At 36.1% G+C, this 144,179-nt stretch overlaps 6 protein-coding genes and 3 pseudogenes across 6 annotated transcripts; 1 reads left to right on the top strand and 8 right to left on the bottom strand.

The window, feature by feature from the left end:
* Window positions 1-3,880: 3,880 nt before the first annotated feature.
* Window positions 3,881-4,813, bottom strand: LOC127221983 (olfactory receptor 4C16-like). Its single transcript, XM_051183911.1, has one exon. The coding sequence runs from the start codon at window positions 4,811-4,813 to the stop codon at window positions 3,881-3,883; it is 933 nt and encodes a 310-aa protein (XP_051039868.1).
* A 5,676-nt stretch (window positions 4,814-10,489) lies between these two features.
* LOC127221982 (probable ribosome biogenesis protein RLP24) lies at window positions 10,490-10,976 on the bottom strand (annotated as a pseudogene).
* A 30,408-nt stretch (window positions 10,977-41,384) lies between these two features.
* On the bottom strand, window positions 41,385-42,317 carry LOC127221980 (olfactory receptor 4C16). The gene has a single exon (XM_051183910.1). The coding sequence runs from the start codon at window positions 42,315-42,317 to the stop codon at window positions 41,385-41,387; it is 933 nt and encodes a 310-aa protein (XP_051039867.1).
* A 19,130-nt stretch (window positions 42,318-61,447) lies between these two features.
* LOC127221979 (olfactory receptor 4C15) lies at window positions 61,448-62,392 on the bottom strand. Its single transcript, XM_051183909.1, has one exon. It carries the CDS (start codon window positions 62,381-62,383, stop codon window positions 61,448-61,450), a length of 936 nt encoding a protein of 311 aa, XP_051039866.1. The 5' UTR covers window positions 62,384-62,392.
* Window positions 62,393-74,333: 11,941 nt separating this feature from the next.
* Window positions 74,334-75,260, top strand: LOC127221827 (olfactory receptor 4C15-like; annotated as a pseudogene).
* Window positions 75,261-82,162: 6,902 nt separating this feature from the next.
* LOC127221978 (olfactory receptor 4C15) lies at window positions 82,163-83,113 on the bottom strand. The gene has a single exon (XM_051183908.1). The coding sequence runs from the start codon at window positions 83,096-83,098 to the stop codon at window positions 82,163-82,165; it is 936 nt and encodes a 311-aa protein (XP_051039865.1). The 5' UTR covers window positions 83,099-83,113.
* An 11,586-nt stretch (window positions 83,114-94,699) lies between these two features.
* Window positions 94,700-96,350, bottom strand: LOC127221826 (DDB1- and CUL4-associated factor 12-like; annotated as a pseudogene).
* Window positions 96,351-98,364: 2,014 nt separating this feature from the next.
* Window positions 98,365-99,300, bottom strand: LOC127221977 (olfactory receptor 4C15). The gene has a single exon (XM_051183907.1). The coding sequence runs from the start codon at window positions 99,298-99,300 to the stop codon at window positions 98,365-98,367; it is 936 nt and encodes a 311-aa protein (XP_051039864.1).
* A 19,247-nt stretch (window positions 99,301-118,547) lies between these two features.
* Window positions 118,548-119,477, bottom strand: LOC127221976 (olfactory receptor 4C15-like). The gene has a single exon (XM_051183906.1). The coding sequence runs from the start codon at window positions 119,475-119,477 to the stop codon at window positions 118,548-118,550; it is 930 nt and encodes a 309-aa protein (XP_051039863.1).
* Window positions 119,478-144,179: the final 24,702 nt, after the last annotated feature.

Raw genomic sequence — 144,179 nt, 5'->3', positions numbered from 1 at the left:
GAAACTTGGGGACAAAGCCAGGCAGATGACAGCCAGTAGACATGAGATGCAGTAAAAGAAAAATATATAGAATAAAAGAAAAGTAAATCTTCCTGAGGCAAAAGATAAAGATAAAGAGAAACAGGTCAATTTAAATTAATGGGGCTAGCCAGAAATGAGTCTAACCAAGGCTGAGCATTCAAAACTAATAGTCGATCTTCTTGTAGTGATTTTGGAGCTACTGGATGGCTAAAAAGAAAAAGCCTGTTACAACAACCATTTACAACTCCAGTTCCAAGTCATCAATTTTCTCTTCTAATGTCTGTGAACACCAGGCCATATATCATGAACAGACATACTTGAAACCTAAACATTCATATACATAAGTTAAAATAAAGAAAAGGATGTATTTACACATAGTATGCCTTATTTTCCTTGTCTTTTTAATTCTTCTCTCATATATTACATCCCAACTGCAGTTTCCCCTCCCTCCTCTCTTCCCAGTCCCTCCTGTCACCTTTACTCTTTCTCAGTTCTACTCTTCCTCTATTTCCCTCAGAAAGAGGCAATCTTTCCAAGGATATCAGCTAGACAAAGCATATTGAGTTGCTATAAGAGCATGCAAATTCCTTTAAGACAAAATAGAGGCAACCGATTAGGATGAAAAAGGTCTCAAAAGCAGGCAAGAGTCAGAGGTAGCCAATGCTTGCACTGGTAGGAGTACCATAGAACAATAAGCTACACAACAATATAATATATGTAAAAGAAATATGTCAGACCCATGCATGATCCCTGATTATTGGTACAGTCTCTATCAATATCTACCAATCCAGTTTAGTTTATTCTGTGGTTTTCCTTATGGTGTCCTTTACCCTTCTGGCTCCTACAATCCTTCCTCACCCTCTCTCACAGGATTCTCCAAGCCCCTTGTAATATTTGGCTGCAAGCCTCTGCATCTGCTCACATCACTTGCTGAATTAAGCCTCTGTAATATTTATTATAGGAGGCTTCTGTCTACCAGTATAGTAGAGTATCATTAGGAATCATTTCATTGACAAATTTTCCAGTTGTGTTTGGTTATATCCTAGGTCTCTTGGCCTAGGGACTCCAGTTCTGGCCCTCCAGGCAGCATAAGACATGAACTCCCTCTCACATCATGGGTCTCCATCTGAACCAGACATTGGTTTGCTACTCCTAGAAGTTCAGTGCCACCTTTACCTGAACACTTCTTGTGGGTAGGACAAGTTAAATGAAGGAAAGAAACAATTTCAATATACCTATAACCACCAAGAAAATAGAAGTAGTCATTAAAATTCTCTTAACCAAAAAAATGTCAAACAAAAAAACAAACAAAACCAAAACCAACCAACCAAACAAAAGACCAACCAACCAAGCAACAAACCAAGAAAAGCCCTGGGACAGACAGTTTTACAACAGAATTTTATCTTATCTTCAAAGAACTAACATCAATACTCAAATTATTCCACAAAATAGAAATAGAAGGAACACTGCCAGATTTATTTTATGAGGCTGCAATTACCCAACCACACAAAGACTCATCAAAGAAGGAGAATTATAGATCTGTTTCCTTTAGGAAAAAAATATCATCCATCATGATCAAGTAGGCTTCATTTTAGAGATGCTGGAATGTTTCAAAAAGTGAAAATTTGTCAATATGATCCACCATATAAATAAACTGCAAGAAAAAGTAATGTGCTCATTTCACTAGATGCTGAAAAAGCTTTTGACAAAATCCAACACCACTTCATGATAAAACTCTTGAAGAGATCATGGATACAAAGAATACACCTAAATATATATATATATATATATTAAAAAAAACAATTTACAGCAAGCTAATAGCTAACAACAAATTCAATGTAGAGAAACTCAAAGTAATTACACTAAAATCATGAATAAAAGAATCCACCTTTCCCAATTCATTAAATTATTTATTTACTATTAATTATTTATTATTTTTGAACCTGAAATAATTTTCTTAAGTTAACAATTTAAGCTTTAATGTACCTCAACCTTATTCACTTTATACTTCTTTTGTGACTTGCCACTTTGAATTTGGTAACAAAGAAAACTGTAACTATAATTATCTCATATTCAACTCCATCAGAGACAATTTTCTTAAGAAACAGAACGAACTTATCCACCATCATGGAGCCCTCATATAGTACCTGTTGGAAACAGAAGCACACACCCCCATCCCCCAAAAAAGAAAGACACAGAAGGTATTATTCTGTCAGCTGGAATTTCAAACTAAACATACATGCTGCAATAACAGAGTCAAACTATAAGTATGATATAATGACAACATTCTCAAGAATGATAAGAGACTGAAACTCACAGAATACTCAACAAGCAATGTACACTACAATTACCAATATAGTTTATTGTAGACTCTCCTGATTTCTCCTTACACACACAAAATATGATTATACTTTGAGGTAAAGAAATTATAGGATGAGGCTATAGCTTTGTTTTAGAGCCCATGACCCAGGCAATCAAAAAAAAAATCAAAGGATTAAAAAAAAGAAATTTATGGTTTCTGATATAACAAAATTGATATGAAATTGTCTATACAATTTACTGGTTTATGAAAGTAATAGAAGTCTTAACAAAAATACATATTTAATTTCTTCTATGAATAAAAAAGCACAGGAAAACATTGGCAATAGAAATATTATTGCATTAATATTTTAGTACTAGATTATTAATAATGATAAATTTAATAATCTTGAATAACATAAAAATACCTTATTATCTTTTGCAAATATTATTTTCTTCTGGATTGAATTAAAAATTCACAAAATAATTTATATTTGCAATATAAAATTGCTGTTTCAAACTTTGAAATACTACCTTGGGTCTCCTGTGTTTGTTTAATCTGATAATATATCCGAATACTGTACAATGAAGTGATTGTTCTATTGAGGCTAACCTGAATATATATCTCTATTTTAAACTACCCTACATATGCTGCACTAGATCTAACGATTTGATGTAATGAAGATACTACAATTAGTATGTCCAAGAGAAAACTTAATAACTAAAGTAGAAGATCAAGTCAGAAGAAGGGGATAAGACTTATAAAAGAATCATTGATACTGCAACCCCAACATTGAGAACAGAGCATCAGAGATTATCAAGAGGGAATTTTTCTCTCTGAATCCTGTCCGTATTATAGAACAATGTAAATAAATACATGGTAAGAGTTCTGAGACAAATAGAATAGACTTTCCTTCAAGAATACACATATTCATCTATACTCACCCTTGCTACAATTATTTGAATGTGGAACTATTTGTGAGTCCAGAAAACAACTTAAGTTGATGATAAGATAAAGTGTCATTATAAAAATTAACTAATTATAACATATATGCATATACACATATGTTTGCAAAAACAAGTAGTGGGAAAATAAGAGGTTAGAATTTTGAAGGAGAGCAGGAAGGTATAAATGGGTGATATTCAAGGGATGAAATGGAAGGGAGAACTGTTTATTATATTAAAAACTCAAAAATAAAATACTAAAAATAAGATATAAGAAATTGGGAGAGGTAAACCTTTCTAGCTGTGAAAAGAAATAAATATTAGGATAAAAGTACAGAAGTCAACAGGAAGAAGAGCATTTAATTACAAGCACAGCCTCAAGTATTGTTGGGACAGAAAGCCTGGAAAGGCACAGATAGCTTCACAAAAGAACAAATAAAAATGGTATTATTATTATTATTTGTATAATATGTTTTATTCCTCCATGTAAACTTGACTCGACAACATATTTATCATCCATGTCCTAAGAAACTAACACAAATTAACGATTAATAGAAATATGATTTTTTAACTTGTAACTTAATGCTATCTATGAAAAAAGATTGAAGACCTCCTTTTATTTTCTATCATTGGAGACCAGTTTCTTCCTCCACAACTTTCTCATGGCATTTTTCACCTCTGAATTCCTCAGTGTGTAGATCAGAGGATTGAGCAAAGGCGTCCCAATTGAATAAAATACAGTTATCATCTTGTCCATAGGAAATGTGGTTGCAGGGCGTGTATATATAAATATGCAAGGTCCAAAGAATAGGATGACCACAATGATGTGGGAAACACAGGTGGATAGGGCTTTTCTCCTTCCTTCAGCACTGTGGTTTCTTAGGGAATGCAAGATGATTATATATGAAACCATCAACATGAGGAAACTCACTGTACAAATGGCCCCACTGTTGGACACCAGAAGTAGGTTGATCATATATGTGTCTGAACATGCAAGTTTCAAGAGTGGCTGCAAGTCACAGAAATAGTGATCAATCTCATTGGGACCACAGAAGGGCAAACTTAAGGCCAGAAATATCTGAACTAGAGAATGCACACAGGATCCCACCCAGGCTATGGCCACCAGCATCCCACAGACCCGACGGTTCATGATGGTCATGTAGTGCAGGGGCTTACAAATGGCCACATAGCGATCAGCAGCCATGAGGATGAGGATGAAGATCTCCAAGCAGCCGAAGAAATGGAATGTAAATACTTGTATTATGCACTCACTGAAAGAGATAGTGGCCTCCTTTAGCAGGGAATCCACAATTGTTCTAGGGGATATGGTTGTAGAGAAGCAGGTGTCAGACAAGGATAAATAGAACAGGAAGAAGTACATGGGACTCCCAAGTGCCTGGCTTGTCTTGATAGTAGCAATGATCAGCAAGTTACCCAGTAATGTCCCCATATAAAAAAGCAAAAACATAGCAAATAGGAATTTCTTTCTAAATGGATCCTGTGTCAAACCAAGTAGAATGAACTCAGTCACGTTGTTATTGAGCCACATTGTTTCATTAGTGATAAGAAGTGGAAAATATGAAATGATTTATCTGAAAAACAAGAGACATTTATTTTGATAGTGATTATCTTATTCTGCAGAGAATCTTATGCAAAATAAGCATTCCTCATCAGTGATATTCTGTTATTTCTTTAGTGATTCAAGTACTTCTTTCTTTTAGTGGCCATCTATTTGAATTATTATGAATGTGAACATTTCCCATAGAACTCTACAAATACAAATTCCTATTATCCCAAGTATGTTTAATTTTATAAATCATTGTTCATAAAGTTTATTTATGATATATGTAATATTTTATCATTAACTTTATTTTTACTATTTGATTATCATTATAGTCTATAATTTATTCAATACTTAGCATACAGTTAATTGCTTTGGTGTTTCAAGAAGGAATAGAAAGTACTGTATCTTTACCACAACTTAATATCATTTTTGATACACCATTATACATATTTTTGCAGATATGAATAAAGATGTACTATTTCAGCATGCTATAATATTTCTTTCAGTTATTCCAGTTTAAACATGACAAAATAAATACTTATAATTTCCAGATAATCTTAAAATGTAATGTGATAGTTATTACTTGACCCATTCAGTGTATCAGAATAAATGGTTTTGGTGACTAACAATATCATAACTATTACCACTCTTAATTCTTGCTTATTTTATTAGAGGCACAATTTCAAACATACAGAGCCCTTTGGTAATATTTTTTTAAAAAAAATCAGTGTTCAATTATTATTGTTTGTATGATAAATTTTTATTTCATATGTGTTAGAATAAACAGTGGACTAGAAGACAGATGTAGTTCATATTAGTTTCATTATTAATATATCTGTAAATACCATGTTCTTGGAAAAAGGCAGTAATACAGAAAAGATTTTTTTACAGAAGAGGAAATGTAAATGGTCCCTAATTGACTCTTCTTTCAGTTTGTTTCTGCCTGGAAAAGTCAATAATTATGCTTTTTAAATACCATTTCTTTCAATAAATAATTAACATGAAATATATATTATTATGGTTTTCACTTTTAAGAACAGAGAAATTTTACTAATTATTTCTGGTAAAAATGAATTTGGATGACATAATTAGTAAACAATATTGAACTGGAATCTCTTCAGAAGGTAGATGAAAAACCTGTATATCCCGCTGTGGTCCACTAATCCCACCAACATATTTACTGCATAATCTTGATACTTGTTCATCAAAACAAGGAATATGAAATTGTTGTTATATGGATTTACTTACTCTCTAAGCAACTTTGCTTCTCTTTCATTGACTTGATCTGCCTTTCCTTTCTATGATAAAATAAATAGTCATGATAAAATGTCGAAGTTTCTCACTGTAGCTTCTATGGTCGTTGGCGAGTGTCAGGTTGTAAGAGAAATGATTTGCTTTACTAATCATTAAATGAGCCTATTTCCTTAATTTTTTTCACTCAAATCTTCAATGGCAGGTTAGTACATGAAAATAGCATATGCTTTGTGGACATTGTGATGGAAAATGCATTTACCTTAAATCATTTCAGTCACTTCTTAGAAAATGCAATGTTTTGTGTGGTAGGTACAAATCCTGATAGTTTTTTCCATTTCTAGAACAAGCACACTAATCTCAAACACAGGCATCAATTTCATTTCATAAGGACTCAAAAAACTAGATTTAATGCACTTGGCAAAATTTGCCATTCTCGACCAAACATTTAATCATTACTTTCATCAATAGTAAAAAAACATTATGGAATGTATTCAGTTTACGCTATTATGATCACCTTGATATTTTAGGATACAGTTTTAAATAAAACTCAAAGAAGCTTTTAATGATTGTTTTATAACAAAGAAACTAATCTCTGATTTGTGAGAGCCCTTTCCTCATAGGTTTTGTTGTACTAATATAGGTATTTGATTCATTGCAGTTATCTGAATGACTCTTTAGTTTCTTTCCCTGAATAAATATGGTGGAAATCTATGCACCCAAGATATCACACTTTAAATATGGATACCAAACATTTTACATTGAGCATTGTCTCTTACTTCTTAAAATGTAATACCTTGTTGAATGTGAGAAAGTTAGTGGGCAAAGTGATTACTGAGTATGATGTTATGAGTTCAAATCTCTAACAAGTAAAATGCTAGGCATATTGGAATGTACTTATGACCCAAGAACACAGTGTTCATCTCAGTAATTCTTACCCAACTGAACTTCATAATATTGGAAGCAAATGAAGAAAATATCCTGATGTCCACTCCAGGCTTCCACAGTTGGAGAAACACATCCTCATGCTCATATGTGTGTACATCCACACACCCATACTTTAAATTTAGTATTTATCTCATTATTTTAATGCTTTACTGCCTTTCAAGCATATTTACCTCATGGCTTTATTGGAGTTTCCATCTATTATGTATGGAAGGAAAAAGATATTATCCAAATTTATTTTTTAAATGCTTCAATATCTAAGTATCTGATAAAATAACAGCATGAACTATAACACAATATGTGTTTTAGTTGTGAGCCTAGCCTTTAACAGCTGAGCCATCTCTCTAGCCCAAGATGGTATGTTTTAAAGCATGCTACTATTGCTGGTATTCTAGCACCAACGAAATGAACATTTTCATATCTTGTTGGTGGTGTTTTATATGGATAATCTTGACATTTCATGTTCTCCTGATAAAAATCAACTCTTTTTTTGAATATCTGTATATATAATCCTATGTCCATTTTCCTACCAAAATTGTTGCATTTTTTTCTTCAGCAGATTCTGAAAAGAGTCGGGTATGAAAACTCTGCTACACTAGTATGAAAGCAGAGCAGTTCTAGAGAGACAGCTGGACAGATTCTAGGATGGCTATAAGACAACAACAGAGCAATAGGCAGACAGTAAGTTAATGTTGGTTGTGGAAAAGTGCTGAATGAAAAGCAACCCAGATAAAGTGAAGAACAGATGTGGGCTATAAAGTGTGATGACTCCTCCCATGGCTCGATGTACCGCAGAGCCCCTATGAGGGGCATCACTGTTTCTCCCTGTCCCTATCTTTGCTAATTCAGCTGTGCTGCTTATCTCTCTTCTAGAGAATCCCATACCTTATTTTTAAAAGAAGGTTATCATTCTCACTAATGAGAAAAATAATTTCTTTTGTTTATGGAAAAATACATTTTTTCTGGGAGTTTTAATCCCTCCCAATGCTCCAAATAAGCAGTGCTAATCTTTCCTCCTGGTCAAATGATACATGAAAAGCCAGATAACTGAGGACTCATTATACAATAAAAAGCTCTAACCTAGTTGTTGCACACCAGGTTCCTCATATAAATGAATTTAATATGTAGTTACTCTTCTTTTCAAATATTACTAAGCAGAGGACAGGATCAATATATTTGGGCAAGAGTAAATCATAATAGCATATTTTTGGTTTAAAAAGTGTTAACTAAGGACACTGAAGAAAATGTAAGATTTTTTTTTACTCCATAATATTTTCAGGATTTTCCATGTTGCCTTTACTGTATTTTTCTTTCACCTCTAGTATATTTCATATTTATATGTCATTAATTAATGTTATTATTAAATGGATTATATATTTCATATATTATGTTTAGATTTCTTTTATATATTAGCTCTGAAAATTGTCAAAAATGCAGTCATTTACTTTCCAAACTAAATCTCACCTGTGAATGTATTACTAATTACAGTCTTAAAATATTCTTGAAGAAACATGGAAAAGTATAGTATTTTGTTAAGATTTGTTTGGCATACCCCCCCCCAAGACATGACAATGTCACTAGTCTCTAGTTGAAGATAAGGCAATTTAACCTTAAGTGTCTGGGATCTATAGCATCTTAGTGATATCATGTCTTATGTCATCACCTTAAAAGTAGAGTATTTGGAAATTATTCTGAACTCACCCATATCAAAACATTATGGTCAAGCTTAACCTGTGGAACACATCCTTGTCTTCCCACTATAATGGGTTTTCACAAACATGGTGTTTATATAAACCTTTGGTCAATATCAGAGAATATTTTCATTCAATATTTATATTTCATTTGCTTTATTTTCTTTATAATATTTAGTGTTTAAAAGTGTTGGGCTATTTTTCCCTATACCTTGATCATAATATGACAGAATGGTATAGATTTAAGACTGGACATGTATTAAAATATACTTAATAACTCTGTGATAATGATAGTCTGACCTGAGAAAGCAAAATCTGTCACTTACCAGCTGGTGGGCTCAAGAAGTTAACATCGTTGCTGTTCTTTGCCTTTTGAAGAGAGATTTCCCATAGAGTACTGGGTCAAACAAATTTATTATTGTATCCCAGGGGAAAATTTTACACATAATGATATAGGAATCAATATTTTTAAATAAATTAGTCCCTAAAGTTAACATTATTTTATAGATGATATCTGAATGATATTGTAGGTTCAACTTTGAGTTTTACTTACCCCACAAGAACATCAATGTAACTCTCATCTCACCTGAGAACCAGAGGGAAACCAAGGTGTGGGTTACAAGTTTAACAGATACACAAACACAAAAGCAAGAAATACAAGTGGATGATGTAAATATGAGATAATAGGAAAAATAATTTTATTAGTGAAAGAAGAAATGGACAATGAAAGAATATCAATGCTCAAGCCAGTGCCTTAAGCTACTACTCAGAGTATTAGTAGGTAAGTCTTAGTGATCTTATAATGCAATGTGTTGTAGTTTCTCCTATTATCTATTTATTTTTCTTTAATTTTTTACAATATATATTTGGCCATGAGTTCCCCTCCATAAATTCCTTCCAGATGCTTATCAATTCCCTATCCATCCAACTTCATGTTCTCTCAGCACTCAGGAGGCAGAAGCAAGTGGATCTCTATGAGTTCAAGGCAGCCTGGACTACAGAGTGAATTCCAGGACAGCCAGAGCTACAAAATAGAGAGGCATTGTCTTAAACAACCAAAAAGGAAAACCACATAAAAAAAAATTTAAAGGCACTAAGATTCTTCTGCTTCTAGACCACTGCTTGCCTGGAAGGTTTGGGGTAGGAGTGTTGTTGGGCACAAATTGGAATTGAACATTTTCCAAAGCAGTAATAAGGGAACATTCTGGCAAAGTTTATTCAACCTGCCCCTGCCCCCCAATATCCACAAGCTGTGTATTAAAATGGTGGGGCAGGACACACAGCCCAGCATAATTCAGCTGCACTGTAGCATCGTATGCAGCCAGTGTGAGACTCCAAGGATCTACTAAACAGACTAAACCAAAACAAAAGAGACTGAGGTTGTCATGACAATGGTTTGTTCCTTGATGTGACCTCCACTTCAATAATCCTAATAAACAGACATTCCTAGTACAAGGAAAATATTACACCATTACAAATTTCACTCTAATAAGACAGTGTGACAGTAATGTTGCTTGGTGCCATTAAGCAATGGCTCAACCATGTTCATGCCTAAATCTATACACAAATTTCATATTTTATGAGCATAACACAGTGAAGCAAACTCTGAGCTGAGATCTAACTCCCACGATGGATGCTTTTATAGGCTGCAATGTAAGAGAGGAACATGTGCAATACCTTTGTCTGAAGGACATTATGTAACCAATCAATAGCTTAGGAACCAAGAGTCTCCACTGGTTTCCACTGTGCACAGGGCTGGTTGCAGGCGGCACCGTTAGGAAACATCCTCCATGTCCACATCCTCCCTTAACTGCTGTACCATTTTTTCCTCCAGCTGCTTTCCCTTGCCTGCAAGAGGAGCCCAGATAAGATCGATATTCTGCTTGATTTCTTTGATGTCCTGGACCTTCTGTAGCTCTTTGTTTTTCTTCAGCCTATTCTTTATAAACTTAGCCTGCCGTTTCTGTTTGATCTCTTCAACTCTCATTGCATCAATAGGTTTACTCCATAGTGCTCGCTGATATTTCACAGGTTCATTTCTACACTTTCCAAATTCAAATGAGTTGTCCACCATGAGCTCCTTGACAGCTGCTTTCCGGAAGGGTTTAGTCCACCTGACTTTGCGTGGGTTCCTCTTTTTCTTAAAGTTTTTATGACTTGGATTTGCAGAATCAGAACACCTTGCAGTCGTTGCAGACAAACATCATCCTGTGGCCAGGGTATATCGGTCAGGAACAGAAATAACACTTCTCGATACTCATGTTGACTCTGCATGGGACCCACATTCCAGAAGCCAAGCTTAAGAGCATGAATTTGCTTTTTGGGGTTCAAAAAGATACTGTTTCTTTGGATTCTTCAACCACCTCAAACAGACATGCACACACCTACACACACACACACACCTATAAATAAATTTAAAAACATAAAACTATTTAAAGTACACCTTCCCATTCCATGCTGAATAAATTCATTTAGAGATTGCTCTTAGAGTCATATTTTAAATAATGAAACTGTGTGAAGTTTTAAAAAGAAGACAGTAATGGAATGAATGAGCCAACAATGATATCTATATCTGCATTAATACAGGTATAGACTGTGGATTGTGCACAAGTCAGCCAAAGATAATTTTTTAATTTATGTGAGGAGGTGAGATCTACATCATATATCTTGTAATTCTTCTAGGTTTATTTCTTCTTGTTTGTAGTCAGAAATCCAGAGGTCTTCCTTGATCAGACCTAATCATCTTTATCTTTGAATGAATTCACAGTCATTTATTTTCTATGGAAATAAACGCATAACCTCTTGTTTAAAGTAACATATATTTTGACTTCCATTTTGAATTCAAGATATTTTAAAAATATATAGGTTGGTTTGACCCAGCAGCATTTATAATCAAGCAACTCTTAGCAGCTATCTCTCCTTTCTCAGCACTCAAAAACAAAATTCAAATACAAGAACATACAGTATACAGACACTTCAGTGTAATTTCCATCATTGTGTTTTTGTTTGTTTTCCTTTTTCTTTACTCACCTTTTGAGGACTTTATTTTATTATTTTAAGACTATACTTTAACTCTATGACTGTATATGCTTTTTCTTTTCTCTCTTCTAAGCCTATGTATATTTTTAAATACATGATCACTATTTAGAATATTTTTTATCTGACTCTGTCTTTTCTGCATAGCTCTATCATTTCTGACCATATGAGCTTTTAACATGCTAAACCACAAGGTTTGGACCAAAGTGGTAATGGTTTGGTTTCTGGCAATACCCATCTCCTTTGTCTGTAAGAGCATAGATTCAAGGAAGAGGTATTAATGGGAGCCATGTTCATCACCTCATCACTAGGGAGTTTTTGGGACTATGCTGCCAAGTAACATGACACCCACTGCTTATAAACCCCACTTAAGTGGTGCATAGCAGGACCTCCCGAAAGAGTAATCCATATTGCCAGCATGAGCCAGAAAAGCCACATCTTCATGGAGCCATCCCTCTGTTTGTCATCAGGAAATAGGGCCGACCTCAGGAATGAGAATTACCAAAAAGCCAAGTTTGAGTTCTTTTTTTTTTTTTTTTTTTTTTTTTTTTGAGTTTTAGAACTTTTTAAAAAACTTTTTCAGGTGAGATCGGGCACATTCAGGGTGGTATGGTTCTAGACACCCACAGCTAAACAATGAGCCGAACTGAAATCCAGATGCAGAGAAGGAGGACAAGACCAGGCTACAGAAAACAACAGAGACAGCTGACCTGAACAAAGAGGAACTAATGGGCCCCCAGAATGATAGCCCGAAAGGTCATTTTGTGCACCAGGAATAAATTGTTTGAGGTCCCTTAGACTGCTCAGTCCTTCTGGCTGAGATCCATATTCAGGGGGGGGGGGGCTGAGTCAGTCCCCTGCTAGATTCCCAGCTATCAGTTTGGGGGCCCTTTAGCTCCTCCTTGTTCAGGTCAGCTGTCTCTATGAGTTTCTGCAACCTGGTCTTGTCCTCTCTCTCTGCATCTGGATTCTAGTTCGATTCAGTGTTTAGTTGTGGGTGTTTTCTTCTGTTTCCAACAGGTACTAGATGAGGGCACCATGATGGTGGATAAGTTAGTTGTTGATCTCATTATTAGGGAAGAGCATTTATGGTAGCCTTTTCTCTGTTGCTCGAATTGTTAGTTGGAGTCAGTCTTGTAGGTCTCTAGATATTTCTTTAGGTTTAGTTTACTCTTCAAGCCTTTAATGGCTCCTTCTTTTTTGTTCTTTCTATCTATCATCTATCTATCTATCTATCTATCTATCTCTTTCTGTCTTCTATTCCTCCCCTGACTCAATCTTCCTCTCCTCTCCTTCTCTTTCTCCTTCTTTGCTCTGCTCTCACTGCCCCCCCCAACCACTCCTCATGTGCTCTGGAAAACTTGTCCTTTCCCCCTTCTGTGAGGGACTTTAAACAACTCTCTTAGAATCCAACTTGTATCCTAGTTGCTCTGGCAGTGTAAAGTATATGCTGGTGAACTTTGCTCTAGGTCTAAAATTCATATATGAGCGAGTACATACCATGTTCCAATTTTTGTGACTGGGTTGCCTCATTCAGGATGATTTCTTGAAGTTCCATCCACTTGCCTGAGAATTTCAAGATTCCATTTTTTTTTCTGTAGAGTAGTATTCTATTGTGTAGATGAGCCACATCATCTTTATCCAGTCTTCAGTAGAAGGGCATCTAGGTTGCTTCCAGGTTCCTGCTATTAAAATAATGCTGCTATGGAAATAGTTGAGCACATATCTTTGTTACATAGATGTGGATCATTTGGGTATATGTCTAAGAGGGGTATTGCCAGGTCCTGTGGTAAACTAATTGCCATTTTCCTGAGGAACTGCCATACTGATCTCCAAAATGGTTGTACGAGTTTGCACTTCCACCAGCAGTGGAGGAGTGTTCCACTTTCTCCACATCCTGTCCAGCATAAGTTGTCACTGGTGTTTCTAATTTTAGCCATTCTGGCAGGAGTAAGATGGTATCTCAAAGTTGTTTTGGTTTGCATTTCCCTGATAGCTAAGTATGTGGAGCACCTTTTTAAGTGTCTCTCAGCCTTTTTGATTTCCTCTATTGAGAATTCTCTCTTCAGTTCTGTGCCCCATTTTTTTAATAGTGTTATTTGGTGTTTTGTTGACTAGTTTCTTGAGTTCTTTGTATATTTTGGATATCAGTTCTTTGTCAGATGTAGGATTGGTGAAAATCTTTTCCCAGTCTGTGGGCTGCCATTTGCTCTTGTCACCTTTGTCCTTTGCCTTACAGAAGCTTCTAAGTTTGAGGAGGTCCCATTTATTAACTGTTGATCTCTGTGTCTGTGCCCCTGGAGTTATGTTCAGGAAGCAGTCTCCTATACCAATGTGTTCAAGGGTAACTCCTACTTTCTCTTCTAAGAGGTTCAGTGTGGCTGGATTGATGTTGAGGTCTTTGATCCATTTGGAATTGAGTTTTGTGCGTGGCAATAGACATGGGTCTATCTGTATTCTTCTACACACATCATCCAATTGTGCCAGCACCATTTGTTGAAGATGCTTTCCTCTCCCCATTGTATACTTTAAGCTGTTTTGTCAAAAATCAGATGTTCTTAGGTGTGTGGGTTAATATCAGGATTTTCAATTTGATTCCATTGGTCTACCTGTCTATTTTTGTGCTAATACCAGGCTGTTTTCAGAACTATAGCTCTGTAGTAGAGCTTAAAATCAGGGATGGTAATGCCTCCTGAAGTTCTCTTATAGGGCTGTTTTGGCTATTCTGGCTCTTTTGTTTTTCATATAAAGTGGATTTTTATCCTTTTAAAGAACTGTGAAGAATTGTGCAAGGATTTTGATGGGGATTGCATTAAATCTGTAGATTGCTATTGGCCAGATTGCCATTTTTACTATGTTTTTTCCACCTTTCCAAGAGCATGGGAGATATTTCCATTTTTTGTTATCTTCTTTATTTTCTTTCTTTAAAGAAACAAAGTTCTTGCTATATAGGCCTTTATTTGTTGGGTAAATGTTACCCGAAGAGACTTTATGTAGTGTGTAGCTATTGTAAAGGGTGATGTTTCTCTGATTTACTTCTCAGCCCCTTTTTCATTTGAATAAATTAGGGCTATTGATTTTTTTGAGTTTATCTTGTATCCTGCTAGTTTGCTGAAGGTGTTTATCAGCTGTAGGAGTTCCCTGGTAGAGTTTTTTGGGTGGCTTATGTAAACTATCATAGCATCTGCAAATAGTGACAGGTTGACTTCTTCCTTTCCAATTTGGATCTCCTTGATCTCCTTTTGTTGTCTTATTGCTTTAGCTAGAACTTCATGTACAATATTGAAGAGATATGGAAATAGGGTAGCTTTGTCTTGTTCCTGATTTTAGAGAAATTGCCTTAAGCTTCTCTCCATTCAGTTTAATATTGGCTGTTGGTTTACTGTATATTGCTCATATTGCTCATATTATGTTTAGGTATGTTCCTGTTATCCCTGATCTCTCCAAGATTTTTATCATGAAGGGGTGTTGAATTTTGTCGAATATATTTTCAGCACGTAGGGAGATGATCATATGGTTTTTCTTTTTCATTTTATTTATATGGTAGATCAGGTTGATAGATTTTTGTATGTTAAACCAGCCCTATAGCCCAGGGATGAAGCCTACTTGGACATGGTGGATGATTTCTCTGATGTATTCTTGGATTTGGTTTGCCAGTATTTTATTGAGTATTTTTGCATCGATGTTCATCAGGGATATCGGTCTGTTGTTTTCTTTCTTAGTTATGACTTTGTGAGACTTGGGTACCAAGGTGATTGTGGCCTCGTAGATAGAATTTGGTAATGAACTGTCTGATTCTATTGTGTGGTACAATTTGACAAGTATTTGTATTATCTATTATTTGAATTTCTGCTAGAATTCTGCACTGAAACCATATGGCCCTGAGCTTTTTTTTTTTTTTTTTTTTTTTTTGAAAGGCTTTCAATGACTGATTCTATTTTGTTGGTGGTTATAGGTCTATTTCAGTTGTTTGTCTGTTCTTGATTTAATTTTTGTAAATGATAGTTACAGAAATTTGTTCCATTTCCTTTGAATTTTCAAATTTTGTGGAGTACAGGCTTTCAAAGCATGACCTGAAATTTGTCTATATTTCCTCTGTGTATGCTGTTATGTCCCCTTTTCATTTCCGATTTTGTTAATTTGCATGTTCTCTCTCTGCTTTTTAGTTAGTTGGATAAAAGTTTGTCAATCTTGTTTATTTTCTCTTTGTTGCATTGATTCTTTTTATTGTTTTCCTGGTTTCTATTTTATTGATTTCAGCCCTCAAATTATTTTCTGTCGTCTACTCCTCCGGGGTGAGTTTGCTTCATTTTTTTTTCTAAGGCTTTCAGTCATGCTGTTAATTCTCTAATGTGAACTATCCTCTGTTTTCTTCATCTGGCACTTAGTGCAGTGGACTTCTCTTGTAACACTGCTTTCAAGGTGGCCCATGTGTTTGGGTATGTTGTGTCCTTATTCTCATTGAATTTTAGGAAGTCCTTAATTTCTTCCTTTATTTCTTCTTTGACCCTGTGTGGTGCAATTGCACATTGCTCAGTTTCCATGAGCTTGTAGGATTTCTGCAATTTGTGTTGTTGTTGAATTCCAATTTTAAAGCATGGTGGTCTGATAAAATACAGGGGACTATTCCAATTCTCTTTTATCTGTTGAGGTTGGTTAATCCACCTAGTATGTGTTCGATTTTAGAGAAGGTTGCATGTGGAGCAGAGAAGAAGATATATTCTTTTGTGTTTGGATGGAATGTTCTATAAATGTCTGTTAAACCATATTCAAGCATAAATTCTATTAGTTCTTTTGTTTCTTTGTTAAGTTTCAGACTGGTTGTCCTGTCTAGTAGTTAGAGTTGTGTATTGAAGTCTCCCATTATAAGTGTGTGAGGTTTTATATGAACTTTTAGTTTATTGGCATTTCTTTTACAAATGTGGGTTCCTTTGTATTTGGGGTATAGATGTTCAGTATTGAGACTTTTGTTCATGGTTTTCTTATGCTATGAATACGAAATGACTGTCTTCATCTCTTTTGATTAATTTTGGTTTGAAGTTAGATATTAGGATAGCCACACCTGCCTGCTTCTTGGGTCCATTTGATTGGAAGATCTTTTCTCAGCTCTTTACCTTGAGGTAAAATCTATCTTTGATACTTAGATGTGTTTCTTGTATGCAGCAGAAGGATGGATTCTGTCTTTGTATCCATTCTGTTAGCCTTGTTGCCTTGAGGGTTTCCAGGGAGAAGCCAGATGTAATTTTCATAGGTCTGCCTTCATATGTTACCTCTTCTTTTTCCTTCGCTGCTCTTAATATTCTTTCTTTATTCTGTATTTTAGGTGTTTTGATTTCTATGTTTTGAAGACTATGTTTTGAGGGGTCGTTTTTCTTTAATCCAGTCTATTTGGTGTTCGGTATACTTCTTGTACTTTCATGGGCATGTCCTTTTTCAGATTGGGAAAGTTTTCCTCAATGATTTTGTTGAATATGTTTTCTGCACCTTTGAGCTGGGCTTTTCACCTTTCTCTATGCCTATTATTCTTAGTTTTGGCCTTTTTACGGTGTTCCACTGTAGGTCTTAAGTTGTTCTCGATTTCCCTTTTCTTAGAGCACACTTGTTATTAACTGTTTTGTATATAGTTGTGGAACCTACTGGTGTTCATCTGTCTAGGTTGTAAGTTATTTCTCCCTGAATAAACATCTGTTCGGCCTATTTGTTTATCCTGATCGATATAAGCCATGATATCCCATGTTTCCTGGATATTTTGTGTTAAGGATTTGTTGGATTTATGATTTTGTTTGGTCAATGAATCTATTTCCTCTAGTTTATCTTCAGCACCTGAGATTCTCTCTTCCATCTCTTGTATTCTGTTGGTTATGTTTGTGTCTGTAGTTCCCGATTGTTTTCTCAGTTTTTCTATTTCCAGCATTCCTTCAGTGTGTGATTTCTTTATTGTCTCTATTTCAGTTTTCAACTCTTAAACTGTTTCCTTCACCTGTTTACTTCTCTTTCCTTGGCTTTCTGTATTTCCTTTAAGAAATTTGTTAATTTCTTCCAATTTTTTGTTTGTTTTTTCTTCCATTTCTTTAAGGGATTTTCTCACATCATCTTAGAGGGCCTCTGTCATTTTTATGATGATAATTTTTAAGTCGTTCTCTTCTGCTTCATTTGCTTTGGTGTGTTCAGGTCTAGTTGGTGTAGAGTCCCTAGATTCTGGTGGTGTTATGCTTGTCTTTCTATTGTTAGCTGTTTTCTTGCATTGCTGTCTTCCCATTGCTTCTTCCAATAGGTGTAGGTGGGGTGGTCTCTCTCTCTCTATTGTACTCCCCAGTTGGGCTAAGGTGGGTCAGATGTTCAATGTCTATAGCTCTGGGTGGTCCAAGCTCTCTAGGAGGTCTCTCCTCAGACAGGGGCCCAGTGATGAGGGTCAAAGATCAGGCTCCAGCAGAAGACTAGTGATGGGGGTCAAAGATCCCGAAGGCTGGGACTCAGGATGTTCTGGGCGCCAGTAGGCATATCTACCCTGGGCCTGGCACTCTCCAGCTGAGGCCTCTTTAGCAGAGTCCTGGCAATGGTGGTCAAGGATCCAGCTGGCAGGAACTCAGAATGGTCCTGAGGGGGTAGGCAGATCTCTGGGAGGGGCCTGGAATTCTAGTAGAGAACCTTTGGTGGGGGGGTCAGAGACCAGGCAGGTGGGGAATATTGGTGGTCCCATGTGGATAGGCAGGTCTTGTGTGCTCAGAGCAGCTCCAGGAAGTTCCCAGAAGTTAGCAGGATTGTTGGCTCCACCGTCTGTCCCAGTACTCAACCAGAGAGGTGGGACAGTGGGCAGGGTAGGGCACAGGGTAAGGGTAAGGCAGGCTCTTTGTGGTGGTGGGTGGGTGTGTATCAGAGCTCCAAGAGCACTGTGGATAGGGACAAGATGCAGGGGCAGCGATATCCAGGGCCAATCCAGGGAGTTCCCAGGGAAGGGTGGTTGTGGTGGGGGTTTCCACCCGAATTGGTCCCAAACTCACCTCTAGCAGAGGCCTGGCGATGGGGGTCAAAGATGGATGGGGGTCAAAGGCTAGGCTGATACTCAGGATGTTTCTGCACTGATAGAGGGATCTAGCTGGGGCCTTGCACTCTCCAGCTGATGCCTCTTTAGCAGAGGCCGGCTGGGCGAAGGGTAAGTGCAATTTCTTATACGTCCTAAAAGAATATCTCATACCAATTTCCTAGGGTGTCTTTACATGACATGAGCTGAGTAGCTTAGCTGCAGCAGACCTTTCAGTGGGCGACAGGTCTGCGGGGAGACCAAAACTCGGATGAACAGGTTGGAGTGGCTTTGGCTTGACAGACACAAACACACTCAAGGAGGTTTGTAACTGCTGTGATTTTTACTTCAGAGCATTGGGTTTTTATGCAGAAAGTTCAAGGAACAGATTTTGGCCAGTTTAAAATTTACAGACATACTATAGAAATGTCAGCAATTATTTTGGAGCATGAGATCGTAAATACATCTCATGTTTATTTTGGCCTGCTTGTGGTCAGCTTACCAGGGATTTGATTTACTGAGTTTAGAGAATAATCATTGTCTCTGGTCAGTAAACTTTTAACAGCATTGATAAGAACTCTTGTACTGTATTATTGATTTAGGGGCCCTAAAAACTCAGTAGTAAATCCCACAACAGCTTTGCTGTGGGCTGGCTAATTAGGCAGGGTCACTTTGTGGGCAAATTCCTATTGCTTTAGCTATGTTAATTTATTAGGCCTTGGGCTGACACTTGAAGGCTCAACTGGGGCCCTGGGATTTGTAGCTGAGGGCACTGAGGGCAACATCTATCTGTTGATTGCTGGTCTGTATCTCTTTCTGTCCTTGAAACTATATCAAAGTGTTTTCTGGGCTTCTCTGAATTAACAATGGAGCTACAGGCCAAAGCACCTATGATCAAAAGCATTATAGCTATCATAGTACAACAAACACCTAGCACCTGTTCCAGACTCTCAGTTGGGCAATCACCTGCAGGGTCCTGAACCACTTTTTCCCAAGAGGCATAATGGTGGGAACCTCTGGACAGGTAGCCATTGAGATTTCTCTCAGCCATTGCTACATTGTCTCCACTGGGGCTGATGTGACACTTAGCTAATAGGATTTTTTTTTCTCATGGTTCTGAAAGCTAAAGAGATCACACCAGCAGTGGGATAGGTTCCTGTGCAGGACTCTTAAGAGAATCCATTCCATGCACCTGCTAGATCTTAGGAGTTCCTTGACACATGTGGAAGTTCTTTTGTTTCTAAAAAGCATCATTTTAATCTGCCATCATTTGCCCATGGTACACCTTTTTGTGTGCCTATCTTCACCTCTTATTTTCCCCATGTATAAGGGTTCACATTATTTACTATGAATGGTGTATGTCCTTCTGTCTGTTGTGAATGTATGTTTTTCTTATTGTTTTGGCCAGTGGACAGTCAGGATATTGCCAGGACAGAAGTATAGATGGTGCTATCAGACTAATGAATGCTGGGAAATGAAAGAGTAAAACAGGAGGAGATGCCATGTAGTGGCCAAAGAAGGAAGAGGTCCAGACATCACCAATAAGCCAGACCATGTGGAGATACATAGATTGATACAAATGGGTTAATAAAGCTAGCTAATAAGAAGCCCGAATCATTGGCCAAACAATTTATACTTAATATGAACCTCTGGCCAAACAATTTATACTTAATATGAACCTCTGTGTGTTTATTTGGCTGAAGGGTGGCAGCATCATGCTGGACAGAAACATTGAGTGGGACTCAAATGTTTGTCAAGAATTTCCACATAAAATTAAGCTGCAGTGGGCTTCCTAGTCTCACAGTCTTAAGCAGGCCATGGTGCAGAGACTATGTGGCAGTCAGGCTTGAACACAGCATGGCAGATTTCCATTTCAGTACACAGAGGCCATCTTCAAGCCACACAGCATGCTGCATGGCAGATTTATCTATTACTCATAGAGACAAAAAACATTGATGGGCAGTGTGCTACAAGCTGCTTGAAGGTGGTATAGAACAGGGTTGAGGCTATGAGCATAGCTCTCAGAACTGATGGTAAATGTACTCCTGCCAATTTGTAAAGCCTAGCTGGTGGGAGCCAGCAGCCAAAACCTCAACTTTAACCCTAGCCTTGCAGTTTAGCAGATTAAAGACTCACGTGGTCAGAAAAAGATATAGACAATAAAGATAGAATCAGAGGAATAAAACCTCTAAACATTATATAATATGCTTAAAAATATATGTAGGCTTGAGAAAGAAAAGAAAAAAGATAGACATAGTCTTTTTAAATGAAATAGAATAGTTGGCTGTGGTTGTATACAACTTTAATTCCATCAATCAAGAGGAAGAGGCAAAAAGATCTCTGTGGTTTCAAGGCTAGCCTGGTCTATGCAGTTTGTTCCTGGATAGCCAAAGATACACAGAGAAATGCTGTCTCAAAATTCCCAAAAATAAAAGTAAGAAGAAATAGAGTAATTTTAAAAAGGTCACATAAAGATGGAAAATATACAGAAATTTTGAATACTCAGTGTTATTGTGTTGTCTTTAAATTGTTTGATTGCTAAGGAAGGAGCTGCTAAAAGACATTTAATTATAAATGCTGCTGGATTAATCTAACCTATATATTTTGAAAATTCCTTGACTTTAAAACTTAAGGTCAAGGGCATCTTACTTTGTAAAATATGTTCTGCTTTTGTTTATACAGAAGATAAAAAGCTGTGAATTCCTTCCAGACTGATAATGTTTGATCAAGTAAGCAGTGGCCCAGGTGATCCAATATCCAAAACACCTGAGATTGTTCAGTCTCACAGAACGCTAGAGCCAAGATTTGGCCAGGGATCTGAGGCATCTCAGGATCCCCTTAGGATTGATAGCACCCCTAAATACCAGGAAGTAGTTGGGAGTACAACCAAATTTCCAAATACTGCTTATAAATGTTTGTTTTCATTTAAAGGAGCTTGATTATAAATGGTTAATGATCACAGTCGATCTCTAAAACAAAGGGGGGGGATATGATATAGAAATGAATACTTTTCACTGCAATAGATTATTTTTTACATTTTTGTTATATGTATAGTTCATTTTTGTTTTATGTATATTTCTACTCTTGTTTAGGTATTGTGTTTATAAAGTTTTTTAAAAAATGTAATATATAATTAGATACAGATTATAGGTAATAACCTGTTTTCAAAAAACTAGAGTATGACATTTAAAATGGTTTATTATGGTTTTTCATGACAATGAGATACATCCCCTGGGAGCACCAATACAACAGAGAGGAAGATGGGCATCAAAGAAACTCATGGATTTGCCTTCACCATGGCATGGATAGCCATTGGGACAAGAAACTCTTCTTGGCTGGGCTGCTTGACAGCACACCACTGTCCAAACTGGACAAGCATGTTAAAAGACAAAGTGACTGCTAAGCTTGCTACGGTACAGGATTGTCCTTCAATATTTCTGCTTCATCAAAAAGTCCGTCAGATATTCTGAGCCTATAGGCTGAAAAGGGATACTCCAACATTACAAAGGAAATTTGGATGACTGTTTAGGTGGGGAGATGTCTGTCTCTGCCAATTCTAGAGCTTATAGATTATCCTTCTGGGCCTTTAATGGAGTTGAAGACAGATAGTTACACATAAAACTTTAGACTAAAAAAGATAGGAGGGATGATAGAATATTTCATATAAATTTTGGAAATATTAATAAGCTAAATATTATAAACTGTAGTTCTTGCTTGATAACTTTTGTTTACATATAATTTTACTATGTTAAAGCTAAAATCTTCCTTTTTATTTAGACAGAAAAGAGGAGCTGATGGGTGAAAAGAGGAGCTGTGAATATATGTTTTTTCTTATTGGTTGATTAATAAAACTGTATTGGCCAATGGACAGGCAGGATGTAGCCAGATATGATGTAGCCAATCAGGAAGTATAGCTTGGGCTACTAGACTAGGAGAATAATGGGAAGAGAAAGAGAGTCTCGAGGAGATTCCAAGTAGCTTCCAATGAAGGAAAAAGTCCAGACATCACTGGTAAGCCAAGTTCATTTGGAGATACATATATTAATAGAAATTGGTTAATAATTAGGTGAGTGCTAGCCAGTAAGAAGCTTGCACCATTGACCAGACAGTTTATAATTAATATAAGCCTCTGTGTGATTATTTTGGACTAAATGGCTACTTGCACTAGGCAGGACAGAAACTTCCATCTACAGACTGTTTTAGCATAGTGATCTCTGTAAATGATTCTGTTTCCAAATAGAGTTGTCTAAGGTACAAACTTAGAATCTGATTCATCCTATTGTTTTTAAGGGGCAAGCAACCAAATCACAGTAATATCCATTCTTAACTCATGACTGAGTGTCTCATTTTAAATGATTTCTTACCCTCTAGTTTTAAAATCTTCAGAACTTACTCTCATGGTGAAGTTCTTACCAGGTACACTTCTGCATTTATCAGCTAATTCCAATATATCATGATGTGACTCAAATCTCTGTAAGTTAAGTGTGTACTTTTCTAGCCAGGCTTTCATAAGATGTTTCACTGCAATACCATTGGGAGAATAAATTGGTGTAGGAAGATGCTGGTGTTGAAAGCAAACACTACTGAATGACAGGTTCTTCTCATAGGCAATAGCCGTGTATATGTGAAAAACATCTTTCTCTCTTGAAGGAGAGGAAGCTTTGGTGAGAACCCAGGAAATGTAAAATAGTTCATCCAGAAATAGCCCTAATTTCCCCATATCAATATTTTCATTTTACTTTCTTAGATTTCCATCCTTTCCTCTACAAAATGTTTTCTTCAAGACAAATATTGGAGTTGCACATTCAGCCTTGTTTTCAATTTTATTGCAGAACCATCAAATGGTTTAGTGTAGGGTCACAGTTTGCAAAAGATGTGTGGCAGAAAACATTGGTGGCTCAGTGTTTACTACATGTTCAGAAATTGTTGTGAGATGCAATCTCTGTGAATAAGTTTTATTACCACTGATTAATAAAATAGCTGATTTGACCTATAGCAAGCCAGGATAGAGCCAGGCCAGCAATTAAAGCAGAGATACAGGAAAAGGGTGAAGTCTTGTCAGATACCAACAAGTTCCCAAAGCAAGAAAATGTACTAGAGACAAGGTAAAGCCACAAAGCCATGTGGCAAACATAGATAAATAGAAATTGATTAATTTAAGTTATAAGAGCTAGCGAGTACCAGTAATAAGCCTGAGAAATAGACCAGTTTAAAATTAATATTAAGCCTCTGAGTGATTATTTTTAAAGTGGCTGCAGGACTGGACAATACAGAAAAACCTCCAGTTACAAGAGTAATGATATATAGACTTTAAAGGTGAGCCTTATAGGGATGAAAAGATGACTAAGAAGTTAATAGATATTCTTAAAGAAGACCCAGGTCTAATTCCCAGAATCCACATTAAGGTTCACACTTGTTGTAGAACATTATTTTAACTGGACAAAGATGTGTTACATTTGCTGCAGAATTATACTTTTACTGTGTAAAGATGTATTATTTTGTTTATGCTTATTCGTTTAAGTATATAAATATGTATTGCATTATTTCACCTTGCCTGTTTAAAGTACCTGACTGGTCTAATTAAAAATCTGGATCGTCAATAGCTAGGCAGAGAAAGGACAGGCAGTGATGACAGGCAGAGGAGGAGAAAACAAGGGAGAGACGTAGGGACAAAAAGCCAAGCAGACACCAGCCAGCAAACATGAGTAGCAGTGAAAATAAGACACACAGAAGGAAATAAAAGTTAAACTTCCTGAGGCAAAAGGTAGAAAAAGAGAAAGAGTTCATTTAAATTAAAGGAGCTGGCCAGAAATGAGTCTAACCAAGGCTGAGCATTCAAAACTAATAGTCTCATTGTAGTGATTTGGGAGCTAGCTGGTGACCAAAAATAAAAAAAAAAAATCCTTGTTCAACAACCATTTACCACTCCAATTCCAAGTCATCTAATTTTCTCTTCTGATGTCTATGGTCACCAGGCACATACATCATGCATAGATATACTTGAAATCTAAATACTCATATCCATAAAGCAAAATAAATGAAAAGGATGCATTTCCATTTAACATGCATTATTTTCCTCCTCTTTTTTATTCTTCTCTCATATATTACATCCCAACTGCAGTTTCCCCTTCCTTCTCCCTTCGTAGTCTCTGCCCCCTCCTTTCCTCTTCCCCAGGTACACTCTTTCTCCATTGTCCTTCAGAAAAAAAAAAAAAAAAAAAAAACAGAACTTCCAGGGATATCAACCAGACAAGGCATATTGAATGGCAGTAAGAGTATGCAAATTACCTCATATCATTCGATTGAAAAAGGTCCACAAAGCAGGCAAGTGTTTGACAGCACCTGTTCTGACTGTTATGAGTCCTACAAGAACACAAATCTAGAGAATCATATCATATATGTTTAGGATAAACAGTCTAAGAACCTTCAAAGCCCTTAGTAAACAAGTGTAACTTCTGCTTAAGGACTGCAAGTCTTCATCCACATCTAATGAGTGCAAATCAATTGCTTTAATTAAGCTAAATCCTCCACTAGACTGATAGGATTTAAATCTAAGAAACTTTAACAGCTAAACACCCACTACTGGCTTAAATCTACTTCTTTCATCTATCAGAAAGGGGGCTGGAGAAGCTAGTAGAGTATGTTATTTACACCTTCGAATTTGCAATTCCATGTGATTATCACCTTAAGACTTGGTACTGCCTTCCTGGAGGAGTCCTCTAACTTTGTGAAGTCATTTGGAGTAGGGACTAGGCCCACCCTCCTGCTTCTAGGTTTCCATGGGGAACTTGTTCCCAAAGTCCTTTTGTGCATCATGGATAGATCCTGGTTCCACTGTCAGAGGTCCCTTAGACTGCCCAGGCCTTCTAACTGGGGGGGGGGGGGCATGGGAGGGTGGAAGCGAGGGAGGGACAGAGAGGGAACTGGGATCTATATGTAAAATAAAAAGAAGAAGAAGAAAACCTTCATTGGAAACCCCCAATGCCCTGCCCTGCCCCAATAAAAAATGTGTCTTTAAAAACACAAACAAAATAGGTCATGTAAAGTAGGGACTAGGGCTTCTCTTCTGTCTCTAGATTAAGGCAGTTATCCCTCCATGGGGGATGTGTTCTCCTTTTGTGCTCCAGGGATACATCCTGGCTCCACTGTCTGAGGTCCCTTAGAATGCTCAGTCCTTCTGGCTGAGACCCATATTCAGGGGGGCCTGAGTCAGTCCCATGCTGGCTTCCCAGCTATCAGTCTGGTGGCCTGTTAGCTCCTCCTTGTTCAGGTAAGCTGTCTCTATGTGTTTCTGCCACATGGTCTTGTCCTCTCGCTCTGTATCTGAGTTCTACTTCGACTCAGTGTTTATGTATGAGTGTTTGCTCCTGTTTCCAACAGGCATTAGTTGAGGGCTCCATGGATAAGTTAGTTGTTAATCTCACTCTCCGGGAAGGGCATTTATGATAGCCTTTCCACAGAAGCTCAAATTGTTAGTTGGCAGCAGTCTTGTAGTTCTCTAGAATTTTCTTTGTGTTCAATTTTATCTTCAAACCAATATTGGCTCCCTATTGGCTCCCTATTTTATGTTCTCTCTCTCTCTCTCTCTCTCTCTCTCTCTCTCTCTCTCTCTCTCTCTCTCTCTCTCTAGACCTACATGACCCCTCCTGGATGACCTTCCCCTACATTTGGAATTGGGGTGGGGGGATGGGAGGGTGGTTAGAGTGCTTGTGAGAGGGCAGAGAGGATAAAAGGGAGGGAAGGAGGGAAAGAGGAAGGGAGGGAGTGAGGGAGGTTGGGAGGGAGCAAGGGAGAGGGAACTGGGATCGACATGTAAAATAATAAATTAAAAAAAAAATTGCTTTGACTCCAAAATTTAAGTTCAAGGACAAGTTACTAGGGAATAGGATTTCTATTTTTGTTTCCACAGAAAAAGAAAAGATGTGGATTCCTTCCAGACTAATGTGGTTTGATCAAGCCAGACCACCTGAAACAGAGTACCAGGTGATCCTACATTCAAAACAGCTGGACAAAGCAGCCTTACAGACTACAGCCAGGATTTCTGCATCTTCTTAGAATTCCCCATGACAACGCCCCTTACCAGCAGGAAGTAGTTTGGAAAGAGCGACGCCCAAATTCCCAAATATTGTCTATAAATGTTTGTTTTCATTTAAATGGACTTGGTTATATAAAATAAAATTAAAAAAAAAATGAAAAAAAGAAAAAAAAACACAAACAAAACAACAACAAAAAAGCAAAACAAAACAACAACAACAGTAACAACAAAAAGACCTGATAAAAAGAGGGCTATAACCTCTGTTCTTAGATTTACAGTCTAATGCTCTACTCAGCCATTTTACCAATGTTCTTTAACTGCTGACTCCTTTCAACCAATCAAAGATATATTCCGGGCCTGAGCAGGAATAGTAGGCACAGCCCTAAGCATCCTCATTTGAGCAGAACTGGGTCATCATGGAGCCCTACTGGGTGATGATAAAATCTACAATGTAATTATAACAGCCCATGCATTTGTTATAATTATCTTTATGGTTATGGCAATAGAATAGTAATTGGCTGGTTTGCTAATTGACTAGTATGCCTCACAATTGGAGCCCCTGAATGACATTCCCTCAAAAAATCAGTATAAGCTTCTGACTACTTCCACCATCATTTTTACTCTTATTAATTATCATCATCTATGGGAGAAGCTGGAGCAGGAATAGGATGAGCAGTATACCTCCCACTAGCTGGGAACCTAGCACATACCAGAGAATCTGTAGATCTCACAATCTTTTTCATTCACTTAGCTGATGTATCCTTAATTCTAGGAGCAAATAATTTCTTTTCTTTTTATATAGTTATTTATTTTTCTTCTTTTACATATCGATCCCAGTTTCCTCTCCCTCCCTCTCCTCCTCCTTCCCTCCCATGCCCCCCCCCCAAATCTCTCCCACCCACCCCACCCCAACTCCACAGGGAGGGTGATGCCTTCTAGCAGGGACAAAATCTGTCAAGTCATTTGGTGTAGGGACTAGGCCCCCTTCCTGCCTCTAGGCTAAGGGAATATGCCTCTATAGGGAATGTGCCCCCAAAGTCCTATCATGCACCAGGGATAGATCCTGGTTTCACTATCTGAGGTCCCTTAGATTGCCCAGGCCTTCTAACTGAGACCCACATTCAGGAGGTCTGAGTCTGTAAAATGTTGTTTTCCCAGCTATCAGTCTGGAGGTCCATGAGCTCCCGCTTGTTCAGGTAAGCTGTGGGTTTCTGAGGCCTGGTCTTGCCCAGATTTTCTTATCACTCCTCACTCTATGAAATTGGATTTCAGCAGTTCAGCTCAGTGTTTAGCTGTGGGTGTCTGCTTCTGTTTCCATCAGCTACTAGATGAGTACTCTATGAAGGCATATAAATTAGTTATCAATCTCATTATCAGAGAAAGGCATTTAAAGTAGCCTTCCCACAGTTGCTCAGATTGTTAGTTGGGATGGGATCATACTTGTAGGTCTCTGGACATTTCTCTAGAATGTGTTTTCCCTTCAAACCTATATTGGCTCCCTCTTTTATGATCTCTCTCTCCTCTCTCTTTCCCTCATCTATTCCTCCCCTGACTCAATCTTCCTAATCCCACATGTTTCCTTTCCTCCCCTCTCTTTCTCCTAACATCCTCTCTACTCACTGCCCGCCCCCACTCCCAATATGCTCAGGAAATATTGTTCCTTTCCCCTTCTGTGAGTGATCTTGTAGGAATCTCTTAGAATCCTCCTTGTATCCTATTTTCTCTGGCATTGTGAATTACAGGCTAGTGATACTTTGCTCTATGTCTAAACTCCATATATGAACTAGTACATACAATATTCATCTTTTTGTGAATAGGTTAGCTCACTAAGGATGGTTCTTTCAAGTTCCATCCATTTGTGTGTGAATTTCAAGATTCCGCTGCCCCCCCCAGAGTAGTATTCCATTGTGTAAATGTACCACATCTTCTTTATCCATTCTTCAGTTGAGGGGCATCTATATTGCTTTCAGGTTCTTGCTATTACAAATAATGCTGCTATGAACATAGCTGAACAATGTCCTTGTTGCATGGATGTGGATTATTTGGGTATATGATGAAGAGGGGGATTGCCAGGTCTGGTAGAATGGTTTCCATTTTCCTGAGGAACCACCATACTGATCTCCAATGGCTGTACAAGTTTGCACTCCTACCAGCAGTAGAGGAGTGTTCCCCTTTCATCAATCCTCTCCAGCATGAGTCATCATTGGTGTTTCTAATTTTAGCCATTCTGACAGGAGTAAAATGACATCTCAAAGTTGTTTTGATTTGGAATTCACTGATAGCTAAGGATGTTGACCACTTTCTTAAATGTCTTTCGCCATTTTGGATTCCTCCATCAAGAATTATCTCTCAGTTCTGTACTCCATTTTTAAATAGAGTTATTTGGTGTTTTGTTGTCTACTTTTTTGAGTTCTTTGTATATTTTAGAGATTAGCCCTCTGTCAGATGTGGGGTTGGTGAAGATTTTTTCCCAGTTTGTGGGCTGACATTTGATTTTATCATCTGTGCCCTTTGCCTTACAGAAGCTTCTCAGTTTGAGGGGGTCCTATTTATTAATTGTCGATCTCAGTGTCTGTGCTACTGGTGTTATGTTCAGGAAGCAGACTCCTGTACCAATTTGTTCAAGGTTTTTCCCAATTTCTCTTCTAAGAGGTTCAGTGTGGCTGGAATTATGCTGTGGTTTTTGATACATTTGGACTTAAGTTTTGTGCATGGATAAAGACATGGGTCTATCTGTAGGCTTCTACACACAATGATCCAGTAGTGCCAGCATCATTTGTTGAAGATTTTTTCCTCCTTCCATTGTATACTTTTAGCATTTTCTCAAAAATCAGGTGTTCCTAGGTATATGAGTTATTATCAGGATTTTCAATTCGATACCATTGGTCTTCCTGTCTATTTTGTGCCAATACCAAGTTGTTTTGGGAGTATAGCTCTGTATTAGAGCTTAAAGTCGGGGACGGTGATGTCTCCTGAAATTCCTTTATTATACAGTGTTGTTTTGGCTATCCTGTGTCTTTTGTTTTTCCATATAAAGTTGATTATTATCCTTTCAAGGTCAGTGAAGAATTGTGCTTAATTTTGATGGTGATTGCATTGAATCTGTAGATGGTTTTTGGCTAGATTGCAATTTTACTATTTTTTGCTACCTATCCAAGAGGATGGGAGATCTTTCTATTTTCAGGTATCTTCTTTAAAGACACTAAGTTCTTGCTATATAGGTCTTTCACTTGTTTAGTAAGCATTAACCAAAGATAATTTATATTGTTTGTGGTTATACTAAAGGGTGATGTTTCTCTGATTTCTTTCTCAGCCCCGTTATCATCTGCATATAGTAGGGCTACTTAATTTTTTTTTTTTAGTTAATCTTATATCCTGCTAATTTTCTGAAGGTGTTTATTTACTGTAGGAATTCCCTGGTAGAGTTTTTTGGGTCACTTATGTAAACTATCATATCATCTGCAAATAATGACAGACTTATTCCTTTACAATTTGTATCCACTTGACCTCATAGCAATTAAATTCATTACCACAATTATTGATATGAAACCACCACCACTATTTGTTTGATAAATACTTATTATAGCCACCCTTCTACTTCTATCCCTGCCAGTACTAACTGCAGAATCACTATAGTTCCAACAGATCATAATCTTAACACAACTTTTTTATCCTGTTAGAGGGTGAGGGGGGAAGACTCAATCCTTTACCAACATTTATTGCTACCCTGAAATCTATATAATTTTTATATAACCAAGAACATTTAAATGAAAATATTTATAGACAATATTTGGGAATTTGGGCGTCATTCTTTCCAAACCACTTCCTGCTGGTAAGGGGCACTGTCATGGGGAATTCTAAGAAGATGCAGAAATCCTGGCTGTAGTCTGTAAGGCTGCTTTGTCCAGCTGTTTTGAATGTAAGATCACCTGGTACTCTGTTTCAGGCAGTCTGGCATGATCAAACCACATTAGTCTGGAAGAAATCCACATCTTTTCATTTTCTGTGGAAACAAAAATAGAAATCCTATTCCCTAGTAACTTGTCCTTGAACTTAAATTTTGGAGTCAAAGCAATATTTTTTATTTAATTTATTATTTTACATGTCGATCCCAGTTTCCTCTCCCTTCCTCCCACCTTCCCTCCCTCCATCCCTTCCTCCCTAAATTTTACCCTCTCTGCCCTCTCACATGCACCCTAAACACCCTCCCCTCCCATCCCCCCAACCCAATTCCATATATAGGGGAATGCCATCCAGTTGGGGTCATGTAGATATGACAGGTCATGTGAAGTAGGGACTAGGGCTTCTCTTCTGTCCCTAGGTTAAGGCAGTTAATCCTCCATGGTGGATGTGTTTGCAAGGTCCTTTTGTGCACTAGGGATACATCCTGGCTCCACTGTCTGAGGTTTCTTAGACTGCTCAGTCCTTCTGGCTGAGACCCAAATTCAGGGGGGCCTGAGTCAGTCTCATGCTGGCTTCCCAGCTATCAGTCTGGGGGCCGTTAGCTCCTCCTTGTTCAGGTAAACTGTCTGTATGTATTTCTGCTGCATGGTCTTTTCCTCCTATCTGCATCTGGGTTCTACTTCAACTCAGTGTTTATCTATGGGTGTTTGCTCCTGTTTCCAATAGGTATTAGATGAGGTCTCCATGGATAAGTTAGTTGTTGATCTCACTCTCCGGGAAGGGCATTTATGGTAGCCTTTCCACGAATGCTCAGATTGTTAGTTGGAGGCAGTCTTGGAGGTATCTAGACCTTTCTTTGTGTTCAATTTTATCTTCAAACCAATATTGGCTTCCTCTTTTATGTTCTCTCTCTCTCTGTCTCTCTCTCTCTCTCTTCTGTCTTCTATTCCTAAAGAGACTCAATCTTCCTAGTTGCACTTGTTTACCTTTCCTCCCCGTGGCTTCTCCTACTTCTCTCTCCATTCACTGCCCCCCCCCCACTTTCCCTGTGCTCCAGGGGACTTGTCCCATCCCGGTTCTTTGAGGGATTTTATATGAATCTCTTAGAATACACCTTGTATCCTAGTTCCTTTGGTGGTTTGAATTATAGGCTGGTGATCCTTTGATCTAGGTCTAAAATCCATATATGAATGAGTACATACTATGTTCCTCTTTTTGTGACTGGGTACTTCATTCAGGATGGTTTCTTCAAGTGCCATCCTCTTGACTGTGAATTTCAAGATACCATTATTTTTTTCTACAGAGTGGTATGCTATTGTGTAGATGTGCTGCATCTTCATTATCCATTCCTCAATTAAGGGCCATCTAGCTTGCTTCCAGGTTCCTTAGTATTACAAATAGTGCTGCTATGAACATAGTTGAATAGATGTCTTTGTTGTATGGATGTCGATCATTTGCGTATATGCCTAAGAGGGGGATTGCCGGGTCCTGTGGTAAACTAATTCCCATTTTCCTGAGGAACCGCCATACTGATCTCCAAAATGGCTGTATGAGTTTGCACTCCCACCAGCAGTGGAGGAGTGTTCCCCTTTCTCCACATCCTGTCCAGCATGAGTCATCATTGGTGTTTCTAATTTTAGCCATTCTGGCAGGAGTAAGATGGTATCTCAAAATTGTTTTGATTTGCATTTCCCTGATAGCTAAGGATGTTGAGCACTTTCTTAAGTGTCTTTCAGCCTTTTTCATTTTCTCTATTGAGAATTTTTTCTTCAGTTCTGTACCCCATTTTTTAATATGGTTATTTGGTGTTTTGTTAACTAGTTTCTTGAATTCTTTGTATATTTTGAAAATCAGCCTTTTGTCATATGTAGGATTGGTGAAAATCTTTTCCCAGTCTGTGGGCTGCCAGTAGGTCTTGTCCACTGTGTCCTTTGCCTTACAGAAGTTTCTACATTTGAAGAGGTCCCATTTATTAATTGTTGCTCTCAGTGTCTGTGCCCCTAGAGATATGTTCAGGAAGCAGTCTCCTATAACAGTTTGTGCAAGGGTACTTCCTACTTTCTCTTCTAAGAAGTTCAATGTGGCTGCATTGATGTTGAGGTCTTTGATCCATTTGGACTTGAGTTTTGTGCATGGCAACAGACATGGGTCTGTCTGCAGTCTTTTATACACCATCACATCATCCAGTTGTGCCAGCACCATTTGTTGAAGATACTCCTCACCCCATTATATATTTTAGCTGTTTTGTCAAAAATCATGTGTTCATAGGTGTGTGCGTTAATATCAGGATTTTCAATTTGATTCCATTGATCTACGTGTCTATTTTTGTGCCAACACCAGGCTGTTTTAAGAAATATAGCTCTGTAGTTGAGGTTAAAGTCAGAAGTGGTGATGCCTCCTGAAGTTCTTTATTGTATAAGGTTGTTTTGGCTACCCTGGGTCTTTTGTTTTTCCATATAAATTTGATTATTATCCTTTCAAGGTCAGTGAAGAATTGTGGTGGAATTTTAATGAGGATTGCATTGAATCTGTAGATTGCTTTTGGCAATATTGCCATTTTTACTATGTTAATCCTACATATCCAAGAGGATGGGATATCTTTCCATTTTCTGGTATCTTCTTTAATTTCTTTCTTTAGACCCACAGAGTTTTTATTATACTTGTTTGGTAAGCATTGCACCAAGATATTTTATGTTGCTTGTAGCTATTGTAAAGGGTGATGTTTCTCTGATTTCTTTCTCTGTCTCTTTGTCGTCTGAAAATAGTAGGGATCCTATTTTTTTTTTTTGAGTTTATTTTGTATCCTGCTAGTTTGCTGAAGGTGTTTATCAGCTGTAGGAGTTCCCTTGTAGAGTTCATTGGGTCGCTTATGTAAACTATCATATCATCTGCAAATAATGAAAGTTTGACTTCTTCCTTTCCAATTTAGATTCCCTTGATCTCCTTTTGTTGTCTTATAGCTTTAATTAGAACTTCCAGTATGATATTGAAGAGATAGGGAGAGAGAGGGCAGCCTTGTCTTGTTCCTGATTCAGAGGAATCGCCTTAAGCTTCTCTCCATTCAGTTTGATATTGGCAGTTGTTTTGCTGTATATTGCTCTTATTATGTTTAGGTATGTTCCTGTTATCCCTGCTCTCTCCAAGACCTTTATCATGAAAGGGTGTTGAATTTTGTTGAAGGCATTTTCAGCAGATTACTGCAGGTGGGGGTCAGAGACCAAGTAGGTGGGAATTACGGGTGGTCCCGCGTGGATAGACAGGTCTGCTTTGTTCAGAGTAGCTCCAAAAAGTCCCAGAAGTAGTGTGTACTGTTGGCCCCACCCTCTATCCCAGTGCTCAATCAGAGCAGTGGGAGAGTGGACAGGGTAGGGCACAGGGTAGGGGGTCAGAGTCACAGTGGTGATGGGTGGGGGTGTATCAGAGCTCCAAGGGTGCTCTCGATGGGGACAGGACATAGGAGCAGCAGGATCAGTGGCCAACCAGGGAGTTTGGGGGGGAGAGGCTGTCCAATTGGGCCCAGACTCACCTCTAGCCAGTGGCTGGCAGAAGAGGACAAAGGCTGAGCTCATACTTGGGAAGTTTCTGCACGATAGTCGGATCTCACTGGAAACTGGCACTCTCCAGCTGAGGCCTCTTTCTTTTAGCCTGAAATCTATATTTTAATTCTACCAGGCTTTGGAATTATTTCTCACATTGTTACTTACTATTCAGGTAAGAAAAGGATATATATTCAGATATATAGGAAGAGTATGAGCAATAATTTCCATTGGGTTTCTTGGTTTTACTGTATGAGCACACCATATATTCACAGTAGATCTAGATATAGATGCCTGAGCTTACTTCACATTAGCTACTATACTTATTACAACCCCAAGTGGGGTCAAAGTATTTACCTGAATAGCAACATTCCACGGAGGTAATATCAAATGATCCCCTGCCATATTATTAGCCTTAGGTTTTATTTTCCTGTTTACAGTAGGATTCTACCAGGAATTGTATTATCAAACTTATCTTCAGGTATTGTTTTACATGATACTTATTATGCAGTAGCCCATTTTCACTACATTTTATCAATAAGAGCTATCTTTGCAAATATAGCAGGATTTTTCCATTGATTCCCATTACTCTCAGGCACATGAGCTAAATGACACATGAGCTTAAGCCAACTTTGCCATCATATTCATGAGGGAAAACTTAACTTTTTCCCCTCAACTTCCTAGGCCTCTCAAGCATGCATGACACTACTCTGACTTGCCTGATTCCTACAATATATGAAATACTATGTCCTTAATAGGAACTTTTATTTCATTAACCACTGTACTTTTAATAATTTTCATGATTTGGGAAGTCTGTGCTTCCAAACAAGAAGTCCTAACAGTAGACTATGCATCAACAAATATAGGATGACTTGACAGATGTCCTCCACCTTATCACACATTTGAAGAACTAGCTTCCATTAAAGTAAAATAAGAAAGGAAAGATTCAAACCCCTTAAAATTGGTTTCAAGCAAATACCATAACCTCTATGTCTTTCTCAATGAGGTATTAGTAAATTAATTACATAACTTTATCAAAGTTAAATTATAGATTAACCTCTATATATCTTCTATGGCTTAGCCTTCTCAACTAGGTTTACAAGATGCTATATCACCTATTATGGGAGAGTTCATAAACTTTCATGACAACACTCTATTAATCTTCTTCCTTATTGGCTCCCTAGTCCTTTACATTATTATACTGGTACTAACTAAAAAACTTACACACACTAGTACAATAGATGCCCCGAAAATAGAAACTATCTGAACTATCTTACCTGCAGTAATTCTTGTTCTTATTGCTCTTCCGTCCCTACAATATATATATATATATATATATATATATATATATATATATATATATATTTAGATAAAGTTAGTAACCTGTTACTGATAGTAAAAACCATAGGACACCAATGATATTTAAGCTATGAATACACAGACTCTTACATGATCACAACAAATGACCTTATCAGAAATCTCTGGGTCTAACCACAGCTTTATACATATTGTCATAGAAATAGTACCCCTTAAATGCTTTGAAATCTGATCTGTATCAATAATTTAATGTATTTGTGAAGTTTAGAACATTAATATTTTAAGTTAAAGTTAGATATCTAATATATCCATAATGATATGCCAAAATTAGACACATCTACATGATTTATTACTGCCCTAGCCTCCGTAATTACACTTTTCTCCTAACTCAATTAAAAATTTCTTTGCGAAATTTTCCTACAAGCCCCTCAAATAAATACCTAAAACACACAAAATCAAATAACCCTTGAGAATTAAAATGTATGAAAATCTATTCACCTCATTTATTACCCCAAAAATAATAGGGCTCCCTATTGTAGTTGCTATCATTATATTCCCCTCCATACTATTAACATCTTCCAAAGCCTAGTAAATAATTGCTTCCACACATTCCAATGATGATTAATCAAATTAATCACTAAAAAAATAATGATGATCCACTCACCAAAAGAACGAACCTGACCTTTACTACTAGTTTCCCTAATTATATTTATCAGATCAACAAACCTTCTAATCCTGCTACCCTACACATATACCCCAGCAATCCACCATCTATGAACCTTGGGATAGCTATACCACTATGAGCAGGGACCATAATTTTAGGGTTCCATCACAAAATAAAAGACTCATTAGCCCACTTCCTATCCCAAGGAACCCTCATTTTGCTAATTCCTATATTTATTATAATCAAAACTCTTAGTCTATTTCTTCAACCAATGGCCCTATGCACCTTATTGGAGGAGCTACACTGGTTCTTACAACTATCAGCCCACCTACCTTTACAATTACATTTATTATCCTCATTCTTCATACTGTCCTAGAGTTTACTATAGCCCTGATCCAAGCCTATGTATTTACCATACTTGTCTTTATCTACAGGATACCACATAATGGCCCACCACACACATGCATACCACATAGTAAACCCTAGTCCATGTCCTCTTATAGGAGCCTTTTCTGCCCTTATTTTAACTTCAAGCATAGTAATATGATTTAATTATAACTCAATCACTCTATTATACCTAGTCCTACTGGTAAACATACTCACTATGTATCAATGATGATGAGATATTGTACAAGAAGGCACCTACCAGAGTCATCTCACAACCATTGTACAAAAAGGCCTTCCATATGGAATAATCTTATTTATTGTATCAGAGGTATTCTTCTTTGCTGGCTTCTTCCAAGCCTTTTATAACTCTAGCCTATACCAACTCATGACCTTGATGGCTGCTGACCTCCAATAGGTATCACACCACTAAATCCCCTTGAAGTCCCACTATTAAATACAACAATGCTTCTAGCATCTGGGGTTTCAATCACATGAGCCCATCATAGCCTTATATAAGGTAAATGAAAGGCCTTATTAATCACAACCATTCTTGGAGCTTATTTCACAGCCTTTCAAGCATCAGAATATTTAAAAACCACATTCTCTATTTCAGACATAATTTACAGATCAATATTCATTATAACAACAGGATTTCATGGCCTACATGTAATCATTGGTCAACATTCCTTACAGTATGTCTTATTTGACAACTAAAATTTCATTTTACATCAAAACACCATTTTGGCTTTGAAGCTGCAGCATGATACTGGCACTTTGTTGAAGTACTTTAACTATTCCTATACATATCAATCCATTGATGAGGCTCCTTCCTACTTTCTTAGAATACTTAGTCCAACTCACTTCTAATCAGTTAGATCTGGCTTAAACCTAGAAGAGAGTAAGAGAGTACTTAACTTAATATTGGCTATTTCTATCAATACCCTACTATCATTTATCCTCATCCTAATTACCTTCTGACTACCCCAACTTAATATCTATACAGAGAAAACAAATCAATAGAAATCTAGATTTGATTCTATAAACTCAACCTGCCTACCTTTCTTCATATTTTTTTTCCTAGTAGCAATTGCATTCCTTCTATTCAACTATGAATGAAAACAGAAAGGCTTGGGCCTTTATCTGGACTAGTCATTGGTTTACTACTCCCAAAAGTTCTGCACTAATTTTACCCAAGCACATATTGTGGGTGGGACAAATTGTAAGTCAATGGTTTTGTGGCTGAGTTGTTGTCACAATCACTCCACTGGAAGCCTTCCTTCATTATAGAAGATGACTAGTTAAGGCTCCATAATCTCCATACTAGGAGTCTTTGCTAATTGGACAATATGGAAAAAAATGTAAAATTAATAAGACCAGTGGTAAGATACCACTTACCAAAGTCAAATCAAATCAGATAAACAATTTAAATAGATCTATAACCAATAAGAAAGTAGAATCAGTAACTAAAAGTCTCCCAACCAATAAAAGCCCCAAGAAAGACAGTTTAAGAACATAATTTTATCATATCTTCAAAGAAGAGCTAATAAATTAATCTATAAAATAGGAACAGATGGAACATTACCAGCCAGATTCCTTATGAGGTCACAGTCATCCCGGTAACCAAAACACACAAGACTCAGCAAAGAAAGAGAATAACAGATTGCTTTCTTTCAAGAAGTTTAATGAAAAATCAGTCAATAAAATACTTGTAAACAGAATCCAAGAACACATCCACCATAATCAAGCAGGCTTCATTCCAGAGATGCTGGAATGGTTCAATATATGAAAATCTGTCATTTTGTAATCCACCACATTAAACACACTAAACTAAAAAAGGCACGTGATCATTTCATTAGATGCTGAAAAAGTCTTTGACAAAATCTAACACCCCTTCATGATAAAAGTCTTGGATAGATCAGAAAAAAAAAAAAAAAAGAATACATCTAAACTTAATAATGGCAATTTACAGCAAGGCAATAGCTAACATCAAATTAAATGGAGAGAAACTCAAAGCAATTCTACTAAAATCAGAAACAAGAACAGTCTGTCTACTCTCTCCATATCTATTCAATATTGTACTTGAAGTTTTATCTAAAGAAATAATATAATTTTCCTTTTCTTAAGAACAGAAAATACCCCTGCCCCTCTCCCATCAGTCATCTTTCTCCTACCTTCCTCCCCTCTCCCTCAGCACTCCAAATTTATTCAAATCTTGTCCCTTTTCTCTTCTTGGGGGGGGGTGGTCGACATATGTCTCTCTTAGAGTTCTTCTTTCCTAGCTTCTCTGGGGTTGGAGATTGTAGGCTGATTATCCTTTGCTCAAAATCTAATATATACTTATGTGTGAGTACATACCATGTTAGTGTTTACGTATCTACATTACTTACTTGGGATGGTTTCTTCTAGTTCTATTTATTTGCCAATGAATTTCAAGATTTCATTTATGTTTTTACTGCTGAGTAGTATTCCATTGTGTATATGTACCACATTTTATTTATCCATTCTTCAGTTGAGGGTTATCTAGGTTGCTTACAGTTTAATGTTATGAACATAAATGAACAGATATCCTTGTGGCATGAGTGTACATCCTTGGGAATATTCCTAAAAGTTCAGCTGCTGGGCCTTGAGTTAGATTGCTTTCAATTTTCCTGAGAAATCACCCTATTGATTTCCAAAGTGGCTGTTCAAGTTTACATTCCCACCAGTAATGGAGGAGGTAATGAGTAATCAAGGAAGTCGAGTTGGGGGAAGGACAGAGAAGGAGAGCAAGGAAAGTGATAGCTTGATAAAGGGAGCTATTATGGGCTTAACAAGAAACCTGACACTGGAGAAATTCCTCAAAATTTACAAGGATGACCCCAACCAAGAATTTAAAGATAGTGGAGAATGTACTTTAAATGTCCTTCCCCTATCACATAGAAGAAGCTGATTGAAGCAGAAGCAGTGGTTCACAGCTAAGTGCTGAGCTGAACTGCAATCCAGTTGCAGAGGGGGAGGAACGATGAGTAAAGGGGTCAAGATCATGTTGGGGAAACACAAAGAAAAAAGCAACCTGAACAAGTTGGGACTCACAGACTACAGACTGACAGCTGAGGAACCTGCATAAGACCAAACTAGGCCCCCTGAATGTGCATGTCAGGTCAGGGACTTGGGCAGTCAGTCCATGGGGCCTCTGGCAGTGGAACCAGTGATTTATACCTAGTGAATGAAATGGCTTTTTGGAGCCCATTCCCCATAATGGCTTCTCAGCCTAGATACAGGAGGGAGGAACTATATCTTGCCCCAAATAATGTGACAGACTTTGATGATCCCCCATGGGAGGCCTCACTCTCCTCTCTGAGGAGTGGATGGGCAGTGGGATGAAGAAATGAAAAAAGAAATTTTATGGCTTCTGATACAACAAAATTGATATATATTTTGTGATACAATTTTCCTGTTTTATTTCAGTAATAGAATTATTAAGTAAAAATAATCCATGTTTGACTTTTTCTATGAATAAAACAAACAAAAAATACTGACATCAGAAATATTATTATCATGACTATTCTTCAGTCTACAATATTAATTAATAATGATAAAATTTATACTATTCTCTAATGGAGACAAATCATCAAAATGTTTGTATTTTCTTTGCTAACATTATTTTCTTCTTGATTGTACACAAAATTCAAAAAATACTTTATATTTGCAATAACAATTTCTGTTTCAAAACCTAAAATATTCCTTTGGGTCATTTTATTTTTGTTTAATCTTATAATACATCCAAATACCCTGTATTGTAGAGATTGGTCTCTTGGTGTTAACCTGTATATAGAGTGGTTAAACCACTTTATATATGCTACACTAAATCTAACAATGTGATACAACAAAAATACTATAATTAGTATGCCCAAGAAAAATCTTAATAATTAAAAAGGAAGAGATCAAGTCAAAAGAAGGGAATAAGGCTTATAAAATATCATTGAGACTGCAACCTTAACATTGAGAATAGAAATCAGAGATTCTCAAGAGTGTATTTTTCTATGCATATCCTGTTAGTGTGTTTTAGAACAATCTAAATAAACATACTATAACAGCTCTGAGTCAATCCCCAAATAGAATAGAGATTCCTTCAAGTGAATGTGCTTTTACCTATACTCACAATTGCTAGAATTATTTGAATTTGGCATAATTTGCTGAGTCCAGAAAATAACTTAGGGTGATCATAAGACCAAAGTGTCAATATAAAACAATAAATTATAATATATATTCAATCACAACTAGTAGGAAACAGAGGCCAAAATTTTGAAGGACAACAAGAAGATATCTATGAGAGGGATTCAAAAGAGGATAGGGAAGGGAGAACTACTGTAATTATATTAAAATCTCAAAAATAAAATACTAATATAAGAAGTAACTACTTGGGAGTGTTAAACCTTCTCAGTCTTTGAATAGAAAATGTGATTACAAAGATACAAATACTAGAAGGAAACTTCAGAAGTCAAAAGGAAGGAGGGAAGAAAATTACAAACACGTCCACAAGTGTTGGTACAGAAAGGCTGGAAAGGTACAGACACAGTATCACACAAAGAAAGGGTTTTCATACTTATTTGTGTTTCATACTTTGTCTGTCTATGTAAAATTGACTCAACAACATGTTTCACATTGGCTCTTTACAATATGAGTTTATAAACACATGCCCTAAGAAACTAATACATTCAACTAGCAATGGATATATTTATTAACTTCTAATTTAATACTAACTATGAAAAAAAGATTGAAGACCTCCTTTTATTTTCTATCATCGGAGACCAGTTTCTTCCTCCATAACTTTTTCATGGCATTTTTCACCTCTGCATTCCTCAGTGTGTAAATCAGAGGGTTGAGTAAAGGTGTCCCAATCGAATAAAATATAGCTATCATCTTATCCATAGGAAATGTGGTTGCAGGGCGTGTATATATAAATATGCAAGGTCCAAAGAATAGGATGACCACAATGATGTGGGAAACACAGGTGGATAGGGCTTTTCTCCTTCCTTCAGCACTGTGGTTTCTTAGAGAACGTAGGATGATGACATATGACACCATCAGCATGAGGAAACTCACTGTACAAATGGCCCCACTGTTGGACACCAGAAGTAGGTTGATCATATATGTGTCTGAACATGCAAGTTTCAAGAGTGGCTGCAAGTCACAGAAATAGTGATCAATCTCATTGGGACCACAGAAGGGCAAACTTAAGGCCAGAAATATCTGAACTAGAGAATGCACACAGGATCCCACCCAGGCTATGGCCACCAGCATCCCACAGACCCGACGGTTCATGATGGTCATGTAGTGCAGGGGCTTACAAATGGCCACATAGCGATCAGCAGCCATGAGGATGAGGATGAAGATCTCCAAGCAGCCGAAGAAATGGAATGTAAATACTTGTATTATGCACTCACTGAAAGAGATAGTGGCCTCCTTTAGCAGGGAATCCACAATTGTTCTAGGGGATATGGTTGTAGAGAAGCAGGTGTCAGACAAGGATAAATAGAACAGGAAGAAGTACATGGGACTCCCAAGTGCCTGGCTTGTCTTGATAGTAGCAATGATCAGCAAGTTACCCAGTAATGTCCCCATATAAAAAAGCAAAAACATAGCAAATAGGAATTTCTTTCTAAATGGATCCTGTGTCAAACCAAGTAGAATGAACTCAGTCACGTTGTTATTGAGCCACATTGTTTCATTAGTGATAAGAAGTGGAAAATATGAAATGATTTATCTGAAAAACAAGAGACATTTATTTTGAATAATGTATGTGATTCTACTGAGAATTTTCTGCAAAAGTAAGCAATCCTCAGTAGGGATGTTCCGTTATTTCTTAAAATGTGATGCAACATTTCTTAAATTTTAGTGGATATCTATTTGCATTATTTTAAATGTGTTTTCCACAGCACTATCTGTCACAAACCCCTGCCATTATAATGGTTAATTTTGCAGCTCAATGATTATAAAAAGTTAGAATAAGTGATCTGTAATTTTTTGTTAACTTTGTTTTTCATATTCAATTAATATTAAAACACATAAACAACACAATATCCTATATTAGATTTCCTTGCAGTTTCATGAACTAAATAAGAAGCTGCCTATCTCTCCCATACCACAAAAATGTTCCAAGTTTTTGCCACATCATTACACACATTTTTGAAGACATGGTTAAATATGTAATATTTCAATACTCCAAAAAGCTTATTTCAGACATTCAAGCCTAAATATGAGAAAAATAAACATGTATAATTTTCAAATTATCTTAAAATCTACTTGATAATTATTTCTTAACATACGATGAATGCCTTTTGGTGGGTAGAAATATTGCTATTACCACTTTTAATTCTTGCTTACTGAATTAAAGGCACATTTTAGTGTATCCAGAGCCCTGTTGTGATATTTTAATTGAATAAAAATTGTGAACATCATTTTTGTTAATTATTTTGTGATAACAGCTGTATTTCACATGTGTTAAAAACAGCTGACAGAGAAGTAGAAGATAGATGCATTCCCAAGTATTTTTTAATATCCATGTATTCGTAAATACATGGAAAGAGTAGTAATATAGAAGAGAAAGGAAGATGTAGTTTTGCAGAAAAGGAAATGCACATAGTCAGTAATTGACTCTTCATTCCATTTGTTTCTGCCTAGAAAGTCAATAATTCCCATTTTAAATAACACTTCTTTCAATAAATAACATGGAATATTATATTACTAGTATTTTCACTTTTAAGAACAGGAATTTTTACCAGTCATTTCTTGTTGAGATGATTTTGAATGACACATATAGTCAAGTAATACCAATACTGAAGTGGAATGTATTTACAAGATATATGTAAGACCTATGTATCCTACTGTTATCCTGCCAATTCCACCAACATTTTCACTCTATGAAGATGAAAGGTGTTAGTTAAAACAAGGAGTTTAACAGACATGACAGACACAAAATTGTCATTATGTAGATTTACTTTTTTTCTCTTGGCAGAATTTCTTCTCTATAATAGACGAGATGTCTTTCCTTTCTATAAATGAAAAATACTCATGGAAAAATATCAGACAAAGTTATTCCCTGTGAGTTCTATGATCTTTGACAAATATCTTAAGTTGTAAGAGAATTGAGTTGCTCTATTAGTTGTTAAAATAATCGTATCTTTCCTTATTTTTACACTAGAATCCACCATGGCATATTTGTACATGACAATAATATAAGATTTATGGACATCATGATAGAAAAAAATGTATTCACTTCAAATCATTTTAGTCATGTCTAGGAAAATAGAAGGTTTTGGATGTTTGTAAAAATCCCATTAGCTTTTTCATTTCTAGAACAAATTTACTAAACTCAAATGCAGACATATACTTTTTATACAAATAATTCAAATTGTTTATAAAAATATAAAGAATTCAAATTCAAAATTTAATGAACTTGGTAAAATTTATAGAGTTTGACCAAATATTTAATCATTACTTTCATCAATATTAAAAAAAAATCTTTCTCCCTAGAACAGATTAAATTTATTGCTATCATGTCCATCTTGGCATTTTAAGTCTTAGTTTAAAAAAAACTCAAAGAAGCTTTTAATAATTGTTTTTAAAAAAACAAAACCAGAAAACCCTAATCTCTGATTTGTGATATCCCTTTCCTCATAGGTTTTGTTATACAAAAATATAGGTACTTGATTCATTGCAATTATCTGAATGCTTCTTTAGTTTCTTTTCTGGAATAAATATGCTAGAAATCTTTGCTCCCAAGATTACATACTCCACTACAACAAACTCAACATCTTACATATATGGATATCTAACATTTTACAATGAGTATTGTCTCTTACTTCTTAAAATGTAATACTTATCTGGTAGATGGAGAGGTGGTTCAGTGGGCATTGAGGTTGTTGAATATGACATTGAGTTCAAATTTTTACTAAGTAAAATGCTATGTATATTGGGATGTACTTGTAACCCAAGAGCACAAATACGATATACAAAACTTTTGTCTATATCAAAGAATATTTTCATCTAAATGTTTGTATTTTACTTAAGTTATTTTCTTTATAAGTGTTGGGTTCTTTTTTTTTTTCTATACCTTGCTCATAGGATGAGAGGATGGTACAGACTTAATACTGGACATGAATTAAAATATACTTATTAACTTGTGATAATGACAATCTGGCCTCAAAAAGCAAAACCTGTTACTTACCAGCTTATACCTCAAGAAGCTAACATCATTTTCTGTCCATTGCCTTTTGAAAGCAGATTTTTCATAGAATACTGGGTCAAACAAGTTTATCGTTGCATCCCAGAGGGAATTTTTAACACATGGAAATATAATGAATCAATATTTTAAAATAAATTAGTCCCTAAAGTTATCATTATTTTATAGAAGAGACCTGAATGATGTTTTAAGTTCAACTTTGAGTACTACTTAGCCCACGAGAACATCAATGTAAACGTCATCTCATCTGAGAACCAGATGGAAAACAAGGTGTGGGATTAGAAGCTTCACACACACACACACACACACACACACACACACACACCAAGAAATGCAAGTGGATGATGAAAAACAGAGTAGAAAATAGGAAACAGTTAATTTTATTAGTGAAAGAAGAAATGAGTAATGATAATGAAAGACTACCACTGCTCAGACCAGTGCCTTAAGCTACTACTCAGGGTATTAGTAGATATGTCTTAGATATCCTATAATATAATGTATTATGTTTTCCCCTTTTATTTTTCTTTAAATTTATGCAATATGTATTTCACCATGTTTTTCTATCAATAAACTGCTCCCAGATGTGTTCCAACAGCCTACCCAGTCTTCTGTCATATTCTGTCTCTCTTAAAACAACCAAACATTAAAAAATAAAAAACAATATTAAAATTGTCAAAAAAACCCAAAAGTGCCCCCCATATAGATTGTGTGTGTGTGTGTGTGTGTGTGTGTGTGTGTGTGTGTGTGTGTGTGTTGGTCATAAATTCCTGGGGATGAGGATTGTGGTTGATATATACAGTGACAATTTATTGGCATAAACTGATTATTATGGGAGTTGGCATCAATTTGATATAGTTTCCTCATCTGGGGTGGGAACAAGTATTCATTCTTTCTTCTCATTTCTGAGATCTCATCCTGCTTGATCTTGTGTCAGTCACATGTACTCTCATACATTCTCTGTGAGTTCCTATATGGTTCTGATCTGTGGTTTCAGAAAGATACTATTTCTTTGGATTCTTCAACCATCTCTGTCATCTAAAATTTTTCCACCTCCTTTTCCATATTTCTCTCTGACCTTTGAGAGGAGATGTTTGATGAAGGCATTCCTTTTATGATTAAGTGCTCAAAAATTTTTACTCTCTGAATTTTTTTCCAGTTGTGGGTATGTAATTAATTAGCATCCACTGCAAAACATAGTTTCTCTGATGAGGGTTGAGCAAGGCACTATCTGTGAGTATCATAGTGGGCAGGTCATCAGGAGTGATTTTATTATTGTGTTTCTTAAGTAGATTCACAACTGTCAAATATGATTTCCATTACATGGCATGTTCCTTAAATATCTATTTTCTTAATTAAAAAAGTGATTGGTTACTTCAGTAACATGTATGCCATTATTTCTGGCCTTCAAATCTAAATCAGTGATAGCAGAGTGATACAATAATAGTATAATCTGTTTCATAGCTTACAGACATATTCTTCTAAGAACTCCAAGATTTATGCTTAAAATTATTCTGAATATTAACATGCACAATAACAAAGCATCTAATTTCATTTGTAGTAACAATTCATATCAGTAAAAATCATTTAAAGACCTGAACAAGGAGGAGGAGCTCATGGATCCCAGACTAACAGCTCAGAAACTAGCACAGCTAACTCTATACAACTTAAATTCAACTGTGCTATCTCAAACATTTCTAAATTGTTATGTGTCTTTAAATGATGGTAAATATTTAAGGTTATAAAGGTCTGTTTCAAATTAACAAAATATTTATGGTACCTAGCCCTTCCAGTAAGCTGTTTATAAAGGTTAAGCTACTATTACAAAAGGGAATTTTTCTCTACTTCTTTTTCCTTTACAGATGTAAATCTAAGGTACTAAGTTAAAACCAGTTGCAGTCAGGCTGGAGGGCTCTGAGTAAAACATCCCTCCACAGCCTCTCAGTTTGTATCCAGTTTTCCAGACAGATTAATTAATTACAGGTATAAAGCCTTACCTAGCCACCTATGTGTTTAAGGAAAATAGATAAAGACAAATTATGTCTACTAAGATACACTAACCAGACAGCCCTCAAATGCTCAGAGATCTGGAGAATATGGCATTTAAAATGTTTCAATAAAAAGCTTTTTATAACAGAGGGACAGGCCAGCTGCTGGCACCACCCATTTCCTTCAAGAAGACTGGTGAACACTGAAGAAACTCCACCCACAAAATTGGCAACGCTAGCCACTGAGAAATCCTGCCTTTCATCTCAACTTCTGTAAAGGGCTCTAAGGACTGTGGACAAGATGGCAGTGGAATTGACTTTCTCCATGTTGCTTGGGCCAATGGTAGGTAAGTCTTCCAAAAGCTCCTCATCCACAGGTCTCATGCCATCAGCAGAAGGAAAATGTCCTTAAAGCCTCTGACCTGAACAACTGTGGAGGACCTAGGGGTAGCTGTCCATGCTGCCAGCTAGTAAGTCTGTTACCCTCTAATCATTCAGGTAAGATTTTATCCTTCTCAAGAACTCTGATGCTTTTGACAACTGGTAGCTTTGACAGTTTAAAGCAGCAGCCAAGGCTCCAACTGTTACAAAACAGATTTCAGCAATGGGTATTTTAAGGTTGCTACTGTTTATAATCTTAACATTTATCAATAAAGTTTTAATGAGCTACTAATCCAATTCTGACAGATACTAAACACTATACTATGCTACTATATAATCATAACTATAAGCTCAAAATTAAGGCGCTTTTCATTGTGCTAAAGATCTGTCAGTTGTATATGTTAATTCTTTCAGCCAAATCATTTCTAACATGAGTATGTTGCTAAAGTGACTAATATTTATGTTTTCCCAAACTCAAAAAATTCTTGTAAGTTCCAATGAGTCAAATTGGACCCATCCAAAGAGGTCAGATTCACTCCAAATAAATATTCAACCTTTCCCTGGTCCTAGGACACCCTTCCCTCATCTCAGGAACCCCTCCCTCATCTTACAATTCTCCCCTCAAGTACCAGGACATAAGAAAAAAACTTTTTTTCTGAAGTTAACCTTGTCCTCTGCTCTTGCAAACATCTTGCCAGGTCTCAACAAAACCAAACAAAACAAAACAAAAATGCCAGAATTCCATACTGCCAGGACGTGGCAGCACTCCAGCTTTCTCATTCCGGAAAGACTTTCAATACCCCCAAGTAAGTAGGAAGCAGTCTTGACAACTCTATACCCTTACTCCCTATCCTGCCACACCCAACCTCCCCACATTTTTAATAATAATAAGAGGTGGGAATGTTGGAAAACAGTAGTCAGCTGACCCTGCCCCCCAACCATGGGCAGGACTCTCAGGGCCATGTCATTGTTATGTCACACATTACCTGGCTGCTCACTCATTACCTGGCTGTACAGGGGACTCAGGTACACATGCTCAAGTTTCCCTTTTAAAGCAAGCGCACCCATTTCTCTCTCCCCTCTTCTGTTCTTTTTCTCCCTCTTCCACTCTCTTCCTCTTTCTCTCTCTCTCCTGCTTTTTGTTGGCCACCAGCTACCCCCCCTTCTCTCCCCTCTACCAAAAACTCCACGTGGGCACTGAGTCTCCTATTTGTGTTTCATAGGTGATAATTGTAACAAAAGAACAACATTAGGGCATTTGTTGCTTCCAGATACAGTATTTTAACATTTTTGTAGATGTGTCCAGACTAAATAAGGATGATGAAATATGATTTGGTAGAACTGTTTAAATTGATTCTCAATTGTTCCTGATTGTTCATACCTGACAATATTGTCATTTCATTTTGAATGAATGAAATCTTTTAGGACTGTGTTCAATACACCTTATTACATTTTTTTATTACTTCAAAACAATTCATCCTAACTTCTTCTCCATGACCTGCTTGCTCCCATTTTGCTCAGGAGATTCTGTCCCTTTTCCCTTCTGTTGGGGTTCATGCATGTCTCTCAGGGTCTCTTTGTTTCCTAGCTTCTCTGGCTGGTGATCCTTTGTTCTATGTCTAAAATCCATATATGAGTGAGTATATACAATGTTCCTCTTTTTGTGACTGGGTTACCTCACTCACGATGACTTTTTCTAGTTCCATCTTTTGCCTGCGAACTTCAAGATTCCATTTCTCTCCCCCACCCCTCTGAGTAGTACTCCATTGTGTGATGTACCACATTTATTTTATCTATTCTTCAGTTGAGGAGCATCTATGTTGCTCCCAGGTTCTGGCTGTTATAAATAATGCAGCTATGAACACAGTTGAACAGGTGTCTTTGTTGCATGAATGTGTATCTTTCGGGTATATGCCTAAGAGGGGAATGGCTGAATTTTATGGTAGACTGATTTCCATTTTCCTGAGGAACCACCATACTTATTTCCAAAGTGGCTGTACGAGTTTTCACTCCCACCAGCAGTACAGGAGTGTTCCCTTTCTCCAGATCCTCTCCAACATAAACTGTCATTGGTGTTTTTGTTTTTAGCCGTCTGACATGAGTAAGATGGTATTTCAGAGTTGTTTTGATTTGTATTTCCTTGATGGCTAAGGATGTTTTTCACCCTTCTTAGATTCCTCTATCAACAATTCTGTATTCAGTTCTGTACCCTACTTTTTAATTGGATTATTTGGTTTTTTTGATGACTATCTTCTTGAGTTCTTTGTATATTTTGGAGATCATCTCTCTGTCAGATGTGGAGTTGGTGAAGATCTTTTCCCATTCTGTGGAATGCCATTTTGTCTTGTTGACTGTGTCCTTTGCCTCTTAGTTTCAGGTGGTCACATTTATTAATTTTTTTTTTATCTCAGTATGTGTGCTTACTGGTATTATGTTAAGGAAGCAATCTCCTGTGCCACTTTGTTCAAGGGTAGATCTCATTTTCTATTCTAAGAGGTACAGTTTGGTTGGATTTATGTTGAGGTCTTTGGTCCATTTGGACTTAAGTTTTGTGCATGGTGATAGATATGAGTCTATGTGTAGTCTTGTACATGCCAGCATCCAGTTGTGCTAGCACCATTTGTTAAAGATGCTTTCTTTTTTCCAGTGTATAATTTCAGCTGCTTTGTCAAAAATCAGGTGTTCCTAGGTGTGTGGGTTAATATGGGTTTTCAATTGGATTCCCTTGGTCTACCTGTCTGTTTTTGTTCCAGTACCAAACTGTTTTCAGGACTATAGCTCTATAATTGAGCTTGAAGTCAGGGATGGTGATGCCTCCTGAAATTTCTTTATTGTACAGAGGAGAAAAGACAAGGGGAGAGAAGAACATGAAGGAACAGGAAAATTGAGTTGGGGGATGAATAGAAAAAGAACAAGAAATGTGATATCATAACAGGGGAGCCATTAGAGGTTTACAGAGAAACTTTGCACTAGGGAAATATAAAGATACCTACAAGGATAACCCAAAATAACAATCTAAGCAATTGTAGAGAGGCTACCATAAATGCCCTTCCCCAATAATGAGAGTGATGACTATGTTATATGCCATCCTAGAGCCCTCATCCAATAGCTGATGGAAGCAGAAGCAGACACCCACAGCTAAACACTGAGCCAAACTCCTAGAATTTAGTTGCAGAGAAGGAGGAGTGATGAGCAAAGGGGTCAAGACTAGACTGGAGAAACCAGCAGAGACAGTGGGACTGAACAAGGGGGAGCTCATGGACTCCAGATACCTTGGAAACCAGCATAAGATTGACTCTACCCTCTCAACATGGGTCTTGGAAGCCTGGAATGTGTATGGTACATCTGACAATGGGACCAGGATGTATCCCTATTGCAAGAATGGACTTCAGGAGCCCTTTCCCCATGGAGGGATAATCCCTTAGTTTAGAAACACAAGGGAGGGCCTAGGGCCTACAACCAATAATTTGACAGACTTTGATGATCCCTCAAGAAGACCTCACTCTGCTTGGGGAATGGATGGAGGATAGGATAGGGGGATCTCTGGGGGAAGATGGTATGGAAGGATGGAAGGGAACTGGGATTTATAAGCAAAATAAGGAAAACATATTAAATAAAAAACAAATCACCCATTTTTAATTTTAAATCTTTTTATTTATTTTATATGATTTACCCCCTCCCTTCCCTCCTCCAGCTCTCCCACTTTACCGCCCCCTCAACTCAGCCCCCCATTTATTTCTCAAAGAGGGTAAGGACTATCATTGGTATCAACAAAGCCTGGCACATTCAGTTGAAGTAGGCTGTCCACTCTCCCCATATCTGTTCAATATAGTACTTAGAATCCTAGCTAGAGAATAAGACAACGAAGAAGATCAAAGGGAAACAAATTGGAAAGAAAGAATTCAAACTTTCACTATTTGCAGATGATATGATAGTATACAAGAGTGACTACAAAAATTCTACTAGGAAACTCCTACAGCTGATAAACACCTTTCACAATGTGTTGTGATACAAGAATAACTCAAAAAAAAAATTTAGTAGCCCTGCAGGGCATTGGTGAAACATACCTTTCATCCCAGTACTTGGGAGGCAGAGACAGATACATCTCTTTGAGTTTGAGGTCAGCCTGGTGTACAGAATGAGTTCTAGGACAGGCTCCAAAGCTACAGAGAAACCCTGTCTCAACGCCCCCCCCAAAACCCTCAGGAGCCCCCTATATAGAAATAATATGTGGGCCTAGAAAGAAATCAGGGTAATACTACTCTTTACAATAGCCACAAATAATATAAACTATCCTGAGGTAACTCTAACCAAACAAATAAAAGACATGTATGCAAAGAACTTTAAGCTTTTGAAGACAAAAGTTGAAGAAGATATCAGAAAATGGATGGATTCCCCCATAGTCTTGGATAGGTAGGATCAATATAATAAAAATGATCATCTTATCAAAAGCAATCTACAGATTCAGTGCAATCTACTTCAAAATCCAAGTCAATTCTTTACAGACCTTTAGGGGACAATACTCAATTTCATATGGAAAAACAGAAAACCAAGCATAAGTGAAACAATCTTGTATAATAAAGGAACTTCTGGAGGCATCACCATCTCTGACTTTAATATCCACTATGGAGTTGTAGTAATAAAAGTAGCCTGGTATTGGCATAAAAACAGACATGTGAACTAATGGAATTAAATTGAAGAAGCTACCATGAATCCACACACCTATGGACTCCTGATTTTTTTTTTTTTACAAAGAAGTCAAAACTGTACAATGGAAGAAGAAAATATCTTCAACAATTGGTGCTGGCATAACTGAATGTAGATGGCTACAGCTAGATTGATATCTAGTCATCATGCACAAAACTCATGTCCAAGTGGATCAATTCACTCATTATGCTGTCAACAAACATTTGATTACTATGAACAATGCATTCACAAGTATTTGAAAACATATGTCTTTGGAATGCAATACATGACAATACTTAGCTGTCTATGATGCTGTCATATATTTTACACATAATCAAGGAAATTTTGTCTATGGGCCACAAAGAAAAAGAGTTGAGATATTTGTAACGCTGCTTGATAACTTGTGTATATGAGGAAATGAGTGATATGATGAATGCTCTATTGTATTTTTGTTGTTCTAAATAGGCAAATAGATGAATTGAAAATCCATAAAAATCTTGAATTTATATTTTCAGGTCTATTTTCAAATGTCAATTGGTCTAGGTCATCACATTGAAACACTTCTTAAACACTAAAATACACTAATGTCCTTGAAGAATATAGTTTATTTTGAGATGAAAACCTTACTGTTACTCATAAGAATATCAACCTTTCTGACCTAGAAAGTTAAATTTGATTATGTGAGTATTATAATATGTAATTTAAAACACTTATTTCATACTTTCCTTATATTCCTAAAACATACATTAATTACATATGACTTGCCTAGCCCACAAGAAGTATTAAAATGAATATTTTAAAGCACTGTGTGAAGTGTTATTGTTCTTTCTTTCCTAGGATGTCACCTCCAAACTTAAAATAGATGAAAGATGGACCTCCCTAATTATATCTTTAATAGATCAAATAACTTCTAAATTCAGAATCAGCATGCAATGTCTTTTAAATGTAAGAGGATGTTTAGAATGTGAAATTAGGACCTCCTTAATAAAAAGAGTTATTTTCAGTGTATAATGTAATTTAAAAATCACTACTTTGTAGATAATCAGAGATGAGTAGGCAAATACCCATTACTTCTCAGTGGTATTATTTATCAGTCCTGTAAATTGTGTGCAGGTGACAATCATAAAAATGCATCTTTTTCGAATCAATCCAATGCACAGAAATCTTACAATGTGAGCTTCTGCTTCAGGCATATGCAGCAGGAAAGGTACAGAGCATCCCCAGAGATGCCTGGCACAGTGTGGTCAGTATCTACTTCCCACATGGTCTCTTGGTCTCCAAGGCTGATGCAATGCTTTAATTGTTTGCAATGCTCTTTGCCAAAACCATTTCTACACTAACAGACCTGTTGCTTATCAAATCCCCAGCGATGGATTCTAGCAGTCAAAGGTTTTGGCAAGAAGCTTCAGAATTGGGCTACTGAAAATGACTCCTGCAAACAGGGCCCAAATCCCCAAACATAACAAAAGATTCTCTGAGCTCATTATTTTGGCAGCCTTGTGTGTTGTTTTGGTCTCAAGTGTCCGGCCTGGTCAAGATCTGTCATTAGTCCAGTTTACTGCTCTCCCTTTTCCCCTTCCATGAATCCGTGCCAATCCTGTTTTCATAATACCTGGTTCATAAGATGGCTCCTTTCCCCTCCCCTCATTCAGAGCATGGCACATCATTATCCTCATTAAAATCCTATGTTTTCCTAGGAAGTTTTTACATCTATATTCAAGACACCTAAGAACATCTTGTAATTTGTACCCATTTTTTTTCTCTTAAACTTGAGGTTTTATCAAAGCTCTCTAAATAGGGATATCCTGAAGCTTAGCCTCCATCAAATACTAATCTCACCTTCAATATTTGACAGGTAGACATTAAATGCCTACATGACTGTCATTTCTTATAACTCAACAATATAACTGTACAAGTTACTATCATTTTCAGGATTTTCAATACTATTACCACTGGTCATAGAGATTTGATTTGTTGTCAACCTATAATATGTATTCTCTAACATTTGTGAACAGCCTACATGTAACTTGATTTTATATAAAACATTAACCAGATCGATAGTCTTATAACGATAATTAATAATAATATTAATAATAATAACAATAATCAGTTTGTTTTCTAAAACTTAAGCATAATCAAGACATACATAACTGTTCCTGACATCAAATCACATCAGGGTCAAACATTAACAGGGTCACAAGCAAACTAAAATTGTGAAACCTTCCTTTGCTTCAGTTTTAAAACAATATCATGTTGAAAAGCAATGGAATACTGTTTTATACTCCTTTCACAGGTTAATTAATAAAATGTCCTAGGGAGACAAGGACAGTATAGTATTATGATGCTGGTCTGTGTTCATATTTGGATCAGGAGTGTCCTCTCAAACCCCTGTGCTAAAGGTTGGCCACATCAGTCTATGAGACTAATGGGACATGACATAACTTTCAGACAGTGTTATATTCTAGAAGAAATTTGGTTCATACATGTATATACTTAAAGTAAATATTGGGATCCTCCCTCTTTCTTCACATTTCAAGAAGTAAATAAACCATATCTATTAATGTACTAATGTAATCTACTGTTCTTCATGACCAAAGCAGCAGTTCTAAGGAAACAAGTGTCCCTGTAAAACTATGAATCAATGTAAACCTTTTTCTGTTTAAATTGTTTACCTTGGACATTTTGTGAATGTATTGCAAATTTTACTAACATATATACTTACTCATATATATATATATATGCATATGCAGATACATATAATCATTTAAGGGATATAAAATTTATGCTATATCAATACTTTTGTTCTGGTTTTGTTTAGAGTGAATGTATTGACAGGGAACATTATTCTGCCAATAATATATTGTAAAAAACTTTTCTAGAGTACACTAGAGAAAAGAAAGAGGATAAAGAAAAGTCTGGTTCATTTCTTACTTTTACCACATGAACAAACAGAAAGAAGAAAACCACATGATCATCCCACTAGATGCAGAAAACACCTTTGAAAAAATCCAACACCACTTCATAATAAAAGCTCTGGATAGGTTCCATATAGAGGGGCTATACCTAAACATAGTAAAAGCAGGCTATACCAAGCCAATAGCTAACATCAACTTAAATGGAAACTCAGAGCAATTCCTCTAAAACCAGAACAAGACAAGACTGACCACTCTGCCCATATATATTCAATATAGAACTTGATATTCTACCTGAAGCAATGCAACAACTAAAAGAGATCAAGGGTATACAAATGGGAAAGGGAAAGGTGTTTATGTAGTGTAGTGGTTATCATTTCACCTAACAAATGGGAAAGGAAGATGTCAAAGTGTCATTATTTGCAGATGATATGATAATATATATGTTACCTGAGAAAGTCCACTGAGGAACCCCTACAGCTGATAAACACATTCAACAATGTAGCTAGATACAAGGTTAACTAATAAAAATCAGTATATCACTTATAGAGATGACAAATGAACTGAGAAAGAAATCAGGAACCAATAACTTTCAAAACATACAAAATATTTGGGGTAACTCTAATCAAGCAAGTGAAAGACTTGTATATAACAAAATTTCAATTTATTGAAGAAAATTCTGAATATAGAAAGATCTCCCCTACTCATTGGTCAGTAATATCAACATAGTAAAAACTACTAAAAACAATCTAATGATTCAATGCAATCTTCAAAAAAAATTACAACATAAATCTTCAACCTTGAAAAAATGATTCTCTCTTTCAAATGAAAAACACAAAATACAGAGTGGCTCAAACATTCTCGAACAAAGACAAACAAACAACAAAAAACAAACGACAACAATAGCAAAACTGCTGGAGATATCAAGATCCCTGATTTCAAGCTGTGCTACAAAGCTACAGGATTATAAACCACATGATATTTGCATAAATACCAACCTGTTGGTCAATTGAATCAGATTGAAGATGAAGACATAAATCCACACACCTATAGATTTCTGATTTTCAGAAAAGAAATATACACTAAACAAAAGGTAGCACCTACAACAAATAGTGCTGATTAAATTTGATGTCTTCATTTAGACTTCCATACTTATCACCCAGCACAAAACTCAGTTCCAAGCAGATCAAAGACTTCAACATAAAACCAGATACATTAAAATTGAAAGATGTGGGAGGGGGATAGCCTTGAACACTTTGACATAGGAGACAAATTTGTAAACAGAACAATGAAAGTGTAGGTATTAAGATCACCAATTAATAAATGGGACCTCACACAACTGAAAAGCCTCTGTAAGACAAGGACATTGTCATTCAGACAAAGGGGCACCTAAAAAATGGAAAAAGAATTTTATCAATTCCACATCTGTTGTAGGAATACTATAAAGAACTCAAGAAAGTAGAAATAAAAAAGGTATAAAATCTAATTAAAAATGTATATAGGTTTAAACAGAGAATTCTCAATAGCAGAAACACAAATGGTTGAGAAACACTAAAAGAAATGCTGAAAATCCTTAGCCATCAGGGAAATCCAAATCAAAACTACTTTGAGATCCACCTTATACCTGTCAAAATGGCTAAGAACAGCAACATGAAGGATAGCACATGCAGGTGAGGATGTGAAATAGGGGACTCAACACTCATATTGCTACTGGTGGGAGTGCAAACTTGTACAGCTATTATGCAAATCAGTGTGATGTTTCCTCCTAAAGTTATACCACTCTTGGACAAATACTGTAATGATACTCTATCCTAAAATATGGAGCAGCAAGTATTCACTGGCTGACATACGTTCACTGTAGCTTTATTCATAATAGCCATACAATGGAAAAACAACAACAACAAACAAACAAACAAAAACAGATATCCTTAAATAGAAGAGTGGACAAATAAAATGTGGTACATTTATCTCATGAACACAAACACACACACGGATATGCACCAGTGTAGATGCTTGTGCCTATGTGAAAGCTTACATACATGCACACACACACACACCTACCTACCTCTTGGATTCCTTTCATAGATATGATTTTCTAATGTTTCTGAGATGGTTGAGTACTTGCCTGGCATAGAAGGAACTTCTGGCTAGGTTCTTTTCAGCACTTATAAACAAGGCATAATGCCAAATGTCTGAATCTTGGTACTTTGTAGATGAATGCAGGATATCAAATTAAGGGCATAGCTAACTAAAACACTCAAGAAGAACCTGAGCTTTGTGAGACATACTCTTTTTCTTGTTCTCTCTCTGTCTCTCTCTTTCCTCCTCTGTGTGTGTGTAAATGCATATATGTGTACATACACACATACATATGTAAATATTCAATATATATTGAATACATACACAATTATGTCATATTCTAGAGATTTATATATCCCCAGATGCTTTTAATTACTCTTTGACAGTGAAAATCAGTTATATAAATTTAAATACATATAGTACCTGCAATGAGCTAACTCTTTGTGAGCTCAACAGATGTATTATTCAATAACTAAAAGTAACAGAATGGGTTTCACTCTGCTTATGGAAACTCAACTTAGAGAACAAAATTAAAACCTAAATGAGCAACTGTTACAGAAATAATTGTTCCAAACCATTACTAAACTAGTAAGAATGAAAATTATTGAGTAGCCCTCCCTCAGCATTTGTTTATCCACATGAAAAGTATAAAATCCTCTCCGTGTATATCACTGACATAGTCTACACAGGGGGTAAGAGGAGAAAATCACAAGCAAGTGCTTGATTTTTAGTGTGGATTCAGCATAAATCTGTATGCCAGTCTGGCCAGGGTAAAGTTTTTTTCTTTCTATTTTTTTCCCTTTTCTTTTCTTTTGTATTTCAAATTTGGATTCAAAGAACCATAAACAATTGAACCAGAATTAGTTTTTCTCATCAGTACTCACAAATAAGTGAACCGATCAGGAGCAAAACATTTTGTGTGGAGGGAAACACATGTCAAGAATCAAACCCTCTTAAGGAAGGAAGATACTGGATGCTGGAGCACAGAAATGGAAAGGTGAAGCCCATTTGAGTCCCTGTGCTTTTATTACATATGTGGTCATATGTAAAACACAAGCAAGTTTCAGATGATTGTTTCAACCCTAATCACAAACCCTCATAAACTCTTCTTTTCAAATATTGATGAAATCTTATGCCACATTCATTTTGAGGGAAAAATTGTACTAGTTTACTTTGAACTTGCATGAAAGATTAAAGAAAAGAATAGAATGGCTTGTTAATATTATTTCCACATTACACGGTTAATTGGCATTTCACGAGTGTTGATGATGAAATTCATTTTTTTTTTTTTTTTTTTTTTTTTTTTTTGCTGAAAAGACTTCATTTCAGAAATGATGTGGCTAGCTGAGACTAATAAGACTCAACTAAGGGGTTGATATGTAATATGTGACTGAATTAAAAGGTCATTTTACTGATGATTATTCCATTATAATTATCTTCAGTTCCATAGCCAAAGACAAGAAAACTAAAGCCACCAAGAGAAATGAAATGATTTCTACTTTTGAAATCAAATATTTGGTTTTGGTTCTTTGACTACCTTGTTACTATTGGAGTCATGGGAATTAAGTCACCCTGTTTTCATACATTTCTAGTAAGGTGGATGTTGAAGTGTTCTCTTTCTTGATACTTGTATAACACATATCTTCCCCAATCAAGAGTGTCCCACCAGTCACTAGAGGAACACATCCAACTGATTAAATCAAATTACATATCTCAATAAATTCAAGATGGTACTAAGGCAATGTCGCTGATGCTGATAAGCCCACACTGAATGCTGGCACCCTATGACACAGAAACATCTATGACTGAGGTTCTGAGAGATCTTTGCTGTCTGTCTGTCTTGAGCCTTGGTTATTGCCAGGAATCATTGAAATATATAAAATGTTTTGAACTGTGATTTGCCACACCAGCCCTAGTGAAGACAGTGTAGCAATGGCTGAGAGAAATCTCAAATGTGGTTACGCACCACATGTGGTTACGCCTCCTGGGGAAAAGTGGTTCAGGACCCTGCAGGTGATTGCCCAACTGATGGTCATGAACGGGTGCTAGGTGTATGTTGTGCTATGATAGCTATAATGCTTTTGATCATAGGTGCTTTGGCCTGTAGCTCCACTGTTAATTCAGAGAAGCCCAAAAAAACACTTAGATATAGTTTCAGGGACTGATAGAGATACAAACCAACAATCAACAGATAGATGTTGCCCTCAGTGCCCTCAGCTACAAATCCCAGGGCCCCAGTTGAGACTTCAGGTGTCAGCCCAAGGCCTAATAAATTAACATAGCTAAAGCTATAGGAATTTGCCCACAAAATGACCCTACCTAATTAGCTAGCCTGCAGCAAAGCTGTTGGGGGATTTACTACCAAGTTTTTAGGGCTCCTAAATCAATAATACAGTACAAGAGTTCTTACCAATGCTGTTAAAAGTTTACTGACCAGAGACAATGATTATTCTCTAAACTCAGTAAATCAAATCCTTGGTATGCTGACTACAAGCAGGCCAAAATAAACAGAGGTTCCCAGCTACACACTTGCTTAGATGTATTTACGATCTCATGCTCCAAAGTAATTGCTGACATTTCTATAGTATGTCTGTTAATGTGGCCAAAGATCTGTTCTTTGAACTTTCTGCATAAAATCCTGATGCTCTGAAGTAAAAATCGCAGCAGTTGCAAACTTCCTCGAATGTGTTTGTGTCTGTCTGTCAAGCCAAAGCCACTCCTAACCTGTTCATCCGAATCTTGGTCTCCCCGCAGACCCTTCGTCCACTGAAAGGTCTGCAGCAGTGATTAGTACGAAGTGAATGGCAAATAATTACGGAAATACATTCTCTTTCCAGTTTTCTAAAAACACTGCAATATAAGGAAGCACAAATCTCAAACCTCTTCAATACACACTTGAAAATAATGAGTTGTCAGCTAATATGTGATACTCAAAATAAAACGAGAACATCATTTCTGACATTTTGTTGTTGTTGTTGTTGCTTAGTGTATTTATTATCAAGAAGAATCAGCAGTCGGTCATGACAGTAAAGCCAGTTACAGTGGCTGTAAGGTTATGTGAGAAGAAAGCTCTAGCCTGGAGCTCCTGCTTGCTCACAAGAGGGAGCAGACCTGGTGAAGGTGGATGACCTACAGGTAGCAAGTGGAGGACTTCCTTAAGTAGACTAGTTGAATTGCTTCCACCTCCAAAAGGAGCAGGGCATCAGAGTGTGAAGTCACCTTTGGTCTTCTAAGATGTTTTGTTAGTGACAGATATGACTTATTCTATAAAAAGAAAAATCTAGCATACTTTTTTTCAAAATCTTTTTGGCTTCTTGAAGGTACTGCTTAAACAAAGTTGTAGCGTCTAGACAACTTGAACTGACCCTTCACTGCCCTTAGTAGAATTGGCTACACAACTTTTGCCTGTGTTTTTGACATCTTTCATATTTTAATTCCTTGCTGTTAAGGACCCCTCACCAAAGACTAGAGCTGAGATAGTTTAACAATTCTTATGAAAGCTGATGTCTTCTGTAGAACTTATTGCTTAACAAGTATTAGTAAGCATGAGATACAGGATCTGAAAAAAATTATTAGAGAAGAAAAACTTAGAGAAATTTTAGAAGCTTACAACCTATAACTGAATCACTAGGTTTTCATGTTCTGCCTCAGAAACACAGAGCTAGCATGGGCAGGAAAAGCTTTTGATCATAAAAGTAAGCACAAGCCTTTGTATTCTTCTGAAGGCAAAATAAGCAGTTTTAGGAATCTTGATATTCTTATGTCTTTTTTAGGATTTTAATTAAGATAGGGACCACATTTTTTGACAAAGACACCAAAGGAAATATTCTGGTTCAGTGACCTGCATGGCTTTCTGAGTAGACTTGTCAGATCAAGATTTTTCTGATATTGTAAGAAGTATAAAGAGCAGAGCACAGTACTTCAAAAGTCAAAGTAAATAATTGTGGTCTTATGACAGACAGAAAAGAAAAATGAAGAGAAAAAATTAAACATGGAACTGAGGAATTAGGCTTCCATAGAAAGATCATACATGCCTTATAGTAGATTAATAATAATATAATACAGTATAAGATTTATTCAAGAGGTAGTAGGAAATAAGTTCTGATATATTGACTTAGTCACACTAAAAAAGAAACATTCTGTCTAGTGTTTCTGTAACCATGAGGCTTAATGACACTGATTTTTAAGGGAAAAGACATTGAGTTGAAAGAACTGATTTTATCATAATGTTAGATTTTAGTTCTCATGAAAATTGTTGTTTGGTTATTTTGCTTCTTTTGCTTTGATATGCTTGTGAAATTAAGGAAGACGTCCGAAAGTGTATTCACCATGGAAAGATTTTATAATCAATGATTAAAATCTATTTTGTGTATAAATAAAACCATGAAAGAAGCAGGTTGTCACAGGAGGTCAAGTCATACTGAGATGTGTTTCCTATCTATCTCTTGTAAAATAAATCTAAAAGGTATCCTGTTTCTGATTTCTCCACTGTTGGTCTTACATCAACCTGCTTCATGTCCTGCCTTCATCTGGAGCAGAACCCTGGAACTGATAAGATCCTATCTCTCACTTTCTATCAGATACCATCATCAATCTTTTCCACACTTTCTTCATGGCAGTTTTCATGTCCTTATTTCTAAAAGTGTAAATCACAGGATTGAGCAAGGGGGTTAGGATAGTGTAAAATATTGCCACCATTTTGTCAAAATAGAATGCAGATGGAGGCCGTGCATATATAAATATGCATGGAACAAAGAACAAGACCACAACTGCAATGTGGGATCCACAGGTGGAGAGAGCTTTCCATCGTCCTTCAGAACTATGGGCTCTCAGAGAGAACAAGATTAGACCATAGGAAACAAGCAAAATTGAGAAAATTATTATGCAGATAGACCCACTGTTAGCAACCACTAAAAGGCCAAAGATATGTGTATCAGTGCAGGCAAGTTCCAGTAATGGGAACAAGTCACACATGAAATGATCAATGACATTGGGTCCACAGAAAGGTAACTGCAAAGTGAAGATAATTTGTATGATAGAATGCAAGAATCCTCCTGTCCATGCTATCCCCATCAGTGTGCCACAGAGCTTCCAGTTCATGATGGAAGAGTAGTGCAAGGGCTTGCATATAGCTACATAACGGTCATAGGCCATCGCTGTCAAGACAATCACTTCTACTGCTGCAAGAAAGTGTTCAGCAAAGAGCTGCATCATGCATCCTTCAAAGGAAATTGTTTTCTTCTCATAGAGGGAGTCCACAACCATCTTTGGTGTAATGACAGAAGAAAAGCATGCATCCAATAGGGACAAGAATGCCAAGAAGAAGTACATGGGGCAGTCTATCAGTGCTGGGCTACATACAATGGTCACCACAATTACCATGTTACCCCCCACAGTTGCAATGTAGATAAACAAAAATACAAGAAAGACTATTTTCTGGACTTTAGGGTTCTGCGAAAGCCCAAGGAATATGAACTCTGTTACAAAACTCTGGTTTTGCATAATGTCGAGGAAAATGTAGAAGAGAATCTGCAAATATTAGGAAAAATGCTTTAACAAGCATTGTCATCAACAAGGAGTAGTAGTAGTAAATAAATTTTCCTTGATTGAGAATAGAATATCCAAGTACATTGCCCAGCATATGCACATATAAACAATATTAAATGAATTGAAAAAAATGCATATACATTTGTACACATACAGACAGATAAATGACATACATATATACATATATATTTATGCATATATTAATAATTAATAAGTAAAGAAAAGACCATGACTTTGAGGGGAAGTTTACATTAGAGTTTGAAAATTAAAGAGGGAAGTAAGAGTGGATATAATGTAGATAAAGTGTACATGTATGAATTTGATTTTAACAAATGAAAAATGTCATTTCCAGAAGCCAGTATTAAGAGATCATGTAGAATTAAAGTACTGGCTATTTTATTCTGTAAAACATCCATTAGATGTTGATATTTATGATCCTCTAGTAGATTCCTGAAGTAGAATATTTAAAGAAACATTGTGAAATATTTATATTACATACATAAAGAAGAGACTATAAAGAATCATGTCTGCAATCTGCTTAGAATGAGGCAGAGATGAATATTTTGTCAGGGCCGATCAGATCGTTCATCTGCCAAGAAAAGAATGGACAAAATATAGTGTAGAATGCATGTCCTCATCACATTTTAAATTATCTTGAACATCCTGGGTAAAATTGGAACATCAAATGAGTTAAATTATTGTTAAAAAGCAGAAAGATCTACTGGAAACATTTGTCCCTATTTATAATGTATATGTTCAAAGTATAGAGGTTTTCTATTTTAACTCATCATTTTAAACTGTGCCCAGAATGTGATATAATAATACCTTTTGTCATGATAACTGAGATAATACAAGTTAAGCTACTGCTTAGAACTCAGGTAAAAAGAAGTGATAGGTTTACTGTTGATGTTATCATGGTGAAAATTTTAGTAAAAGGTGTTACATTCAAACCTACAAAAGATGCTTAGTTTGGTATTTGAATACTAACTTTCTGGTTCTAAAGTGAAAGGACTTTGAGAGCACATACCCCTTGGAGGGATACTCCCTTAACCCAGAGACAGGAGGGAGGGCCTAGTTCCTACTCCAAAGGACTTGATAGATTTTGTTGATCCCTCCTGGATGGCATCGCCCTTCCTGTGGAATGGGGGGAGGGGAATGGGAGGGGGCTTGGGATCAATATGTAAAATAAGAAAAAAATAATAATAAAAAAGAGAAAAAAAAACACACAAAAAAATGAAACAAAATAAAAAACCCAAAAAAACCAACCAAACAAACAAACAAAACAAAACAAAACAAAAAAGGAAGAAGAAAATGAAAAACAAAGATCTCTCTTTGGCATAACTAGAGAAGAAAGGGGCTTAATAAATTCAGACAGGAACTGTATTGTAGTGATGATCTTTATACACTCTACTTCCTGGGGTAAATATTAACATATCTTATTACTTTGTTAATGTGTGATTAAAATGTCTCGATCAAGCTAACAGAGGAAATAATGAAGAACTGGAAGTCTGTCTTTCAATCACCCACATATAGAAATTGCCCACACCCACAATCACATAAGTAAGGAAGAGAAATTGTAGGTTGAACAGTCTTGAAAATTTGAATTTGCCAATTATTTATTGAAAGTTGCCCTTGTTCATGCAAGCGAAGTTTTCCAGGTTAAATGGTTTGACATGTATGAGATTTTCCTTTAGTAGGGTGTTTATAAATACCTTACCTGCTCAACATGGAAGGTTTATGAAAACATCAAATATGAATATATTAAAACAGGACTCACATTAAATGTCCTTACCAATTCTAGTTATAATTCATCTCTAAAGTCAGCTGACTTACTTTCAGATAGTTTCCCCATGAGACCACCAGATAAGCATTTCAGCTCTTGAATCCATTTTCAAGGCAGATACTGATTTAATTCTGTCTGAGTCCTCCTTTGTGTAGACAACTGAAATACACTAGCAAAACACATTTTTATGCCCACATATTTTCATATACAAACATACACCTATATGTTTACATATGCACTTATTATATATGTTATATATGTCTGAATAAAAGAGTATATATGCATATATGATATATACATGAAGAGACAAAGAAGCTGATTTCAAGGAATGGCACAGTCAGATGACACATTATTGAATGTTTATAGAACTACAGGGCTAGATATACATTTTTTTCCTTAAAGCAACAATTTCCATGTGCTCTCAGCTCCAATCTTCTCTGTGTGTGTAACACATGCTCCATCTTCACTTTTGAGTTAAACCTGATGGAAGAATAATATAAAGCAAACAATATGGGGCCATTATATCAAATAATACCCATTTATAATAGTGTATAAACTTCATTATATAATTTAGCAGTGGCTAGTTTTGTCTCAGGCCAATGAAGAGACAAACAAACAAACAAACAAACAAAAAACCAACCAAACAAAAACACAACACCCATAATAAATGATTAATGTTCATGGAGTTTTTGTTGTTTGTTTTTTTGTTTTTCAAGTACACGGTTTCTCTGTACTTTTTTGGACCCTGTCCTGGAACACACTCTGTCCTTGAACTCACAGATATACACCTGTTTCTACATCCCGCGTGCTGGGATTAAAGGCATGTTAATTCATGTTAATGCCACAATAAAACTCATTATTGTCTATAATGAACAAATACAAAAATACACAAATAAACAAACAAAGCACTTAGATTCTGGCAAACATGCTTAAATCCTAACGCCTCTGTACTTTATGTGTCACATTATTTCAAGTCCTTGTAAGCTTCAGATTTCAGATCTGAAAATGGATTTAATCGTCATAGCCAATAATAATTTTCATGTGAGAACCCCATGTAGATACCAGTGGAATCAGGAGTCCCAGGAGAAGTGCATCGTGAATACCTAGTCCTAGCTGTTGCATATAGACACATAGAAAATATATATTTAGTTCTAATTAATGTTATTGATTGGCCAAACCTGATAAATGCTTTCCTTTATATTTATTAACAAATTTAAAATATTTTTGTTTCATAATTACAATGAGAGATGACATTTTAAAATACAGACATATTTTATGTCCTTAGTAACTATCAAGTTCAGTACTATAGCGCACAGACCCACCATAATTATTCCTGTTTAATATAGCCTTGTTATGCAAAAAAAAAAAAAAAAAAAAGACAAACTGGATAGGAAACTAAAAGGAAATGAAATATACAAATATTAATTCAAATAATGTAAACATTAACTTTCAATAATTCTTATCTTTTTTTCTCCTAGGAGCAACAAATTATATATATATATATATATATATATATATATATATATATATATTATTCATTAGATATGGCCTATGGGCATAGATTCTCAGTAAAGTGCTTGCTGCTGAGAAGGACTTCACAAACATGAAATCTTCAGAATTCACATACACAGCCTAGGCATAGTGGCCCATACCTGTATTCCCCATACTTGTTGGAGGTGACAGACTAATCCGAGACTAATCCGTGGAGCTTAGTTAAACCAGGCTTGTGAGCTCCCGGTTAAGTGATGGATTCTGTTTAAAACACATATTAAGGTACAGATCAATTAGGAAAGACCCTGACATCAAACCAAGGCCTCCAAATATAGGTGCATATATGTATAAGCACAATTTATACATATGAGTATATTCACACAAGAACACATAGCTCTCACACACAGACACATGAACAAGACACATGAGGACTGAGAGATAAAAAGAGAGAGAGTTATATAGGGAGAGCTATATAGAGAGAAGATAGTTGGGGAACACTTGAGAAAACAAGGGGGATCAGCAGAAGTTAGAGGGAAGTAGGAGAGTGTGATGTGAATATTATTATAATACATTACATATAAGCACATATATATATATATACATTACATATATATAAATTACTGTCATAAATTGATGAAAACAAGGTTAAATTAAATAATTAAATAGGAAATATAAATAAAACACATAATGGTTGACACTCAGTTAAATACAAAATTTTATATTTAGTTAGGATAAATATATTTTTATTTCATAACTACAACAAATGCATCATAGGAATATATGATGACACTATCAAATACAGCTAAGAGGGAATTTGTTGGAGTGTTATCATATTCATATTTCTCAAAATTAGTAAAGATAAAACATTGAAGAGAAATAAAAATGTCCTCATTTCCTATTAATAAAAGGATAGCAATAATTAATGAGAAAAGAGCCCATCAATTTGAAAGGAATCAGAGAGGGAGGCTTAGGAATGATTAAAGAGAGGGGTGAAAAGATTTAATTTTGTTATATACCCACAAATAAAAGTAACATATTTTTTAAAGACAGCAAAATGTTATATGGCCTAATGTCCAGCTACCACTGAACAAACTAATGTATCTAAAACTCATTGGTTCTCAAAAGATTATGAACAAAATTCTTCAGAATAGCATTGTGAAAAGTGTAAACCCAATACCTGCACGTGCAAATCAACAAGAAACGTTAATCAATCGTAAAATGCCCTCATAAAACTCAGACTTTAAATACTATACTAACTATAAAATATGTGTTCCACTAAATAATCCTTTTAGAAAATGTATCTGTAAAAAAATTCAAATCATGAACACCTTTGTATCTTTTATGTTAGGAACTCAAGTTCTAAAATTTTATTCTACAGTTAAAAGGAGATGGAGAAATTTCTGACATAATATAATATCGTATCACAAATTTAATGAAAATATCTTTATAATTCATTAGTTATAGCTAATCAAACAAGAACTGTATTAAACTATAAATAATTAAAAGAAGTAAAATATTTATAGTATGAAGATGGTATTAATAAACATTTTGGTAATATATGTGAGAAGGTAGAAGAAACCTAATATAGCTATTTTACATGTAATTTATATCCTAGAAGTGAGTATGTAATAATTGTAGAAATTTTTATTTTCAGCATTTTTCATCTTAATAATGTCATAATATTTTGAGAAGAAATCTAGTCTTAAAATCCACAAAATCAACTTTCCTTCTTCTAAAAACTTTGGTGGGCTGGAAAGTGGCGAGGCTCTGGGATGAATTGAGAGAAGGGAAACAATATGGTCAAATTATATTTCAATGGAAATTGAAAATTCACAATCTATTTTTTCTTTTTTTTTTTTTAAGATCAGAAAAAGGATGTGAGGTGTGCAGCTCATTGATTTAGCAGAAAATTGAAGTCAGGCTAGCACTACACAACTTTTCCTATTAACATTGCAAAACTGTTGTAAAGCTTTACATGACCCTATGTAACCAAGCTCCAACCATGATATGTTCCTTGATAAACATTTCAAATCCACTCTCTTGTTCTATCCATGTCTCCGGAAATATTCCATGATTTCTATTTCCTTAAGAACCACAACCTTGAATGTTCTACAGCAGTACTTGACGATGCTCAGGGAAACTTCATGAAAGGAAATGTGGCCACTGAGCAACTCCTGGAGCAGTGACCTCTGAAATTATGCTTTTCTGTGCCTCACTATTCATATTAGGCACTATTTCATTCCCATTAATTTTAGCAATAAAATCTGTTTGTAGCAACATTTGTTATTCTTCAAATAACAAGATTTCTTTATTAATGAAGAATTATATGTAACTTTTAAGTTTAACAGAAGGATGAAAAGCAGTACAGCAGTGTAAATACTATTTCTAACATATGTAGTTAAAACAAATAATTTTACTAAGAAAAAAATAACTGAAAATCTTGTTTGAGATGGTTTTTACGTTAAATTACTAAAACTTATCCTATTTTTATTTTAGATTATCATTACAAATAAATATATCCTATGAATTCAGGTCAGCAAACACTTGTCTGAGACTAGATGTATTCCCATTGATTACTGCCACTCTTTCTTCTCACTGTTTCTCTTTAGATTTCCCTCCACAGTTTTAGTGCTTTACTATTTATGAAATGTATGAGAAACTATCATTGTCCATTTCCGTTTATCTTCTTCTAATGGTTGCTTGAACTTTACGTTTTTCTTCTTTTAATGATTCATCCTTCTTTTAGAAGGAAACCATATGACTCCGAAAGCACTAACCTAGTTCAGAATAACAACCAATTCACATTCTCCAGAACAGTCCTGAGATGAGGGTCTGGTGATGGTTATAGAACCAATACACTGAGGGAAAATTAATTGGCAATAGGTAATTCAATAGTTTGAGTCACTCTGATATTTAGTGTTATTCCATGTTCTGTATTTTAATATGTGATTGTAGAAAGAATACACTTTATACTCTCAAAATAACTATATAGGGTGGAGCATCACTTCAATCTCTGATGCAGCCTCAAACTATACTACATTTGTTAAAAACCAATAGAAGGATGAGAAAGTTAGCACACTAGACCAATTAGTGCTAAAACCAAAGTCCTATTTAGAGAACAAATATATAATGTTCCTTTGGTGAATTTTTAGTTTACTTGGTTTCAAGATGAAAGTTTAATTTTGTAACAGTTGAAGAACATTTGAGACATGTATTCAGAAGGAAGAAAAGGAAGAAAGGAATATAAAAGAGAGGATAGTAGGAATGGAGGAGTGAGGGATTGGAGGAAGGGAGAAAAGAAATGGAGTATGGAGAGGGAGGGCTGAAAGAAGAAAGGAAAGGGAAAGAATTACAAAAGAAGGTTTCACTCTAACAACTATTATATATTTGACACTTACAAAATGCTGTTCTCTGGGCTTCACATGTTCACTTTCTTCTTGTGTCTATCCACTGTGCTTTTCACACAATCCATACTAAAGATGAAGAGTCTAAACACCAAGTTTATATAACTCACTCAGGAACACTTAGTTTGTATTTTCTTTCAGTCAAAGGCTCATGACTACATTAAACACATCAGCCTGCCCACACATCCATACTTTAAATCATTTTTTCATAGTTTAAAAACATATCCAAACCTGCAAAAATAAAAATGTGTTCTACATTCCAACGCTGTGAAAATTTGAAGATAGCATCCTCCTCTTCTCTGTGGAGAAGTCCTTTGGCAGTGACCAAAACACTAAATTTGGATCCCCCTCTTCCTTTTTCCCTACAGGAGAGAGAACAGCCGTGGAATGCAGACAGGGATGCTATCAACTTTCTCCAGTGCTGTCTCCACCATGGTCTTAGATAAAAGAAAATGAGGGTGTGAAACTTTCCTTCTTGATTCCAACTGGAGTTAAAGAATGTTTCCTTGAGACGTCATGAACCTGTGAGATTCATTCTTAGTTCCCCAGGGTTGGAAAAGAGCTGGCAATTCTGGTTTCCACAGTTTGGGCTGCCTTTTAGGTGTTCACATGTTTACTATATTGTATGACACAACCAAATTAGAGTTTAGTTTGTATTTTCTTTCAGATATTTTCTTGAGGTTTTATTTGATAATACTTTAAAATCTCATACAGTTCAAGAATATGCTTTCCATGGGGATGGAATATAGTGTCTGAAAAATTTTACATGAAGTCCTGCATTATCTTTCAAGCCTATGAACTGAAATCTATATTACACAGTCTGTCCATGATAAATTTTATGTGAAATAATGAATGATTTGGGGAATGTGGAGGATAGAACGGCTGTTAAAGAAAAATATTATAAAATGCATGAAGAATTATAAATTAATTGTGGAGTTATTTACTTTTGTTTTTACTGTACATATTGATCCCAGTTCCCTCTCCCTCCCTTCCTCACTCCTTCTCTCCATCCCTCTTTCTCTCTCTCCTCCCTTCACATGTACCCCAACCACCCTTCCCTCCCATCACCCCTCCACACTCCACATGTAGGGTGATGCCATCTAGGTGGTGTCATCTAAATCTGTCAAGTCATTTGAAGTAGGGACTAGGACTTGTCTCCTGTCTCTAGGTTAAGGGAGTGTCCCTCCATTGTTGTGGAGTTATTTTTATCTACAAAATTGAACTTGAGGATTTATAACTTTAAAAGGGTGAAATACAATGGCTTAAAAATTGCAGGTTTTTTTTTCCTTTTCTTTTTATTTAACAAATGATGTGGAAGGCCTATTTATTATAAGAAAAATACATAGCACGTGAGAGCCTGTGCTATTGAATGTGCTAGTTACACTAGCTCTTGGGAGGCAATGAAGGAAGCAACAATGCAAGTTCAAGGCCTGCCTGAGTGAAATCACAAGTTTCAGGCCAGCAGGGAAAATTCTTTTCTCAAAACAAAGCTATTGGATCAAGAAGATGCTTACTTTATGATGATGTTTGCTACTAAACCTAACATCCTGAGTTCAAACTCTGCATTCTCCATACTATCTGGTTCCATTTTAACTTTTATGACAAATACTACACACACACACACACACACCCCTATATAGATCTATTTTTTAAAATGTAAAATCTGCTGTTAAGAGGTGTGTTTTTATTTTTAATGAATCAGTTAAATTCTGTATCTTATAGTGTATAAATTCATATAAAATGAATATGATATGATACTTTAAAACTATATAATATGAATCTAGGGGGATGAGTCAGAGGCTAAGTACATATAATGATTTTTTTTTCCTGATTGGTAACTCTCAGAGTTTCTTTTATTTTTATTTTTATTTTTACTGTTATTTTACATATTGATCCCAGTTCCCTCTCCCTCCTTCCCTCCTTCCCTCTCTGTCTCTCAGTCCCTCTCTCCCTCCCTCCCTCTGTAATGATCTTATAGATAACTCAGGCTTGGTTTTCTGCACCTCTGTCAGTTAGCTCATACCTGCCTATGACACAAGCTACAGGTGGTTCTGATATTTCTGGCCTCTAAAATACTTGCAATCATGTGCACGTACCCCATACACATTCACATACTCATACACATAGTTAAAAATAAAATAATTCTTTAAATATAATTTAAAATTGAGTAATTTAACATAACATATGGTTTTGTGTGGTAGTTCTTTTTTTTTTTTGAAAATGTTTGCGAAGTGATGTCCAGGTTTTTTCTCAAGCTCCTTTTCAGTGTTGGGTCCACTTACATCTTCCACATAGTTGTTAATTTTCCTCAACTATGCAGATCTTGTTCTCAGGACCTGGGATCTGATGGTCTGAAACAATGGGGCAGACTACAATCTAATGCTGTTGTCAGACAAGCTTACTTTATTTCAGTATACTTTATGGGGGAATGAAACAAATAAAGTGAAGATCCATGGAGAATTGAGTTCAGAAAAATATGTAAATTAATGTCAGTAAGCATATTAACAGAGCAACATTTTTCCAAAGCCTTCTCAGGACAGAGCAAATTAAACATAATTGCCTGGTAGGTACTATAAATTATGTCTCGGAACACATGAAAGCAAGGCAGAAGTGTTAGTATTCAGGCATCTCTACTGGCCTGCCATTGGGGTTCTGACAGGATACATCCTCACTCAGCTGCAGCCTCTAGGAGCATCACATGTGCATATTCACTATATTCCCTTTTAAAAGGTCCCTGCCTACCTCCCATTGTTCTTTCTCTCTTTTTCTTTCTTTCCTTCCCTTTCTCTGTAACCCTCTCTCACTCTCTCCCATCTTTCCTTTCTCCTCACTCCTGAGTTTCCTTTCTCCAGAGGCTGGTCTCCCCACTTTCCTTTCCCCCTTTTATGATCCCATTCCCTAATTGAAAAGAACAAAAAACAAAACAAAGAAACAACAACAAAAGACCTCTGCTTAGACCCTGTTGCATGGTGTCTTTCTCTGGTGTGCTGCTTTTCTTAAATTCTAAGAAATGGCTGTGTCCAGACTTAGGGTACACATACCAGATTGGATTCTACAGCTATGATCTGACATCCAACAACAACAAACATGTCTTATTAATTGAATGTAAATGTTTGTTACAGGACAAAATCACATCCAAAAACAATCCAGGGAACAAAATGTACCTGAGGTAAAAAGTCCTCTGCCATTTTTCTTGTATGTCTCACAGTTATCCAAGGCATTGTTCACCACGGGTCATTCCTTTTACTGTGTTCCAACATGAGGAAAATCCTCAACTTTTACAAACTGTGCTTTTTACTGTTAAAGTTATGATTCAATAATTAATTAATGCTACTAATTAATACACATCTCTAGCTCTTTGGAAGTGCTAAGGTGAATTCCAGGTCTGACTGAGCTATAGACTGTATCCTTTAATTCAGAAAATTACACACACATGCACACACAGAGTCACACACAGAGAAAATATACCAAATACTCTATTAAAACACAGAATCAAGATTATTAAAGTAAACGAACAGCATTATAATTGAAATACAGCTCTCAATACTTTCACATCTAATCATTTATATTATTTTCTCATAATGAAACATATATTTCTAATAGGTCAATAGATGGATTCCTCTGCCCTCCTGTTTTCTAAGTATGTGATACTTTTGCTTGAATTAATTAATGAAACAATTAAAAACAAGCAGTAACTTGGTTAGCTTTTCAAATTGTTATAATCACTCTAGTAATTTAAAAAGCATCCAAAATCACCTCTTGAAAACCCATGTGACAAGACAGTTCCTAAATCTTCAGAGACTCAGAATCAATCTCACAGGCTCTTTAGCTATGAGGGAGACCTCTTTAAATTCCACTTTCAGTCAAGCAGGAAACTTTGGCTCCTATATTTTACTTTTAACCTTGGACCACATTGAGGCAAGACTTGAATAGCAGTGGCAACATTATCCACCTCCACTACCAGAGATGTTCATCCTCTCTTAGATGTAGAAGGAGGAGCTGGTTATAAACATTGGACTTTGATCATACTTTTTGCCATAGCTCACGGGGGCTCTCCATGCAGACTTTTCACAGACTGACACATGGTGAGACTTGTAAGCCACTATTTTTACAGGCCATAATTCTGTAATAATTTACTATATTTCTTCCCAAAGTATTACTTATATGAATGAATTTTACTGTAGTTGGTATAGCTTTCAAAGTGTGATATTAACGACATAGTAATTCTTATTATTTAAATTTTTATCTTAGTTACTGCATGTAGGTACTGTTGTATAACTCTGACATTAATCTTCATAGATTTCCTTTTATCTTAGTTTACATAATACTGTCAGTAGGAAATGTGATTTTGTCTGAGTGTGATGGCTCAAGTTTGTAATCTCAGAAGTTGAGAAGTAGGAACAGCAAGCTCAAAAAAGAATTCATGGTCAACCTTAAAGCATGAAGAGTTCAAACTCATGGTCAGCTTGAGTTACCTGGAACATATCTTAGTCCCTTCCACAAATGAATATGAAATATCAGTGTTTCTACTCTGGTCCAAAAATCATTGATGTGAGGCCATTTGTTCAATGGCAAATGCGTATCACATAAAAATTTTTCTGCCTTATTGATAGAAGACTTAACAATTTTGTTCTTTCTACTTAACATTTTATTTATCCAATTTAAGATAACAAAAAAAGAAAGAAATTTCAGTATGTGTATGTTACACATTTGTTTCATAGACATTGTCACACTACATTTATATAAGAATAATGCATTTATGTTTATTTTAATGATGACAATCTCAGTAATTTGTTTATATCACAATTCTATTTGAACATCAACTGCTTCCTTCAATAAAATTCAAATTTTTGTTCTAAACATCAAAGAAATTAAGCAATATACATTTGCATATAAATACATGTGTGTTAATTATTATGAATTTGTTTGAATTTCTCATAGTTGCAGATTAAATGGCAACAATGTTAACCAGAGTGAAAGTTCAGTGATAAAGATACTTGCTGTCAAGACTGACTACTGAGTTCAAACCCCAGAATCTGCACAGTAGTAGAGAAAGAAGTTATTCCTGTTAACTGTTCTCTGACATCTACACAAAGACTAAAGCACCTGCACTTCTGTACACACACACACACACACACATTACAAAGTACATAAGCACACACATACATAAATTACTGAATACATATAGAAATAAAATAAATTTTGAGTTAAACTTCTCTTGATAATCATGCCAAATCAGACAATTGTAACTGAGTTCATCCTCCTGGGACTTTCACAGAACCCAAAAGTTCAGAAAATAGTATTTGTTGTATTTTTGTTTGTCTACATTGCAACCATTGGAGGCAACATAATAATTGCAGTAACCATCCTCTGCAGTCCTGCACTGCTTGGATCACCCATGTACTTCTTCTTGGCATTTCTGTCCTTCTTGGATGCATGCATTACTTCAGTCATCACACCAAAGATGATTGCTGACTCTCTTGATCCCAGCAAAACCATCTCCTTTGAAGGCTGCATGACACAGATCTTTGCCGAACACTTCTTTGCTGCAGTGGAAGTGATTGTCCTCATATCCATGGCATATGATCGCTATGTAGCCATTTGTAAGCCCTTACACTACTCTTCCATAATGAACTGGAGGCTCTGTGGCACTCTGGTGGGGGTGGCATGGGCCGGGGGATTCTTGCATTCTATTATACAAATTGTCTTCACTTTGCAGTTACCCTTTTGCGGACCCAATGTCATTGATCATTTCATGTGTGACTTGTTCCCTTTGCTGGAGTTGGCCTGCACTGACACTTACATTTATGCCCTGCTAGTGTTTGCCAACAGTGGGTCTATCTGCATCATAATTTTTTCTATGCTACTTATCTCCTATGGTGTAATTTTATTTTCTCTAAGAAATCACAGTTCTGAAGGGTGATGGAAAGCTCTTTCCACTTGTGGATCCCACATTACTGTTGTCATTTCATTCTTTGTTCCATGCATATTTATATATGCACGGTGTACATCTGCATCTTCTTTTGAGAAAAAGGTGGCCGTGTTTGATGCCATCATGACTCCATTGCTCAATCCTATGATTTATACTTTCAGAAATAAAGAAATGAAAAATGCCATTAGGAAAATGTGGAAGAGATGTAAGGAGGTCCGATAACATTTACAACATTATACTTATAAACTTTAATATAGAGAATAAAGAATTCAATATTTGCTTCAGGTACTTTATGATTTGTTCATTATACAGAAAGGCTGAAAAGCTGTTTTTAACTTGAAATTATGCTTGCACTATGAATTGATAACTTTATTATGGTAGTTTGAATTAGATTTGGCTATAAGTGCAGGGCATTTGAATACATGGTCTTCGGTGGTGACTAATTTCAGAGAATTAGAAGATGTGGACTTGCTGAAGGAAGTATGTCACTGTGATAGTCTTTGAGGATTCAAAAGACTCTTACAATTTCAAGTTAGTCCTCTCTGCTTGATGTTTGTGGTTTATAAACGATACCTCAGTTGCAGCAGCCACTGCCACTTGTTACTTCTATGCCTCTATCATAGACTCTAACCATAGTACCATGTGTCACAAATAATGTCTTCTTCTAAAGGTTGCATTGGTCATGATGGTTTGTCACAGCTTCAGAAAGTATCTAATACATCAGTATTGATATATGATAATATATATTAGTTAATTTTGTACTCCTGTAACTCAAATGAAATAATGGATGCAAGTTACATACTAAAATGTTTGCATGTAGCATTATGCTTTTTTAAAACTGTTGTTAAAACTAAAATATATTGAAATAAGAAAAGAAATATACTGAAAATTTGCTAAGTTGTAATGTGAATTTATGTGACATTGTTACGGTAAAAGGCCAGAACCCAGAAATGCAAAGAGAAAAGTAGAAGAGTGTGATAAAGACTTAATGAGTAGATATTCTTGTACCACTTGACTTAATTTATAAGAAGGGTCCATTAATATCTGGTATTTCTTGGATATTTTGACAGATAAAATATGATTAGCCCTACTTCCTTATAAATGAGTTTCTCTTGGTTCATATAAATATCACTTTCAAATCAGAAATGAGTGCAGATTCATTATACATACAACCATGAGCATCTCTCATTCTAGAATAACCAAAAGCAGCTTCAAATGTAACTTTACTGGCAACACCAAGCTGAAGATGCATGTGTATTTAGAATAATTGTCCACCTCCACAGAAAGGAATTTACCACCTCAAAAAAAAAATTAGAGAAATAATTTAATACAGCCATCATTTTATAAATTTAAATTCCATATAAATGAACTTTTAGTTAATCTTATGCTTCCTTAAAGAAGTCAGACACCTATTGAAACATTTGGGTTTTTTTTTCCTATAGTTAAAATATCTGTAAAACACACAAGAAGATTCTATGTTGTTCCTGCAACATAATAAATATTAAAAAAAAAACTCTCAGGGGACAGTGAATGTGGTTTTAGATGTAATAAATTGTTTGATTTATTTGTTTTATTATTTTCATTGGAGAGAGTTCTCTATGTATAACCCAGGCTGGCCTCAAAATCATCTTCTTTTGCCTTCATGTGCTGTGAATATAGGCAAGTGACTTTAGTCACACTTTATTAATCTCTTACAGAAAGGTCAGAAGGACATATTACTTACTGGATATGTAAAATATCTGTACTCAAGTGTAAGATGTCCATTTTTCATATTTTATAAATAGAAAATAATTTTTGTACAAGATTTATTACTCAATTTCTAAGTAAAATCTTTTACACATTTCTTTTGCAAAATAAAATATCTTATTTTGCATTCTCATTGCAAAAATTTTTGGGGGTCATGAAGACAACACCTACGGCTAACATGTCATAAATGCCAGTAATAAAATGGGTAGCACTAGAATCTTTTTTAAATTTTATTTTTGAATTTTACATACCAATCCTGGTTCTCCCTCCCTCCCCTGATCCCATTTCCCTCACCTTTCCCTCACCCCACCTCCCATTCACTCATCAGAAAGGTTATCACATCCAATGGTGAGTCAACAAGTCTGTCAAATCTCCAACATAAGGCCTGGCCAAGGCCTTCTCCCCTATATTTAGGCTGAGCAAGATCTCTCTCCATAATAAATTGGCTCCAATGAGCAAGTTCTCATACTAAGGATAGAACCTGGACCAACTGATAGTGACCTTATAAATTGTTCAATCCATCCATTGTCAGCTGCATTCAGGGGCACGAGTTTGGTCTTACTCAATTTTCACAACTCTCTGTCTGAAGTCACTGAGCTCCCACTAGCTTGAGTCAGCTGTTTCTGTGGGTATGCCCATCATGGTCTTGACCCCTTTGCTCATATTGTAACTCCTGCCTGTCTTTGACTGTTCTCCATGAGACTGACTTTGAAATTGGCCCTCTCACAGACCTTTATTAAATACCATATTGTTTCTCTACACAAAGAGAATGGCCCCAAAGTTGTTTCCTGTTATTCTAACATTTTAAATCCATTACTATTTTCACTTTATGTCATTTGAAAAGAAAATTTGACCATGTGAAATTGTGATGATTTAAAACATAAGAAAGTGATGACTATGACCCCTGAGTACAGTATTTGACAAGTTAAACAAAACTTTCTAAGTCCCTAACATATGCCATGCCTGGCTTCCATAGTTCTTCTCGTGGTTCTGCATACCTATTTTCAGCCATGCCTACCAAGTACATCAGTTTCACTACTTGATCATTCCATATTTCACAGTGACCACTCATGTATTCTAAACTCCATGAGGGACATGTATTGTGGTAACACAAAGCAATCTAAATGTCATCTTCCCAGAATACCTTCCCACATTATCATACTCAACTCACATTCTAGCTACTGTCTTTTAACTATTAAAATTTTTGTGTTTTTAAAATTAGGTAATCTCTAAATATATCTTCATTTTTGTTTCAACATTTTTTGTTAATTTAATATTATATTGTCACCAATTTTTAATTTTTAAAGATTATATTCATTTATTTAGCACACTCAAGCTATAGCTAACAGAGTGGTTGTCAAAAGGCAGCTTAAGGAAGTTAGATATCTCCTTCTATTATGTGAGTCCTGGGGAATCAAACATAGGTCATTATTCCTCTAAAATCAGGAACAAGACAAGGCTGTCCAATCCCTTCATATCTCTTTAATATTGTACTTGAGGATCTAGGAAGTACAATAACAAATCAAAAGATCAAAGGATAAAACTTGGAGAGGAAGAAGTCAAGTTTCACTATTTGCAGATGATATGACAGTTTACATAAGTGACCAGAAAAAATCTACACCTTCAGCAAAGTGGCAGGATACAAGATTAACTAAAAAAAAATCAGTAGCCCTACTATATGCTGATGATGAATGGGCTGAGAAAGAAATCAGAGAAATATCACCCTTTACAGTAGCCACAAAAAACATAAAATATTGTGTGGCAATGCTAACCAAACAAGTGAAAGACTTCTATACTAAGAACTTTGAGTCTTTAAAGAAAGAAATTAAACAAGATACCAGAAAATGGAAAGATGTCCTATACTCTTGGATAGATAGGATCAGTATAGTAAAAATGACAATCTGGCCAAAAGCAATCTAAGGATTCAGCACAATCCCCATAGAAATCCCAGTACTTCAAAAGAATAATATGCATCTTTATATGGAAAAACCAAAGACTCAGGATAGCCAAAACAACCATGTACAATAAAGGAACTTCCAGAGGCATGACCATCCCTGACTTCAAACTCTACTTTAGAGCTATAGTCCTTAAAACAGTTTAGTACTGGCACAAAAATAGACAGGTAGACCAATTGAATTGAATCAATAACCCTGTTATTAACCAACACACCTACAAACACCTGATTTTAGACAAAGCAGCTAAAATTATACAATGGAAAAAAGAAAGCAGATAGACCCATATCTAATGCTATGCACAAAACAAGACCTCAACATAAATACAGGTACACTGAGTATCTTTGAAGAGAAAAAATTAGAGGTCCCTTGATCATAATGGTACAGGAGACTGCTTCCTGACCATAACACCAGTATTGCAGACACAGAAATCAACAATCAATAAATGGGACCTCCTCAAACGGAGAAGCTTCTGTGAAGCAAAGAACAATGTCAACAAGACAAAATGGCAGACCACAGAATGGGAAAAGTTCTTCACCAACCTTATATCTGACAGGGAGGGCTGACTTCTAAACCATACAAAGAAATCAAGAAGCTAGTCACCAAACCACCAAATAATCCAATTAAAAAGTGGGGTACAGAACTAAACAGAGAATTCTCAATAGAGGAGTCTAAAATGGCTGAAAGACACTTAAGAAAGTGCTCAACATCCTTTGCCATCAGTGAAATGCAAATCAAATAGCTCTGAGATCGTATCTTACTCTTGTTAGAAGGACAAAAATCAAAAACACCAAGGACAGTTTATGCTGGAATTGATGTGGAGAAAGGGCAACACTCCTCCACTGCTGGTGGGAGTGCAAACTAATAGCCACTTCAGAAATAAGTATGGTGGTTCCTCAGGAAAATGGGAATCAGTGTACCACAAGATCCAGCAATTCCACTCTTAGGCATTCACCCAAAAGATGCACATTCATCGTCTGTTAATCTATGTTCATAGCAGCATTATTTGTAATAGCAAGACCCTGGAAGCAACCTAGATGTCCCTCAACTGAAGAATAGATAAAGAACATGTAGTACATTTACACTATGGAGTACTACTCACAGGCAAATGGGTGGAAATGGAAGAAACCATCCTGAGTGAGGTAACACTGTCACAAAAAGACAAAGATGGTATGTGCTCACTCATCTATGGATTTTAGTCATAGAGCAAAGGATACCAGCCACAGTCTACATCACCAAAGAAACTTGTAATAAGAAGGAGTCTAGAGAGACACATATGTTCACCCAGAGAAGGGGAAACATACAAGTTTTCCTAAGCAAATTGGATGCATGTGAGGAGGAGAGAAGGACATAGGAGAAAGAGAAAGGTAGAAGAGGAGGGGAGAAGAGGAGGGGAAAAGAGGACATGAGGGAGCAGGAAGATTGAATCAGGGGAAGAATAGAGGAGAGCAAGAAAAGAGATACCATAATAGAGGGAGCCATTATAGATTTAAAGAGAAGTCTGTTACTAGGGAAATATCCAGAGATCTACAAGGATGACCCCAACTAACAATCTAAGCAACAGAGGAGAGGCTACCTTAAATTCCCTTCCCTGATAATGAGATTTATTACTATCTTGTATGCCATCCTAGAGCACTCATCCAGTAGCTGCTGGAACTAGAAGCAGTCACCAACAGCTAACCACTGAGTCGAACACTATTCCCAGTCACCCCTTACTCTCTTCTAGAAGAAAAAAAGAATCACCTTGTGTGTTGTAGCTCATTTGTTTCAAGAGAGAACAAACAGATCATATTCAGTGTCTTGAATAAATTTCACTATTTTGATATTATAAAAAAAAATCAATTTCTCCTTCCCAGAGAGTTCTGGACATGGAAATGAGGAATGGATTAGGGGTTTTGGAACAGGACAGGAGTGTGAAGATACTGGGAGGAGAGGAATAAGGACAATCTGTGGCTGATATGTAAAATAAATAAATAAATATATTTATGGCAAGGAACATTAAAATTGACAAAAATTAAAATATTGAAGATTCTTTCAAAACCTGTTTTCATTGGGAAATATTACTTCCATATAAAATGAGAGAAGTGTGCTCACCATATCAGCCTTCTAAGTCTGGTGTTGCTACCAAAGTGATTCCTAAGATCTGCTTTAGACTGTACTAGAATAAGAGATGTGCATGGATATTTTACTATATAATCTGCTCTCTCATGTGATTTAATGAGGTAGTCACATGACCCAACAGAAATTCAACCATAGGCCAGCTAAGCTAGTCACAATTCATCTGCAATGTCAATAAATAACTTGGATTCTTTAATAAACAATGATGGATTTAATTTAAATAAAATCAAAGTATAACAAGAATTGTCTGGTGGTTATTTCATATTGGTTGTGTATATGTTCTGATGTCTCACAATTCTTTACAGAGACGTCACCATACAAGGAATAGTTTCACATTGTACACAGTTAAATCTCTGTGATTGCTTTATATTTATGAGAGTATTGAAGTTGAACTGACTTTATTTTTCATAAAACAATACTGAGTAGTCAATTCCAAGTGAAAATATGATCATTTTTCACCCTCATTGTTACTCCCCTTAGAATGGTGCTATCCCTTTCAAAAGAACAAAGCATTAAAGTACTTAATATAGTAAATATTGCCTCCTTTTTTATTTATTTAACTTTCTCATATGTGACTGTGTAATCCTGCCCTGTGTGTGTGTGTGTGTGTGTGTATGTGTGTGTACTCACATGCATGCCCAGTAGTAAAGAAGAAAATGCATATCCCTAAACATATGCAGATCTGAAAGGATATAATTAAGTATCCCTATATAACCCCTACTATCTTATTTCCTTGAAATAATGCCTCTACCTTGTAACGTACGGTTTTTCCGCCTGCCGCCGCTGGTCTTGTCCTGCTGCCGCACCAGCCCCAAATAATGCACAGAGACTCTGTATTTGATACAATGCTGTTGGCCCTGTTACTTGTTTCTTATCGGCTAGCTCTGCCTTAATTATTAACCCATTTCTGATGACCTATGTATTTCTCTTACCGGGGAGCCGGCAGCATACTGCTTTCTCCAGACTCTCCATCTTGACTCCTCCTTCCTACTTCCTATTTCCTCCTTGTCTCCTAGTCCCTCCTATCTTCCTTTCCTATTGGCCAACAGTGCTTTATTATTAACCAGTATGAGAAACATATACAGAATGACATCTCCCATCACTACCTAAACTTTTAAATTATTTTATAAAATATCTGTCTAATTATCCCCGAAACCTCTCTGTCTCCTCTTTACCAGCATTGGGATTATTTGTGATAAACTGACTGGCTTTTGCCATGTTCCTGGGAATCTGAATTCAGTTCTCAGTGCTTACACAGAAAGTACTCTTACCAGCTGTGTCATCTATCACATGTAATAATTTAATATTTTAAGATATACCATTGACCACTATCAATCTCTTCCACATTTTCCTAATGGCATTTTTCATTTCCTTATTCCTGAAAGTATAAATAATAGGATTTAACAATGGTGTCAGGATAGTAGCAAATAAAAACATATTTTTTTCAGAGACGAAGGCAGATGTAGGCCTTGCATATATTATTATGCATGGAACAAAGAATAAAACCACAACAGTAATGTGGGACCCACAGGTGGAGAGAGCTTTGCGTCTCCCATCAGAGCTATGGGTTCTCAGAGAGAACAGGATGACACCATATGACACAAGCAGCAAGAGGAAGATAATAATGCAGAAAGACCCACTGTTTGCAAACACCAAAATTACAAAAATATGAGTGTCTGTGCAGGCAATCTTCATTAATGGGAACAGGTCACACAAGAAGTGGTCAATGACATTGGGACCACAAAAGGGCAGTTGCAAAATGAAGATAATTTGTATGATAGAGTGCAGGAATCCTCCAGCCCAGGATACCACCACAAGAATTCCACAAATCCTCCTATTCATGATGAAAGAGTAGTGCAAGGGCTTGCAAATAGCCACATAGCGATCATAGGCCATGGATGTCAAGACAATCACCTCTACTCCAGTAAAAAAGTGGACTGCAAAGACTTGTGTGATGCAGCCTTCAAAGGAAATAGTTCTCCTCTCATAAAGCAAGTCCACAGTTATTTTTGGTGTGATGACAGAGGAAGTGCATGCATCCAGGAAAGACAGGAATGCCAGGAAGAAGTACATGGGGGAGCCCAGCAGTGCAGGGCTGCAGAAGATGGTTAAGACAATCATCATGTTGCCCCCAACTGTTGCTAAGTAGACAAACAAAAATATAACAAATACTAGTTTCTGAACCTTTGGATTCTGTGAAAGCCCCAGGAGTAAAAACTCGGTGACAAAGCTCTGATTTTGCATTATTCTCAAAAAGACAGTGAAAGGAGTATCTGTTCATATAAATCTGTAATTGGGAAAAATAAAGGTGTTTCTTACAAGATTATACTATTACCACAAATCAGTTGATGCATCCTTATTTAAATTGTCTTGATTTACTTTATTACCATTTAGACATGAGAAATATGCTCATGAGCATACTTGATTATTACATAGAATTGAGATAGAAACAAATTTTGGAATACTTTAAAGGGCCACATTGAGTCAAGAATATATCTAATTGGATTATAGAATATAAATAATTTGTTTTCAAATTGTCAAACTCTAATAGGTTTTTAAAGTGAAATATTGAAAGATATTTTAAGTCCTTATCCAATTAATAAACCAAAAACTGAAATTTATTACTCATGCCTTCCTTAATGAACTGAAGCTCAGATGCACAATATACAGTGATTGGTTACAGAACTGACTTTTCTAACAAGGAAAGAACAGCTAAAATGTATTTTAGGGTGTACTTAAAATCTTGGCTACATTGCAAATTCTCTTTCAAAGTATGAAGTGAACTAGAACTTTAGAAGAATGACAAAATTCTTCATAAAACAGACAGGACTCTGGAAATTATCTCACACTATGCATGATATATCTATTGAAAAATTGAAATTTCACTTTCAGTTCATCATTTTAAAATATAATCAGAACTTCATGAAAAGTATGCTGTTATGACAACTAAGTGAAACAATACACAAAAAGCTACTACTCAGAACTCAACCTTCTTGTCACTGGTGTCAGAGATTAATGTCATTTCTACAAAACCTTAACTATAGATTGTATGTTTAAAGAAATAAGCGAAGTATAAGTTAGAATTTTAAGAGATATTGAACCTCTCTTGAGGACCAACAGAGTGAAATGCAACATTTATAATTTTCTCAATAACAGAATGAATATAGGGTTATCCGTGCAACAGGCTTTCTCTCTATTTAAAGGTACTTTACTTTGTCCATGTGTGAATAATGCATCTTGCTTTAAAGCAATTGAGTAAATAATAGAGAATCAGAAGAGAATGAACTCACCACTTATACCACCACCTATGTAGAAAACCACATAACTGGAGAATAGAAATAATTCATTGTTTATGAGAGTTTGAGACTTACTTATTCGGCATTTATACAATGTCACCTCATTTGAGTAAATATAATTCTATAAAATTTATGGTTTTAAATTATACTAATCTACTACAAAACATATTGGAAAACAACCTACCTTCTAATCTTCAAGGATTTATAGAGGAACAAAATTGAAAATGTCAAAATGTTACCCATGGTAGCATTTCATTACAATATCAAATGTAGTTAATTCATTTGGAAATGCAGCTGCCTTACAAACTGAATGAGCTTCCCTGAATCCTCTAGGTAAATTTTCTAGCTCTAGGATTCATTTTCAGAGACAATCACAGCATCAAAAAAATTTTTTTTATGTTTTCTGTGTACACAACTAAAATGTATCAGCAAAATATATTTTTTGGTTTTTTTTTTTGGTTTTTTTTTTGAGACAGGGTTTCTCTATGTAACAGCCCTGGCTATCCTGCAATTCACTCTGTAGACCAGGCTGACCTTGAACTCACACAAATTAGCCTGCCTCTATCTCCCAAGTGCTGACATTAAAGGTATGAGCCACCACCTCACAGCTAAGTAAAATATAATTTTATATGTGAATATATGCACATGAATATATGAATATATTGGCACATATATGAATATTTATATTCATAAAGTATATGTGTAAAAGACTCAAGAGTATGTACAAAAAACTAAGCAGTAGGCAGTTTTATTGATTGTCACATATATAATCAGACATAATTGTACATCTTAAAATCTATCATAAAAAGGTACATAAATTTACTACAAAATTGCATTTATCTTGATATTCTTAGCTCACTTCTTCACTAGCAACTGAACTCTTTATCAGTTCCCAAACTAAAGCCAAGAAAATAGTGGTATTAAATGAACCATACAGAGTCACTATATAATCATCACTTATAACAGACTAAAGGGATCACTATATAATCCCCCAGTTGTCCTTCAGAACTAAAGCAGGATATCTAAAGAACTACTATGAGTAAGGATATCACAGGACATTTGTTCATGCATGAAATGCCAAAAAGAAACTCACATTTCTTACAACACTATAGTTGGATAGTGTTCTTTAAATTATGGAGTATGTGTGGCAGAGGTGAGGGGGTGTGGGTGGGTGACAGGGAGGAGTAGAGGGACAGGAACTGCTGTCAGGATATATTGTATGAGAGAAGAATAAATTTTACAAAAGATGTGGTGGTTTCATTGCATTATGCTTTTTAATGTTCGTTTGTTGTTGTTGTTGGTGGTTTATAAAGACAAGGCTTTTATTTGTAGCAGCTATGGATATCTAAGACTCACTCTGTAGACCAGGCTGGCCTTGAACCCATAGAGATCTGCCTCTTGAGTGCTGAGAATAAAGGCATGTGCTACCAAATCCAGCGTTCTATTTTTTTAATAATCAATGGTGTAGTGTCATGACCCTCCTATAGACACACATGTATCAGATAATTTTTCTGTACAAAGAAAACCAAACTGAGTAGAATATTCCAAGGAAAATAGGTCCTATGTTAATTTAAAAATTAAATAAATCTTAGCTTCATTTCCATGTTCTACTTAACATGGACATTAGTGCTAAACAAAATGTCACCATTATTTTCCAAGTAAAGCAATTGCCAAATTTGCAGTGGAGAGAGTACAGTGTAGTTATAGTTTATATTCACAGAGGTTGCCATTTTAGACTAGAATCTAATTGATATAATACAAACTCCAGTCTAAATTGAATAACAATCATTTATACAGCAGACATAAGCAACTAAAGAAACCCGCAATTAGTCAAAATGCAGAAAACAATTGACTGTTGGGTTCCCAACACAACCTGATACATCTACAACATAATTAATGGACATAAGGCTCAAGGAGCATTGCATAAGGGAGGTTAAAAAATTGTAAGAGGCAGAGATCCAGGATACCTACTAGGATGTACTTATCATATATATATATATATAGTTGAAAGGTAAGCTAAAATAAATAAAATATGTTATATAGTTAAATTAACACATCCACAGGTATTTATAAACCCTACCAAAGAATGCATAGTAAAGCAATATGGCAATGTTAACATAGTATATGTGTGATATCCTACAACTTTTAATAGTATCTTAAGTGCATTAATCTGAAATTGGACCAAACAAATTGTGAAACAGAAATTATAAGAAAAAAATCATTCACTTTCTGGGTCTAGTTGAAGGACTGAGAACAAGAGATAGATATGACCAGAATATACTGTATACATACATGAAATTCTCAAACAATAATTAATATGTTCTTAAAGTTAGAAAAACAACTTTATGATGAATAGGAATGAGAACAAAGTATCATACATGAAGCATGTTGGTCCATGGTTCACTATTGTGGTGGGGGATTGACAAGGTCTGATATAGCCCAGCATAGACTCAAACCTGTGATGTACCATAGAGTGACTTTGAACTCTTGATCCCCCATCTTTATTTCCAAGTACCAGGATTCCAAACTTATGCTACCACACCAAACAAATCCATAATCTTTTTTGAATATATTACACAAACTATAAATAAAAAAGAACATAAGAATATTGGTGTTAGTGTTATTTTAAACAGTGTCTGAATACTCAAATTTAGATGAAAAATTGAATCATAAAGAAAATGTCTTTTTTAAAATTACATTTATAAAACTTAAATGAATTTAATAAAATTCTACATTTAATACACTTAGAAAATATATTTTTCAAATTCTTCAGTCAATGCATTAAAATATAAGTATAGAAATATAAGCATTTAATACCAGTCATACAATTTAATTCTGAAAATAGAATCATGTTAGTAAATTTTACCTTAGAATATGTTAAAATATTGATATTGTAAACTAGCTTGGAGATTTTCCTCAGAGGGGAAGGGAAAGGAAAGGAAAGGAAGGGAAGGGAAAGGAAGGGAAGAGAAGGGAAGGGACTTTGTACTCTAATAACTCCTGTTGAGCACTTTGAGCATTTGAACCATTATTCTACATGAAGTGCTGCTCTCAAGGCTTGTTCTGTACCATTTAAACTATTTTCAGTTGTGAGCCTAGCCTTTAACGGCAGAGCCATCTCTTCAGCACCATTTTATCTATTTTTTGTTTCCAACAACTTTAATCATAAATCTCTACTAAGGTAAGGAATCTGGGTGCTACAGTTTATGAAACTCTCTTAGAATACATTTATGAAGCAAAAGGTCCATAGTTGCTTGATCATAACATCCAAATGTTATGTCACTTTATCACAATTTAAAATAATCTATGAAGGTGAAAATCTATACCCTATGTACCTTACCATGTGTCAGTTGTGTGAAGCAATCTGTTGATAACCATCGTCTAATCTCTCTTGCAGAATACCCATTCTGTGATGACCAAAATGCTCTGCCTGCATCCAGTTTCTACATCTAAGAGAAAGTAAAGCAAGACTGGCAAAATGGTTGGGGATTGTTGTCTCTGTTTTACAAGTTCTATGTTCATCCTGGTCTTTGTATAACAGAGATCTAAACAATCCAAAATTTCTCCTTTATTGCTACTAGAATTTAAAGAGGTTTCCCTAAGATGTCATGAATCTGAGATTGACTACTAGTCCCCCAAGGGGGGGATTTTCTTCCCCCTTGAGATTCTGAGACATAGTTCTGTACACTTTTTCACTTCTTTCTATAGTGTTTAATAATGCTTACATACATTTCCAAAGTTAAGTTGTACTTTTAAAAAAAGTTTTCTTTGGATTCTATTTGTTAATGGCATTGTCATGTTTAAGACCAAAACCCTGTTTAATGATATATGGGATATGGTGTTTAAGTGCTGAATCTAAGAAAATTTTCTTCTGTTACAAGGAATTTTTCAATGAACATGTAAGTTATATGTGTATTATTTTGGGAACTAGAAAGAACTGTATTATAAAGAACAGTTTATGTGTAAATACATAAAGAGGTGTACACTAATGGTAATATTATTATTTCCTCAAAAAATGTCTTGTTTTCATATACTTTAGACAATTTTATCTATAGATAGTATTATTATATTATTTATGACTCATAACTCTCTTATCCCCTTCCCAATTGGGCCAACTCTTTTCACCCTAACAACTAATAAGCCCCACACATATGTGTAGTTTTTTTTTTAAACCCACTGTCTTTAATTAAAGTTGCTTTAATTAAGACCAAGTTGGAATTATTTACTGAAAAAGTTACATGCAAAACTTACCTATGCTTACACACCTGTAAAAACTGGTACCCACTCACCAGCAAATAAATATCTGTCATTAGCAACTCTAAGAATAGGTGGGGTCTCACAAGTCCCTCTGCTATCTAGACCCAGTCTTATACAGGTATAAGCTAATGGTTGTTTGTTTTTGTAAAGACCAAGTAATATTCAGAAGAAAACATTTCATACCACTCTTGCCTATCCTCCATTATTCCTGCTAAAGATACTCCCTGGTCTTGGAGGTGGTGATATAAAGCTGCTCCATTTAGGACTGAGTATTGCATTATTAATCTTCTTAGTACTTTCAAAAGTTGTATTCTCTGCAAACCACCTACCTACCACAAAAAGGAGTTTCTCTATCTAAGATTAAGAGATACAGTAATTGGTATGTTCAAGCAAGAATGTTTAGAAGGCAGTTTTATTCCTTATCCATTTATCAAAACAGTAGCAGTAAATCTTCCCAAAAGCTTTTGATCAGATTTATAACACCAATATGTGCTCACTGCTATGGAACACACTTTGGATACAATCTAAAAGTGGTTAGTTACACCTGATGTAAACAGTCGTGTCATTAGTACCAAAGTGGGTAAATCTTACACGTTGGTTCAGTATGTTAGAATGCAAAGTTGACATCTAAACAACAGCTTTGAGGATTATTCTTACCAATAGTTTAGCCTGCAAGGCATCTCCAGAGATTTTAAACATTAGCCATCAGAGAAGAATGTTCTGAAGAAACTTTTTGTTTATACACTTTTCTTCCTTTCTACTTATATGTATGTATGTATGTATGTATGCATGTATTACATCCTGACCATAGTTTCCCCTCCCTGCTCTTATTTTGGTCCCTCATGTGCTTCTGTTTCTCTGTTTAGTTACTCCTTCTCTATTTCTACTCAGAGAAGAGCAGGCCGACTCTCAAGGATATCATCTCTCCATGGCATATAAAGTTGCAGTAAGAGTAGGCACCTCCTTTCCTGTTAAAGCTGGATGAAGCAACCTAGTAGGAGGAAAGAGTCCCCAAAGCAGGCAAGAGTCAGGAACAATCTCTGCTCGTACTGTGAGGAGTCCTGCAAGAAGACTGAAAGAACTCTAAAACGTTCCCAAGAAACAAAAATGATGTTATATATTTCATAAATACAAGGTACCATATTAACATTGTCATTTAAAAATGGAGGAATAAGGTGATAGCTAGGAATAAGAAGACTGAAGTAAGGCCCAAACTGAACGAGGCAAATAGAAAATCTTTCAGATGCATGTTTTTTGGCATGTGCTGGATCATCAGAGAGCTAAAACAGAAAAAGTGAACCATACCATCCATCTCTGCTGCCAAAAGAACAAATGGCCTCGGTCCTCAGTGGGCTCCACTTCCAGTATATAAATTTCCTCACTGGGTATCTCATCTTGTTGATATTTTCCAGAACCCTGGCATTTCCACTGAATCATCAGCTTTACCTTCACAGCTTCAAACAGTGGCTCTACAGAGTCTCTATCAGTGACCATGGCACATGCATACATTGTGTAGCCTCAGCATCTCCCAAAAACTATGGAACAAGACTCCATAACCCCAGATGTCTTATATCTTTTATGCTCAGAAAGCCAGTATCAAATTGACAATGTGGCCTAGGTTTTCTGAAGCTTGAGATATGGCCTGTCATCCTAGGACCACAGCTGTGTATACATCTGAAAGGTAAAATCTTACACTTAGGACAGGTATTCTATTACTCCAGTTTAGACACAGATGTTTCTCTTTAACAGTTCTATAGTCTTTTGCTAACATGCACCTTGATGAAAATTTTGTTTCCAGAGTTTTTTCCTCCTAGAAAACCTCAAATCTGTTGTATCTTAATCCCCCCCTCTCTGAGGTATTTTGTATCTCTGTTTTAATGTAGACATGAATATATAAATTCTATAAAATAAATCCATAAGGCTGGAGAGATGGCTCAGTGGTGGAGAGAACTCACTGCTTTTGTGGTTGACTAGGATCTAGTCCTCAGCTTCTATTTCGTATATCACAATTTTATTAGTCAGGGTTCTCTAGTGGAACAGAACTGATAGCTGATTATTATTCCTTTATTCTCTTTATCAGAGTTGCCTAAAGATTGTGCTCCAGATAATCCAACAACCGCTCTCTGCCAAAAGAAAGTCCAAGAATCCATTAGTGGTTCAATACAAGAGGCTGGATGTCTCAGTCTTCAGTATAAGCTGGAGTAGCAAAGGGATGAATCTAATGCTGGTGGAGAAATGAATGTGGCAGAGAGCCAAAGAACTAGAACCTCCTTCTTTGCCGTCCTTTACATAGGCTGCTACCCATATTAAATTTGGACCTTCCCACCTCAAAAGACCTGCATTAATGCTGGGTCTTCCCACTTGAAGTGATTTAATTAAGAAAAAAGTCACTCACACATGTACCTAGCCACTTGGGAATTACTTAATTCTGGATACAGTCACAGTCAAGTTGATAATCAAAAGAAAAAAAAAAAACCATCACACAGCCATTTGTAACTCCATTGCCAAGTTATTTAACTTTGTCTTCTAATCTCAGTGACTAATGCACACACATAACATGCATGTATACAAGCAGGAAACACATTCATACATATAATAATATAAATAATATACATAAATGTAAACATTTTAATGTATCCATTAATGTATCTACTGAAATGTGCTCCTGTCTTGAAAGTTTCTCCACCTAATGAATTAGTCCAGAATGTTTGAATATTTAAATATTACTATTTCGTTATTCTTCTCAGAACATGGCTGTGGTGGCTATTCTTCATTATCAGGTTGACTACATCTGGAGTTAATTAAAACATTAGCAGCTGGGAATATCTAGATGGGATTTTCCTTGATTAAATCATTTGAAGTGAGAAGACCTATCTTAACTCTGAGTTACACCTACTGACTACTACAATTATAAATATGAAGCCAGAGCCTGGAAAAATATATCATAAAAATGGTTCCTACTATAGGTCTTGATAAAGTCCTTCTACATACTAGGGATATTTTGAGTAATGTCACAGTCTTCCAAATCCACCCCAAAATCAATTCCAAAAACCTAAAAATAAACAACACATGGTTGTGTTCATCAAGCTAAGAACCAAACTTCTTGAACCAATTTTATGTATCTGATGCTTTTTTCCCCTACTGCCACACTAGTAATCCATACAATTGTAATCTAATTAAGGAAGCACTTCATGTGGCTCGAAGTTTAATGAAGTCTATCATAGTTGGGGGGCATGACAACAGGAGCTTGAGTAGCTGGTAACATTGCACCCCAAATTAACAATCAGAGTGATGAATATCCATGTTTGTCTAAGAGTCAAGCTCGAGAACAGTGCTATCCTCTTTTCAGGATAGTCTTCCATGTTAACAAATCGAGATAAATCTAATAGACATAAATCTTTACAGGCATGCCCAGAGGTTAAACCTAATAAAAAATTTCTTCATGTGTATCTGGAGGCTGAGAAATGTGATGGTTTTAGGTTCTGTCCAGTTAACTGTCCACACTGACCATCAGTTACTTTAGTTACCTTACTATATTGAATAGGAATAGAGAGTAGAAACTTGTCTTAGTCTTGAATTTAGTGGAAATGGCTAAAAACTTTCTTCCCTTTTAATACCTTATCCTCAAAAATCCATAGCTCTCTTGATTTATGGGAAAGTCCTCATTCTATGGACCATGTTAGCCTGGTACTTGGACCAGTTTCAAGTATCTAACATTCTGGTGACTGGAACTGGTGACTAAAGTCAGTACACCGGTATCTAGTTAGGGATTCTGTTGCTGTGATGAAACAGCATGGACAAAATGAAAATTGGGAAAGAAAGGGTTTATTTGCCTTACATATCAACATTGCTGTTCATCACTCAAATAGGGCAGAATGTTGGAGGCAGGAACTGATATAGAAGCCATGGGGGGAGCTGCTTATTTCTTGTTTCTCATGACTTGTTCAGCCAGCTTTCTTATAGAACCCAGGACCACCAGTCCAGGGATGACACCACCAATCATGGGCCCTCCCAAATCACTAATTCAGAAATCTTCTTACAACAGCATCTCATGGTGGCATTTTTTTTACTAAGCCTCCTCCCTCTCTGATGACTCTAACTTATGTCAAGTTGACACACAAAACTACCTATTACAATTAAGACTTGAGGTTTAATTTTAAAACAGAAAATATTGATTCCAGAGAGTAAAAGATGATATTAAAGCAATTTTAATATGAAGGCAAAGAGCACTGCATCCACATCTTGAGGGAAAACTTAGTTAGACCCACCTCAGGGAACATACTAAACAATTTGGTACATTACATAGTTTTTGCTGTTGTTTTGTTTTGGGTTTTTCATTTGCTGCTTTGTTTTCTTTGTTTTTGGATGAGGATGATATTTATTTTTCCTTGGCAAAAAGTCAAATGGTACATTTTAAAAGTTCTATTTATTTATTTTACATTGCAGGTAAAATTTCCTCCCCTTCTCTACTACCAGTCCCTCACCACAGCCATCCTATGTTCCTTCCCTTCTACACTTTTTCCATTTCTGTTTAAGAAAGGTCAGGTCTGCCGTGAATTTCAATAATACATGTCATATCAAGTTGTAGTAAGACTAAGCACCTCCCCATGTATTAAGACTGAATAGGGCCCCAAAAACCATAAAAAGAGTAAGAGACAGTCCCTACTCCCACTGTTAGGAGACCCACAAGAGGATCAAGCTATACAACTATAAGATATACAGAGGTCCTAGGTCAGTCCCATGCAGGCTCCCTGGTTATTGGTTCTGTTTCTGTGAGCCCCTATGGGCCCAGGTTAGTTGATTCTATGAGTTTTCTTTTGGTGCCTTTGACCCCTCTGGCTCCTAAAAATCCTTTTCTTCCCTCTTAAGCTCTGTCTAAAGTTTGGCTGTGGGTTTTCATCTGTTTTCATATGTTAGTGGATGAAGCCTCTCTGATGCTACATTTTTCAAAGCAGAAAATCTCCAGCACATCACAGGATACAGTCTGGCCATGGCACAAAGCATACTCAAGATATTTGCTTTTGTTTTTTGTTTGTTTGTTTTTAATATACTAGTCAGTTTAAAATGACAGAACTTCTGTGAGAACTAAGAAGCCTATAGCCTGTACTTTAATAATAGAAAAATTAGGCCAAAGATCCATAACATCCAAATTTCCTATTCAAAACACCTATTTTTCTAAATTATAGGATGTTTTAATACCTGTGGCATATGCATATACTATCAAGTAGGCCTGTCACTTCCCTTCCCCAGCAGTCCCCGCCATTTTATACACACACACACACACACACACACACACACACACACACACACATACACACAGAAGAAAGAACTGGGAGCAACTGAGAAAACTGAGAAACTGGTCTCAGGACAATGCTTCCACTTCTCAGGACTGGGTGCTAGAGCCACACTGCATGTTTCAGAGGAAGACTGGAGTAGAGAAAGGTTTCTTTCCACTTAGTGTGTTCAAAAAATGAATAAACAATCTCTGAATTACATCTATACTGTCACAAGCAGTGATATTGTCAGAGCCACCCTGTTACTACCACATCCTACAGAGCAGGATAGAGACTTGCACTGAGAAAACAGATATCACACACACAAAGCATTCAATACAAATCACACTAGCAAAGCATGAAGAATGGAACAGTTTGTCCTATAAGTCCTAGGAGACTATGAATGGCAACCATGTGGAGCTTGAGACTCCCTGCTCTTGGCTAGACCAGACTCAGAACAAAGGCAGAAGGAGACTAGGGAGAGGACATGAAGGGACATTCTTACTTGGGGATACACAGGTGGGAAGGACAGGTAGAGGAGGGTCACTTGGATTCCTAGCATGGAGCCTCCCTTCCTTTACCAAGCCTGCTACTCTTAACTCAACAGTTCTTCTGGTATTTTGACAATATTAGTCAAAAAAAAAAAAAAAAAAGAAAAGAAAAGAAAAAAGAAAAGATACAGCCTAGTCCCAAAGGTGGACTCTAAGTAAAGTTTCTTTAATACAGATAATCTTCACTCTAGCTAGTATCAGTGACACAGTAGTCAAGCACACAAGTACTCTCCCCCCATGCACACACAAAAGAGTCTCCCAGACTGTTACAGAGAGTCTGAAAGCTACTACATAGATATAAAGTGGCCCCATTTCCAACTGAAGGAAAGGTCAAAATGACCCTTTCAGTTCTTTTCAGTATAAAGAAGACAGAGAAAGGACAGTGTGTGTCACTTAAAGGAAAAAGACCAAACAAGGAGACTGAAGATGGAACTTAGTGAAAACTTGTACTTTGGGAGAAAGTTGTCATTAACTCCACAGTCTAGTATAGATTCCATGGAGCCTACAAGGGAGGGAACCTCCTGCCACAACAGCTTCCTTCTGATTGTCACAGTTGATGTGATAGTGTATGTAAACATCATTGGGGAAGAAATCAATGTCCCAAAGTAATTCCTCCAAGTTTCATTTGATTTAGTCAGTCCTTGACAGGAATTAGTTTCAGATTCTCCCCTTTGAGTTTGGACTTGGACCTATAACAAGCTGAGAGCCTCTCCTCCTGAAATCAGTCTGCTCAAATGTCATAGAAGAGCAGGGAGCCCTGCCCTGTGTCCATAGTGATACTGTGTTAATAGAATCTCAAAGATGGGATGAAGCTGCCATGCGCCCTGGAGCTGACTTGATTGAGTTTTTACTGCAGCTACTATGGATCCAAGAAAGTCAGCTCCAGGGAGCATGGCAGTGGGATTATATCTTGGAGAGTCCACTGACCATTCACTACCATGGACCACATTCTCTTGATAAGGCAGTTTGGTGAAAAAGAGTTTAGACAACATATTTTCAGCCTTCCGGAGATGAAAGTAGCCATCCAGCAATACTACTCCCTACTCTTTGTATCCTCACTTGAGGGTTGGTAACCTCCTTGAGGATATCCTTTAATGCCCTGTGAGTGATATGAGCATAATTGTAAGGATTCAATAATTAGTAGTCCATATGCAGATGCAAAAGATCTCTTTAAAAGACAGATACCACCCATTTAGGCTCTCTTCTTCTCCCCCCACCCTTCACCCCACCCCTGATCTTTTCTTTCCTGCTATCTTCCCCAGGTTTCTCCTGGGACAGACAGTACTTTTTCTGTCTTCTTCTTTTCTTCTGTTCTATCTGCGTGTCTCTACTTCTTTTCTCTTTCCTTCCCCCTCCCTCTCCTTACTAATAAAACTTCTCGCTTAAGGTCTATCTACCTGGCGGGTTTGTTCCCCACCTCAGTCACCCTGGCCTGAGATGGAATCCGACATGTTCCCGCACCTAAGGTTCCCATCCAGCTTTATCATAACAGTAAAGGTGATACATTATGTCTTACATCACTTAGAACCATTCTCTGGGCCAGATACTGTCATTAGTATCATTGATACATGCAATGGAAAAGATCCAATCCTTGTGTCCATCATCAACTAGACACATTTGATATAATGTATGCATCAGATAGATGGAGAGACTGGGTTGTCTTGTCCTGTGGCTAGGAGTGTTCTATAAGGATTCAACTCAATGACATGGATACTATAGCACTGCTGAGTCACAATTCCAGGTTTCTGGTCTTTTAGAACAGGAAGCTTGGTGATATGACTCTGAACATCCACTACAAAGAACATATTGCATTTTGTGCCACACACCACTTGCCTATGATTCAACCACTGTGAGGTAAACACTTTATTAAGGGTCAGAAGGTGAAATTATCTCTCCTGGAGGGGATCAGGAAGTTGTGCAGCAAAACCATGTAATATCGGAAAGTAGTTGGTTTTATTCTGCAGCCTGACTTTCTGGTTATTCAGGTAGTACACTAGGGATCTCTTCACTGGCGGGAGTATTTTTCTTTTGTGCAATGATCCCAGACAAACTGAGGGCCCTGAGCATCACTTCAGAAAGCAAGCACTTTCTGCTTCCTGCTAACAGCTTTCCCTAACATAGTGCCTGCTTTGCCAGGTAGCCATGTGAGGCCAGAGGAAGCCAAGGGCAGCAGGGCTGCAGGTTATATGCTGTCCCTGCACCCAATGTGCTTCACTACACCTGGCCCAGAAAATGGCCTGGACTCCAAGGGCAGCAGCCCAGCCAAGACATGCTCTTAGAGGGCAGGGAAAGAACGGGAAGGGAAGGAAAGGCAAAGCAGGCACAAGCAGCTTTTCTACAGCCAGGTCTGAGAAACCATTAAATGGTTTAAAGCACTGCTTCATGGACTCTTGTTTTATTAACACACTACAGGATGTGCAGAACTTAAGTGATTAATAAAAAACAGCAAGAAAACCTACAAATATTAGCTCTCAGAAACACTACTTTTACAATGAATTAATTCAAGACTCACGGTTTATTTTCTTTAAATGTAAATTTTATACATGTGCTTCAACAAAATAATCACATGACATGAATTATATCTCATATCAGGCAATATGTACTAGGTAATGGTCAGCAATCAGAAGCTAACATTAGTCATTTTAAACCATTCTTGGTACTTTCTATCTGCTTTGCTTAACTATCCATTATCTGTTTCTATTAGAAGCAGTACAGAATAACAAACTAAGAATGTGTGAAAATGCATTGTGGCAGAGAGTATAAGAAATAGTTTTAAACAGTTTTTAAATTACTGAAAATTTTAAAACTTAAAACAAAGAATTAAAAAATGCAGAGCCACTTACAAACCAAGGATTATATGCAATAGTGTTTGGTGTGGCAGTTAATCCTCCTCGAACAGATCTAACATTTCATAATCCTACTGATTTAAAATTTCATCTCCTAAGGCATGTGTGTGCACAGAAATGTAATCCCTCCAAAAGCAGAGTTAGGCAAAAGGGTTTGAAGCCAGATGAGTCTACACAGCCAGAGAGGAATTTATAGTGACACCCTGTGTGAAAATAAAATCTATCTTCACATATAACATTTGAAAATATGAGTTTTCTAGTTATGTTTCTCTCTGTGTGTATTTCTAGTTTATGTAAACTCAATATCACTAAGAAACCTATATTCCTCTGGAATACTTTCAACATGCCTGTCCTCCCAAAATCAAGACCAAGTTATAATATGTATTTTAATAGATAAATCACTTTAAATATTTCCTGAGATTTATGAGACTATACACCAACTGACTTTAATTTTTTTAATTATTTTTTAATCTTCACTGCTTAAAAATGTTTGTGTAAAAAACCAAAATATTGCATCCAAAATTAACTAGACCTGAAATATATAAAACTCAACTGTTTTGAAAGAGGATGTAGTGCTAATTGTTGTTTGTTTTGAGCTACAACTGTCACTAAATTTTTATTTTTATTGATGGATAAAATATATTCAATTCAGAAACTATGAAATTCAATGTGAAGTTTTATAACATCCTTTCTGAATGGGCATTTGTAACTGTATATATGCTAACTTTTATATGACAGTATGAGATTTCAATTCATAGTTAAAGTGTGATGTCACAAATGGATTCCTCACTTACAGTTTTACTGAATTTTCCATAGCATAGTGACCTGGATTTTCATGTAACAGTAATCATGAAGGGCTCATAGAAGTAAATATGGATGTTCTTTTTTTCACTGTACAGTAAGTTACTAATTATTTGATATTTTGTGTATATTTAATTGTGTGCTTGTGTGTGTGTGGAGGGGGTTGGTTACATGTATCTCATAGGTGTGAACATGAAGAAAGTTTTGATAACATGGATATGCCTGGGCAGGCATATCCCACTCTAACAAAATTTATTGAGAAAAGGTCTGTAACTGAGTCTTGAGCTGGATATGTTATGCAGAGATTAGTTGTTAAGTTTGTTCTTGGGACCTGTTTGGTACTGATTCAGGAACAGTAGTTTAAGGGTGACCCAGCACACCTGGCTTTAGAAATGAGTGTGAAAGATCCAAACAAGGATCCTCATTATTACACTGCAAGGACTTTTCTTCACTGAGCCGTCCCTTCAGTCTTCTAAGGACAAAGTTTTAATATTTATCAGAAACCACTACCAGCCTCCTCCACATTTTCCTGATGGCAGTTATCATTTCCTTATTCCTGAAAGTATATACCATAGGATTAAGCAATGGTGTAAGGACATCTGTAAACACAAACACATTTTTCTCAAAAGGGAATGCAGATGTAGGTCGTGCATATATTAATAAACAAGGAACAAAGAAAAAAACTACAACAGTAACATGAGATCCACAGGTGGACAGAGCCTTGCGACGCCCTTCAGAGCTGTGACCTCTCAGAGAGTACAAAATGACAATGTAAGAAACAAGCAAAAAAGAGAATATAATGATGCAGATAGACCCACTGTTGGCAAACACCAAAATGACAAAAATGTGTGTGTCAGTGCAGGCAAGCTTCAGCAATGGGAACAAGTCACATATGAAGTGATCAATGACATTGGGTCCACAGAAAGGCAATTGCAAAGTGAAGCCCATTTGTATGATAGAATGCAAGAATCCTCCAGCCCAGGCCACACCCACCAGAGTGCCACAGAGCCTCCTGTTCATGATGAAAGAGTAATGTAAAGGTTTGCAAATGGCCACATAGCGGTCATAGGCCATGGCTGCCAGAATGATCACCTCCACTGCAGTAAGAAAGTGCACAGCAAAGACCTGTGTCATGCAGCATTCAAAGGAGATGGCCTTCCTCTCATAAACCAAATCTGCAATCATCTTTGGTGTGACAACAGAAGAAACACATGCATCCAGGAAGGATAGGAATGCCAAGAAGAAGTACATAGGGGATGCCAGCAGGGTTGGACTGTAGACAATGGTCATCACAATAATCATGTTTCCCACAAGAGTCACAAGATAGACCAATAAAAATATGACAAATGATATTTTCTCAATTTGGGGGTTCTGTGAAAGCCCCAGGAGTATGAACTCATTGACAAAGCTCTGGTTATGCATGATTCTCCAGAGGTTTTTGAAAGCAAAGTGTATTCATGAAACTGCAATTATAAAAAAAATGTATCTCAAATTTAGTATGTTAGCACCAATGTGGTGATCTTTATATAAAATTATCTTGATTCATTTCATTACCATTCTGAACAGAAGAGTGGAATTGTATTTTGAAAATTATGCTCAGGTCTCACATAGTAATGCGGTAGAAATAACTGAGCAATTGAAAATAGCCAAAACTTTAATACTTGAAACAAAAACTATATGTGTTAGAGAAGCCCATATTTGACTTTTCAGCTTTTATCAATCTCAAAAGTTTTCTTGTAGTAGAATGTTCAAAGTCAGTTGGAAGATGTACCTTAATAATAAACTGAAGTCTACAATTTATTAATCATATCTGCCATCTGCATTGAACAAGGTAGGGATTAGTCATCTACCATGATGAATTGAAGCTCCATCTACCAATAGAAGAAAAGAGAAAAGATAAAATGTACATTGAAAATTCTGACAAGTTTTGTCTCAAAACATGAAGTATATTGTAATTCAAATCAATTAATCTGTTCTTCAAAACATATACCATTCTATACAACAAAAACTACAATGAACTTGAACCTAATAATTCTGAAAATTCACTTTTATTAATTAATGTATAATGTGACCAGAGGTTATAAAAATAATGATGCTGTCATAATGGCTAAGTGGAATAGAAAAATAAAACTGGGCAGGGCTCAGCTTTCTAGTTAAAAATTTGAGACAAGTGTAAAACTTTTAACTAAAATTTTAAGTTCAAAGAACAAGATATTAAACTTGGATTTTAAGAGCCTCTATGCCCACCATCCATGACCTCTCCTGAGAATCAACAAGGCAAAGAATAAGTTTTTTTTAAGCAATCAGAATTCCAGAGTAGATGTGGTCTTTGTACCATCTTCCTCTGTCTACAAAGGTACTGCATCTTATTCCATTGTCATATGTGAATTAGGCATAATATAAAAGACTAATAATTGAAAATTGAGCTAAATATACATAAAAATCTCTTCTTTGGTTAAAACTAATATATCTTTGTATTGCAGTTTGATCATATTTGATAATTTCATATTCTTGTCAAATAAACTCTTAGTGAAATAATGTAGCACTGTCAGCTGAAACTGACCATCTGCATTTGAAACTTTCTGTTATAGTTATTTCTGTAAATACAAAATGAGAAGAAATACAATGTAATTAGAAATTTAAAAGTTGTTTTATTCAACTATGGGAGGACCTAGGAGAAATGGCAAATGAATGGATATTAACAAAATATATTATAAATATGCAATTCTCAAACAGTGGATAAAATATTTTAAAAGTAGTTAACAAGACAGTTTTGTATATAAATAGTCACATGATTGGACAAACTACAAGATCTCAAGCTTATGGTCCATGAATATAAATGGAGGTTGACAAGGTTTGTTGCAACCAAGATGGACACAACGTCAGTCAAGCTTACTTGACTTGAGCTACTGAACCTCCAGTTGCAATCTTTGGGATCATAGGATCACAAATAACAAATTCATTGTTTTAAGTATATTTTTAAAAAATATAAGTCAAAAATAACTAGTGACTATTGATACATTGTACTAAGCAGTACCTACCTGTCCACACTGGGATGACATACTGAATAATTCAAAAGAAAAATGTTTTTCCCATGATCACATGATAAAGTATTCCAATTACAGTGAAATGGATTCAGTCATTAATACACTTAGAAAACATTGGAAATTATTCCAGAAACCTATTTTTAATTCTGAAATGGTATTTTATATCTCAAATTTTACTCTAAAAAATAAAATGATAGTAGGGAATTTTACAATAAAATACTATATTATCAAAAATGTGATGCTATAAAAATACTATAGAACACTCATGAGATATTTAACATGAAAACAATAACGAGTCACTACCCCTTGCTAGTATAAATAAAACATTAAAATATAAAAGATAAAGCATTTTAATAGTTAAGTAATAAAAGCAGGCAAAATGAGTGTCAATTTTTATAAATTAAAAGCATAATATATTATCTAAAAGGAAACAGTAAATATGATATACTTCATTTGTAAAACTCCCTTGCAATTATAAAATTATTTAAAATTAACGATCAACAAAAGTCCACAAAAACAGCTTTCTTTAATATTGTGATGAAGGATATGCATTTTACAAGCCATCTACCACATTAGCAAAAGTGGAAGTAATGGGCTAACATAACAGCATCACACACCTTTCCCTATGATATTTCTACAAAGGGCCATAACATTGACTCAACCCATTATCATATCCATGGCTCTCTGATATCAGATCTATATTCTCATGTATTGTTTAACTAATTTTCTTTGTACTTATCTTGAAATATTCCATGACCATCTTTTCTCTAACAGCCGTGTATTTGAAAATTCTGTATCTATTCTTAATCTTGCTCAGGAACCCTCAGAGCAAGAAGTATGGTCGCTGAGCCGTGTCCTGAGCAGTGATGTTGGGAAGGTTTCTCATCATCTCTACCATCCACAAAGCCTACTCTTCATTTTTGTCAAGAAAACTAATTACAGTACCATTGTATCTACAAAAGAACAAAACAAAACAAAACAAAACAAAAAAACATTCTTTGTTAATTGTGTACACAAAACTAAAAGTATCATATATAAGAGCAGAATAGTTATCATTGTAAATACTTTAAAATATATTTAACACAACCTGCCATTTAAAATAGACATTAATAAATTAAAACCGTATTTGACACTGCATCAATATTAAGTTCCACAAGTATACTTTATTACTAATCTAACATTATTATGTGCCAAAAAATTATTTCCTGTGTTTGAAGCCAAGCAAATTCCTCTCCGTGACTGTGAAATATACACTGTTCAAACTTTTAATCATTTCTCTCATTCTTGAAGTGTTGCTCTGCTTCATTTCCCAAATATCTCAACTTTACTTATCTTGATTTCTGGTATGTAGGAGAAGGGATTTTTTTTCCTATTCCATTCATATCCTTCTTGATGGGTTTCTGAAACTTCTTGGATGTCTATAGACAAGTCATGCCAGGACTATCAGCACTGAAGAAGTTTGTAGCTTCATTCACTCAAGATACTGGACAGTTTTGAGATATAAATCTCATGATTATTGGAACTTAGCAAGACACAGTCTGACTTTCAGGTATTTAGTGTCCTTGCTTATACTGTATTATTATACATTTATGGAAATAAAAGAGTTTTATACTTGATATGAATAACTGTCTATGGTATGGCACCACTTCCATTCACCATGTTTCTACTAAAAAAAGTCTATATAAAACCATAAAGCATACTAAACATCACATTTTGTGTGTACTAGTTCATAAATGACCATGTATTTAGAAAAATAAAATAGTATTAGATAGATGGATGAGGGGAGGAAGGGATTAAGAAAGGAACCATGGAAGGAAGGAAGGAGGCAAAGAAGGAAGAAGGGTGTTTGTCCTCCAGTAAATGCTAAGCAATGTGGAAATTTGAATAATTATCAATAGTGAAGTGTTGATCTCTGGGCACCTCTTGTATTGTTTTAGTTGCTGCTGGAACCATTGACTTTGGTCACATTTCTTGAATTTGAGGAATCTGAGTATCAGAATTTATGCAATTCTCTCAAGAACAAATAGCTATGAAGTGAAAGCCCCATGGTTTATTAAACATTAACCTGCCAACAATATCTACAAATTAAATCAACATGATAACATGGACTCACTTCTGAAAATATAAAAGTGGGCCCTATGAATCTCACAATATGTCAGTTCTGGAAATTCTCTGAAGATATAGGTCTCCTCTTCTCTATGGTATAGTGTCCATCAGTCTTATTCAAGATTGTTTGCTGTTTCCATCTCTTCCTTTTGCATCTAAGGGAGAGCAAGAGAACAGCTTTGTCAGTGTGTGCTGAGAACATTACCTCTGCTTCTCAAGTCCTGTGCTCATCATGGTTAATGAGTAAAATATAAATGAAGGAACCAAAATTTTTTCTTCACTGTATCCAGAATTTAAAGATTTTCCCTGAGACATCATGAATTTGTGAGAGTGATTCTTAGTCCCTTCAGGGTTTATTAAATGCCTGCCCTCATGGGATCCTAAGACATACTTTTCTGTATGTTTATACTTATAACATTATTCATAATGCTTTCTGTCCATTCATACTTATTTTATGTGTTTTTAAAAATTACATTAAAGTTCTGTTTGATAATGATTTTGTATGTAGTCTTTTTCAGATATAGAGCACAATTTTATTATAGATGAATAAAGTCTTTCTGTGATATATTTAATCAAAATTCTTTCTGTCACAAGGAATGTTTTAATCAGCCTGTCTAGAAAATGTTTACTGTTTTGGAAAACAAGAGATTTTCCTTGGATAAAGCATCATGTACATATACGGTTTTATATAAGAAATACTAGCAAATATATTTTTATTTTCTCTAAGAAGTTTTAATTTTTACCAGTTTTCACAGTCATGTGTGTACACATGTATTATGATCCTACTGACCATGTATTTGTCTCTTTTTGCTATCTTCCAGTTCTACTTCTTTTCAATTACCTCTTCCTAAATTTATATGTCTTCATCAACCAATGTGTTATTTGTGGTTGCTCATTCGAGTGTGGATAGAAAGTTATGACTGGACATTTGGAAAGTTACAGGTGGCTATATACGTGTAGACATCTTTACCAACATCCATTAAATTCAGGAGGGATGAAAACTCATGAGTTTCTTCATATTATTAAAGAAAAAAGTTGTGCCAGTGTTGTCAGGCAACCTCAATCTGATGCTTGTTAGTGATTAAAATGCCCATACCACACATAGCAGATAATGTATCATAGCACACTGACCCATCCCCTAGGTCATATATTCTATAGTGTCCTCCATTTTGAGCTTTTTCTTGGTCTGCAAAGAGTTGATGTAGCTGTCCAGTTTAGACATGAGCATTGCACATTTACTTATTCTCAGCACTTAGCTGAAAATCTCTATATTAATACCCCCCACACTACAAAAAGAAGCTTATCTGTCTAATCATGAAAATAATCTAGTGATATTAATATGGATATTTAGAAGACAGTTTGATAGCTTAGTCATTTAGAATTATAATAATTGTGGTTTCTTCATGAATATTTGTGACCTCACTAGTAATAGGTATTTTACAGCTTTCTATTACCAAGTATGTATTACCTCATGTTGCAATTGATTCACATGCAATCAATCTAGTAGTGAATGATTACTCTCCAAACAGTTATGGCACTATTGCACCAATAGGCATAGTCCAAAGCTGCTGAAGATATTGGATGGTCTTCTCTTAAAGCCCACATAGCACCTTCTGAAAGTACTTTTCTCAGGGGCTCTCAATTTTGAGCTCCTATGAAATAAAAAATGTCACATACTTCAAACATACAATGGCATTGACCTCACCTTCCCCTTATAAAGGAGACATACCAAGAAAAAAGAATGCCATACAAAATAAGAACATTAGCATAATGATCTTGAAATCTTGGGTATTCAGTCCTTGTGGCACCTGGAAAATCTGAGGGATCATCTAGGTTCTAAAGATATTATCTCCTACCTTGTCAGTGTCAGTAATGTCTCTTTGTTCTGCCAGATACAATACCCTAGGCACTCAACTGTGGACTTCATGCCTACAAAACCAATACCTTGTTGACAATGCTCTCAGTGTTTTTCTGTTTTTGTTTTTGTTTATTTCTTTTCTCCAACTTGAAATATAGCCTTACACCCCTGTCACGAGAGGTTTTTGCGGGGCTGCAATTGGGGCCAGCCGAGGGGCCCCAACTTCGTACCTGAGTGGGGGGGTGTGGATGAGGCAAAGGCTACCTATAGATAATAAAGAAAGAGAGAGACAGAATAAAGGTCAGGAGGACAGATCAGTCAATGCTGAAATGCCACATTTATTTTTGACACTCTTTATACCATAACCAAAAAGTGGAAAACATTATCATGCATATGGAACAGACTTTTCTTACTCACTCCAAGGGTTCAATAACCACACCTTAGCTCTAACTTCTTGTTCCCTAGCCTTGAGATCAGGAGTAGCCATATGTCAGATTCAACTTCTCCTTCCTTAGCCTTGACAGTCAGGAGTAGCTACACCTCAGATTCAGGTCTATTGGTATTTAGACTAAGATGGCCTAAATATCCTTCTGTAGCCACACCTTTGACCTTAAGGCCTTGTGACTTGCTGATAGCTTTGAACTGTGTCTTTGTGCCAAGATGGAGTGCAGCCATCTTTATGGGCACCCACAAATTCCCCCTTCTTAATATAATTTAAAAATATCTCTGCTTCTGTTACAGGACAGATGACTGTGTCTGTCTTAGGTAGTCTTCTTCAACCTTCCAGACTTACCTGTCTTGGGAAGCACACATTCTGTCATGTGTGTCCTGGCTTAGGTAGCTTGGAGGCAAAAAAAAAAACTTTACCTGTCTCTGACTACCAGCCTCTGTAATAAAGAATATTAGGGGACAGTTCATATCTCGATGCCAACACACCTGAGCCAACTTTTCATCAAGAGTTCACAAGCAAGTGCGATAATGCATATGCTTTTGTAGCTATAGCATCTCCTGCAAAAGGAGAGGATGAATCAAGATAAAATGGCCTTTTAAAATTGATCTGAGATGTCTTGAGTGGCTTGTGCTATATCAAAATCTAAATGATTCATAAGCATCATGTCTAAATCTTAACAGAATGAGCTGACCTTTTCTTTATAACATATCTAGTATAGCAAAGGTTGTAAACATTAATGACACATAATTGACTAAATTACAATTCTCACAATTTCAATCCAATCACAGGATCTTCTATATGCTACTCCAGTGAAAACATGCTCCTAGGCAGATATTCCTTAGAAAAGTAACTCCTTCAGCTACATTCTCAGTTCACGTTCTTTCCAACCAGAGGGTTCAGATTTCACATGGCACTTCATTTAATGAATGTGAATTTGTTACAATGACGCTTTCTAATATCCTAGTGCAGAGCAGAGATTTTCTTTGAACTATTGATATATATATATATATATATATATATATATATATATATATATATCAATACATAACTTGTCAGCCAAATTTAACTTGCTCAAATTCTTTTTCACCCTGGAAAACTAGATACTTAAAATAATCTTTCTTCCCACTGTTTTCTTTAAAAAAAATACTGTGGACATGAACATATGTAGTAAAAGGAACCACAGCACAGACTCTGTATTCTCATGTACTAAAACTTCTTCTACTCAATAAACTAAACCATCACCTTAAAATTCAACTTCATTCAAGTTCTCAGGACACAGGCACTAGAGTTCAGATTCTTGAACAACATGTCACACAAATGGACACCAACTCAGTTTCTGATTGAGTTCCTTTGTGACTATGAAATCCCAAGAGTCAGTCTACCATTATCCACAGACTCTAGACACTAAAGGAAAATTTCACTTTTCATCTTATCTGTTAGTTGTTGTGAATGGTGTTTACTGTGGAGGAACAGATCTGTGATATGTAAATGATGTACATATGAGTAACCTGCAGATGCCAAAGATATATATGATTTGTTTGTTTTGTTTTGTTGTTTTTTTTTTTTTTATTTTTTTTCCACTCCTTCATTTCCACCCCTCCCTCCCTGTCATCAACTTCTCCTCCATTATTTCTCTTCAGACACAAGTTGTTTTTCCATGAATCATCCAGGCAAGGTGGATTAAGTTGCAGTCTAGGATCCTTCTCTTCTGTCAAGGCTGGATAAGGCAACCCAGTAAGACAAATAGGTCTGAAAACCAAGTGTCAGAGTCAGAAGCAGCCCTGCTGTCAGAGCCAGGAGTTTCACAAGAACACTACATTACATAACTGTAACAGAGGTCCTAGGTCACACCCATCCAGGCTCCCTGGGTGTAGGCTCAGTCTGTGTAAGGCCCCATGAACCCAGGTTAGTTGTTTATGTAGCTTAATTTGTTTATTTTTAGTGACCTTGACCCTTCTGACCCTTACAATGTCCCCTCCCCTTCATTCATAGGATTATTGGAGCTCTGCCTTATGTTTGCTCTGTGTCTCTGCATCTATTCCCATCAGTTGTTGGGTGAAGCCCCTCTGGTGACAGGTGAACTAGGCATCAATAAATGAGAGTAGCAAACATCAATAGTAAGTTGGTTTTTTAGCCCATCTTGCTTGGTTCTATACTAGCTCTCTGGGGTATCCTGCCTCAGGGTCTTTGCCTTCAGAGGTAAGCTCCCTCTCATGGTCTCTAGCTGGGCCCACCATTACTTGGTCTTTTAAATAGTTTCTTTGCCATCTTTACTCCAGCATATCTTGTAGGCAGAACAAATAGTTTAAAAGGTCGATGGGATGGCATCCCAATCCCTCCACTGGAAGTCTTGCCTGGTTACACTAAATGTACAGTTCAGACCCTTTATTACTAAGAGTGTTAGCTAGGGTCACTGTCATAAATTCCTGGGAGTTTTCATTATACTAGGTTTCTAGCTCCTCCCAGAGATGCCCATATTCCAGTAGCCTCCCTCCCAGTACTCTCTCCCTCCATCCTCCCCACACCTGAACCCTCCTTTTCTCATCCTCATTCCTTCTAGCTCCAACCATTCTTACACACTGATAATGTCCATTCTATTTCCTCTTTACTGTGAGATTCCCTCAGCCCTCTCTGTTACTGAGTTTCATAAAACTAAAAAGCTTATATAAGGCAAAGTTCTCTGTCAAAAGGACCAAATGGCAACTCATAGAATGGAAAAAAGATCTTCACCAAACCCACAATTGACAGAGAGCTAATCTCCAAAATATATAAAGAACTCTAGAAGCTAGACATCAAAAACACAAATAATCTAATTAAAAATTGGGTATAAAGATCTAAACAGAGAATTCTCAATAGAGAAATCTCAAATGGCCAAGAAATACTTAACAAATGTCCAGCATCTTTAGTCATCAGAGAAATGCTAATCAAATTGGCCCTGAGATTCCTTCTCATTCATGTCTGAATAAAAGTGACAAACCATCCCCTGCCACTGGACCAGCAACTACCTAACCCACTGGCTCCTCTGGCACTGAAAGGCACAGTGACTGCCTAATGTACCAGCTCATCTGGCACCTGAAGGCACAGGGACCATTCAAACCACAGGCCCCAACTGCACCTGGAGGAAGAGACCCTAACTACACATGAAGGAAGAGCAACCACTAGAGCTACAGAAACCACTGGTACTGATTAGAGGAAGAGATGGCTAGACAACAGTGTAAGAATGCATTCAACAACACAAAGAGCAATATGGTACCACTAGAAACTAGTGGTCCTAGCAAGGCATGGATAGCCCAACACAGACGAAGTAGTAGAAAACAACTTAAAAGTAACTTTATGAAAATGATAGAGACCCTTAAAGGAGAAATAAAAATTTTCCTTAAAAAATAAACAGAGGAATACACAAATAAAAAACTGGAAGAAATTAATATTTACCTTAAAGAAAGCCAAGAAACAAAGAAAAAAATCAAACAAGTCCAAGACTTGAAAATTGAAATAAAGGCAATAGCTAAATTCTGGAAGTGAAAAATCTAGATAAATGAACAGGAGCTACAGATGTAAGCTTAACCAACAGAATGCAAGAGATAGAAGAAAGAATCTCAGCCATTGAAGATACAATACAGGAAATAGATTCATTAATCAAAGAAAATGTTAACTCCAACAAATCCTTAACACTAAACATGCAGGAAATCTGGCACTCCATGAAAAGACCAAAACTAAGAATAATAGGGATAGAAGAAGGAGAAATCCAACTCAAAGGTATAGAAAATAAATATTAACAAAAATCATAAAAGACTACCTTCCCAACCTAAAGAAGGACATATCTATGAAGTTACAAGCAGTTTACAGAACACCAAATAAACTACCCCCCCTTGCCACATAATAAAACACCAATCATACAGAATAAAGAAAGAATACTAAGACCTACAAGGAAAAAAGGCCAAGTAACATATAAAGACAGACCTATCAAAATTATACCCAACTTCTCAATGAAAACTCGGAAAGCCAGAAGGGCCTGGACAGACATTCTGCAAACACTAAGAGACCATGGAAAGCTAGCAAAGCTTTCAATCACAATAGATGAAGAAAATAGGAAATTCCATGACAAAACCAGATTTAAAGAATACCTATCCAAAATCCAGCCCAAGAGAAAGTTCTAGAGGAAAACTACAACCCAAGGAAGCTACCTACATCCACGAAAACACAAGAAATAGATAATGTCACAACAGCAAACCCCAAAGAAAGGAAACACACAAATACTACCCATACTAACAACACAAATCACTGGTCACTAATATGCCTTAATACCAATGGTCTCAATTTGCCTATAAAAAGACACAAGCTATCAGAAAGGATACAAAAATACAGGACCCATCCTTTCCTGCATACAAGAAACATACCTCAAATTCAAAGACAAACATTATTTCTGAGTAAAGGGTTGGGAAAAGTTTCCCTATCTAATGGACCTAAGAAACAAGTTAGTGCAGCTATCCTAATATCTAACACAGTAGACTTCAAACTAAAATTAAGCAAAAGAGACATAAAAGGACATGTCATGTTTATCACAGGGAAAATCCATCAAGATGAAGTCTCAATTCTGAGCACTTATACCCTAAACACAAGGGCATCCACATTTGTAAAAGATTTAAGACTACGCTTAAATCCTGCTTCAAATAGTGAGAGAATTCAACATCTCACTCTCAGCACCAAATGGGTCTTTTCGACAGAAACTTAACAGAGATCATAGGGAACTAACATGTTATGACACAAATGAAGTTAACGACATCTATAGAACATTCCACCCAAACACAAAAGAACACAAAAAAGAACATACCTCCTTCTCAGCACCTCATGGAACTTTCTCTATAATTAACCATCTTCTTAGTAACAAAAAAAAAAAAAAAAAAAAAAAAAAAACTAAACAGATACAAAAAAAATGGAATAAACCACTGCATCTTATCAGATCACCATGGTTTAAAGTTAGAATTCAACAACACTGTTTGTAGAAAGCCCACAAATTCTTGGAAATTGAACAAAGCTCAACTGACTCACCACTGCTATGTAGTTGCTGGGAATTGAACTCATGACTTCTGTAAAACCAGCCAGTGCTCTTAATCTCTGAGCCATCTCTCCAGTCTTGAAAAATAGTTTGTTTTTTTAAATGCAAAAGTGGCAGCTCATGCTGGAGAGTATGTGGAGCAAGGGGAATATTCCTCAGTTGCTGGTAGGAATACAAACTTGTATAGCTACTCTGGTTACTCACAAAATTGATAATCAGTTTACTTCAAGACCCAACATAATAATACTTTTGGGCACATACTCACAGGATGCTTCACCATACCAAAAAGACACTTACACCATGATGTTCATATCAGCTTCATTTGTAGTAGACAGAATCTGGAAACAATCAATTGAAGAAAATGTGATATTTTTACACTGTAGAGTATTACTCAGCTAGCTGTTAAAAGCAATGACATTAGGAAATTTACCAAAAAAAATAAATAATGGAATTAAAAAAAATTATACTGAACGAGGTAACCCAGACTCAGAAAGAAAATTATGTTATGTATTCACTCAGAAGTGGATATTAGCTATTCAGCATTAGGAGAAACTTGCTAGAACCTACAGATCCAGAGGACCTAAGAAACATGCCTTCATCTTCTTCCTCCATAGAATCTTCTAGCTAGATTCTGTTACTGAACTGGAATTCACTAGTGAGGCTAGACTGACTGGCCAATGAGTTCTAACACTCTCAGGTCTCTACTGTTGCGAATAGGTTTTCCCACCAGCCTGGTCCCAGAGCTGCACCAGCCCCAAATAACACACAGAGACGCTGTATAAGATATAGTGCTGTTGGCCTATTACTAGCACTCCTTAATTGGCTAGCTCTGTCTTAAATATTAACCCATTTCTATTAATCTAACTATTTTTACGTGGTATTATCTTACCGGAGAGAGGGCCTGGACCTCTGTTCTCCTGATCCTACATTTTGAATCTCCTCCTACCTCTTCCCTGAATCCTCCTTATCTCCCAGTCCCTCCTGTCTTGCTCTCCTATTGGCCAACAGTGCTTTATTCATTAACCAATACAAGAAACATATTTACATAGACCCCCACTATGCATATTGCCTGTTTGAACTGCTCTTGCCAACTTGCCAAGGTCAAGTTATGGGAAAAGTACAGCAGGAAACCAGGTGCTGCTCTCATCCGATGCCAACCAGATATCTGTGGTCTGCAGTCTGGACCAAAGCAAGGTCAGCAGGACAGTATCCAGGACTCTGAGATAGTCATTACTGAATTCTGTGTATTCTTTGTGCCCAACCCGAATAACCAACTATCCTTGGTTAACTACAATCACTTCATTTAGATGAAACAATGAAATCCATGTAACCATGCTTCTGCTTCTGTAAGCCTGCTTCTTGCCACCACAACCCTATATAAACTGCATATGTTTTAACTACACACACTCTCTTATTCTCCTGAAAGACTGAAGCATCCATAGGTACCTGTGTGTAAACAATAAACAGCCTCTTGCATCCAGTGGTCTGGTCTCGTCTCTTGGGGCAAGGGCCCCTCTCTGACAGGCTTCTAACTCTTGGGGCCTTTCAACAGAATGACATTTCCCATCACTCCACCTCAATAATTCTTGAATTACTTGTATTGTAGGCATTGACTTTTCCTTTTAGCTTCTGTATGAGTTCTATATCCTCATACTTTGTAACAAGTATTGTATGACTGAGCCATCATTTGATCTCTCAACTTTTTTTATTTTGCATAATTACTTAGGTAGTTTTGTGCTTTTATTTTTAAAAGTTGTATATTTATTAAATTCAGGGGATAAAAAGAAATTGAAAATAATAATCCTTAAATAATAGCCAGAAAGAGAGAAATAGGAATACTGAGAGAGTAAAATGCACAGTGAATGATCCAAGATCCCATCCACAGTAGGAATGCATACAAGTGAATTTTTCAAAGGGCAAGTTTTATGTATGAAAAAGAAAATGACAAGATGACTTAGAACAAGTCAGTATTTTAATCTGGGGTTAATTTTAATTTTTTTCTGAGTCATTTCCTTTCTTTTATTTGTTTTGTTGAAATGTAAACTTGATATTGTACCGTTTTATGGATGCATAAGTTTTTAATCAAATCCATCCCCTCTAATTTCCTCTTTATCCCACTCACTGAGCATTCTTAGTGTTGTGTATTTGTACACATACATATTATCATCTTCTGGGTCATGTTTGGATTTTCAGAGTCCATATCCCTAAATATAACTGACTCTACCTCCCTCGGAATGTATCTGTTGCCATTGGCTCCTCAGTTAAGAATGGAACTTCAAGATCATATCCTTCATCTATGCTCCAGTCTTGCACACACAAATCATGTGATAACCTAGCACCCATCTGTCAATCTTGTCTTCTCTATGCCATATACCACGATATTATTGGCCCCTCATTAATAGCTAGAAACCAGAAGAGGATATCTTGACCATATTGGGAGCCAGCAGGAATAGGGGGCAGTGAATGGAAAGTTAGGAGAAAGAGAAGGGGAGAAGAGAAGAACAAGTGGGACCAGGAAGATTGAGTCTGGAAAAGAATAGAGGAGAGCAAGTAAAGAGAAAGCATAATAGAAGGAGCCATTTTAGGTTTACAGAGAATTTTTGCACTAGGGAAATGTTCAGAGATCTAAAAGGATGACCCCAACTAAGAATCTAGCAATTGTAGATAGGATAGTCTAATAGCCCTTCCCCAGATAATGAGATTGATAACTACCTTATATGCCATGCTAGAGCCCTCATCCTGTAGCTGATGGAACCAGAATCAGACACAAACATCTGAATACTGAACCAAACTCCTGCCATCCTATTTCTGAGAGGAAGAAGTGATGAGCAAAGGGGTCAAGACCATGCTCAGAAACCCACAGAAACAGCTGACCTGAACAAGGGGGAACTCATGGCCCCATAATGATAGCTGGGACACCAGCATAAGACTGAACCAGAACCCCTCAATGTATGACTGAGTTTGGCAGCCTGGGAAATCTATGGTATCTCTGACAATGGATCCAGGATGTATCCATAAATATGCACAGAAAGACTTTGGGGCCCATTCCGCATGGAGGGATTTTCACTTAGCCTAGAGACATGCCTTGAGAGACTTTGATGATCTCTCAAGGAAGGCCTCACCCTCCCTGGGGAGTTAATTGGGGATGTGATGGGGGTCTTGTGGGGGGAATGGGAGGATGGGAGGGAGAGAGAACTGGGATCAATGTGTAAAATAAAAAATAAATAAATAAATAAAGGAAAAGAAAGAGTTCCAATGATTCCAATAATTATAGTTGCTTCCAATGTTTCACTGGATTCAGGACAGTATTCACTTAAGTATTCACTTAAGAATATTGAGAAGTCAATGCAGAGTGAATATTTATAATCAGAAAAACAATGTGATCACCTTAATCTTGTTTTATACTTAATAAACTGATATTTTATCTCTATTATAATTTAATAAATGCATACACATCCAAATCTATATCACATCTTTGTCATCTGCTTTATGTATTGTAAGTGTACATTTTTGTTTGTGTCCATGTATGTATTTGTGTGTTGTGTGGTATGAGATACATGTATGTGTATATATGAGGGTTGGATGGTATTTCTCTCTATACCATGAGTATAGCATCAAAAGAGGGTACTGACTATAACTATAACACTAAACATCATACACTTGTGCCAATCTCTCCACTAAATATAGAACCCACTCTTATTAGAATAGATTAGCACTCTGTTGAACCCATTGAATCAAGTCATTTTAATTTCATGAGCATTGTGTTAAACATATACTGACATAGTTTGCTTTTCAGATGGGTGCTGAAAATTCCCACTCATATCCTGATAATGGATTAACAATTACCCTTACCCATTGATCAATGTATGGGTAATCTTTTAATAATTATCAGAAACCACTATCAATTTTCTCCACATTTTCATGATGGCATTTTTTCATTTCCTTTATTTTGGAATGTGTATGACATAAGAATGACCAACAAAACCACAACTATAATATGTGATCCATATATAGAGCTTTATGTTGCCCTTAAAATTTGACAAGCAATAAGGAGAAGATAATGGTGTAGATAGAGCCACTATTTGCAAATGTGTTTGTGTGAATGCAGGCAACATTCAATAATGAGAATAAGTCACATAAATAATGATTGTCAGAAAGGCAGGTGCAATGTAAAAGATAATTTGGGCAGTAGAATGCAAGAATCCATGTGCCCTGGGTACCTCAACCAAAATGCCACAGAGTTTCCAGGATATTACGGAAAATCCTGGAGAAACGGTTTGTAAATGGCTACTTAGCAGTCATAGGCTATAGCTGCCAGGAAAATCACCTCCACATCAGTGGAGAAATAAACAGTAAAAAATTGTTTCATGCAACATACAAAAGAGATAGCTTTCCTCTTAGCAGGTTGGACTACAACTATATTTGATATGACAGTAGTAGAAGTAGATGCACCCAGTATATAAAACAGAATATAAAAACAGAAATTATGGAGTCTCCAGCAATGAAGGGCTGTAATAGTGGCTGCCACAATTATCTTGTTGCCACAAAACTGTTGCCAGGTAGACCAACAAAAGCACAATAAATTAATATTTTCTCAATCTATTAGTTCTCAGGAAGCCTCAGGGATTTGAACACTTTGATAAAGCTCTGGTTTTATGTGATTCTCAAAAGGATGATGGAGGCAAAATAGGTTCATGTTAATCTGCAAATGATAAAAATATGTTATACACATTAATCATATTTCAATGAACATGTTTTTGCATTTTTACACAAAATTACCTTGAATTTAATGGAATCAATATAATATGTGGGTGTTTTCCATAGTGAGAATTTTAATGCAGTATTTTTCCATCTAGTATTCTCTATATAAACATTAAAATGTCATTTTATGTTGTCTGTGTTTGAATGAAACCTGTTCATAAAATGAAGAGAGTAATACTGATTCAGTAGTGATGTACCAATCACTTATATATGAATATTGGTGGCAACACATAACTGAAGGAAATCAAATAATTGAATACAATATAAACCCTTGTGATTAATCAGCTGACAGTTATGCAATGTTAAGGTCTTTGATAAAATACTATTCTACAAACACATGTTGGAGAGGATGTGGAGAAAGGGGAACACTCCTCCACTGCTGGAGGGAGTGCAAAATCATACAACCATTTTGGAGATCAGTATGGCAGTTAGTTCCTCAAGAAAATGGGAATTAGTTTACCACAGGACCTGGCAATCCCCCTCTTAGGCATATACCCAAAGGATTCACATCCATGCAACAAAGACATTTGTTCAACTATGTTCATAGCAGCACTATTTGTAATAGCAAGAACCTGGAAGCAACCTAGATTCCCCTCAATTGAAGAATGGTTAATGAAGATGTGGCACATCTACACAATGGAATACTACTCTGCAGAAAAAAATAATGGTATCTTGAAATTCGCAGGCAAGTGGATGGCACTTGAAGAAACCATCCTGAATGAGGTAACCCAGTCACAAAAAAGAGGAACACAGCATGTACTCACTCATATATGGATTTTAGACCTAGATCAAAGGATCACCAGCCTATAATTCACACCACCAGAGGAACTAGGATAAAAGATGTGTTCTAAGAGATTCATATAAAGTCCCTCACAGAACCCCCAGAGCTCAGGGGAAGTTGGGGGTGGGGCAGAGAATGGAGAGAGAAGTGGGAGAAAATGAGGGGGAGGAAAGGAAAACATGTGCAACCAGGAAGATTGAGCCTGGTTAGGAATAGAAGACAGGAAAGAGAGAGAGAGAGAGAGAGAGAGAGAGAACATAAAAGAGGGAGCCAATATTGGTTTGAAGATAAAATTGAACACAAAGAAAGGTCTAGAGAACTACAAGACTGCTGCCAACTAACAATTTGAGCTTCCGTGGAAAGGCTACCATAAATGCCATTCCTGCAGAATGAGATTAACAACTAAGTTATCCATGGAGCCCTCAACTAATGCCTGTTGGAAACAGGAGCAAAGACCCATACATAAACACTGTGTCAAAGTAGAACCCAGATGCAGATGGGTAGGACAAGACCAGGCGGCAGAAACACATACAGGCAGCTTACCTGAACAAGGAGGAGCTAATGGGCCACCAGACTGATAGCTGGGAAGCCAGCATGGGACTGACTCAGCCCCCCCTGAATAGGGGTCTCAGCCAGAAGGACTGAGCAGCCTAAGGGACCTTAGACAGTGGAGCCAGGATGTATCCCTGGTGCACGAAAGGACTTTGCAAACACACCCCCCCCCATGGAGGGATAACTGCCTTAATCTAGAGACAGGATAGAAGCCCTAGTCCCTACTTCACATGACCTGTCATATCTACATGACCCCAACTGGATAGCATTCCCCTACATATGAAATTGGGGTGGGAGGATGGGAGGGGAGGGTGGTTAGAGTGCTTGTGAGAGGGCAGAGAGGGTAAAAGGGAGGGAAGGAGGGAGGGAGGAAGGGAGGAAGGGAGGGAGGGAGTGAGGGAAGAAGGGAGGGAGGGAGGGAGAGGGAACTGGGATCAACATGTAAAATAATAAATTAAATTAAAAAAAAACAATGCTTTGACTCCAAAATTTAAGTTCAAGGACAAGTTACTGGGGAAAAGGATTTCTATTTTTGTTTCCACAGAAAATGAAAGGATGTGGATTCCTTCCAGACTAATGTGATTTGATCAAGCCAGACCACCTGAAACAGAGTATCAGGTGATCCTACATTCAAAACAGCTGGACAAAGCAGCCTTATAGACTACAGCCAGGATTTCTGAATCTTCTTCAAATCCCACATGACAGCGCCCCTTACCAGCAGGAAGTAGTTTGGAAAGAACAACGCCCAAATTCCCAAATATTGTCTATAAATATTTGTTTTCACTTAAATGGACTTAGTTTTATAAAATAAAAAAAAACATGATTTAATATTTATGAGATTGTTTGATAAAATACTATTCTATAAAACATGATTTAAAATTTATGAGATTGTAGGATAAATGTATTTATAAATAGCTTACATGCTCATCTCCAAGTGTTAGCAAAGAGTCAAAATGAAAATGTTAAAGTATCACTCAGGTTTCATGTTCCTATCATACTAAGGGAATTTTATTAACTTTGAGACCCAGCTGTTTTTCTCATGGACAGCTCTTCCATAAACCCTACATAAATAGGTTAGGTCTATCATATGTGATATGCAGGATAAAAAGAAATCTTATGAGTGATTGGATAAATAAAGACAGACAAATAAGTTAATTTACACATTATCATTGACAAAGGAGAAAGGACATAGAAATGCAATGAATAAACAAAGCACAGAGCATGCTACTCATCTCATAATGTAATTAAGAATTTCATACAATGAAGATACTTAGGAATAAAGGAAATCTCTCTAGACTCTTGAGATTTGTATTCAGATCCAGATCCTCACCATTTCCTGTGGCATAGAACAAGTACTTTATGACCCTAAAATGACACAAGCCTTATGTTTTAATTATAAAAATTGATTTAATAAGAAGATCTTCTATAAAAATCACATAAAAATAATGATGAAATAATAAATGTACTAGGAGAATTTAAGTATTAAAAATAAGTTTTCCCAGAGAATTACACAGCTGAAAAGACTATTGTAGTCGAGTCTCAAATTTGCATAGCCAAAGCTTATTAGTGATCTTGTTTAGTTTTATTTGCAAAGAAAATTTTTATTTTATTGATTACATTTGTTTCAGTGTGCAATGCATTCTGATATTCTTAATTATCAATAGTGCAGTGGTTAGATCCCATACCCATTCCCAAGCATTTCTATTCCATGTAGTCTTCTTGGAAAATGAAAATCAAATTAGGTAAGGGGTTCAAAGGGATCAAAACCACCAAATGTGGATATTAACTAAATCTTATGTTTATCTTTTATGTTCTATTTAAGATGCTCAGTAGTTCTTACTGACACCATCATTTCTTCGCTATAGCAATTTCTAAAGTGTATTTTATAACATTCACAGCAAAATATACAGTGTGCTCACAATGTATGGTCATAGCGTTCCTCATACTATCATTTAGGGTATGTGCTAAGGATCCAAATAAAGGTCCTTAATATGAAACAACAAGTATGTATATGCACTGAGCCATCTCCTCAGCCCTTTAAGTACATTGTTTTAAAATTAACCAGAAATCACTACCAGCCTCCTACACATTTTTCTGATGGCAGTTATCATTTCCTTATTCCTGAAAGTGTATACTATAGGATTGAGCAATGGTGTAAGAACATCTGTAAATACAAACACATTTTTCTCAAAAGGGAATGCAGATGTAGGTTGTGCATATATTAACATACAGGGAATAAAGAAAAAAGCTACAACAGTAATGTGGGATCCACAGGTGGAGAGAGCCTTGCGTCGCCCTTCAGAGCTGTGACCTCTCAGAGAGAATAAAATGACAATGTAAGAAACAAGCAAAAAAGAGAATATAATGATGCAGATAGACCCACTGTTGGCAAACACCAAAATGACAAAAATATGTGTGTCAGTGCAGGCAAGCTTCAGCAATGGGAACAAGTCACATATGAAGTGATCAATGACATTGGGTCCACAGAAAGGCAATTCCAAGGTGAAGACAATTTGTATGATAGAATGCAAGAATCCTCCAGCCCAGGCCACTCCCACCAGAATGCCACAGAGCCTCCTATTCATGATAGAAGAGTAGTGTAAGGGTTTGCAAATGGCCACATAGCGGTCATAGGCCATGGCTGCCAGAATGATGACTTCCACTGCAGCAAAAAAGTGCACAGCAAATACCTGTGTCATGCAACATTCAAAAGATATGACCTTCCTCTTATAAAGCAAATCTGCAATCATCTTTGGTGTGACAACAGAAGAGACACATGCATCCAAGAAGGATAGGAAAGCCAAGAAGAAGTACATAGGGGATCCCAGCAATGTAGAACTGTAGATAATGGTTACCACAATCATAACATTACCCACAAGAGTTGCAAGATAAACCAATAAAAATATAACAAATGAAATTTTCTCAATTTGGGGATTCTGTGAAAGCCCTAGAAGTATAAACTCATTGACAAAGCTCTGGTTATGCATTATTCTCCAGAGGACTTTTAAAGAAAATATATGAACTATGCAATTATAAGAAAAATATATCTTAGATGCAGGCAGATCTCTGAGAGTTCAAGGCCAACCTGCTGTACAGAGCAAGAAAAATATATTTTACAAGTTTATTTTTATAATAAAGTATCAGCAATGTAATGCATCTTTATGGAAATTATCTTGATTGATTTGAATGCCATGCAGAATAGAGTGATGGCAAATTATTTTGAAACATATAATTAAAAATCACATAGAATTGAAGTAGAAATAATTTAATTATTTAAAATATTTACAATTGTTAATTTTTTCAATAAATCCATCATTGATGGAGAAACTCATATTTAAATCTTCAGCTTCTGTCAATCTTTAAATGTTTCATGATGTAAAATATAGAAAGTCAGTTTGAAAGCATATCTTAAAAATAAACCAGTCTATGCTTTATTAATCATGCCTGCCTTCTGAGTTGAACAAAGTAGTGCTGAGTTCTGTACCATGTTGAATTGAAGCTCCATCTACCAAAAGAAGAATAGATAAAATGTACATTGAAAACCCTGACATTACATGTTTTATTTCAAAGCATGAAGTGTATTAGAATTTGAATCAAGTAATCTGTTCTTCGTAACACAGAAAGTTGTCTACGAGAGAGTAACTGCCACTAACATAATGCTAATATATAACTTTTAAAAAGTTAATTTTACCAATTTAGAATGTGTCTAGAGATTATAAAAATGTGACTAAATGGAGTCAAAAACCGAAAATGGACAGGATTTAGCCTCATACTCAAAATTTGTGACAAGTGTAAAACGTTTAACTAAAATTTTAAGTTCATAGAAACAAGATGTGCAAATTCTGATTATAAGAGTCTCTATGCCTCTATTTCCAATATCCATGACAGCTCTTGGAAATCAACAAGGTACAAAGTGAGTTGTTTTTTTTTTTTAAACAGTGAGAATTGCAGAGTGTATATGACTTTGTATTGTCTCCCTCTATCTATAAATGTATTGCAGTGTATTCCATTGCCATGTGTGAATGGGGCATTTTAATAAAAAGCAAGGAGGTAAAGGTAGACAATAAAAAGATGAAGAACCAATAACCTCCATGAAAATCATATAGCTGAAGAGGAGAATCTTAATTGTTAAATGTATTTTATAGTCTGAAATTTAATTACCTGACAGATATTTATACACTTTTACCTTGCTTGGGAAAATATAATCCTCAAAAATATGGTTTGACATCCATATAAATTTAGCATAGAATATATTCATAAATGGATTACTTTCTCAATCTAATGACTATAAGGGAAATCAATTTTGACAATGTTAAATATTACTCACAGTATTGACCTTGCAAAGCTAAGAGTAATCCATTCACTTGTAATCTCAGTTGCTTCATTGGATCATTTAGACAAATTCTCCAGCTCTTGTCCACAGGAATTCACAGCTTCAAAATATATTTTTATCTTCTCCTGAATATAAGAGAAATGTCTTACTAAATACTTTTATGTGGATATCTATATGAATACAAATGCATTATTATAAAATATATATTTACATAAATGTTAATAAATATCTGTGACTAAAATACTAATGTATTTATAAAGAGAAGAATCATGATTTTAATGACTGGTATGTACAAAGAACGCATGCAAGTGCAATTATTCTTAGAAGAAAAAGAGAAAGAGGAAGGAGAAGGATAGAAAGAAGAAAAAATTTACATACATATATTTTGAAACAACAAAGTCATGATGTTTGTAGGATGGTTCTTCACTAGAATCTGTAATATGAAAACTGTTTCCAAACATAAGCTGTATGCAAAGCAAAACACAATTAAAAACCACACCCTATAAGGTTACTATGTCATTGAATTTGATAGCAATCTTTCAAAGTAGAGTAATATATTTGTCATATAAATTACCCGTTGCCATTCTGTGATAAACCAGAATGGACAAAAAAACTGCAATGAGTAAGGAGATCAGTGGGCATGGAGTCCTGGGGCCATTCAAAATTCTTTTGTGAAAATTGTATCAAAATAATAATGTAAGAAAAAATGTTGTATTAAGGAAAAAGTGGATTCAGACAGTGAAGCAGATCAGGGATAATTATATATAATTCCATTTTTTTTTTCACAGCCAAAGCTGCTAAATGTTTTTCTTTATACTTATCCACAAAGTAAAGTACCAGGTTTTATAAGCTATGATAGAATATAAAGTTGTGTATGCATTAGTTCTTAATCAGTGGAGAAATGTTAAAGCTCTTGTCCTCACTCATAGACATGTTTTAACAGCTGTCTTCTAAAAAGACAAACAAACAAAGAAACAAACAACAACAACAACAAAAAAAAAAAAAAACAATAAATCAACACATATCAGGAACGCTGAATGGAAGCTTCCAAAAAAACAAAGGCCAACACTAACTTAAAATTGAATTAAATGTTAATCTTTTTTTTCTCACTAAAGGAGCCCAGTTCTTATTGAACTGAAACAGTCATTTTCCAGAAACCAATCTTCTAAATGTTCTGTTACAAAGTAAATAATATATAGTTAAGTGTAATCACTAGGGTTTATTATTGGGAGTTATGATTTCATACCATATAGAACATATAAAGCCTAAACAGAAGCTGTAGCCTAAATTATTTCTATGAAATAAAAAAACCCATTGTTGAAAATTGAACTAAATACACACACACACAGACACACACACACACACACACAAATCTCTTATTTGGTTAAGACTAATATATCCTTGTTTAATTCTTGTTAAAGCACTGTGGCAGTGTCAAGCAAAACTCAATAACTAATAACCTGAATCCTACTTTACTACTTATTTGCATTAATCTAGAATGAAAATAAATGCAGTGTTAAGCAAAATCTAAAGATTGCTTCTATTCAGCTATGAGAGGACATATGAAGTTGATAAACAAAATTACATAATACACAAAATTCTCCACAATGAACATAATGATTGTTTTAATAGTTAACAAAACAGCTTTATGTGTAAATAGTTAAGTGAATTTCAAGATTCCATTGTGTAGATGTGCCAGATCTACATGACCCTACCTGGACTGCATTGCCCTACATGTGGAATTGGGGTGGGGATATGGGAGGGGAGGGTGGTCAGGGTGCATGTGAGGGGGCAGAGAGGGTAAAAGGGAAGGAGGGAGCGAGAGGGAAGTGGGATCGACATGTAAAATAATAAATTAAATAAAAAAATACTTATGTGATTGAACAGACTGCCAGACCTCAGGCTTTATGTTTCATGAAAATAAATGGGTTTAACAAAGTTTGTTGCAACCAGGTTGTATAGATGGATTACCAGTCTCCACTTCAGGGTCATGATGTCGTATTCATGTGCCACCACACCCAGCCAAATTCATTGTTTTTAATCATATTCTAGCAAACATAATTCAAAAGTAACTGGGACTATTGTGGCTAACATTATTTTAAGGAATGCCTACATAGCCATAACAGGATGAAATATTACATCAGTCAAAATAAAAATCATTTTCTTACAATCATATTGTGAAGTATTTCAATTACAGTGAAATTCATTCACTCATTAAATACATTTAAAAACATATTAAAAATTATTCCAGATTCATATTTATAGTTTTAAAATAGTATCCAATTCCCAAATTGTTCTCTCTGAAACTAAAATGAGATTAAGGAATTTTACATTAAAATACTATACTGTCAAGAAATACAATACAGTCAAAGATACTGAAAAGTAAGGAAAAGAGAAAACATTTATAAGGGATATAATACAAAAATAGAAATATAAAGAATCACTAACCTCATGATATAATGAATAAAATACTTAAGTATTAAAGATAAAGCATTTTAATAGTTTGTTAGGTGATAAAAGTAGACAAAAACTGAATGTTCATCCTTAGGAGTTTAAAACGTAAGAGTCTAGAAGGGAACAGTAAAGAAGATATACATCATTTGTAACAAATACTTTGTTAATATAAAGTTATTTAAATTTAACATCAACTAAAGTTTTCCTTTAAATTAGTGGCAAAGGATGTGAGCTTTATAAACCATCTACCATATTAACAAAAGTGGAAGTAGTTGGCTAATATAACTGCATCACCCAGTTTTTCACTATTATCTTTCTACAAAGGGCCATACCATTGACTCACCCTATTTCCATTTCCAATGCTCTTTGATTTCTTGTCCATATTCTCATGTGTGAACTAACAGACTTTCTTTGTATTTCTTCTGAAGAATCCCATGACTCTTTGCTCTAATAGTGATGTATTTGAAAATTCATTCAAATTGATCTTGCTCTGGGACCTTCAGAGCAAGAACTGTGGTCACTAAGGCATGTTCTGAGCAGTGATATTGGGAAATGTTCTTCCCAGCTCTACCATCCATATAACCTAATATTTCCTTTCTATTTAGTTTGTCAGGAAAGCTAATTATAGCAGCAATTTATCCACAAACAACAACTATTCTTTGTTAATTGTGTTTTGACAGAACACTTAAAATTAATGTATGAGACACATGGTTGTACTCATAAGAAATTACTTTTAAATATGTTCCAAATGAACAAATGCTGTCATTTATAAAAATATTAGTACATTAAAACCCTACTTGAAATTTCTTCAACATTAAATTCAAAAATATATAATAGTACTGATCTCAGATTATTATGTGTCAAAAAGATTTATTTCCTGTGTTTATAGCTAAGCAAATGCCTCTCCATGGCTCTGTGAAATATATGCTTTTCAGGTTTTTTAAAATCATTTCTTTCTCTGCTCCTCATTGCCCTGCTGCATTCCCTAAATGTCTCAACTTTACTTATAATTTATTGCTACTAAGTTGGGGAAGGGATTCTTCTCTGTTCCCTTTTTGTCCTTCCTTGTTGTGTTCTGGAACTTCTTGAACATCTTGGTGATTCAGTGAATCTCATAGCAGGATTACCAGCATTAATGAAGTTCAGAGCTTCAACCACTCAAAATACTGTACAGTTCTGAGGTAGAAACCTCAAACTTATTGGAACATAGGGGGACACAGTGTCACTTTGCGACATTTAGTGTCCATCCATATAACATGCAGTAGTGTACATTTGTGGAGGTAAGAACATTTTATATGTTATATCAATAAAAATCTGAGATATAGCAGTATATCCATTTATTATATTCTTAGTTTTAAAAGAAAATTTATGTAAAACCACAGAACAAACTATATTCCAACCCAAACATCACATTTTGTGTGTATTAGTACATAAGTGACCATGTATTGAGAAAAATAAAATAGTATTGGAGGGAGGGATGGAGGGAAGAAGGGCATTAAGAAAGGAAACAGGGAAGGAAGTATCAAAGAAGGAAAAAGGAGTTTATTCTCCAGAAAGTGCTATTTGAGCACTGTGGGCACTTAGAAATTATCAATAGTAAAGTGTTGTTCTCTGAGCACCTCACCTATTGTTTAATTTGCTGTGGGAACCATTGACTATAGTCACATCTTATTCAATTTGAGAAATCTGAGCATCAGAGTTTATATAACTCTCTCAAAAACAAATAGTTATGAAGTTAAAGCCCCATGGTTATATTAAACTAACCTGTCAATAATATCCAATATTTAAATCACTAAATCTTGACTTGGACTCACTTCTGAAAATATATGAGTCTCATCATGTGTCAGTTTTGGAAATATTCTGAAGATACATATCTTCTCTTCTCTATGTTAGTGTGTCCATCATTCTTCTTCAAGATTTTCTGCTGTTTTCCATCTCTTCCTTCCACATCTAAGGGAGAGCAAGAGAGGAGCCCTGTCAGTGAGCGAGAAGACCATTACCTGTGCTTCTTAAGTGCTGTGTTCATTGTGGCTGATGAATAAACATAAGTAAAGAAAACAAAATTCTTTCTTTACTGTATCCAGAATTTAAAGATGTTTCCCTGAGACATTATGATTTTTTGAGAGTTATTCTTAGTTCCCTCAGGGTGAAGAAAGTACATGCCCTCATGAGATTCAAAGACATACTTATCTGCATGCTTACACTTTATTATTCATAACACGTTTATGTACATCCAATCATATGTTGTATATTTTAAAATTATGTGAAGGTTGGTTTTCATTAACACTCTTGTATACCATCTTTTTGAATAAAGTAACAATTTTATAATGGTAGGAATACACTGTTTCTGTGCAGCATTTAATGATAATTCCTTTTGTTACAAAGAAGTTTTAAAGAACTCTCTCAGGAAATCATTCATTGTTTTGGGAAAAAATAAGTTTTTTTTAAAAAAGAAAAACCATATATATATATATATATATATATATATATGGTTTATAAAATCTAAAATAATAATAAAAATATATTTATTTCCTCTTAAGATTTTTTCTTTTCTTTTTTTTTTTTTGCTCTTTATTTTTTAAATATATTTTATATAACAAAGTCCATTTAAATGAAAACAAACATTTATAGACAATATCTGAGAATTTGTTCTTTCCAAACTACTTCCTGCTGGTAAGGGGCTCTGTCATGTGGGATTTGAAGAAGATTCAGAAATCCTGGTTGTAGTCTGTAAGGCTGCTTTGTCCAGCTGTTTTGAATATAGGATCACCTGATACTCTGTTTCAGGTGGTCTGGCTTGATCAAACCACATTAGTCTGGAAGGAATCCACATCTTTTCGTTTTCTGTGGAAACAAAAATAGAAATCCTTTTCCCCAGTAACTTGTCCTTGAACTTAAATTTTGGAGTCAAAGCATTGTTTTTTTAATTTAATTTATTATTTTACATGTTGATCCCAGTTCCCTCTCCCTTCCTCCCTCCCTTCTTCCCTCACTCCCTCCCTCCTTCCCTCCCTTTTAACCTCTCTGCCCTCTCACATGCACTCTAACCACCCTCCCCTCCCATCCTCCTACCACAATTCCATATGTAGGAGAATGCCATCCAGTTGGGGTCATGTAGATCTGACAGGTCATGTGGAGTAGGGACTAGGGCTTCTCTCCTGTCTCTAGATTAAGGCAGTTATCCCTCCATGGGGGGGGTGTGTTTGCAAAGTCCTTTTGTGCACCAGGGATACATCCTGGCTCCACTGTCTAAGGTCCCTTAGGCTGCTCAGTCCTTCTGGCTGAGACCCCTATTCAGGAGGGCCTGAGTCAGTCCATGCTGGCTTCCCAGCTATCAGTCTGGTGGCCAGTTAGCTCCTCCTTGTTCAGGTAAGCTGTCTCTATATGTTTCTGCCGCCTGGTCTTGTCCTGCCCATCTGCATCTGGGGTCTACTTTGACACAGTGTTTATGTATGGGTCTTTGCTCCTGTTTCCAACAGGCATTAGTTGAGGGCTCCATGGATAACTTAGTTGTTGATCTCACTCTCTGGGAAGGGCATTTATGATAGCCTTTCCACGGAAGCTCAAATTGTTAGTTGGGAGCAGGCTTGTAGTTCTCTAGACCTTTCTTTGTGTTCAATTTTATCTTTAAACCAATATTGGCTCCCTCTTTTATGTTCTCTCTCTCTGTCTCTCTCTCTCTCTCTCTCTCTCTTTCCTGTCTTCTATTCCTAACCAGGCTCAATCTTCCTAGTCGCACATGTTTTCCTTTCCTCCCCCTCGTTTTCTCCTACTTTTCTCTCCATTCGCTGCCCCCCCCACTTCCCCTGAGCTCTGGGGGACTTGTCCCTTCCCAGTTCTGTGAGGGACTTTAAATGAATCTCTTAGAATACACCTTGTATCCTAGTTCCTCTGGTGGTGTGAATTATAGGCTGGTGATCCTTTGATCTGGGTCTAAAATCCATATATGAGTGAGTACATACTGTGTTCACTATGCTCATAGCAGCACTATTTGTAATAGCAAGAACCTGGAAGCAAAGTAGATGCCCCTCAATTGAAGAATGGTTAATGAAGATGTGGCACATCTACACAATGGAATACTACTCTGCAGAAAAGAGGTTTCTCTGTCAGATACTGAAAGTAATTGAGGATAAATATGGATATTTGGAAGGCATTTTGACACCTCTTTCATTTAGAAATATAGTAGCAGTTTCTCCATAATGACCTGTGATCTCCCTGGCCATAATCATTGGGCGAACTTTCCATTACCAAGTTTTATTACTTCCTGTAGCACATGATTCAAATGCATCTTGGAAGAGACTGATTACCCTCCAAACACTTATTGCACTATTACACCAACAAGCATAGCTTGCTTGACACCTCCAAGTTCTAGCACTTGGAGTGCTAGAGTGAGCTGAGAGTGACACTAGATGTCTTTTCTCCTCTTAAAGCCCACATAGCACCTTCTGGAAATACTAACCAACAGAAAGAACTTCTCTCAGAGGATTTAATTGTGAGCTTCTTTGAAATGAAATATGCCACATATTTCAAACATACAATGGAATACATCCTACCTTCCCATTCTAAACGATACATGGCAAGGGGAGAAAGAATCAAATCTAGACAAAAGCTTAGCATAATAGACACAAAATCCTGGGTATCCACACCCTATCGTATCTGGAATATGTAATGGATCATCTGGGTAAAAAAATTTTATTATCTCCTACCCTGTCAGTAATGTCCTTTGCTTTGGCATGCACAGTCCCCTAGGTACTCCATTGGAATTGTCATGCATGCAAAAATCAATTACATGTTGACAAAACTTTCAATGGCTTTTTTTCCAGATTGAAATATACCCTTACCTGTACAAGGAGAGGTAATGGATCACCGTCATTTGAATTACTCCGACCCCCCTGAACATGGGTCTCAGTTAGAAGGCCTGGTTAGTCTAAGGGTCCTCTGACAGTGGAACCAGGATGTATCCCTGGTGCACAAAAGGACTTTAGGAGCATATTCCCCAAGGAGGGACACTCCCTTAACCTAGAGGCAGAAGGGAGGGCCTAGTCCCTACTCCAAATTACTTGACAGATTTTGTGGATCCCTCCTGGAAAGCATCACCCTCCCTGTGGAGTTGGGGACATGGGATGGGATGAGAGGATGGTCAGGGGGCATGGGAGGGAGGAAGAGAGAGAGACAGAGGGAAGAGAAGGATGGAGACAGGGAGGGAGGGACGGAGGGAGAGGGAATTGGATCGATATGTAAAATAAAAATATAAGTGATAAAATACCTATATATAATACAAAACTATAAAAAGAAAGAAAAGTGAGAAGAAAGGGAGGGAGAGAGGGAAGGAGGGAGGCAGAGAGGAAGGAAGGAAGAAAGAAAGAAATACACCCTTACACCCATTATCTGAAGTTTGAGATCTTCTGTATACCCCTCCTGTGAATGTTCCTAGGCAGTTATTTCTTAGAGAACTGATTCCTTCATCTATATTCTTAGTTCTCTCGTATCATACAGGTTCACATTTTACAAGACAGTTCTTTTGATGGTGAGATTTTTTTCCCTCAGACTTGTTTTCTATTATCCTAGTGAGAGCAGAGTTTTTCTTTGGAAGAGAGACTTTTTCCTTATACCCAGCTAAATTTAACTTGCTCAAGTCTACCCACCCCCTCTTTGGACACTTGAATATTTTAAAATAATCTTTCTTGCCATAGTTTTCTTTTTTTAAAACACTGTGGAAATGGATAAATGCAGTAAAAAGTAACCATAGCAAAGACAATGTTCCCTTATACTGAAATTTCCTTGGCCTTATAAACTAAGCCACCATCTTAACATTCAACTTTTTTTAAGTTCTCAAGACACAGACACTAGGAATTCAGATTCTTGAATATCACAATTAAGATTGGGAGATAGAAGGGAGAGGATTGGAGTTGAGAGTGCTCAGTTTTCAATATATATATATATATATATATATATATATATATATATATATAGTGAATTTTCATTATTTAAATTAGAAACAACCAGACCCCTATCTCAGGGCCTCTGAAAAAGAGGCTTCAGCTGGAGAGTGCTAGATCCCAGCTTGATCTGCCTATCGGTGCAGGAATATCCGTAGTATCAGCCCAGCCTTTGTCCTCTATCACCAGGCTTTGGCTAGAGGAGAGTCTGGGCCCAATTTGAGTGGATTCTCCCCTACACCCTTCCCTGGGAGTTCCCTGGGCTGTCCCTGGATCTCCCTGCCCATGTCCTGTCCCCATCAACAGCAGAGTGCTATTGGAGCTCTGATACACCCTCCACAGCCCCACCGAGAGCCTACCCTCCCCCTGCTCTGTGTCCTACCCTGCCAACTGTTCTACCACTCTGGTTGAGCACTGGGTCAGAGGGTGGAGCCAAGAATCCAGACACCTTCAGGGCACCTCCAGAGTGGCTCTGAACACAGGGGACCTGCCTATCCAAGCTGGACCACCAGTACTTTCCACCTGCCTGGTCTCTGACCCCCACTGCTGGTCCTCTACTAGAGTTCCAGGCCCCTCCCAGAGATCTGCCTATCTCTGCAGGACCACTCTGAGATCCTTCCAGCAGGATCCTTAACCACCATCTCAGGGACTCTGCTAAAGAGGCCTCAGCTGTAGAGTGCCAGCCCCAGGCTAGATCTACCTAGGGGCACATGGACCATCCTGAGTCCAAGCCTTTAGGATCTTTGACCCCATTTCCAGTCTTCTGCTGGAACCTGATCACTGACTCCCATTGCAAGGCCCCTGCCTGTGGAGAAACCTCCTAGAGAGCTTGGAACACCCAGAGCTACAATCATCGAACCTCTGAACCACCTAAGCCCACAGGGGAAATACCATAAAGAGAGGGGGAGACCCCACCAACACCTACTGGAAGAAGCTATGGGAAGATGGCAATACAAGAAAACACCTACCAAGAGAAAGACAAGCATGACACCACCAGAATCTAGGGAATCTATAGCAACTAGACCAGAACACAACAAAGCAGATGAAGCAGAAGGGAACTACTTAAAAATTATTGTCATAAACATGATAGAGACCATCAAAGAATATGTTAGAAAATCCCTTAAAGAAATGGAAGAAAAAGAAGAAACCAAAAAGTGGAAGAAATGAACAAATTTCTTAAGGAAAATAAAGAAAGTACAGAAAGCCAAGAAAAAAACAATTAAGCAGGTGAAGGAAACAGTTTAAGACTTGAAAACTGAATTAGAGAAAATTAAGACAACACAAACCAAAGGAATGCTAGAAATAGAAAAATTGGGCAAAAAATTGGGAACTACAGATGGAAACATAACCAACAGAATTCAAGAGATGGAAGAAAGAATTTCAGGCATGGAAGATAAACTAGAGGAAATAGATTCATCGACCAAAGAAAATCGTAAATCCAACAAACCCTTAACACAAAACATCCAGGAAATGTGGGGCACTGTGAAAAGGCCAAATCTAAGAATAATAGGCATAGAGGAAGGTGAGGAAGCCCAGCTCAAAGGTGCCAAAAACATATTCAACAAAAACATCGAAGAAAACTTTCCAATCTAAGAAAGGACATGCCCATGAAAGTGAAAGAAGCATACCGAACCCCAAATAGACTGGACAAAGAAAAAAGACCCATTGACATATAATAATCAAAACACCTAACATACAGAATAAAGAAAGAATATTAAGAGCAGTGAAGGAAAAAGGACAGGTAACATATAAAGGCAGACCTATCAAAATTACACCTGACTTCTCCACAGAAACCCTCAAGGCCAGAAGGTCCTGGATAGATGTTCTACAAGTACTAAGAGTCCACAGATGCCAGCCCAGGCTACTATACCCAGCAAAACTCTCAATCACTATAGATAGAGAAAACAAGATATTTAATGACAAAGACAGATTTTTGCAATACGTATCTACAAATCCAGCCATACAGAAAGTTTTAGAAGGAAAACTCCAACCCAAGGAAGTTAACTATGCCCACAAAGATGTAGGCAACACATAATCTCACTACACCAGAAACCAAGGGTAAAGTTGGACAAATATATTCACAATACCACTGCCAACAACAAACCTAAACCAAACAAGCATCAACAATCAATGGTCCTTACTCACCCTCAACATTAATCGTCTTAACTCACCTATAAAAAAGACACAGGCTAACAGAATGGATACGAAGACAGAATCCATCCTTCTGCTGCATACAAGAAGCACATCTAAGCTTCAAATATAGACATTACCTCAGGGAAAAGAGTTGGGAAAAGATCTTCCAATCCAATGGACCCAAGAAGCAAGCAGGTGTGGCTATCCTACTATCTAATAAGTTAGACTTCGAACCAAAATTAATCAAAACAGATGAAGACGGTCATTTCATATTCATTGCAGAAGAAATCCATAAACACAAAGTCTCAATTATGAACATCTATGTCCCAAATACAGAGGCACCTACATTCGTAAAAGAAACACTACAAAAACTCAAACTTCACATAAAACCTCACATACTTATAGTGGGAGACTTCAACACACCACTCTCAACACTAGACAGGACCACCAATCAGAAACTCAACAAAGAAACAAAAGAACTAACAGAAGTTATGTCTCAATTGGATTTAACAGACATCTATAGAACATTCCATCCAAACACAAAAGAATCTACCTTCTTCTCTGTTCCACATGGAACCCTCTCTAAAATGGACCACATACTAGGTGGATTAACCAACCTGAACAGATACAAGAGAATTGGAACAGTCCCCAGTACCTTATCAGACCACCATGCTTAAAAATTGGAATTCAACAACAACACAAATAGCAGAAATCCTACAAGCTCATGGAAACTGAACAATGAGCAATCTGGGTCAAAGAAGAAATAAAGAAATTAAGGACTTTCTACAACTCAACGAGAATGAGGACACAACATACCTGCACTAATGGGACTCTTTGAAAGCAGTGTTATGAGGGAAGTTCATTGAACTAAGTGCCCATAAGAAGAAAACAGAGGATAATCACATAAGAGAATTAACAGCACAACTGAAATCCTTCAAACAAAAAGAAGCAATCTTACCAAGGAGGAGTAGATGCCAGGAAATAATCAATTGGAGGGCTGATATAAAAAAGAAAGAAAGAAAGAAAGAAAGAAAGAAAGAAAGAAAGAAAGAAACCAGGAAAACAATACAAAAGATCAATGTAACAAAGAGTTGTTTTTTTGAGAAAATCAACAAGATAGATAAACCTATATGCAAACTAATGGAAAAGCAGAGAGAGAACATGCAAATTAACACAATCAGAAATGAAAAGGGGAACATAACAACAGACAGAGGAAATCCAGACAAAATTCAAGTCATACTTTGAAAACCTGTATTCCACAACTGTAACGAGTATGGGTTTTTCCACCTGCCGCTTGGTCTTGTCCCGCCGCCACATCAGCCCCAAATAATGCACAGAGACTCTGTATTTGATACAATGTTGTTGTCCTGGTTACTTGTTTTTTATTGGCTAGCTCTGCCTTAATTATTAACCCATTTTTGCTGATCTATATATTTCTCTTACAGGGGAGCCGGCCGGCATACTGTTTTCTCTCGACTCTCCATCTTGGCTCCTCCTCTCCACTTCCTATTTTCTCCTTGTCTCCTAGTCCCTCCTATCTTCCTTTCCTATTGGACAACAGTGCTTTATTATTAACCAGTATGAGAAACATATACAGAATGACATCTCCCATCACACAACAATTGAAAAATTAAAAGGAAATGGACAAATTTCTGGATAACTATCACTTACCAAAATTAAATCAAGAAAAGACAAACAACTTAAGTAGACCTGTAACTCACAATGAAATAGAAGTAGTCATTGAAAGCCTTCGAACCAATAAAAGCCCAGATCCAGATGGCTTTGGTGCAGAATTTTACCAGACTATCAAGGAAGAACTAATACCAATACTCCTCAAATTGTGCCACATAATAGAAACTCAAGGTTCATTGTGAAACTCTTTCTATGAGGCCACAATAACCTTGGTACCCAAGCCTCAAAAAGACACAACTAAAAAAGAAAATTACAGACCAATATCCCAAAAGAACATTGGTGCAAAAATATTCAAAAAATACTGACAAACCAAATCCAAGATTACATCAGAGAAATCATACACCATTACCAAGTATGCTTCATCCCTGAATTGCAGGGATGGTTCAACATATGAAAATCTATCAATGTGATCCACCATATAAACAAACTAAAAAAAGAAAATATGATTATCTCCCTATATGCTGAAAAAGCCATCGATAAAATTCAACAGATTTTCATGCTAAAGGTCTTGGAAAGATCAGGGATAACAGGAACATACCTAAACATAATAAGAGCAATACACAGCAAACCAACAGCCAACATCAAAATAAACGCCAAGGAGCTTAAGGTGATTTCTCTAAAATGAGGAACAAGACAAGGCTGCCCTCTCTTTCCATATTTCTTAAATATTTTACTTGAAGTTCTAGCTAAAACTATAAGACAACAAAAAGAGATCAAGGAAATCAAAATTGGAAAAGAAGAAGTCAAACTGTCTCTATTTGCATATGATATGATAGTTTACATAAGCGAACCAATAAACTCAAGCAGGGAACTCCTACAGCTGATAAAACACCTTCAGCAAACTAGCAAGATACAAGATAAACTCAAATAAAATCAGTAGCCCTACTTTATTCAGACGACAAAGAGGCTGAGAAAGAAATCAGAGAAACATCACCCTTTACAATAGCCACAAACGACATAAAGCATCTTTGGGTAATGCTTACCAAACAAGTGAAAGACATATATAATAAGAATTTTGTGGCTCTAATGAAAGAAATTAAAGAAGGTACCAGAAAATGGAAAGACCTCCCATGTTCTTAGATACGTAGGATAAACATAGTAAAAATAGCAATCTTTCCAAAAACAATCTTCAGATTCATTTCAATCCCCATCAAAATCCCTCTACAATTCTTCACTGACCTTGAAAGGATAATAATCAACTTTATATGGAAAAACAAATGACCCAGGATAGCCAATACAGCCCTGTACAATAAAAGAACTTCAGGAGGCATCACCATCCCTGACTTTAAGCTCTAGTACAGAGCTATAGTTCAGAAAACAGCCTGGTAGTGGCACAAAAATAGACAGGTAAACCAATGGAATCAAGTTGAAAATCCTGATATAAACCCACACACCTATGAACACCTTATTTTTGACTAAAAGCCAAAAGAATATAATGGGGCAAGGAAAGCATCTTCAACAAATAGTGCTGGCACAATTGGATGATGGTGTGTAGAAGACTGCAGTAGACCCAAGTCTGTTGCCATGCACAAAACTCAAGTCCAAATGGATCAAAGATCTTAACATAAATCCAGCCACACTGAACCTCTTAGAAAAGAAAGAAGGAGGTACCCTTAAACAAATTGGTACTTCAGACTGCTTCCTGAACATAAAACCAGCAGCACATACACTGAGATCAACAATTAATAAATAGGACCTCCTGAAAACGAGAGGCTAATGTAAGACTACGAATACAGTCAATGACACAAAAGGACACCTCACAAAATTTTAAAAGATCTTTACCAGCCCCACATCTGACAGAGGGTGATTTCCAAAATATTTAAAGAACTCAAGAAGTTTGTCACCAAAACACCAAATAATCCAATTAAAAAGTGGGATACAGAATTAATAGGGAATTCTCAATATTAGAACCTAAAAATGGCTGGAAAGGACTTAAAGTGTTCAACATCCTTAGCCTCAGGGAAATGCAAGTCAAAACAACTTTGAGATACCAGCTTGCACCTGTCAGAATGGCTAAAATAAAAATCATCAATGGCAGTATATGCAGGAGAGGATGTGGAAAAGGAGAACGCTCCTTCACTTCTGGTGGGAGTGCAAACTTGTAGAGCCACTTTGAAAATCAGTATGGCAGTTCCTCAGGATATTGTAAATCAATCTACCTCATGATGCAGCTTTCCACTCTTAGGCATATACCCTAAGGATGCAATTTCATACAGAAAGGACATCTGTTAACTCTTTTCATAGTAGCATTATTTGTAATACCAGAACCTAGAGGCAATCTAGATGCCCCTCAAATGAAGAATGAATAAAGAATATGTAGTACATTTACACAATAGAATATTACTCAGTGGAAAAACACAATGTAATCTTGAAATTTGCAGGCAAATGGACAGAACTAGAAGAAACCATCCTGAGTGAGGTAACACAATTACCAATATGAACATGGTATATACTCACTTATATATGGATATTAAACATAAAACAAAGGATTACCAGCCTACAATCAATACCTCTGGAGAAGCTATGATACAAAGAGGTACCTAAGAGAGACATTCATGGTTCTCCCAAGGAGTGGAAAGAGACAAGATCTCCTAAGCAAATTGGGAGCACTGGGGACGGGAGAGAGAGTTAGGAGAAAGAGTAGGGGAGGATAAAAGGGGAGAGGAAGACATGAGGGACCAGGAAGGTTGAGTTGGAGGAAGAACAGAAGAGAGCAAGAAGAGATACCATAATAGAGGGAGCCCTCATAGGTTTTCCACAGAAAACTGGGAAAATGTCTACATATGTACTAGGATGATCCCAACTAAGAATCTATGCAATAGGGGACAGGCTATCTTAAATGCCCTTCCCCTATAATGAGATCCATAATATGCCATTATAGAGCCTTCATCCAATAGGTGATGGAAACAGAAACAGACGCAGAGCTAAGAACTGAGTCAAATTCGTGGAACACAGTTGCAGAGAGTGATGAGCAAATGGGTCAAGACCAGGCCAGAGAATCCCACAGAAATAGCTGACCTGAGCAAGGGGGAGTTTATAGAATCCAGACTAACAGCTCAGAAACCAGCATAGGACAGAACCAAGCCCTGTGAAGGTCATTGTCAGTTAGGAGGCCTGGGCCGTGTATGGGGCCTCTGGTAATGGAATAGCATTTACACATCATGTATAAATGAACTTTGAGAATCCATTCCCCATAGAAGGCTACCATCTCAGCCTAGACATTTTGAGGAGGGCCTAGGCACTGCTATAAATGATGTGACAAGCTTTTTGATCCCCCATAGAAGGTCTCACCCTTTCTATGGATCAGAAGATGAATGGGATGGGGGCCAGTTGGGGATATGGGAGAACAGGAGGGAGAGAGAACTGGGATTGATACATAAACTAAGATTGTTTCTAATTTTTATTTATTTATTCATTTACTTAATTTTAATTTTACATGTTGATCCCAGTTTCCTCTCCCTCCCTCTCTCCCTTCCTCTCTCCCTCCCTTTTACTCTCTCTGCCCTCTCATATGCACCCTGATCTCCCTCCCCTCCCATCCACCCACCAATTTCACATGTAGGGCAATGCCATCCAAGTGGGGTCATGTAGATCTGTCAAGTTATTTGAAGTAGGGATAAGACTTCTCTCCTGTTGAGCATGGCGATAATATGGGTCTATCTGTAGTCTTCTACACATCAACATCCAGTTATGCCAGCAGCATTTGTTGAAGATGCTTTCTTCTTTTTTCTTTGTATAATTTTAGCTTCTTTTGCCAAAAGGTGTTCTTAGGTGTGTGGGTTAATAGCAGGGTTTTCAATTCAATTTCATTGGTCTAAGTGTCTACTTTTGTGCCTATACCAAGCTGTATTCAGGACTATAGCACTATAATAGAATTTGAAGTCAGGGATGGTGATGCCTCACATTGATTTTTCTCTCCATTTATTTTGATGTTGGCTATTGGTTTGCTATGTGTTGCTTTTACTGTTTATGTATGTTCCTGTATCCCTGGTGTCTCCAAGACTTTAATCATGAAGAGGTGTTGGATTTTGTCAAAGGCTTTTTCGGTATCTAGTGAAATGATCGTGTGGTTTTTCTTTTTAAGTTTGTTTATATGGTAGATTACATTGATGGATTTGTAAATGTTGAATGATTCCTGCATCCATGCAATTAAGCTTACTTGATGACAATGGATGATTTTTCTAATGGATTCTTGGATTTGATATGCCAACACACTGTTGAGTATTTTTGCATCAATGTTTACCACGGATATGGGTCTGTAGTTCTCTTTCTTAGTTGTGTCTTTGTATGGCTTGTGTACAAAAGTAGTACTGGTACTGTCTAGTAGTGAGAGTGGGGTGTTAAAATCTCTCACTATATGTATATGAGGTTTTATGAGAGATTTGAGTTTTCACAATGTTTCTTTTATTAATGTGGATGTCTTTGTATTTGTGGCATAGATCTTCATAATTGAGACTTCATCCTGATGCATTTTTCCTTTGATGTATAGGAAATGACCTTCTTCATTTCATTTTTCATTTGATTGATTTTAGTTTTTTTTTTATTTGTTTTTTTTTTTTTTTTTTTTTTGGAAGACTTTGGATGACTGCTTTTATTTCATTAGGAGTCACAGGCCAATTTAATTGCTTATCTGTTCTAGATTTAATTTTGGTAAGTGATATCTATCCAAAAAATTGTTCATTTCCTTTAAATTGTCCCATTTTGTGGAGTATAGGTTTTTAAAGTATGACCTGAAGATTCACTGGATTTCCTCAGTATTGTTATGTCCCCCTTTTCATTCTTGATTTTGTTAATTTGCATTTTTTTCTCTCTGCCTTTTGGTTAGTTTGGATAAATATGTGTCTATCTTGTTGATTTTCCTAAAGAAACAACTCTTTATTTCATTGATTCCCTTGTATTATTTTCTTTGCCTTTACTTTATTGATTTCAGTCCCCAATTTCATTATGCCCAATCATCTACTCCTCTAGTGTGGTACTGCTTCTTTTTGTTCTAGAGCTTTTTCAGGTGTGCTGGAAATTCTGTAGTGTGACTCTTCATCATTTTTTTTTTTCTTTTTCTTTTTTCTTTTTTTTAACATGGGCATTTAGTGCTATGAACTTCCCACTTAGCACTGCTTTCAAAGTGTCCCATAACTTTGGATATGTTGTGCCATGATTTTCATTGAATTCTAGGAAGCCTTTAATTTCTTTATTTCTTCCTTGACCCAGGAGTGATACAAATGTGCACTGTTCAATTTCAATGAATTTGTACCATTTCTCAAAGTTTTATAGTTGTTGAATTTTTTCTTTAAGGCAAGACAGTCCAATAATATACAGGAGGTTATTCTACTTTCTTTCTTTTCTTAATCTGTTGAGGTTTGCTATGTTGTGAAGTATGTGGTCAATTTTAGAGAAGTTTCAACGCAGAGCTGATGAGAAGAAGGTATAGAAGAAGTTATGTTCTTTTGTGTTTAGATGGGATGTTCTATAGATGTCTGTTAAACCCAATTGTGTCATAACTTCTGTTAGTTCCTTTGTTTTTTTGTTAGGTCTGCTGGTACTTTCTAGTAGTGAGAGTGGGGTGTTAAAATCCCTCACTATATGTATATGAGGTTTCATGAGAGATTTGAGTTTTCACAATGTTTCTTTTACTAATGTGGATGCCTTTGTATTTGTGGCATAGAACTTCATAATTGACACTTCATCCTGATGCATTTTTCCTTGGATGTATAGGAAATGACCTTCTTCATTTCATTTGATTGATTTTAGTTTGAAATTTAAATTGTTAGATATTAGGATAGCTATACCAGCATGTTTCTTGGGTCCATTTGATTGGAAATTCTTTCCCCAGACTTTAACTCTGAGGTAAAGTCTGTCTTTGAAGCTTAGATGTGTTCCTTGTGTACAGCAGCATTTGTTGAAGATGTTTTCTTCTTTTTTCTTTGTATAATTTTAGCTTCTTTTGTCAAAAATCAGTTGTTCTTAGGTTTGTGGGTTAATAGCAGGGTTTTCAATTCAATTTCCATTCTGTTAATGTGTGTCTTTTTATATAAGATGATTAATATTGAGTTAGGTCAAATAAGTACCATTGATTATTAATTATTATTTTTTTTGATTTGGTGGTGGTGATTTGGCTTTTGGTAAAGTGGGATTATCTATTGCTTATGTTTTTGAGCATGTAGTCAACTTCCTTGAGTCAGATATTCCTTTCAGAACTCTCTGTAGGGATGGATTAGTGGATATTTTTTTTTTAATCTGGTTTTATCTTGTTTTATCTGTCTGCAGTGATTGAAAACTTTGCTGGTTGTAGTAGTCTGGGTTGGCATCTGTGGTCTCTTAGTGTTGGTATAGTGAAATAGTGAAATTGTCCAAGAAGTATTTTTTTAATGTGTGAAAAAGAAAATGATGACACGATTTTGAGCAAATCTTTATTTTAATTTGATACATGTTTTAAATATTTTCTAAATCACTTCATTTTTTTTGCTTTATTCAAATGTAGGTTTGATTTAGTATTATTTTACAGTTTTATATAGGCATATGTATTTGATTAAATCCATTACCTCCACTTTTGACTTTATCCTCCCTACCACAGATTTCTCACACCTTTTTGGGTTCTGTTTATCAACCCATTGAACACACTTAATGTTGTGTATGTGTACATGTACATGTGACCATCTTTTGTGACTTGCTAAGCCTTTCAGAGGCAATATACCTAAATGTAACTAACTCTCTCTCCTTCCCACAGAATACTGTTGCCAATGAATCCTCAGTTAACAATAGAACTTCATGATATCCTCCTTCATCCATGTTGGGAAACCTACTGGCTTACTCTTTTCTAGATATTATGCATGGAATCCACACTTTCCTTGAGTTCATATGTGCAACAACTCTGTTGTGTCTTGTAAATATTCTTACTACAGACATTCAGTATATTTTAGCTCCATTGAAAATAATTTTATGTATGTATAGTTTTAAGAATCTTCTATAGTTGTAGGCTTCTGTGGTTTCTTGAAAAGTTTATAGTGTTAGTTATTTCTTCCCACATCCTTTCCTGTTGTCATTTTTTTCTTTTGTTTGCTTATCTCTTTACTTTTTTATATTATATATTTTTTGTATCATATTTGGTGTGGTAGTCTTCTTCCTCTAACTGAAGTATTCATTTCAACATTCTATGCTTAGAAATCACCTTTTTTATCTGCTTTAATAATGAGAAAATTTTACTTCTTCTTTAATTTTAATGGATAGTTTTGCTGGGTGGGGTACTCCAGTTTGATGGTTGTAGTCTTGTATAACTTGGAACAAATCCTTCAGACCCTTCTAGCTTTATAGGTTTTTATTGAATAATCAAGTGTTATTCTGGTAAGTCTGATTTTATAAATAATATCCATCTTGTCTCTTGTAGCTTTAATTCTTTTTCATTATTCTGTGCATTTAATTCTTTAACTACAATATGTTGTAGAGAGTTCCAATGTGGTCCTATTTGGGGTTCTATGAGCCTGGATGGGCATCTCTTTATCGATACTTTAAACATTATATTCTATGATTTTATTGAAACTATTCTCCATGCTTTCACCATTATCTTTTTCTTCTACGCCAGAATTTGAAGTTTAGGACTTTCATCATTTCTAAAATCTCTGAAATTTTCTGCCGATATTGTTATTTATTTATTATTGGCATTTATTGAGTAATCCAATTCTTCTCATCTCTCTCTTACAGCGCTGAATTATTTTGTGAATTTTATTAGTGAAGATTTACACTCATGCTTTTAATTGGTATTTTAGGTTTTCATTTTCAGCTTAGCATCAATTTAATTTTTCTTCACCAATTTTATCTATTGAATCCATATCATGGATTGTCTTCTGTATTTTACCCATTTCTTTTGTTGTTGTCATTGTTCTTTTGGAATATATTCATATACTCTTTGAGTTGTTGAATATGGGTATAATGCAATATAATTTTATTAAAGTACTGACATCATTTTATTTGTACAATCATTCTATAGGGAAAAACCTGTGTTTTCATTGCTATGCTTTCATCCAAAATATAGTGATGATGATTTTAGCAAAGAACATCAATCTTAATTATGTTTAATTATTTCTTTAATAGCACTAACACATCACATTTTATTTTTATTAGAGGTTTGAAGTTGATAGTTTTCTCTTAAAGTTTTTCTTTCAGAACAATCTATGCATGGCTTGAGAAGACTCTTGGGGTAGAACTAGAACTAGATAATTTAGAAAAAGTTCAAAATATAAAAACGTGCAAATGTACATTGTATAAAATGGAAAGAAAAATGAATCAAGATTTTGATTTTCCCTGTGGGAAATAACTTTAATTTTATAAGCAAAGGCTGTTGCCAGTTTACTTCAGGGAAAGATTTTAATTGATTTTTCTAAAAAAGACAGACATTTTAAGATAGGAAGTTGGGACCACAATCAGTGAACTGGCAAGGTTGGGTTGACTTGGTAATCATTGAGGTCTTTGTTACAGAGTCAGAGCCTGAGGCTTTGGGTAGCTGTAGAGCATTTGACACAATCTTTTTTTTTTTTTTTTTTTTTTTTTTTTTTTTTTTCCCTGTGAGGAATTATCAAATGGCTGATAATTGACTCCTATTTTCTTTTCAAGAAAGAACATTTGTCCACAGGAGCAGTGAGATTTCATGCCACATCATGAAGTTTCATCTGCATTGTGATTTTTTTTATTTGTTTTATCTTTTTAGATTTTCTTATTTATTGTTTTTTTCTTATTTTACATATCAATCCTAGTTCCCTTTCCCTCCCTCCCTCCCATGTTCTCTGAACCCCTCCCATCCCACCCCACCCCCCACTCCACAAGGAGGTTGATGCCTTCCAGTAGGGATCATTAAAATCTGTAAAATGATTCTTTGTGCATTTGAATTATTTGACTGACTGGGTGATCTTCAAGTTCATTATCTTTGGGTTAATTCCTATGGGATTAGTAACTTTGGAGAAATTGAGCTATATGGTTTTGCAATCTTGTACTGCTATTGTTTCTTCCATGGAGTTGCACTTCTGAAGTTTTTCTTTTGGGGAAGTGACACTGCAGGTTTCAGCTCTATTCCTAATCTTCTTTTAAAAATCCTCTGTTATCTGTGTGGGTAGACACTATCTAAGAGAGAACACACCCCTTACAGGTTTTCTGTTCTGTTACCTTTTGCTATGGCTCTCCAAAACTGGTCCCTCTATGTTAAATAAGCTGTAGTTAATAGGTTATTGGGTACAAGAGTTCATGGAAGGCTGAGTGCATATTCTGAATATTTATGGGTGGGAGCAGGATCTACCTGGGGGCACTTAGAAATGAGATCATATAGAAATATGTGTCTTATGATTTCCAAAAGAGTACACCTAGTTTGAGTCTTGGAGACATGGAATTCTGGAGGACAAATTATCTGGATGAGGATCAATCAAACAGGACATGGATGTACCAACCTGAAAATGTCTATGAGTTAAGAAGAGCTATGTTCACACAGTTTATTAGATAAGTCAAATCCCAAGGGAAATACGTTGCATATGGAGAGACAAGGACAGAGACTACCCAATAGGCAAGATATGAATACCCCAGAAAACTGAGCCAATGGGATGGTATGAGACAACTTAGCTGGAAAATATATATACACACTCACTCATGCAAACTTGTTTTTCTACTCCCATGTGAGCATGTGTATGTTTATATGCATCTACCATTCAGTGTTCAGAAGGCATTGTTCCCTTCTAGTCATCTAGTACCTGTGGCTTTTTCAATCTTTCTGACCTCCCTTCCACAATGACCCGTGAGGCTGTGCAGGGAGGATTAAGGTACATCTTCACTCTAGAACTGATTATTTTTTTCAGTTTCATATTCTCTGCACTTGTTTAGATGTGGGCCTATGTGTTTATCATCATTAATTGTGAATAACAGCTACTCTGTTAAGGGTAGTCACTGGATGCCAGTTTAATATTTTGTCAATTTTTCATAATAAAATTGTATTAGGTCCTCTCCTAGGTTCTCTGACCTGTCTAACCATAAGTTCTTTGCCTTATAACTTATTATTGATATGCATATTTTATCTATTGAGAAATTCAAAATGTAACTCAAACTGTCCATCAAATACTAACAAACCTACTTTTAAAAACAAAGTCAAATGGCACAGGAATAGCTGCATTTTAGGATCTGATTATGGCCCCTTCTCTGTGTTTTTAAATTCTGAGACTTGTCAATGATACCTACAGATATATTTTTATTATGTTTCTTTCCATATTTATTTCTCAACATTTTATATTTAAATCTCTTCCAATATTTCATTACACTTTAAAGAGCATAAAATGTAAATGTCTTTAACTTTTGATACAGCAATAATGAACAATCAATTAACAAAAATTGTGAGTCAATAAACAAGGTTTTTACTCCTAGTATTAATGAATTCTCTATGGAATAACCTAATATCTTTCTACATGAGTAAAATCTAAAGTGCATGTCTATGTAAATGTTGATTTTTTTATCCTTTTTTTTAATTTTTGAGAATATTTACATACTTACTGTATTTATGTCATTTCTATCCATCAAACTCTCTTCCTCCTCTGCATCTCAAATTTATTACCATTTTAATGTTTTCTTCAGTTATTCTTCTTCAACTGTATTTATTTAAAACCTGGTGAGTTAATTAGGTATTGTTCATATATGCATGTGTTAAAGTGACCACTTTGGTTTGAATAGCAAAGTAGAGTGCTTGTCCCATGAGATAACGGATTTTTTGCAGTCTCAGCAGATGTTGTCACTTGTAAAGGTTACCCCATCTTCATTGATATATTGTGAATGGTGCTATTATTCAAGTACTTTTAAGTAAATCTATTTCTGATATTACATGGGTGCACCTTAGCAGTCATGCTGAGAAGACAAAAGTCTAGCTGCAAATTCCTCTGACTCGTAACTTTTGTGTATTCTTTTTTATATTGTTTCTAAATATATTTTAGCTCATTTTTGTGCATGTGCTTATGTGTGTATGCTCTCTCTCTCTCTCTCTCTCTCTCTCTCTCTCATGTATGTGTATATGCACTTGATCAATTTAGGGAAGGAACTACCAATGCCCATTCATGTGCATGAAGGAAAGAGAATCCACCATCATCATCCATTTCACTCTGTTGTATTTCTTTGGACAAGGT

The sequence above is a fragment of the Phodopus roborovskii genome, unplaced genomic scaffold (assembly GCF_943737965.1).
Source record: "Phodopus roborovskii unplaced genomic scaffold, PHOROB, whole genome shotgun sequence".
Taxonomy (NCBI): Eukaryota; Metazoa; Chordata; class Mammalia; order Rodentia; family Cricetidae; genus Phodopus; species Phodopus roborovskii.
This window is presented reverse-complemented; position numbering and strand designations above follow the sequence as displayed.

What these genes read in the sequence shown, in the direction of transcription:
- LOC127221983 (XM_051183911.1), bottom strand. Translation starts at nt 4,813, where the DNA reads ATGTGGCTCAATAACAACGTGACTGAGTTCATTCTACTTGGTTTGACA.
- LOC127221980 (XM_051183910.1), bottom strand. Translation starts at nt 42,317, where the DNA reads ATGTGGCTCAATAACAACGTGACTGAGTTCATTCTACTTGGTTTGACA.
- LOC127221979 (XM_051183909.1), bottom strand. Translation starts at nt 62,383, where the DNA reads ATGCAAAACCAGAGTTTTGTAACAGAGTTCATATTCCTTGGGCTTTCG.
- LOC127221978 (XM_051183908.1), bottom strand. Translation starts at nt 83,098, where the DNA reads ATGCAAAATCAGAGCTTTGTCACCGAGTTTTTACTCCTGGGGCTTTCA.
- LOC127221977 (XM_051183907.1), bottom strand. Translation starts at nt 99,300, where the DNA reads ATGCATAACCAGAGCTTTGTCAATGAGTTCATACTCCTGGGGCTTTCA.
- LOC127221976 (XM_051183906.1), bottom strand. Translation starts at nt 119,477, where the DNA reads ATGCATAACCAGAGCTTTGTCAATGAGTTTATACTTCTAGGGCTTTCA.